The 143,500-nt window shown below is 42.7% G+C and overlaps 4 protein-coding genes, 1 long non-coding RNA gene and 1 pseudogene across 14 annotated transcripts; 3 read left to right on the top strand and 3 right to left on the bottom strand.

The window, feature by feature from the left end:
* Positions 1-2,741: 2,741 nt before the first annotated feature.
* Positions 2,742-16,152, bottom strand: TPRKB (TP53RK binding protein). Of its 6 annotated transcripts, none has more exons than XM_034953398.3 (7): positions 12,779-16,152; positions 10,167-10,525; positions 7,300-7,459; positions 5,448-5,564; positions 5,025-5,147; positions 3,411-3,587; positions 2,742-2,881 (listed from the first exon to the last, which is right to left on the bottom strand). In XM_034953398.3, exons 3-7 carry the CDS (start codon positions 7,438-7,440, stop codon positions 2,795-2,797), a joined length of 645 nt encoding a protein of 214 aa, XP_034809289.1. In that variant the 5' UTR covers positions 7,441-7,459; positions 10,167-10,525; positions 12,779-16,152; the 3' UTR covers positions 2,742-2,794. The 6 variants fall into 6 exon arrangements, with proteins under 6 accessions (XP_034809289.1, XP_034809288.1, XP_024783502.1 ...); XM_034953397.3 differs by having other exon boundaries at positions 7,300-7,462; positions 12,779-16,148; XM_024927734.4 differs by lacking the exon at positions 5,448-5,564 and having other exon boundaries at positions 7,399-7,462; positions 12,779-16,140.
* An 18,806-nt stretch (positions 16,153-34,958) lies between these two features.
* On the bottom strand, positions 34,959-53,011 carry DUSP11 (dual specificity phosphatase 11). The gene is made up of 9 exons (XM_003810364.5): positions 52,714-53,011; positions 51,135-51,210; positions 47,742-47,873; positions 46,622-46,745; positions 42,060-42,120; positions 39,941-39,987; positions 39,607-39,682; positions 39,197-39,373; positions 34,959-35,620 (listed from the first exon to the last, which is right to left on the bottom strand). Exons 1-9 carry the CDS (start codon positions 52,953-52,955, stop codon positions 35,422-35,424), a joined length of 1,134 nt encoding a protein of 377 aa, XP_003810412.1. The 5' UTR covers positions 52,956-53,011; the 3' UTR covers positions 34,959-35,421.
* Positions 53,012-56,930: 3,919 nt separating this feature from the next.
* On the top strand, positions 56,931-75,308 carry C12H2orf78 (chromosome 12 C2orf78 homolog). Of its 2 annotated transcripts, none has more exons than XM_055107793.2 (3): positions 56,931-57,256; positions 71,643-72,392; positions 73,232-75,308. In XM_055107793.2, exons 1-3 carry the CDS (start codon positions 57,160-57,162, stop codon positions 75,151-75,153), a joined length of 2,769 nt encoding a protein of 922 aa, XP_054963768.1. In that variant the 5' UTR covers positions 56,931-57,159; the 3' UTR covers positions 75,154-75,308. The 2 variants fall into 2 exon arrangements, with proteins under 2 accessions (XP_054963768.1, XP_003810411.2); XM_003810363.4 differs by lacking the exon at positions 56,931-57,256 and adding an exon at positions 66,688-67,067.
* Positions 57,746-87,026, bottom strand: LOC129397151 (uncharacterized). The gene is made up of 4 exons (XR_008624336.1): positions 86,889-87,026; positions 73,199-82,348; positions 64,016-64,121; positions 57,746-59,216 (listed from the first exon to the last, which is right to left on the bottom strand). It is a non-coding gene; the product is annotated as an uncharacterized LOC129397151 (long non-coding RNA).
* Positions 87,027-87,032: 6 nt separating this feature from the next.
* Positions 87,033-123,422, top strand: STAMBP (STAM binding protein). 4 transcript variants are annotated; one of them, XM_008962726.5, is made up of 11 exons: positions 87,081-87,128; positions 87,537-87,642; positions 88,979-89,193; positions 103,029-103,104; positions 103,383-103,478; positions 105,572-105,938; positions 107,550-107,674; positions 108,566-108,703; positions 117,443-117,555; positions 118,159-118,258; positions 122,739-123,422. In XM_008962726.5, the coding sequence occupies exons 3-11, from the start codon at positions 88,991-88,993 to the stop codon at positions 122,793-122,795; spliced, it is 1,275 nt and encodes a 424-aa protein (XP_008960974.1). In that variant the 5' UTR covers positions 87,081-87,128; positions 87,537-87,642; positions 88,979-88,990; the 3' UTR covers positions 122,796-123,422. The 4 variants fall into 4 exon arrangements, with proteins under 4 accessions (XP_003810409.1, XP_008960974.1, XP_003810410.1 ...); XM_003810362.7 differs by having other exon boundaries at positions 87,092-87,202; XM_003810361.6 differs by lacking the exon at positions 87,537-87,642 and having other exon boundaries at positions 87,033-87,128.
* A 14,697-nt stretch (positions 123,423-138,119) lies between these two features.
* Positions 138,120-140,548, top strand: LOC100973945 (palmitoyltransferase ZDHHC6-like; annotated as a pseudogene).
* The last annotated feature ends 2,952 nt before the right edge of the window (positions 140,549-143,500 follow it).

The following is a 143,500-nucleotide window of genomic DNA, read 5'->3' as shown; positions in this document are numbered from 1 at the left end:
GGATTAAGAAAATGTGGCGCATATACACCATGGAATACTATGCAGCCATAAAAAATGATGAGTTCATGTCCTTTGTAGGGACATGGATGAAATTGGAAATCATCATTCTCAGTAAACTATCGCAAGAACAAAAAACCAAACACCGCATATTCTCACTCATAGGTGGGAACTGAACAATGAGAACACATGGACACAGGAAGGGGAACCTCACACTCTGGGGACTGCTGTGGGGTGGGGGGAGGGGGGACGAATAGCATTAGGAGATATACCTAATGCTAAATGACGAGTTAATGGGTGCAGCACACCAGCATGGCACATGTATACACATGTAACTAACCTGCACATTGTGCACATGTACCCTAAAACTTAAAGTATAATAATAATAAAAACAAAACAAAACAAGGGAAGTGGTGTCCTCTCTCAGAGCGTTTTCTTTGGAAAACTTGTCATTGTAAATCTTCCTCTGCCCCTTTGAGGGGCATGCAATGCTTTTTGACAGCTAAATAAGCCTCTTGCCAGCTTTGCAACCCAGGACTGTGTTCCTGAAGGACCTGGGAGCCCGTCTTTGAAACGTCATCATCAGAGCAGCCAGGGCCCTATCTGCCAGTCTCTGTGGGATGGTGGGGGCCTAACATCTGCTGTGAGTGGTAAATCTACCTCCTGTCATGAAGGTAAGAGTTTATTTTCCTTTGTAACAAGGTAATTAGCAAACGCAGGTGGTCAGGTAAATTGAGGTTGAATCTCCAATAAATGGGTGTGGCCAAAGGTGCTGAGAAGTCCACTGATCTGAGGACTAGGCATTACTCTTCTTGAGAATGCGTGCAGTGAGCAATGCGTTGGAACCACTGGCTAGATAAGCGTGAGATTTCTTTCTGTCTTTGCAGCATCTTAGCGGATCATTGCCTGTGATGCACATCTCACTCTGAGTTAATGCCTCTTCAATGATGAAAGTGTTTTCTTCCTCTTCTACCTCTGCAGAGAGGCTTGCTGGGATAGATTTTGTTTGTAATTCTATTTCCCCACCGCCAGAGGACAGACTTTGGGGGTCAGGCAGCTGGGAAGGAGTTTAGAACCCATGCCTAGGCCTTCCACACTCTACAGGCACCCAGTTCATCCATCAGTAGCAGAACTTAAGAGTCTTTCTGGGACTCCATACTGCCTGGAAAGAGGAATTCATTCTCTTTCATTGCTGACATTCCTGGGTGAATGCCTGTGGCAGTTATACTTTACCCATCCCATTTTGTACCTCCTTCCACTCCAGGGGACCCCAAGAGGCCTGGCTCCACTTGCCCAGTGCACCTCCGAAGAAGGGAGACTGGGAAATGAGGATCCTGCCAGGGGGCCAGGTGTTGGACAAGGTGAATGTGAATGTGGAGGAGGAAGACGGAGCCCTCCCAAGAACCTGACAGGGTCAGGGATGAGGTGAGAGTGCTCAGAAGAGTGCTGAGGCAGGACCCAGGCTGGGGCCACGGACCTGCCTCAGCAGCTGGGGTCTGACCTCTTGGGGTTGTGTTCTGACTCCCCTTCCCCCATGGCTCTTTGCCCTCTGGAAGCCAAGGGGCAATGGCAGGTTCACAGTGGCACTGCAAGGGTACAGTTGTTGGGGGTTCTTGGGAGCAGGGGCACCAGTTCTGCTGTGGCCCTGGTTGCCTCCCCTTGCCCAGGCTCCATGTGCACCCTCAGAGTCCCCCTGGCACAACCTTTCTTCTTCTCACGAGGAACACCCCCACTTCCACTTGGGCCTCTGCCAGGAAGAAGGGTGGGAGCTCTGCCGAGGTGTCCCTCTGAGTGACCACCCTCAGCTGGAGCCGCCAGGCCTCTGCACAGTAGCTGCCCCTGGGCCTTGTGTGTAAAATGGGGGTAATAACAGTATCTACCTCATAAGGTTGCTGCAAGAACTAAATGAGTTCCTAGAAGTGAAAGACACTTAGAACCAGGATCCAGAGGCCTGCGAAGGGTGAGCTGGAGTAGCCATGAGAGGGAGGTGAACTGAGGATATAAAATCACCAAGGCAAAAAATTTAAAAACAGAAACAATAACCAGCTGGGCTCAGTGGCTCATGCCTGTAATTCCAGCGCTTTGGGAGGCGCAGCAGAAGCATCACTTGAGTCCAGGATTTTGAGACCAATCTGGGCAACATAGTGAGACCACATCTCTACAAAAAAAAAAAAAAAAATCACTAAGGCAAGAACCTAGTACACTGTAGGCATTCCATAAGTGTTTGCAATTTTTATTCTAATTATATAAAAATAAAATATATTTGAATAGAAACAGAACTCTAGAAGGCAATAACAAGTAATAGTAACTGATTATCTTTTAAAATACAACGAGGTAGGACTACAAGTGGTTTTTTTGGGGTTTTTTTTGTTTTTTTTTTTTGAGACGGAGTCTCGCTCAGCTGCCCAGGCTGGAGTGCTATGGCACGATCTCAGCTCACTGCAACCTCTGCCTCCCAGGTTCATGCGATTCTCCCGTCTCAGCCTCCCGAATAGCTGGGATTACAGGCACCTGCCATCATGCCCAGCTAATTTTTGTATTTTAGTAGAGATGGGGTTTCACCATGTTGGCCAGGCTGGTCTTGAACTCCTGACCTCAGGTGATCCACCTGCCTTGGCCTCCCAAATTGCTGGGATTTCAGGCGTGAGCCACCGTGCCTGGCCTTTTTTTTTTTTTTTTTTAATACCATTCTGTGATTTAAACTTTTCTATAATGCAGATATATTAGTTTTATAGTCAGGAAAGGAAAATCAATGTTTTCTTTAATGCTGAGAATTTTTGTTAATATTTCTGACATTTCATAAAACATCTTTTGTTGACATTCTACAAATGATACCATCCAATAATGTCCCAATACTTTCTTCTTGTGAAGAGAGTTTATATATCTGTAAAAATGAAAGACAAATTATAACTTGCTGATATCGTCATTCACTACTAATTGTCATTATACAAACATGTGTAAGTGAAATTATTCCTCATTCAATTATTGGGTTCATGGTATAACAAACAACAAATGTGATTAAAATATTCAAAGTAGAGGGCAATTCATTACTTGTATCCCCTTTAAATTGCTGCTATGGGAGTAACTCTCAAGAACATAAAAACCAAATTTCTATCCATCTTAAAAGCATACTAAATTTATTTTACATTTTAAATATACTATGTAAGTTTGATATTTAAAGGTATTCTCTTTCTTAATGTGGAGAATGGTTATGTCAGCTGAGTTTGTAATTATATTTTACATAAACCATCACACCTCCCAGTTCTTTGTTCTGTAATTTTTAAGTAATTTTTAAAATTAGATTAACTTTCTCAAAAGTTCAAAAAACAAGGAGCTCTGGTGATCAATAGGCAAACGGCATCAGCATTATTGCTCATCTATCACACTCTTTCTAAAAATATGGACTGGCAAACCTTTTTGACTTCTGTAATATTCATTATTTCAGGAAGATTTTTCAGAGAAACCTGATGACCTTCTACTTGAGATATTAGGTATTCTTGATTTATTTGTTTTTCTCCCTCTTCAATGTAAACAATTAGAATTGAAGTGTCATTTGCTGAGATACCAAATTTTTTCAAAGCCTCTGAAATCTAAAGAGAAAAAAAATGAAAAAAAAACACAAGATCATTAACCATTGTTTCCTATGTCTGAAACATTTCCTGATCTGCCTTCTTCCTTGGTCAGGCTCTTATTTTTCATGTCCTAACAGTTCTCACTGCCTACTTTTTCACTTTAATGATTCCTTTCCAACATCCGTTGGTACTTCCTCAAAAGCACTCCCTGCTTAAAGGTACGCCTTGTTCCTATGGAATCAAGCCCAGCCTCTTGGCGCTGCACAAAAACACCTCCTCCCTCTGGTGCCAAGTGGCCCTCCAGCCAGGCGCTTCTGCCTTCTGGCCAGTCCAGCCTGCCTGGGGGTCCAGTCACATTTCATGCCCTTCTGCCTGTGCTCAAGCTTTGTCCTCTGCTCGCATGTCCCTTCTCCTCATGGCTTGGCTGCTGAACACATGCTTCAAGGTCCACAGTTCTGATGCCACTCCCCACCACACCCTCCTCCCTCCAAAATGAATGGCTTCATTGCTGTACCCCTAGATTTGAATTCATTTTCCCATTATATCATTTATCTTAGGGCATTTTAACTTGTCTTGTTTATCTGCCTCTCCTCAGGAACATATTTGCCTTTTCTGCCCCTAGAACTGTAAATGGAACGGGGAAAAAGTTCAACAGATGTTTACTGAATTCAAGAGTTTTCTGAATTATGTCTAATGATCTCAAGGAAACCATAATTAGTAAATTTTATTCCAGGTACTGGGAATCTCTATTACCATGCTGAGATAACTGCATTTTATAAACTTGTCAATCATCTGTATTTTAACCTATGCTACAGGTTTCCTAACTTTTCTCTAGATGACATTAGTACCTGGTTGTTATTAACAGCAGCAGTAATACTAAAACTTCATCAGCAAAATTGCAGTCATTTTTTTCATGTGCTACATGTGTGATGTCTTTAGCTTGATAACTTTCATTGAAAAAGCATTACTATAAGTATTTCAAACCACAAACTCTTCCCATGTACTGGGTGTGTGAGTGAGGCTGTGTTAAGGACTGTTATAGGTACAAGCAAGTTCCTGGTATATGAAAAAGACATGGATCCCACCCTCAAGGAGTTTACGGGAAGAGAGAATGCTATGCAGGCTAGCACACAAAATATCCACGCCTAATGTTTTATCATTTAGATTTCTGTCAGCTTCTCAAGCAAAAATACTTAAGGGGTATTCCTGACCCTATATGGTAAGAACAGATAAAATTAACCTCGCTTAATTTAGCTAAATTTTTGTTTACTCATATGTAAACTGTCTTAGTAAGAGGCAGGGTAGTAAACCTCAACTCTCTGTCCAGAGCTCTCTTCACTATTATTTGGGTTTATTACTAACCACTGGCTTGCAGGAATTTAGCCTCCAACCCAACACTGAGGAACACATATGTTATTATGACACGGTCAACAGAAATAGGAAAGTGCACATTACATTGTTATTTGGGGAAAGGTTGAAAATAATTTCAGTAGATAGAGTTCTTGTCTTCATTTTTCCCAGTTTGTAGAGGTGAACTGCTTTGTTTGCTGCCACAAGTATCTGAAATGGATCAACAATCTACCAAAGCAAGGAAAAAGAATTAATTACACATGGAGAATCTGCAGTGCCTGAAAACACATGGTAACTCATGGTTAACTCCAGTGTCAAGCTGTTTTACTTCATCACAATTCTTACGGTCTGTATTTTCAAAACTATTATCCCGGCCGGGCACGGTGGCTCACACCTGTAATCCTAGCACTTTGGGAGGCCAAGGTGGGTAGATCACCTGACGTCAGGGTTCAAGACCAGCCTGGCCAACACGGCGAAACCCTGTCTCTACTAAAAATACAAAAATTAGTCAGGCGTGGTGGCACGCACCTGTAATCCCAGCAACTCAGGAGGCTGAGGCAGGAGAATTGCTTGAACCCGGGAGGCAGAGGTTGCCGTGAGCCAAGATCGTGCCATTGCACTCCAGCCTGGGCAACAAGAGTGAAACTGTCTCAAAAAAAAAAAAAAAAACAAAAAAACAACTATTATCCCAAGGGCCTGGGTAGTCAGGAAATCACAGAATTTTAAAGCTGCAAGGAACTTATGCAAATAGTAAAAATTTTTAAAATAACATTAATTGAGGGCTAATATTATGGGCATGATCATATTCCAAACATTTTACTTGTAATATTTTCTTTAATCCTCAAAACTACCCTATGAAATTGACACTATTATTATTAGTAGTAGCAGTAGTAGTAGTATGTAATTGATGAGGAAATTGAGGCAAAGAATGTCTGGGTTTGAATCCCATCTCTGTCACCTATCACCTAGGAAACTTACGCAAGTTCATTAGCATTTTATTTGTTAGAGACCGATGAAACGGTATTCACTCCATAGGCTGTTGTGAAGATTAAGCGAGTTAGTATACGTAAAGCACTTGGAACAATGCTAGGAATGCAGTAAGCACTATATAAATATAAAGGTTGGTTATGTCTTGTTCAAAGGCCTAAGTAGTAGGTCTGGGATTAATTCCCGGTAACATGATCGCACTGCGTGTGCCCTGTTTTTTTTTTTTTTTTTTTTTTTGGAGACAGACAGAGTCTCTCGCTCCATTGCCCAGGCTGGAATGCAGTGGCTCAATCTCAGTTCACTGTAACCTCCGCCTCCCAGGTTCAAGTGATTCTTGTGCCTCAGCCTCCCGAGTAGCTGGGACTACCAGCACACACCACCACACCCAGCTACTTTTTGTATTTTTAGTAGAGACACGGTTTCACTATGTAGGCCAGGCTGGTCTCAAACTCTGGGCCTCAAGCAATCCACCCACCTTGGCCTCTGTGTATACTCTTAACCACTACACTATTCCTCCTCTACAGATTGTCTTGTTAAGAACCCCCATTTTAAAGATGAGAAGCTGGAGATCCAGGCATTTCCCATAGTAGACCCAGACCACAACCTTTCCTATTTCCTAGGGCAGGACCTGGCATTTCTGCCTCTATTCACTGTTATAGTCAAAGTTGGCTGCATCTGACTTGGACAAGAATTTTTTCCCTAACCGTGACAGATTTTTAGGCTACCCTATAACATCACAAATATTAATGTATACTTAAATGCCCTGTATGGCTCATTCATTCTTTTTTTTTTTTTTTTTTTGAGGCGGAGTCTTGGTCTGTTGCCCAGGCTGGAGTGCAGTGGCACAATCTCGGCTCACTGCAACCTCTGCCTCCCAGGCTCAAGCGATTCTCCTGCCTCAGTCTCCTGAGTACAGGTGCCCACCACCATGCTCAGCTAATTTTTGTATTTTTAGTAGAGACAGGGTTTCACCATATTGGCCAGGCTGGTCTCAAACTCCTGACCTCATGATCTGCCTGCCTCGGCCTCCCAAAGGGCTGGGATTACAGGCGTGAGCTACCATGCCTGGCCATTTTTTTTTCCAGACAGAGTTTTGCTCGTTGCTCAGGCTGGAGTGCAATGGCGCAATCTTGGCTCACTGCAACCTCCGCCTCCAGGGTTCAAATGATTTTCCTGCCTCAGCCTCCCGAGTAGCTGGGATTATAGGCGCCCGCCACCACGCCCAGCTAATTTTTGTATTTTTAGTTGAGACAGGGTTTCACCATGTTGGCCAGGCTGGTCTTCAACTCCTGACCTCAGATGATCCACCCGCCTCGGCCTCCTAAAGTGCTGGCATTACAGGCGTGAGCCACCGCACCCAGCAGGCTCATTCATTCTTAAAACTTATATTTACCACTGTAGGATTTATCAGTGATCCATCGATGGTGCCTTCCATGGCCTTTCTTCTCAAGTCTCCCGCATTTTTTACATCTTTAAATAACAGAAGGGTTACCCTGCATTCGGGAAATAGGTCCAGCTGATGTGTTAACTGCATTTCACAGATAAGCAGGATTCTACTGCACACAAAATGAAAAGACCAAAAGATTTCATTTAAAAGTTAACATCAGAACTCATTTCTTAATAAATATTCAATAACTTTGAAAGTAACTTGATAAAAGTGTTAAACTAGAAAAATCCATCGCCAAAGCCCATTTGGCATCCTCATGAGATGTTGTCTTCCTAACCCTTCTGAGTTGTTCTGTTGTCATCCCCAGGGAAACGCCAAGGGGCCCAGCTGGTTGCTGTTTGTTCAGATGAGGCAGGCTCAGGTGCATGGTTGAAGGGCTGCTTCCCCAGCAGACAAGTAGGAGCAGAATGTCAGGAATTTTTTAAACCAGAGGTTGCTTACGGTATTAATGAAGTCTTACTCTATCTTAGTCTTTTTAACTTCCTGATCTCATCATTTTATTTATATTTTAGGAAGGCCTAGACATAAATATTAAGGAAGAAAATAATTTTAAAGAATAAAGTAGGCTGGGTGCAGTGGCTCATGCCTGTAATCTCAGCACTCTGGGAGGCCGAGGCGAGCAGATCACCTGAGGTTGGGAGTTCGAGACCAGCCTGACCAACATGGAGAAACCCCGTCTCTACTAAAAATGCCAAAAAAATTAGCCAGGCATGGTGGCGCATGCCTGTAATCCCAGCTACTCAGGAGGCTGAGGCAGGAGAATCGCTTGAACCTGGGAGGCAGAGGTTGCAGTGAGCCAAGATCATACCATTGCACCCCAGCCTGGGCAACAAGCATGAAACTCTGTCTCAAAAAAAAAAGAATAGGGGGAAGGGATAGCATTAGGAGATATACCTAATGTAAACGATGAGTTAATGGGTGCAGCATACAAACATGGCACATGTATACAGATGTAACAAACCTGCACGTTGTGCACATGTACCCTAGAACTTAAAGTATAAAAATAAAAAAAAAGGATAAAGTATCACACTTGACCCAAAGATATTCATTCCACGCATGGAAATTAAGCAGAGAGGGTACAATTATTAAATAATCAATGTCGCTCCTTTCTTGGACATAAGCTTAACAAGAAAAGGATAGGTTATTATATATAAAGACATAAAAGAAACATAAAAGACAACTTGAATAACTAGAAAGACACAACCATATCTTTGAATGGAAAAACTATGTATTGCAAAAATTTCTTTAAAACAATTTCTATCAAATTCTTAATAAAATATTTTGGTGGGGCAATTTGAGACTCATTTTATCCTTTTACCTGGCAGATTATATTTCTAGAACTCTTTCTGATGGAAGTCATTAGGAATCCAATAATTATATAAGATGTTCCTCTCATTATTTTAACAGTAAAAAGTTACAAATAACCTATCTAGCTAATGATGGGATTAGTTGTTATTTAACAACCATTAAAACATATGGTCTTGACGGTGTGTAAAAACGGCAATAAATAACATTAAGTAAGTAAAAACATCTGAATGGAAAACAAAACACAAACTGGCCAAAATGTGGGTTTTTTAAAAGGCTTTTAAACAAATATTAAAAAGAAAATACACCAAAAAGTTAATGTTATCTCTTATTTAGAATTAATTTGACTTTTTCTGTTACAAACAGAAAAAAATATATTTGTGAACGATATCCTGGCACACAGTTCAATCATTAGTCATGCTAAGGTGGAAAAAATGGATACAGAAAGACATAATCAGTAGGATCCCAATTATATAAAAAGATACACATATTTTTTTTAAATACATGAAAGAAACACTAAAATATGACCATCTTGGGTAGTGAGGTTATGAGGTGATTTTTATTGTCCTTTATATAAAAGAAAATATTTTGTTATGTATGTTCTGAATTTTCTACAGTAAACACACAAAACATGAGTACACATAATAAGAAAGGAAAAAAACGTGCTTTTTAACACTGAGTGGGGGGAAGAACCCTTAGAAAACTTCAAAATAGTTTGTTCTTGTTTAGCGTAATTTACTCAGGTCAGAAACTTGGAATCATCGTTGAGACCCAACCTGTCACTCAAATCCTATATCTAATCCGTAAAGTCCTGAATTTTCACCTGCTAAATATACTTTTGATTCGTCCACTTCTCTCCCATACGCTAGGTCACATCGCTCATCTACAGCAGTAGCCTCCTGAGTGGTTTCTCACAATTCCTGCCCTCCTATAATCCAGTCGTCACCAGCAGTTACAGTGATCCTTTCAAAATGTACATCAGATCTTGTCATTCTGCTGCTCTTATGATAAAGCCCCAACTTTGTGTCACGGTGTTCCACACTCTACGATCTGGTCCCTGCCTCTCCTCTTCTGCTACCGCCGCAATGGCCTTCTCTAAGCTCAAGTCACCAAGCTTTCTCCCCGATTCTGCCCTATCGGACAGGTAGTTCCCTCTCTCCTTTCATCTCCGCCTGACGCACTCCTCCCTCCCTTCAACTCCATTTGGAGTCCATTTACTACAGCGCCCAGAACCCCGGCACTACGGCTCTTTTTAGTCTGAGGACTAGCTCCTTTTTGGGCCCAATCACAACTTTGAAGAATCCTGCGCCTATCCGCTGCATGTCTCCTCACTAAACTATTTCTTGAGGGGACAGCCTGACTCTATCATTCTCGTGCTGCATTCCCAGGGGCTGGCCTCGTTGCCGCTTGAGAAATACCAACCGCAGCCGTTGTCCCAAAGACACTACTAAAACTGCCCGGACCCTCCCGCTCCCGAGCCTGCCCGTTAGAGCACAAAGAAAACTCACCATCCGGCCCCCAGTGCGTCTCGGAAGAGCTCCCGCTCCGAAACAAAGCTCACAACTTCCGGAAGCGATGGCCAAGCCCCGTCTTCTTCGAGCCAGTTTCCGGATAGGCCGGCTCGGGGTGGCCATCTGTTTCCGGGTCCTGGTAGGAGGGGTGCTTCCGCCCATGGTCCCGCCCATTCTTCCGCCTCCCCAACCTGGGTCCCGTCAACGGACGCGAAGGAGAACAGAGGCTGTATATCACTTCCGGCGAAGGAAATGGAAGAATCTATGGGCTGGGACCGGAAGCTGGGGTCTGGTTTTGAGTCTCGGCTTTGTCTTAACCTGTGTTGGGCGTTGCACCGGGCGACCTCAGTTTCTTCCTGTACAAGGAAAAGTACTGACCAAAATGAGTTCTACATACATTTCCGCTGCTGGAGATTTCTTTGGTTTTTGAGACAGAGTCTTGCTCTGTTACTCAGGCTGGAGTGCTGTGGTGCAATCTCGGCTCACTGCAACCTCCGCGTCCAGGTTCAAGCCATTCTCCTGCCTCAGCCTCCCGAGCAGCTGGGACTACAGGCACCCGCCACCACGCCCCGCTAATTTTTTGTATTTTTAGTAGAGACGGGGTTTCACCGTGTTAGCTAGGATGGTCTGGATCACCTGACCTCGTGATCCACCGGCCTTGGCCTCCCAAGGTGCTGGGATTAGTTCTTTTTCTGGGCCATGTCTCCTGTGACACTTTGGACTTTTGAGTTTAATGCTGGAACAAGTTAAAATTTTGGTAGGTGATTGGGAAGGCATGATTATGTTTTGCAATGTCAGAAGGACATGAGATTTGGGGGTCCAGGGATGGATTGAATATATGTCCCTGCCAAATCTCATGTTGAATTGTCCCCATTTTTGGAGGTGGGACCTGATGGGAGGTGTTTGGGTCATGGAAGTGGATCTCTCATGGCTTGGTGTCTTTGCAATAGTGAGTGAGTGCCAGGAAGATGTGGTTATTTAGAAGTCTGTGGCACCCTCCAACACAGTCTCTTGCTCCAGTTCTCACCATGTGATGTGCCTGCTCTCTCTTCTCCTTCTGCCAATAGTAAAAGCTCCCTGGGGCCTCCTCAGAGGCCAAACAGATGGTGGTACTATGCTTCCTGTACAGCCTGCAGAAATATGAGCCAATTTAACCTCGTTTCTATATAAATTACCCAGTCTCAGGTATTTCTTTGTGGCAATGCAACAGCCTAATTGCAGGGGGCAGGGGCAGGGGGAAGAGGTGGGGAGGCATGACACACTGGGCTAAAACATGAAGAACATTCGGCCAGGTGCGGTGGCTCACGCCTGTAATCCCAACACTTTGGGAGGCCGAGGCAGGCAGATCACCTGAAGTCGGGAGTTCGAGACCAGCTTGACCAACGTGGAGAAACCCCGTCTCTACTAAAAAATAAAAAATTAGCCAGGCATGGTGGCTCATGCCTGTAATGCCAGCTACTCAAGAGACTGAGGCAGGAGAATCACTTGATCCGGGGAGGCAGAGGTTGCCATGAGCTGAGATCGCGCCATTGCACTCCAGCCTGGGCAACAAGAGTGAAACTCCCTCTCAAAAAAAAAATAAATAAATAAAAATTAAAATTAAAAAAAATATATATATATATATGAAGGACATTCTATTTCTAGGAGACACTGGAACAGGGCCCTGGCTGGTCTGGTTAGTCTCTCTCTATCACAGGATGCTACGTTCCCAGCACATTCTACAGTTATCCTAGAGAACCACAAGTGAGAAAGGAGAGAGAACTAAATTGGTCCAAGGCCACCTGGAGAACTGTCCTGCAGTCTATGTCCTTAACCCAGATTATACCCTTTAGCAAAGCTAGTCCATTTCATATGCCCACCAACCTCCTAGTATCTGGAGGCGGAAGTTTGTCTTATCAGATCGATGTAACACCTTCACAGACACAATGTCAGTACAACATTGTTGAGCCATAGCCAGAATACATTTTACTAGGCCCAGGAGGACTACATCACAAACAGGTTGATCAGGTCTATATGGAGCATCAACCTAGTCCAGGATCCAGTGATCCAGGTAAGAACATAATAGGTCAAAGGTGCCAGCCCACCAAGGTTTTATTAGTTGTCATGATGTTTTGCAACCTTAGGCCAATTAAGTCTACCTCCCTCCCATGTGGCAGGTGTTAGATCCTCACTCAGTAAGCCAGGGCTCAGGTTCTGTTGATATTCACTGTGCCACTATAATACTGGTAGAGTTTACTACTGGCAGGACGAGAAGGTTGCTGTAGCCTGTGACATAATGGGGTCTGGGATGACAGATCCAGCACTTTCCTATGGTAGCCACAGCTTGGGAGAGCCTAACAAACGCGTTATGCTTCTAGGCCTCTGCAGTCACATCCTTGTGGAAAAAACAGACTGGCAGGTTAGTGCCCTGCCCCTTACACTTCCTGCATCCTCGGGTATTCCCTACCTATGTGATAGAGGTTGAGCTGAGTGTAGTGTCCCAGTCTGACTGCTGCAGTCCCGAGACTACCCATTCCGCTTGTTGCATGACCTGGGCCTTTTGGCTTCAGTCGTCCAGTCCGGGAAGGTTTGTCTTGTACAAACTCGACATGTCTGATAAGGTTACCTACCTGAATGGAAGGATCAGGTGTTCCTGGTGCCACTAAGCCTAGCACCCTGATACTCCTTGGTCCTGTCCTGTATCCCTGTGGATTTCATAGAAGAGAGGCACCTGGGGGAAGTATCACCTCTAGATCAGAGTCAGAGGGGCGTGTCGGGTGCTCTGGCAGCTTGAACCACCGGCCACCTACAGGATGTGCACTCTAAATGGAAAAAGAAAAGACAATGGTTGGGAACACTGAGATTGGAATTTCACAGGTGCAGCCTCATCAGGCAGTCACCTGGTCCACCTCTATCCACATCAAGCTCAGCGTTTTTCAAGATGTGTGCAGTGCTGTGTTTCCCTTGATTGGAGAACAGTGCTTAGTGTCCACACTGCCCTAGTCAGGTCGAGGTGCCACCCCACTAACAGGCTGTCCTGATGTCCTTTATTCAGTTGCTTTGTGAGTTGACTGGTCCATCATTCAATGGCTCCATTGGCCTGTGGATGACAGAGTGCATGGAAAACCCACTGTATTGCATGAGTGTGCCCACTGTCATGTTGCTTGGGCAGTGAGGATTTTCCTTGGTCAGAGTGAAGTCCCATGGGGTATCCAAAAACATAAGTCCTCTCAAGGGCAGCTGTGGTAGTCAGAGCATCCACATGAGTGGCATATAGAGTCCCTTCCAACAGCAAGCTGTTGCCATAGCCCTTGTCCCCACACATGGAATCTTTTAATAGTCCAATCACTGCTGCCATTCCCCTGACCAGATGGCTAGGCTGTTGGCAATGGCCCATGAGTCAGTAAAAATGTGGCAAGATATGGTGGTAGGTGGGAGGGGATGTGCCCCACTGTTATGCCTCAAATCCTTAGCTGTTAGGGGTCATAGCCCCTCTGGTGGCAGTGACATTCTGTGCCACAAGCCACCAAAATGTCAATGCCTATAAAGCACTCAGTGGTGGGAACCATGGTCACTGACACCTGAAATGGCCCAAAGGGCTCCACCCAGAAGCAGATAAGCACCTCAAGCAGATAAACACTATGTGTCACCGAGTTCATCCCCAAACTTCCTGGTGTCACCAGCTTAATTTTTCCCCTAAAGGAACCTGGAAATTCTGTCATGTGGCCGTCAGTATCCAAGAACTCGAAAGAAATCAGAATTTCCATCTTTCCCCATTTTATCTTTTTTTTTTTTTTTTTTTTGAGACAGGATCTCTCTCCATTGCCCATGTTGGAGTGCAGCCTCAACCTCCCAGGTTCAGACAATCCTCCAGCCTCAGCCTCCCACATAGCTGGGATTACAGAAGCACACCACCACACCTAATTTTTAAATTTTTTGTAGAGACGAGGTCTCACTTTGTTGCTTTGGCTGGTCTCTAAGTCTTGGGCTCAAGGGATCCTCCTGCCTTGGCCCCACAAAGTACTGGAATTATAGGTATGAGCCACTGCACCTGGCCCCATTTTATCTTAATAGGAGTATAGAGCCATTGGCCTCTGGTGGGGATCCAGAGACCTTGGCCCCATTCCTACCCGTGCCATACAGCCCAAGACATTTGGATTTGCAATGTCCCTTTATCAAATATATTCATCAACCAGGATGCATCTGACTTCCTTGGCCTTTCTCCATGTCTAAGACTGTGGTCCTTTAGACTTGAGTCTCCCTTTCTGTGACGGGCCACGTTGTGCATGTGGGATCCTCTCAGATGCTTCAGGGACCATGTGAGTACCTCATCCCTCTTCTTTCTCTTAAGTGCCTTAGGGTATGTTTGGGTCCCCAATCATCAGCCCTGGAAATAAGCAATCACATAAGTGGCTAACAACCAAGGGATCCTGTGTGGCATTTCAGCTCCACCTTACTTTCTCTCTGCTTCCACCCATTCAGCCAGCTCAGTCACATCCACAGGGTGTGTTTGCATGTGACCTAATGTCTCACGTATCACCCCTCATTTCCCATAAAATGTCCAGTTGCAAGTCCAGCCTCTGCACCCACAGGTTGACATCACCACCTCCTTTCACCAGGAAAACATGGTTCTGTTAGACTGAACCCTGTTTGTTGTGTGAATTTTGTGAAGCAGGCTCATTGTGCACTGGTTATCAACTTGCCTGAGTCCAATGAGATGGTAAGATGGAATGCCCACACACAAGTTACATGAAGTGGGTTTATTACTTACAGATTGGCCCTGAGGCACAACAGAAGCCCGGAATTCATTGTGAGCCAATCTCCCAAGGCTCAAGAAAGCTACCGAGGGCGGATGGATTCTCACAAGTGGGGCATGTGTCCCACTTGCACTGCAGCTGAGGGACACTAGAAAGCATCCCACACTGGATTTAATACCCTAGGGACCACATGACACGCTGGGCAAAAGTGTTGATGGACATCTTGTTTCTCAGAGGCAGACAGGAACAGAGAGAGCCTGAGCTGTTCTTGTCAGTCCCTCTTTATCGCATGATGTTGCATTCCCAGCACATTCTACAGTTATTTTTGAGAACACACGTGCGAAAGAGGGAAGAACTGGGCGAGTCTAAGGTGACCTGGAGAATTGTCCTGCAGCTTGTTCTTGAATGTTCATATCAACTTTACTCATAATAGCCAAAAACTGGAAATAACCAATGCCCAACAATACATCGATAAACACATTGTGGCAAATTCATACAGTGAGATACCACTCAGTAATGAACAGGAATGAACTGCAGATACTTCCAACAATACTTGCAACATGGATGAGTCTTTAGAATGTGCTCAGCAAAATGACAATCTAAAATTAATTACTAGGCTGGGAACGGTGGCTCAAGCCTGTAATCCCAGCACTTTGGGAGGCCGAGGCAGGAAGATCACCTGAGGTCAGGAGTTCGAGACCAGCCTGTCCAACATGGTGAAACCCTGTCTCTACCAAAAAGTACAAAAATTAGCCGGGTGTGGTAGCAAGCATCGGTAATCCCAGCTACTCGGGAGGCTGAGACAGGAGAATCGCTTCAACCTGGGAGGCAGAGGTTGCAGTGAGCCAAGATTGTGCCACTGCACTCCAGCCTTGGCGACAGAGGAAGATTCTGTCTCAAAAATAAATAAATAAAATAAAATAAATAACCATATGATTTCATTTCTACAAAATGCTAGAGATTACAGATTTATTATGGAGTGACTGAAAGCAAATCAGTGGTTGCTTGGGATAGGGAAGTGGGAGACACTGACTGGAAAGGACCCAAAGGGAATCTTTAGGGTGAAGCCAATGTTCTATATCTTGATGTGGTGTCAGTTACAAGGAAGTATGAATTTGTTACAATTCATCAAATTAGGTATACTTTAGAAGAGTATATTATATATAATATATATTTAATATATTTTAAAATATATATATATATAATTTTTTTTTCTGAAACAGAGTCTTGCTTTATCACCCAGGCTGGAGTGCGGTGGCACGATCTTGGCTCACTGCAACCTCCGCCTCCCAGGTTCAAGCGATTTTCCTGCCTCAGCCTCCCGAGTAGCTGGGATTACAGGTGCGCCACCACGCCAGGCTAATTTTTGTATTTTTAGTAGAGATGGGGCTTCACCATGCTGGCAGGCTGGTCTCGAACTCCTGACCTTGTGATCCACCCGTCTTGGCCTCCCAAAGTGCTGGGATTACAGGCGTGAGCCACCATGCCCAGCCTAGAAGAGCATATTTTATAAACTACAAATTATGCCTCAATAAAGTTGATTCGAAAACAGACATAAAAATTGTTGTCTCATATCAAGCAGAGTCCCATGGAATAAAAAAATTGTCTTGGCCGGGCATGGTGGCTCATGCCTGTAATCCCAGCACTTTGGGAGGCCCAGGCAGGTGGATCACCTGAGGTCAGGAGTTCAAGATCAGCCTGGCTAACATGGTGAAACCCCATCTCTACTAAAAATACAGAATTAGCTGGGCATGGTGGCGCACGCCTGTAATCCCAGCTACTCGGGAGGCTAAGGCAGGAGAATCACTTGAAACCAGCAGGCAGAGGTTGCAGTGAGCCAGAATTGCACCCTGCACCCCAGCCTGGGTGACAGAGTAAGACTCCATCTCCAAAAAAAAAAAAAAAAAAAGTTGTCTCAGTTCATAGCAGCTTGTTTCTAACTATTAAAAGCTGGAAACAACCCACAACCCAAATGTTCGAGTGAATGGATAAACAAAGTGTCACACATCCATACAATGACTGCAACTCAGCAATAAAAAGAAGTCAGCTATTGCTATATACAGCAACATGGATGAATCTCAAAATAATTATGCCAAATCAAAGAAGCCAGACATAAAAAGAGTGCATACTATATGATTCCATTTATGTAAAACTACTCTATGGTGACAGCAGATCAGTGGTCGCTTGAGTAGGAGTTCTAGGATGCAACGAGAGGATTACAAAGGAGTGTGGGGGAACTGTGGAGTAATAGATGTGTTCTACCTTGATTATGGTAATGGCTTCATGGATGTGTATATGTCATGTGAATCTAATTGTATGCTTATAAAAATATACAGCATATTGCATGTCAATTATCTCTCTAACGCTGTTTAAGAAACAGACACTACATCTTTTTGTTGGAACAGCTAAAATTAGAAGAAACTAACAACACTAAGTATTGGTGAGGATGTGAGCAACTGGAGCTCTCATGGCTTATTCACGGGGATGCTGTGTAATACAGACATGTTGCAAAAGTTTGGCAGTTCCTTATAAAATTAAATATACACTTACCCCACAACAGCAATCCCAGTACAAGGGAAATAAAAACAATTCACCCAAAAATCTCTATGCAAATGTTTATGGCAGCTTTGTTCAAAATTCGAATATTGGTAAATAACCCAAATATCCTTCAACTAGTAGATGGAAAACAAATTGTGGTATATCCACAGCATACTCAGCAACAAAAGGGAATGAACTGTTGATCTACTCAGCAACATGGAGGAAGCTCAAAAGCATTATGCTAAATGAAAGAAGCCACATTTGAAAGGCTACATACTCTGTTATTCCATTTATACAACATTCTAGAAAAAGCAAAACTATAGGGACAGAAAATAGGTCAGCATTTGCCAAAGTCTGGGGTTGGTGGGAATGGATTGCTACAAAATGCCATGAGGGAATTTTAGGGGATGATGGAATGGTTGTATATTTTGATTGTGGTGGTGGTGGTGATGGTTATAAAACTACGCATTTGTCAAAATTTGTAGAACTGTACACTAAAAGAGGTGAATTTTACTATTTGACTATTTTTTAAGTCATCTCAGAGGTAAAAATGATCCCTTATGACTTGCAAGGGTTATGTACCATAAAATTAGTTCAAAAGATCTAATTTGATAAGGTATTAGATGAGAGCTTTCAAAACAATATCAACTTTATTCTTCTCTGCAATATATAGACTTGCATAAATATGCATAACTGTTACCATGTGTTAAAATGAATCTAACCTTGGAAATGTTATCTGAACAAATGGGTCAGGTAAGATACCCAGACTCCAAACACAATCCCCATGTCTTGTGAAAATAACTTCGAAAATGAAACTTGTAATTCTTGATCAATTGTTATGTTGGATGTAACTGACATTTCTATATTCTTAAAAGGTATAAATATTTGTAGGACTTCAATGTCAAATCAGTGAGAGATGTGGTACTTCCAGCTGTCATACACGTCTGAATGATTAAACACTTATGACTGTCAGATTTTTAAACAAATATCTGGGTGTCTTAACCTAGGTCCTCTAGAAAGCAGAGCCCAAGGTAAGGATTAAAGCACTGGTATTTTATTTATTATTTATTTTTATTATACTTTAAGTTCTAGGGTACATGTGCACAATGTGCAGGTTTGTTACATATGTAACAACCCAAATGTCCATCAATGATAGACTGGATTAAGAAAATGTGGCACATATACACCACGGAATACTATGCAGCCATAAAAATTGATGAGTTCATGTCCTTTGTAGGGACATGGATGAAGCTGGAAACCATCATTCTAAGCAAACTATCACAAGGACAGAAAACCAAACACTGCATGTTCTCACTCATAGGTGGGAATTGAACAATGAGAACACTTGGACACACGGCGGGGAACATCATACACCGGGGCCTGTCATGAGGTGGGGGGATGGGGGAGGGATAGCATTAGGAGAAATACCTAATGTAAATGACGAGTTAATGGGTGCAGCACACCAACACGGCACATGTAAGCACTGGTATTTTATTTGGGATATGTAAGAACGGAGAGGTGAGGGCGAGGAAAAAGGTAAATGAAGCAAGGAACGATGCATAGCAATGTGATGTAATGCATTACCTCACCGCAGGCTTCACAGTGAGCCAGGAGGACACACGGAGTGTTTGCCAAGTGCATTTACTTAGCCAAACACATTTGCCAGACAACCTGTGTGTCTTCTCTGGAAGGCATGCAAGGCAAAACCATGGCTGAAAGGAGTTCACAGGAGGGAGACAGGAGGGGGCGCTTGCCTGCCAGGCTCCCTCCTGTCCTCTGCATTTCACTAATCAAGGCCCTCCAGAGGGAGCTGACTCCTCCATACTTCTGGATCATTGCCTTAAACCTGTCAGCAGAAGCTCAAGGGGTTGATGGGGTTGATGGAATCTGAGACAGTGCTCTAGAATCTGTGTTTCATACAGGATGAGATATAAATGAAACAAATGCTAAATAATGACACAAGGTACCTTGCCGAGAGAGGAATCATCCACCTGGAAGGGTAGGCTGTTTGTGAATAATGTAGGGTGGGAGAGAAGGCTTTACTAAGGAGATGGGCTTAAAGAATGTGAACGATGTGCTCACAGAGGCCACAGAAGAGAAATTATAGCCAGGAGAACAACCTGAAAGACAAAGGACATGGTGGCATAAGCGCATGTAACACAATGTACTCAGGAAATGGCTGGCATCCTGAGATATGGAGTGGAATACAGTACAGGGCTTTGTAAACTCAGCTTGGAGTCAGATCACAGAAAGCCTTGACAAGGAACTGAAAATGGGTTCTGAAGGCCAGAAGCCATTCAAGATTCCCAAAGGGAAAAACACAAATCAGCTTGTTTTCAGGACATAATTCTGGGGCAGTTGCTAGAATTACATCAGAAAGGAGGTTCACACAGGATACTAGAAGGGTCCTCCCTTCCATAGTAGAAGTGTTTGTGGTGAACAAAAATTAAAATTTCAAAGATGGTAACTGTCAGAATGGAGAAAAATAAAACTTAAATGTGTGCAGCAGGAGGAAAGTAAACAAAAACCAAGCTGACTACCTTATTACAAGGCCACCATGACAAGACTAGAGCGTCCATCATCAACTTTTAGTGCCTCAATGTTAAGTACGGACAAATGAGCAGTAAACATGGTCATGAGGTATTTCAAGAACACTTCTAAGAGCAGAGACAGAGGTATAAACAAATAGCGGACGGGAAAGAAAAAAAAGTTGATTCAGGGAACAGAAGAAATGTAGAAATAATTGACATTAGAGAGATAATGAATTCATTTTCTAATAGCATTTTTTCCAGAAAAAAAAAATGAGCTAGCTCTTGGAAATTAAAATCATAGAGCAGAAAAAATATATATAGCAGAAAATATAGATAGCCAACAGAAAGGTAGAAAATAAAGCTGAGAAAATCATCCTAAATTTTAAAAAAAGGCAAAAGGTTAAAAATGGAAAACAAGAGAAAAAAAAACTTAGAGGTACATTTCAGAAAATCCCACATTCAACTAATAAAACTCCCCCTCCCGCAAAAAAAAAATGTGATTAAAATTGAAATATCCCAGAACTGAAGCACATAACTTGCCAGATTGAAAAAGCTCACTAAGTATTTAGCATTATGAATTAAAAAGCACCCACACTGGCTGGGCTCGGTGACTCACACCTGTGATTTCAGCACTTTAGGAGGCCGAGGCGGACGGATCACTTGAGGTCAGGAGTTTGAGACCAGCCTGGCCAATGTGGTGAAACCCCGTCTCTACCAAAAATACAAAAATTAGTCAGGCATTGTGGCATGTGCCTGTAGTCCCACCTACTTGGGAGGTTGAGGCAAGAGAATCGCTTGAACCTGGGAGACCGAAGTTGCAGTGAGCCGAGATCATGCTACTACACTCCAGCTACTACACTCCAAAAAGCACCCACTAAGTCATAACATGAAATTTCAGAACACCTGAGATAAAGATCCTAAAGCTGCCAGAGAGGAAAATTACAGGTCACAAATAAAAGCTCTGCAGTCAGGATAGCACAGGATTTCAACAGCAGAGATGAAATCTAGAACAACAATGAATTAATGCATTTAAAACTGCTTACCTACAATTCCACTATCAAACTATCAAAGGAGTGAAAGAGTAAAATAAACCCATTTCACTCAGGCAAAGGTCTTGAAAAGTTTATATCCCAATGACCTTCCCTGGGATGCTGAAAGATATACTCCACCCAACAGGAAAGTAAACCAAAAAGCAGCAGCTATGGGATCCAAGAGACAGGAGAGGAAGAAATGACCAGGGTGAAGGTAAAGAGAAATCCCAGGGCAGAAGCTATGCCTGAGGTCTAGAGAATAACCAACGTGCAGTGGCTCATGCCTGTAATCCCAGCACTTTGGGAGGCCAAGGCGGGCAGATCACTTGAGGTCAGGATTTCGAGATCAGCCTGGCCAACATGGTGAAACCCACTCTCTACCAAAAATTTAAAAATTAGCTGGGTGTGGTGGTGCATGCCTGTAATCCTAGCTACTCAGGAGGTTGAGGTGGGAGGATTGCTTGAACTCAGGAGGCGGAGGCTGCAGTGAGCCAAGATCACACCACTGCACTCAAGCCTGGGCAACAGAGTGAGATCTTGTCTTCAAAAAAAAAGAATAACCAAGGTGCCTGTTCTGGGCTGAGTTGTGTCACTCCAAAAGTCATGTTAAAGTTCTAACCACAGTATCTCAGTATGTGACTGTATTTGGAAATGGGCCTTTAAAGAGGTAAATAAGTAAAAGTGAAGTCACTAGAGTGGGCCCCAATCCAATATGACCAGCGTCCTTTTTCTTTTTCTTTTCTTTTAAATTGAGGTCCCATTCCAATTAGCATCTTTTTAAGGTAAGGAAATTTAGACACAGAGAGACACAAAGGGAAGACCATGTGAAGACACAGGAAGACGGCCATTTACAAGACAAGAAGAGAGGCCTCTGAAGAAACCAACCCTGCTGACACCTTGCTCTTTCCATCTCCAGAATTGTGAGAAAATTAATTTCTCTTATTTAAGCCACCCAATCTGTGGTACTTTGCTATGGCAGCCCTAGTAAACGAATATAGCACTGAACCCAGAACAAGGGAACCAGGAAAGATTAAGAAAAAAAAAAAAGAATTTGATGTATATACAAGATTACATAATGCTATCAGAGATTTGGGGGATGAATTCATCATCAATCCATAGGAAAAGAGGCAAACAAATGAAGTAAAAGTGAGGGGGGAAAAGCGGTCTGAGAAACACAATCATGGTACACTATGGCTCATGATGAATATTTAGCTAGTAAATAACATGAACTTAGATCGCTGACTTAACCAAAGGTTGAGAAACAACTGTGGTGTGGTGTGGGTGGATATTATGAAAGAGCTAAATTCTTATCTACCATAGGAGGAAATCAACAGGTAATAACGCAAATGGAAAAATCAAGAAGTGGCGATATAAGCACATTATTTAAATATGGAGGCAAATGCCAATAAATAATGCAAAAATACTTAAAGTGGCTGCCTTTGGGAAATGATATCCAGGAGTAAGGTGGAAGACCACCCCTTTTCATGATAATCTCAGTGGAGCTATTTGAATTATAAACAACTCATAGGTGTTTATGAATAATGAAAGAATTTTAAAACCTGAACAGACCACTAAAGACCTTTTTATTAAATTGTATATATATATATATATATATATATATATATATATATAATTTTGAGACACAGTCTCACTCCGTGGCCCAGGCTGGAGTGTGGTGGGGTGATCTTGGCTCACTGCAACCTCCGCCTCCCAGGTTCAAGCAATTCTCCTGCCTCAGCGTCCCAAGTAGCTGGGATTATAGGTGAGCGCCATCACACCCAGCTAATTTTTGTATTTTTAGTACAGATGGGGTTTTGCCATGTTGGGCAGGCTGATCTTGAACTCCTGAGCTCAGGTGATCTTGGCCTCCCAAAGTGTTGGGATTACAGGCGTAAGCCACTGCATCCAGCCTAAAGACATTTTTAAACAAAAGACTTGCTGGTCCTCTTAGCCAGACACAGAACAAGTGTGTTAAATAAATAAGACATGAAACATCTAATGGTGACAAGATTTTTTAACAGGCCATGTTAACTGAAATGAGGAGGACACAGAGGGGACAATAGGGTCAGGAAACTTTTTTGAAGGTGTAGTGTTTATATGATGGCACTTCTGCTGACAGCGTCCTCCTCAGAAGTTGCCTGCCCAGGGGCTCTTTAAAACAGACTAGGTGGATTTCCATGTCTGCCCCTGCTTGTTCTTTTTGCCTCGCCAGTTGTCTTGCTCCGATTTCTTCCCAAGTGGGCTTTCATGATGTATTCATGATGAGCCTTCATGACATACTCTACAAGACTAGCCTTTTAGCAAGAACTTTTATATCTCTGTTAAATGTGACAAGCAGAGAAAAACTGTGTAGCCATCACTTAGATGTCATATAGCAATGTGACCAAGCCTATGTTACAAAAATCATGTAGGTTTTACTTATTTTCCTTTCTCTTTGTCCTTAACTTCCTCCAGGCAGGATTGCTTGCATGTAGTCATTTTGGTAGAGGGTAGTCACTAATAAGTGATTAACTTCATATCCTAACCCCCAGGGGCGGCTTGCAAGATTGATGAACTTGTTTTTCTTGTAAAGAACAATGATCCCTGGGTCATGCCGACCTCCTTGATGGCACCCAGAAGTTTGATTGGCCAAGGGATGCAAGCAGCTTTGATAATCAGGGGATCTCACTTCCCATATACCTACCTTACTCATAAAAGCCACTGGTTACATGCAAAGGGAGGCTGAATTTGAGAATTTGCCTCTCCCACCCTCATGCTTTGGTCAAATTGAATAAACCTTTCTCTGCTCTGAAGCACCGATGTGTCAGTGTTTGGCTTACTGCGCATCAGGTACTTGAACCTAACTTTTGGGGTTCTGCAACAGATTTTGGCAACCATGCCAGGTCTAGCATGGCAGTAGGCCCCGGCCAGGTTAGGCGAACGAGTGCCCCAGCAGCCGCCCAAGTGTGTTGGTCAGGGGGCCCTAAAGTCGCTCTTCTAGGTCAGTGTAGGCTGCTGTTGGTACTCTAGAAGCTTAGAGTAGAGAAACATCTCAGACTGCTATCTGGACTTCTGGTTTTGGTTTGAAGGGTAAGTCACTGCAGTGCACACAGCCATATCTCACTCTCTCTGCTTGCATTGTGAAGAGGGCCCTTTTGGGGGAGTAACAGAATGGTGGACTATGCCCATTTGCTTGTTTGCTTTCCTGTAGGGAGTTTGGTTTTCTGTTTGTGATTTTGTTTTGTTGTTGTTGTTGTTTGGTTTGGGGTGTGTTTGTGTGTGTATCTGTGTGTGTGTGTGTGTGTGTGTGTGTGGTGTGTGTTATGTGAAAAGACTGAACAGGGCAAATTTGGAATTGATCCCAGAGAGTAGCATCATTGGCTGCATTCTCCAGAATTGGGCCACTTTCAGCTATGAGCCCATGAAGAAAAATAAAAATTTTTTAATTGTAACGCTGCTTGGCCTCAATATGCCTTAGAATTTGGGAAAAAATGGCTGACAAACAGTTCTTTAAGTTATGCTACTATAATACAACTGGAACTATTCTGTAAGAGCAGAGAAAATAGGATGCAATTCTGTATGTCCAGGCTTTTATACTCTTTTATCAGAATGAACCTACTCAAAAGAGGTATAATTTGATGCTGCAAAAGGAAAAACAGCCCAAACCTAAGGTTTTAGACTCCCACCATTAGATGGGGAAGACAGGGCACTGCTTGGTGCTTTGAATCCCCTGAATAATCATCCTGATCCTCTGCCCCCCAGTCAGCTATGGCTCCAGCACCTCCACCTCCTTATGGGATTGTCTGGAGCAGGAGGGGAACACTCCCAAACCTGTCCTCCCCATGGAATTAGGACAGGTTGTGGTCTTGCCTTCCTGCAACTGACAGGAAACCCAGTTTGGCCTGGGACCCACTGGTCCCTTAGTAGGGCAGTTTCCTCTGTGTCAATTCCCCACTGTGGGACTTGAATGGACAACAGTTTGGCATGATGTGGTTACATTTCCTTTTCCCACTTTGGAGCTGTTCAGTGGGAAAACAATATCTTTGGAAAAACAATAATCCCCCCTATCCCAACCCAAGCAAATGGCTGGGCTATTCTTGTCTATATTTCTGACCTACCACCCGACAAGGGCAGATACTCACTTTGTTAAAGTGCTGCTCACAGCAGAAGAAAGGCATGTAGTCACAGAAAAGGCTAGGGAAGAAGCAAACCGGCTCCATCTGGAGGCGGGAAACAATCACCCCTGGCCAATAGACTCAGTCCCTAACGCAGAGACCAGTTGGGATGTAAATGGTGGGGCCTTTCCCACTTAGGACACTATGAGAACCACATCCTTGAAGGTTTGAAGAAAGGGGTTACTCAGGTTAAGAGCCTCAATAAGGTACAGGAAGTACAGCGGCAAGCATATGAGGACCCTTTGTAATTCCTAGAAAGACTCCATCAGACATGTGGGAAGTAGGTTGACGCTAACTAACCCTGAGGCACCGGACAATCAGAGAATGGTAAATGTGACCTTTATCAGCCACAGTGCCCTGATATTCAAAGAAAACTGCAAAAGGTAAATGGGATCCTTGGGTTGCCAATCTCACATTTAGTGGACTTAGCTTTTAAAGTGTACTATGCTCAGGATGAGGCTCAGGAAAGTGCAAATTGAAGCAACAAGTAACTCGCTGGCAGCTGTGCTTGACTACCAACCTAGGGGAAAAGGAAGAAATCAAAGAGCGGCTCACGCCCCCTTCAGAAAAAAAACCAATATGCCTATTGTAAGAAGGAGGGACACTGGAAAAAGGGCTGTCCCAAATTGACCAAAGCAGCTGGCAAGTGCAGTCTCCCTCAAAATCAGATGAGGAGAGAGAATAATATTTAGATGAAGACTGATGTGTCCCAGGGACTCCCTTAGACTTGGAGCAACCAGTGGCTATATCCCCACAGGATTCCTAGCTACAACTGACAGTGGGGAACAGAATGATTGACTTTTTACTTGACACAGTGCCACATATTAATTAATTAACAATTGTCTCTCTCCAACTTTGGGAAAAACCATTACTGTTACACGGATATTGGGAGACACCATTATCCCTTTCTACAATCTTCAGGTTACCATTTACGAGAGACCGGCCTAGGGCATAGTTTCTTGTACATGCTTAATGCCCAGTGCCCCTCCTGGGCTGGGATTTGCTTGCCAAATTGTATGCTCAACTTGTCTTTCCCCCCAGATGCCTAGATATAATGATTCCTTCTGAACAAGTTTGCAGGTTTCAAATACTCCTGCTGCAACCAGAAAACGAAGAGGTTCAGGACATTCCAGAAGAAATTCTCACGCAGGTAAGGAGAGATGTTTGGGCCCAAGGGAAGCCAGGGAGAGTGGTCACAGCCAAACCCATAAAAATTAAAAGAGAGACACAGAATACCCATTAAAGGAAGTGGCATGAAAGGGTATTCAACCACTCTTGGAAGGCTTTTTTGGCACAAGGACTGATTTGGTCCTGTAATTCTCCCTTTAACATTCCTGTTCTACTGTGGGCAGCAAGCCACCCAGGTGCTGAGGCAAGAGACCGAGGGCACGAGTTGTTCCAGTATAATAAAATATATAAAACAACAAGAGTTATACTAGATCTAAATCATAGACATGATTATATATGAATATCATTAATCATTAGTTTGTAGCAATTACTCTTTATTCCAATACTGTAATAATCCTCGCTCTATAATCATAACCTAGGAAAAACCAGGCCATACAGAGATAGGAACCGAAGGGACATAGTGAGTGAGAAGTGATCAGAAGACAAGAGTGCAAGCCTTCTGTTATGCCCGGACAGGGCCACCAGAGGGCTCCTTGGTCTAGTGGTAATGCCAGCGTCTGGGAAGACGCCCATTGCCAAGCGGACCGTGGTCTAGCAGTAGCATCAGTGTCAAGGAAAAACACCCGCTACTTAGCAGATCGGGAAAGGGAGTCTCCCTTTCCCTGGGGGAGTTTAGAGGAGACTCTACTCCTCCACCTCTTATGGAGGGCCTGACATCAGTCAGGCCTGCCCGCAGTTATCCGGAGGCCTGACCCTGTCTCCCTGTGATGCTGTGCTTCAGTGGTCACGCTCCTAGTCTGCTTTCAAGTTCCATCCTGTACACCTGGCTCTGCCTTTTAGATAACAGTAGCAAAATTAATGAAAGTACTAAAAGTCTCTGATATGCAGAAATAATGGCGTAAGCTGTCTCCCTCTCGCTCTCCCTCTCTCCGCCTCGGCTGCCAGGCACAGAAGGGCCCCCTGTCCAGTGGACACGTGACTCACATGACCTTATCAATCACTAGAGATGACTCACACTCTTTACCCTGCCCCTTTTGCCTTGTATCCAATAAATAACAGTGCAGCCAGGCATTCGGGGCTACTACTGGTCTCTGCATCTTGGTGGTAGTGGTCCCCCAGGCCCAGCTGTCTTTTATCTCTTTGTCTTGTGTCTTTATTTCTACAATCTCTCGTCTCCACACATGGGGAGAAAAACCCACTGACCCTGTGGGGCTGGTCCCTACATCTTACCATCATGCAAGTCCCATTAAGACAACTACAGTTTCGGCTGGGCGTGGTGGCTCACGCCTGTAATCCCAGCACTTTGGGAGGCCGAGGCGGGCGTATCACGAGGTCAGGAGATCAAGACCATCCTGGCTAACATGGTAAAACCCCATTTCTACTAAAAATACAAAAAAATTAGCCAGGCGTGGTGGCAGGCACCTGTAGTCCCAGCTACTCAGGAGGCTGAGGCAGGAGAATGGCTTGAACCTGGGAGGCGGAGCTTGCAGTGAGCCGAAATCGTGCCACTGCACTCCAGGCTGGGTGACAGAGCGAGATTCGTCTCAAAAAAAAAAAGACAACTACAGTTTGTACAAGACTTAGGGCCAGTAATGAAACAGTCTAGGACATACACCCTACGGTAACTAACCCCTATAGCTTGCTGATCACTTTGTCAGGAGAACTAGGTTGGTTTACAGATTTGGACTGTAAAGATGCCTTATTTTGCATTAGACAAGGAGACACGAGAGATCTTTGAATTTGAATCTCTGAGGCTGGGACACAGGTCAATCAGCAGTACTGTTATCTCAAGGATTTAAAAATTCCCCCACAATCTTTGGGAAATTTTTGGCATGGAACTTAACGGACGTCTGGCTGACAGAAGGAACGCTTTTACAATATGTGGATGAAATCTTTGTTGCAAGACCTTCAGAGCTTTCCTTGAAAATACCATTCAAATACTGAATTTCCTAGTGGTAACAGGCTACTGGGTTTCCAAAAAGAAAGCCCAGATCTGCCAAAAGATAGTAAAATACTTAGGGTCTGAACTGAATAAGGGGCATAGAAACCTTCCCCCAGGCCACCTGGAGGCAATCGTCTGGGTAGCTGTCCCAATCTCCTGTAAACAACTGCAACGGTTTCTAGGAATGATGGGATTCTGTTGAATTTGGATTTTGAATTTTGGACTTACGGTAAAACTCCTTTATGAGGCCCTAAAAGGAAAAAATTCTGAGCCCCTGATCTGGACTTCAGAATGCCAAAATTAAAAGTCAAAGAGGCTGAGCATGGTGGCTCATGCCTGTAATCCCAGCACTTTGGGAGGCCGAGGCAGTCAGATCACTTGAGGTCAGGAGTTCGAGACCTGCCTGGCCTACACGGCAAAACCCTGTCTCTACTAAAAAATACAAAAATTAGCCGGGCATGGTGGTGGGTGCCTGTAATCCCAGCTGCTCGGGAGGTTGAGGCTGGAGAATCCAGGAGGCAAAGGTTGCCGTGAGCTGAGATCGCGTCACTGCACTCCAGCCTGAGTGACAAGAACGAAACTCCATGTCAAAAAAAATAAATAAGTAAATAAAATAAAGTCAAAGAAAAGTTAAAGACTGCCTCTTTGCTGGGCCTTCCAGATTTAAGAAAGCCCTCTAATTTAGTTGTGCACAAAAAACAAGCCATGGGCTTGGGTGTCCTAACTCAAAGCTTGGGAACTGACTGAAGACTGATTGCCTGTTTCTCTGAACAGTTTGACCAGGTGGTGAGGGTTGGTCCCCCTGCCTCCGAGCAGTGGCTGCAACTTGCAACCTCTTCTAGGAGGCTGAAAAGCTAACTCTAGCTCAGCTCATCACTGTCCACACACTGCATCACATCTCCCGTCTCTTAGATCAAAAAGGTGGATACTGGCTGACCTCTGAGAGGTTGGGAAAATACCAAGCCATCCACCCTCCTTGACAATCCAGAGGTAAAGTTAAAGGTGTTCTCGGTTCTTAACTCTGCTACCTTAATACCTCCAGAGAAGGAGCCAGGGCCCATACAAAATTGCCTTCCAATTAATGAGCAGGCCTTTCCAAGGCAACCAGACCTGGCAGATCAGCCCCTGCTGTGCTCCAAACTAGGACTGTTCACAGATGCAAGCAGCTTCATGGACCATGGACATCATCATGCTGAATTTGAGGTCATTACCTTACAAGGAATTAAGGAAGCCAAAGCCTTATTGCTAGGCACCTCAGCTCAGTGGGCCAAGGTGCCCTTATGCATGCCCTCCAATTGGGTAAGAAAAAAAATTATGAATATTTACATAGACTCCCAATATGATTTATTGGTGGCACATGCCCACAGAGCTATGTAGAGAGAGGTCTTTTGACTAGCAAAAATAAAGAAATCAAATATACTTCTGATATTTTGGCCTTATTAGAATCTGTAAAAGGCCAGGCATGGTGGCTCATGCCTATAATCCCAGCACTTTGGGAGGCTGAGGCGGGTGAATCACCTAAGGTCAGGAGTTCAAGACCAGCCTGGCCAACATGGTGAAACCTCGTCTCTACTAAAAAATATAAAAATTAGCCAGGCACGGTGACACATGCCTGTAGTCCCAGCTACTTGGGAGGCTGAGGCAGGAGAATCACTTGAACCCGGGAGGCAGAAGTTGCAGTGAGCCGAGATTGTGCCACTGCACCCTAGCCTGAGCAACAGAGTGAGACTCTATCTCAAAAAAAAAAAAAAAAAAATCAGTAAATGCCCCCTCTAATAGTGGCTATCATCCACTGTCCCAGCCATCAAAAAGGAGACTCCCGAATAGTCAAAGGAAATTAACTTGCCGACCTGGCAGCCAAGCAAGCCACAAAAACATTGGACTCTGAGGCTTTCTTAGCCCCACTAATACCTCACATTGATCTGACCAACTTCCAACCTTGCTATACCAAAGGAGATTTAAAGTGAGCCAAGGAATGGGGATTCACATCCCAGCCCTGGCCCATCCAGGCTGGAAATGTAATCTGGAAGGTATCGTATTGGTTCCCAGTGCCCTCCTTAAAGATATAGTGAGCTAGTTTCATCAGAGCATCCATTACAGAAAAGATGCAACCCTTCAATGGCATGTGAGTTCTTGATTGGCCCCGACATGCAATGGGGTCATTCAAAATGTGATCTATCAATGCATGCTTTGTGCCCAAACTGCCCTAAAACTGGACCCCACCCCTGTTCAAGGGTACAACATTGAGGAGACTCTCCATGCAAGGACTGGCAAGTTAATTTCACCACAATGCCACGGGTGCCTGGAGGCTACAGGGCATCTTTTTGTACAAAAAACATCTTTTTGTTTTTTGTAGACACATTTACAGGATGGGTAGAAGCATACCCTATCCGAACAGAAAGGGAGCTGAAGTAGCCCACACTATACTAAAGAGATAATTCCCCAGTATGAACTCCCTTTGACGATTCAGAGTGACCATGGTGCGGTGTTCATCTCTCAGGTAGTACAGGAAGTGTCTCAAGTCCTAGACATTGAATGGAAACTTCATGCAGCACAGCCACAGCCCACTGGAAAGACTAAAAAACTGAATCAAACTATTTAAAGAACAATTAGGCCAGGTGTGGTGGCTTATACCTGTAATCCCAGCATTTTGGGAGGCCAAGGCAGGTGGATTATTTGAGCCCAGGAGTTCGAGACCAGCCTGGCCAACATGGCAAACCCCATCTCTACTAAAAATACAAAAAAAATTAGCTGGACGTGGAGGCGCATGCCCTTAGTCCCAGCTGCTTGGGAGGCTGAGGCACACGAATTGCTTGAAGCCGGGAGGTGGAGATTGCAGTGAGCCGTGATCATGCCACTCCACTCCAGCCTGGGCGACAGAGTGAGACTGTCTCAAAAACAAAAAAAAAAAAACAAAAAAAACAAAAAAAAACTGCTGCTAAAGTGTGCCAGGAAACTAATCTAACTTGGGACAAAGTACTACCTTCTCTCCTGCTGAGGATTTGGGTCATTCCCTGAAACAGTCTCTAGTTGAGCCCTTTAGAAATTACGTATGAGAGACCTTTCCTAGCCATGTTGGGGCTAGATCAGGCTATAAAATCTTAGAAAGGGAAGGAGCTATTAGACATTATTTAAAATTGCTAAATGAAATATCGACTTCTGTTCATGAGTTTGCTTCTTCCCCATGGACAGGCCACTTCACCCTTTCTAGGCTAGAGACCAAGTTCTACTTAAAACCTGGAGGGAGACTGGACTGAATCACCAACTAGCCCCTCAAAGGGTAAGACTCTATGAGGTCCTTCTGACCACGCATTCATCAATTGGGCAGGAGTTAAACCGTGGGTACATTATACCTGGATAAAAATTGCCCCCGCCTCAGCCCGACCTATCAGGTTAATAGACCTGAAAGGACATGTGAACCAACTAAAAACCTGAAGCTGCTTTTGAAGAAAACATCCACAGATAAGTAAAGCCTTCTTGCTAAGCACCACAGTACTATATGGCACCACAGTACTATATGGCTTACGGTGTCTGCTGAAACCGATCTTTTCCTACAATGGGCACATTACGCAGATAGCCTACAGAAGCTCGTAGGGTTTGAGGGCTGTTACCTATCTCTAGCACGTTGGTATTACCTTGGTGGGTCTTGCTCTTACAAGGAAACAACTGAGTACAGTAACAAACTTTTATGAAAAACTATTCCAAAGAAAATCAGGTCTCTGGTGTGCTAACACGAGGAAATGTAAGGCTATGGCCTGGCATTAATATAACCCTTCACAACCCAGGTCACAGAAAATCTTTTACTATAAATCAGACTGTTCAACGAACTTTTGAATACACTGCTCCTCCTCTCCTGAAGGAATTTCCCTTGGCAGCCCCCCAAATTTTGGCTATTAATAGCCACTATACTGAGGAAGGTTTTTATCAAGCTTGGGATGATTATCTTTGAATGACTGTGTTCCCCTACCCTTATCCTGCCACCAGCCACATAAATCAAATTGCCCCTTTATGTTGGGAACAAAAAAAAAAAAACAGCATTCTTATGATAACTGGCCAAATATCACTAAGAATATGGGCTGGATGCTCCCCCCACCAGTGTGAACATACTCCAGGGCTGCAACAAACTGACTGGTTTGCTACCAATTGGACACAGGCCAGGAATTCAATGGCTAGCTTCATATGGAGTGCAATGGCTATGTGGGACTAATCTTTGGCCCTGATTACCCATTGGCTAGATAGGACAATATGCTCTGGGATTCTCACAGGTCCAGGGCCATTTGGCAAAAACCAACGGACAACCTGGAAATTTCCCAAATGTGTTGCATCAATGGACCAAGTCAGTTTTCCACTGGTATGACCATCCCCTCTCCATTTTTGTTCCCCAAGTTAGTTTAAAAAATGTTATCTGACATGTTGAGATCCTAACAAATTATACCCAGCATGTGCTGAAGGATGCATTCAAAGGCATCTCTTTAGTCACCTCTCAGATGAATATGATGAAAAAAGCAGTTTTGTAGAACCACATGGCCCTTGATGTCTTCACAGCTACACAAGGAGAACTTGTGCCATAATGAAAACTGAATGCTATGTGTACATTCCAGACAATTCAGGAAACATCACCCTGGCCCTTCAAGATATGTACAAACTGATGCTGTGTCCAACCTCATGATGTCACTAAACCAACGATTATCTTAATACTTCCGGTCAGTACCCTCTTGGTGGAAAAAATTACTGGTAATTCTAGCTATGACTATAGGAACAGGAATACTCCTTGGCTGTGGATTATACTGCTGTGGCACTATATATGTGGGATTGCAAGATCGCCCTTCTCAAGCTCCTGACACCCTGTTCAACAATGTTACAACAAAATTGCCTAAGTCCCGGGACATGTGAATATTTTCAACTGCAGGTAAGTAAGTTCCATTCCTCAGCCCCCTAGGAATGCCCCTTGCCAGCGGGAAGTAGTTAGACTGAGTCAACACCCCAACTGAAGATTGAGGAAAGGAACAGTGTCAGTGGGGATACTGTAACCCAGCCTATATTAGAAAAATCATCAGGTGTTTATTTTACTTATTTTTCTTTCTCTGTCCTTAGCTTCCTCCAGGCAGGATTGCTTGCACGTAGTCATTTTGGTAGAGGGCAGTCACTAACAAGTGATTAACTTTATATCCTAACCCCCAGGGGCTGCTTGCAAGATTAACGTACTTGTTTTTCTTTTAAAGAACAATGATCCTTAGGTCATACTGACCTCCTTGATGGCATCCAGAAATTTGACTGGCCAAGGGACACGAGCAGCTTTGATCATCAGGGAAAGCCCCCGATTACGTGCAAAGGAAGGTCACATTTGAGAATCTGCTTCTCCCACCCTCATACTTTGGCCAAATTGAATAAACCTTTCTAAGCATTAATATGTCAGTGTTTAGCTTACTGTGCACCGGGTACATGAACCTAACTTTTGGGGTTCTACAACGGCAACCTGACTGAGCTAATCACGTACAGCCAAGAACAGCTGAGCTACAGTAGCTCCTTAAGATCAGGGTCCAGATGTTGTTCATAGATGAGAGAAGAGAAAATAACTATCACGTGCAGCATCAGACATTCAATGACACAAATCCTCAAAATCAGATGCTTTAAAAAATGAAGCCAATGGCTGGGCATGGTGGCTCATGCCTGTAATCCCAGCACTTTGGGAGGCCAAGGCAGGAGGATCGCTTGAGCTCAGGAGTTCAAGACCAACCTGGGCAACAAAGTGAGACCTTATCTCTATCAAAAATTTAAAAATAAATTAATTAATTAAAATAATTTTAAAATGAAGCCAGGTTGCTCAAGTATTCATCAAGTATTTACTGAGGCTTACTATGTGTTATGATGATGAGACACTTCTTTGAGCCATCAAAGGTTTCTGGCTTCCTCTGCAACTAAAAATAATTACCCTCCCCAATGAAGGGTCTGTGTGTTCCACAGGTATAGCAGAAGAGACAACTTGGAAAAAGTGAAGGTAGGCCAGGCACAGTGGCTCACGGCTATAATCCCAACACTTTGGAAGGCTGAGGTGAGTGGATTCGCTTGAGCTAAGGAGTTTCAGACCAGCCTGGGCAACATGGCAAAACCTGGTCTCTATTAAAAAAAATACAAAAAATTGGCCAGGCATTGTAGTCCACACCTGTAGTCTCAGCTACTAGGGAGGCTGAGGTGGGAGGATCACTTGAGCCAGGAGGCAGAGGCTGCAGTGAGCCTAGATGGCACCACTGCACTCCAGCCTGGGTGACAGAGCAAGACCCTGTCTCAAAAAAAAAAAAAAAAAAAAAAAAAAAGGTAAACCACAACTCCACTTAAGAGGAGAGGCAACTGGAGAAAGATCCCAGGAGGTTATATTCAACAACAGAGCAATAACACAGTAGTCTTGCCAGATATGCACAGCCTTTAAATGGACATATTCTACTCTGTTCATCACCTTTATAAAAGTTTTCAAGTTTTCTGGATAGTTCTACTCAGTTGATGGCAATTACCCTGCCAGGTAAATTACTCACTATAATTGAATAAACCAGCAATCTGGTTTATCAGTCAGTCTCTCTTGCTCAATTGACAATCCCTAAAAGTTCATCCATTCCTGTGTGAGACCGTATTTCTGACAATTCAGTCAAAGGAAGTTGGTCAAATCCCACAACTGACTGCCAAAGAAAGTAATATCTAATCACAAAAATACCACAATTAATTACAGGTAGTAACTAGGTTCTAAAGAAATTATCTCCTAAGTAGATTTTAATATAAATTTTCAACAGTTATAGAAAATAAAGATGGCCTTTGGGTCAATAACAGAACATAACAAAAACACTAAAAATTTCTGTACATAAACACACGCATATCACAAGTCTAGTCAGAAAGAAATACATAGAAAAACAAGATAGAATTTTAAAAATAATTTGCAAGGGAAGTTCTTAATGCTTCAGTTCTAAAATATTGTCTTCTTTTAGAAAAATTTAAGACTGGAATAACAGATTGTTTTTCCTGCAATGCTGTAATTACTGCAAATTTATCAGCAAAGAGGTAAACAGCAATGCAATTTTTCCTTAAGCTTGAATACATAAGGGAACAATAAAGAAACCTGATCAGACCTGAACTAATTAAAAGTCACACCAGTAATTTTCAGGCCAGCTCTGGTCTCCAGGTAGAATTCCAGGACAGGTTTGTATCACTGGGTCCATTCCCAACAGGCTGGATAGGAGAGTCTGGAGTAATTATAAGGATACCACCTTCTTCTATCCTGGGCTGCCCGACTGGCATTGGGCTTCACATTCCAAGAATACCTCCTGTGTGAATAGTCCTCTCCAGGGGGACCAGGAGGAGGGAGATGGTGTCTCTGGTAAACATGTGGATTCTCTGAAAATTTTCTTAAAGCAAAACAAAAAGTAATAAGCCATTACTAGGATTAATACAATAATTTTTATTTATTTTAAATTTATATTTTCATAAAATATTTTAAATTTATAAATTTACAAAATAATATATATTCTACTGTTTCCTACCTGTGTGACCTTAGCAGATAAAATACTTAATTGTTATTTCCCTAAGTTCTTTATAAAATGGAGCTAATAATACTTTTCACCTTCACGAGCTGTTATGAAGCTAAATTAAAAAAATACATTTCAATTACCTACAATGCCCTGGCACACCGTGGATTCCCAGAAGCCTTTCCACCTTTCCCTACAGAGATGAATGCATGCCCATACTATTCTAATCAAATACTTTCTCTCCCAAAGTCTGGCAGGGTTGACATAAGACAGAATAAGCTAGTTAGTACTGAAAACAGATAGCTGCTTCCACTTTATAAACGAACATACATAAATTAATTATAAAGTGTGAAAAACTTTAAGCATGGTATATGCAACAAATTTGAAAAATTAGGATTTAAATTAACTTGTTTCAAAAGCAAGACCAGAAAATCTCATATAATTATACAAAAGAAAATTTGGGGCTGGGCGTGGTGGCTCACACTTGTAATCCCAGCACTTTGGGAGGCCAAGGCGGGCGGATCACCTGAAGTCGGGAGTTCAAGACCAGCCTGACTAACATGGAGAAACCCCATCTCTATTAAAAATACAAAGTTAGCCAGGTGTGGTGGTGGGGGCCTGTAATCCCAGCTACTGGGGAGGCTGAGGCAGGAGAATCATTTGAAACCGGGAGGTGGAGGTTGCGGTGAGCCGAGATCACACCATTACACTCCAGCCTGGGCAACAAGAGCAAAACTCCATCTTACAAAAAAAAATAAAGAAACTTTGGAAATCTGAGAAAAGAAAAACTAACCCCCCGCTGCAGAGCCCTCAATCCCACTTACTATAATTCAATTAGTTAGTATTTCCTTTTGTTCTTTTCCCCAGCATCTTTTTCTGACTGTTGAATCACAGCCTATTAGTTTCACTTATCATAAATAAGCTAACACTTCCAATGGCTTTATAAAATGTTATAGTACGGATATAATTATTTAGCTACATTCTCCACTGTTACAAATATAGCAGCTACAAGTTTTTCTACAATCACAAATAATGCTGGGATTAACACTGCAAAACATATACTACTGTATCCTGAGCTAGCCCAGCATCTGACACATGGAAGGGAGTTTGAGAAATGTGCTGAATGATTAAGTAAATATAGCTTTTTCTGTACTTTGAAGTATTTCCTTAAGTCTCAGAATGAAATTACTAGGTAAAGTATTTTTATGGCTCTTGAAATTGTGCTTCAAAAGGCTTATACCAATTTTCAATGCCGCAAGTGACATGTTTTTTGAAATGTTTGTTTACATCTTTTAAAAATGTCAATTTTTTTGAAGTTTTTTTTTCCTTTTTTTAATAAAAACAGGATTCCAGCATGTTGCCCAGGGTGGTCTCAAATTCCTGGGCCCAAGCAGTCCTCCCACCTTGGCCTCCCTAAGTGCTGGGATTACAGGTGTGAGCCAATGCACCTGGCCTAAAAATGGCAATGTATTTTTGAAAGTGTTTACAACGTCCTAAACTGTTTAAATTCATGTTAACTGTCAATAACAACCACTATGGGGTATGTATTATTAAATATCTATCTGACTAATGGGAAAAATGAAACGTAGATAGGCTAAGTATCTTATCCAAGATCACAAAGCAGGTGAGTAACAAAGCCAACATGCAAATCCAGGTCCAGCCTGACAACCACTACAATGGAGTGCTTATCAAAAACTGTTGCTAAACTGGCTGGGCGAGGTGGTTCATGCCTGTAATCCCAGCACTTTGGGAGGCCGAGGCAGGCAGATCACCTGAGGTCAGGAGTTCAAGACCAGCCTGGCCAACATGGTGAAACCCCCATCTCTACTAAAATACAAAAATTAGCTGGGCGTGGTGGCAGTGCCTGTAATCCCAGCTACTCGGGAGGCTGAAGCAGGAGAATTGCTTGAACCTGGGAGGTGGAGGTTGCAGTGAGCCAAGACTGCACCACTGCACTCCAGTCTGGGCGACAGGGTGAGACTCTGTCACCAAAAAAAAAAAGCAAACAAAACTGTTGCTAAATTAATAGGCAAGAATAATAGCTTGCTATTTGTGATAGTTAATTTTAGGTGTCAAGTTGACTGGGTTAAGAGATATCTAGATAGCTGGTAAAGTATTATTTCTGGGAGTGTCTGTGAGGGTGTGTCCAAAGGATACTGGTGTGTGAGTGGGTGGACTGAGTGGGAGGATCCACCCTCAGTATGCGTAGGTACCATCCAATAGGCTGGGGGCCTGGATACAACAAAAAGGCAGAGGAAAGGCAAACTGTGTTCTCTCCTGGAGCTGGAATACCTTACCTTCTCCTACTCTTGGACATTAGAACCCCAGGCTTCATGGCCTCTGGACTTGAGGACTCATACCAGTGTCCTCCAACCCTTACCAGATTCCCAGGCCTTCAGCCTTGGATTGAGAGTTACTCCACTGGCTTCCATGGTTCTGAGGCTTTCTGAGTTGGACTGAATGCTACCAGCTTCCCTGGTTCTCCAGTTTGCAGACAGCCTACTATGAAACTTCTCAGCTTTCACAAGTGCATAAGCTGATACCCCGAATAAAAAAGCTCCTCCTCCCATCCACCCACCCATCCACCCATCCATCTATCCATCCATCCATCCATCCATCCATCCATCCATCCATCCATCCATCCTACTGGTTCTATCATTCTGGAGAACTCATACTAATGTACCACTTTAACCATACTGAGGTCTTCCCCATTTTCCAAGTGAAAATACTTTTGTTGTTTTATCTGTTCAGATCCTTTGCTATTTCTCTATTAGGATTTTATTATTTTTCTTATAATTCATATCAACTCCTTAAATAACAATCTTCCTTATTCTAAAAACTATACTACATTAATGTAGCCTAAGAATATAAGATCCTTTTTGATAGCCACATCAAACTCTTGGCTTAAGTTTAAAATCAATCAAAATTTCTAAGTCCCTTTCCGAATTGCCTCTGAAAAGTCACATATTCCCTGTCCTGTAACTGATTTTCCAGTGCTAAATGCAAAATACAGAGCAGAATAATATCTCCTGGTTCAAACTGAACAGCAAGAATTCCTTATCGGCCAGGCGCGGTGGCTCACGCCTATAATCCCAGCACTTTGGGAGGCTGAGGCGGGTAGATCACAGGGTCAGGAGATCAAGACCATCCTGTCTAACATGGTGAAACCCCATCTCTACTAAAAATACAAAAAATTAGCCGGGCGTGGTGGCGGGTGCCTGTAGTCCCAGCTACTCAGGAGGCTGAGGCAGGAGAATTGCTTGAACCTGGGAGGTGGAGGTTGCAGTGAGCCGAGATCGCGCCATTGTACTCCAGCCTGGATGACAGAGCAAGACTCTGTCTCCAAAAAAAAAAAAAAAAAACAAAGAATTCCTCATCAGTATCATAATGTGTTTTCATTAACTATAGTATTAATTTCTATCTCAATTCTAGAAAAGGGAAAACAGAGAGAGGTACCTGACTGATTGTTGCAAATTTTGGGTCTGGGTGTGGAAATGTCGAGGAGCTGAGTGACCCTGGATCTGATGTAGATTATACCTAGGTCCTTGTTTAACAGGCTTATTGTGGACTGGTTGCATGAGATGTGCTGAGTCTTCAAAATCACTTGACCTGGGTACACTGGAATTCCAATTCCTTAAAGAGAATATTTTCCACACAATATTACTGGTTTCTAAATTTAATAGTCAATTTAGTGACTATATTTTGGCATATGAAAATAACAATTTCTTCCTTCTCCCATTCCTATTTGTTTACATCTCCCCCCAACAAACAAACAAGCTACCAGAAGAATGAACATATGCAACTTAAATTACATAAACAGAGATCTCCCTGACCCACAAATCTCACATATGTAACATAAGACTTACTTTCTGATAGGACCATTCTGAAGGTCTTCAATGTAGTTTTGTCTTTCTAAGCAATGTCCCCGGCACCTATTGAATACTGAGGAGAGGATAAACTGTTAGAAATAACTGTACAAAAAGCAAATCTTTCCAGAAAAAGCAAATTAAGCTGAAATTCACTATTCAAGCTGTTATATCTCACTACTTCCACATACATCTATAGACTTTTGGCAAGACTATCTTATATTGGAACAAACAAATTACAAACTTCTTTTTTTCCAAAATTTGAGAAATTCTTCTACATTTCCACCTTTAACTTTAATAAAAAAGGAAAAATAGTGTCAACCCTCATACTTACATTCAATTGCATCATCTGGCCTCACGCCTTCTACATCAATCAAATATCTAACAAAACAACATAATTTGGGTCATTTATATACGAAAAGAAAAAAATCAAGTTTTTTCAAAAAAGGTCCAATTTCAACTTATAGACATAGATATAAAAATCCTAAGAAAATATCAGCACATCAAATCCAGCAGTTATTAAAGAATGACATACCATGACCACAAAAAGACGTTTTTCAAGAATGCAAGGATGACCCAACTCCAGAAAATCTATTTATATATTTATTTACATTAATGTAATTTAATAAACAAAAGGAAAGAAAATGCAGAATCATTTTTTATCAAAATGCTTTATACACTAAAAATAGAGACTTCCTTAATATGACAGAGTATTTATCAGAAACCAATAATGAACAAAAGACAAATTGGGAAAAATATTAACATTATATCTAAAAAATACTGTATAACCAACAGAATGGGCCAGAAACTTGGGAGTCACCATCACTGTCAGCCATTTCTTCCATACTCTCATATTCAATTCACCACCAACTCCTGACAACAATATTACCTAAATATCTCTATAGAGTATATCTGTATCTTTCTACCAAAATGACCACCATGCCCTGGTCCAATCCACCATTATGCCTCAGTTCCTACAAACACCTCCCAACTTGTCTCCTTGCTTCTACCTCTTTCCCTCTGCAGTGTATTCTCCACTCAGCAGCAAAATGATAGGTTGAAAATACAAATTTGAATGTGTTCCCCACACTCATCCCCAACAAAAAAAATTCAATGGTTTTCTATTGCTCTTAAGGTAGTGACTAAAACCTTAAACATAGCTCCGCATGGTTTTAGCTCCTATTCATATTTCCAGCTCCATTTTAACGCCATACTACCCCCATGGCCCAGTCTCCCTAGCCAGTTCCTCCAACACAGTATATGTTTTCCTGTTAATATGGTCTCTGCTGATCCTTACGTCCAGAATTCTCTCCACAACATCCCTACCTGGTTAACACCTACTTATACTTCAGATATTTGCTCAGACCTCCCCACAGAAACCTCTAGTCCTCTTGTTGAAGTCAAATCCTCCCTATTCTATGCTCTCATTGTACCATGTCACTCCCCTTCTCAGCACTTGTTGGAACCGTAATTGTATAGGCATTTGTGTGATTCTTTAATATCTACTCCCTCCCTAGACTGTTAGGACGCACAAAGGGCAGCTAAAGTCTCTTTGCTAACACGCAGCACACTGCTTACACATAATAGATGCTCAGGAGATATTTTCTGAATGAACAAACATAACTCAGTACAGTGTGGCAACATCCATAAAAAGCATAATGACACATACTATTTGATTAAGAAATTCTATTTTGAGTGAAATTACCTCCGGGGCTATGGGATATGCATCCAAAAATATTTACATAGAAATGTTCACTACTTCAATGTTTTATAATATCAAAAACTTCTGACTTTTGTGTTCATCGGTGTGCAAAGAACGCAGGCCTTAAAAAGAATAAGGAGTCTGGCCAGGCGCGGTGGCTCACTCCTGTAATACCAGCACTTTGGGAGGCCGAGGTGGGTGGATCACAAGGTCAGGAGATCAAGACCATCCTGGCTAACACGGTGAAACCACATCTCTACTAAAAATACAAAAAATTAGCCGGGCGTGGTGGCGGGCACCTGTAGTCCCAGCTACTTGGGAGGCTGAGGCAGGAGAATGGCGTGAACCTGGGAAGTGGAACTTGGAGTGAGCCGAGATGGTGCCACTGCACTCCAGCCTGGGTGACAGAGCAAGACTCCGTCTCAATAAAAAAAAAAAAAAAAAAAAAAAAAAAAAAAAAAAGAATAAGGAGTCCAAGTATTTTCAAAGAAAGATGTCTATCACATATTAAATTAAAAAATAGAATGTCTAACTATTATACCATTCAATAACATGTATGCTTGTATCTGCATTTTTAGAGTCTGAAAAGATGTGTACTAAATTATTAATGGTGGTAATCTCTGGGTGGGGAGCAAGACTGCCTTCTACTTCATGTATTTCTATACCAGTTCCATTTTTTACAAGCTTACATTACCACTGTAAACAGACAAAAACAATTTAAAATGGTCTGCCTCTGGGGTTGGCAACTTACCTGCAAATGAGGTAGCCAGTCCTGTTTAAACCATGGGTACAGTGGACACCAATAAGTTTATCTATAAAAAGAAAATACAGGGTTAAGTAACTGAAGTAGATACACAAGTGTATAACGTTACCACTGCCCTGAAAATGAATAACTCTTAAGAGGAATTGTTTTTTCTAGGAACATACTATAAAGAATCATCTAACAGAAAGCCAAAACTCACTGCTTCTGGGAAACTTTGCATAGTCCCAATTAGACTCAGTGATGTAAACTGCAAGCCTGGTCAGACACTAACAGCTAAAACTGCAATGAGACAAACCCGTCTATCTTAAAACAGAATGCCCATCAGCAACTGATTTAATTATACAAAAAGGGAGTGAAAGCAACAACAGGCTAAGAGAAGAATGAAATTTGTTTCTGAATGAAACAAATAAAAGGCCTTCACTCTTGATACTGAATATTAAGGACAGTTTCCATAGTACTCTTGAGTTCCCGAAGAGCTTCTATTCCTTCTCTTGTTCGGTGCTCCACACATACCACAGGTCTACTTGCCCTGTGAAGTACTCAGGTAAATAGCACTATTCACATTTTACAATGAAAAGGCAAGGCTTGGAGATGTAAGTCAAAGCAGGCAAACAGTACAAGACTAGAATCAAGTCTAAGATTTTTCCCATTACACCACAGTATTTCTTAGTCCATCTTTTTAAAAAATTACATGAGGAATTAAATAAAAAAACGTGTAGTTTATCTTTGCAAAATCTGTGTCCATGACTAGGTAGTGTCTGGTAAAGAAGGCACTCATCAGCCAGGTGTGGTGGCTCACACCTGTAATCCCAGCACTTTCCAACCTGGCCAACATGGCGAAACCACGTCTCTACTAAAAGTACAAAAAATTAGCTGGGTATTGTGGCGGGAGCCTATAATCCCAGCTACTCAAAAAAAAAAAAAGAAAGAAAGAAAGAAAAAAAGAAAGAAAAGAAAAAAAGAAGGCACTCTGCCGGGCGTGGTGGCTCACGCCTGTAATCCCAGCCCTTTGGGAGGCGGAGGTGGGTGGATCATCTGAGGTCAGGAGTTCAAGACCAGCCTGGCCAATATGGTGAAACCCCATCTCTACTAAAAATATAAAAACTAGCCAGGTGTGGTGGTGGGTGCCTGTAATCCCAGCTACTCGGGAGGCTGAGGCAGCAGAATTGCTTGAACCCAGGAGACGGAGGTTGCAGTGTGCCAAAATGGTGCCACTGCGCTCCAGCTTTGGCGACAGAGTGAGACTCCATCTCAAAAAAAAAAAAAAAAAAAGAAAGAAAAAAGAAGGCACTCATCATCGCCAGCCTGGATTACTACAACAAACTAATCTCCCTACTTCTATCTCAACTGATCCTCCATATGGCAGATGTTATCTTTCTAAAACATAAGCCTGGCTGGGTTGTTTTCGCTTAAAAATCTCAATTTAGCATAGCATGAAGCCCAAATTTAGCATGGCATTTAGAATCCTTCATAAACTGGTATCAATCTGTCTTTCCAACCGATCTAAGTCCACAATGATCCTACCTATGATTTACAAGGGCTGATATGATCCACCTCCCTTCTGCCCAACCCCAACCTCTCTGATCCCGTTTCTCCTGCTCTTACCCTCACTCACTCCACTCCAGCCACACTCGGCTCTGTAACATTCCTCAAACATGCCTAGCATAGTCATGCCTCAGGGACTTTGCACCTGCTGTTCCCTCTGCCTTAGGACATTCCTCCCCAGACACCCAATGGCTTGGTTCATTACTTCCTTTAAGGTTCTGCTCAAATGACATCTTCATAAAGAGGCCTTCCTGATCACTCACCTCTTCCCTCATCCCTTTATCATGTTTTGTTATTCTCCAAAGCACTTATCACCATATATATTCCATGTATTTATTTGCTTATTTCTCTCCCCGACTAGAATGTAAAGTATATAAGGGCAAGGACTTTGTTCTATTTCCACTTTCTAGAAAAGTGACTTCAACATAGGTTATATAATTATTTGTTGCAAATGAACATATGAATTCCATGCCTTTTCACATTATCTTCTAGTCACACAAGAGGCTGCCTCTCCATGGCTTTAGGCCCTGTGCCTTTTGTGCCTAATCCCCAAAACTGGGCTGCCCTTTTCTCATACTGGCAAAATTCTCGTCCCTGCAGCTCGAATGTTGTCTCCTGTCAGGCCTTCCTCAATCTCTCCTCTATATTCTCACTGCACTTAATTTATTCTTTTATTATGATGAACTGTCTTTTTTGTTCTTTTTTTTTTGAGATGGAGTCTCGCTCTGTCGCCCAGGCTGGAGTGCAGTGGCGCAATCTCGGCTCACTGCAAGTTCCGCCTCCCAGGTTCACGCCATTCTCCTGCCTCAGCCTCCCGAGTAGCTGGGACTACAGGCGCCCGCCACCATGCCTGGGTTATTTTTTTTTTTTTTTGTATTTTTAGTAGAGATGGGGTTTCACCATGTTAGTCAGGATGGTCTCGATCTCCTGACCTCATGATCTGCCCACCTCGGCCTCCTAAAGTGCCGGGATTACAGGCATGAGCCACCGCGCCCGGCTTTTTTGTTCTATAATTAACCCACATCTTTTTTTTTTTTTTTTTTCTGAGACAGAGTCTTGCTCTGTCCCCCAGGCTGGAGTGCAGTGGCGCCATCTCCGCTCACTGAAAGCTCCGCCTCCCGGGTTCACGCCATTCTCCTGCCTCAGCCTCCCGAGTAGCTTGGACTACAGATGCCCGCCACCACGCCTGGCTAATTTTTTGTATTTTTAGTAGAGATGGGGTTTCACCGTGTTAGCCAGGATGGTCTCGATCTCCTGACCTCGTGATCCGCCCACCTCGGCCTCCCAAAGTGCTGGGATTACAGGCATGAGCCACCGCGCCCAGCCTAACCCACATCTTAAACCACATGCACTACATGTTTATTTTCCTAGGTAACTGTGAACTGCTATAACAAAAAACAAAGACTGCTATCATCTCTGTGTCTTCATGCTCTAACAACAAATCTAAAAGGATCTCAGTGTTTACTGAATCAATTTATTTTCTCAGTCCCTACTAGTTCTAGAAGCGAGTGGAGAGTGTAGTGTCCTCTTTTTATCAGTGAGCCTGTTAGCTGTGGGAAGGGATTATAGCAGAGGTAGCCAAAACTGATTACAAACAAGGTCCCAAGCCTGCTATGGCAGTGAGTACTGCAAGACTTAGACAGTCAGCACCACTCAGGCAGAAGACCAACATGGAGTTCAGTCTATCCAACTGACTACAATCAGTATAACATGTGAACAACTAAGATTTAAAAATGTGTTCTCATGTATTCATAAGGACCTCCTAGCCCTCACAGAACAGATGATGTGCTATATAAAAATTTCACATAAAAGAGCCTGGAAGCAGTGAATAGGCCATCAGCTGTACCCTCATATCTTAAAAGGTAGTATTTCTGTGACAACAGCTTATACAAATGAGAAAGCCAAACCTCTCAAGTTTTAAAGTTAAAGTACAGGGGAAGATCTGTGAACAAGGTTTAACATAATTAAAAGCTAGTGTCCACATTAAGTGAGCGACTAGGTTACAATTTGAAATTTTATCTTCAAACCCACTGATCCAGTCTCTATCTCTCACCTTCCATTCCCTATCTTCCCACCTCTGTCTCTGTTCTTTCTCCACTACTCCATCACATTTTTTAAAAAGGAGTATTTACTGTCAGATTTATGTAACAAAGTGTACACTCCTCAAGCTAAATTTGGAAAGAAGGCAAATGAAGCCTCTGTCCTGTGGGTGTCGGTGGCTTTCCAAAGATAAAAGCTTCTTCAGTCTTAAAATATGACAAATATGTTCTTTCTGGCAGAGAGATGCCAGAAAAAGGCAACTGGATCCTTAAGATAAAGAAGCTGTTAAGTTCTATTTTCAAAAGAGTAAGGTAAATCTTAAAGCAGGAACAAGAAAGCACCAGCCTTTGGCTTAAGTTCTCCCGTGTGAAGAATAAGAGGTGGTGGTATCCTTCTCCATCTGTACTCAAAGCGGAAAAACAGCAGAAATATCTTTTTTTAAATTATACTTTAAGTTTTAGGGTACATGTGCACAACGTGCAGGTTTGTTACATATGTATACATGTGTCTTAAATACATATGACAAAGGGGCAATTCCACTGGTGCACTCTTTCTTGTTTTGCTTCTAGGGGTCCGTCCCATTCTTAATCTTTGCCCTTTCTTGTCTCTTTCACATAACTCTAAGACTCAGAGTTTTTTAATCTTTTCTTCTACTTCTCACTTCTTAACCAATATAGAAGACAAAAATAACATTTTAATTTTATATATTTCTCATTCAAATTAAAAAAGAAAGATGAGCTAGTTCAGTTCATATTTTGCACTAAAACTAATTTAACATTCCAAAGTTAAATTATTTGTGATCAACAAAAGGAAAAACATCTTACCCTATTAGCACCATCTGACATTTTCATCACCTTAGCATCATTAAATACAACAGGTCTGAGGTTAGAACTATAAAAAAATACCAAAAATCCCCAACCCCATTCATAATGCACACCACAGTTCAGGTAAGAACAAAAACTCACCATTATCTTTATTTTCTTTCAAAAACCCATTAACAGCGTGTTTGAATTTAAAAATAGTCTCATCATCAGGCACTTGATGTCCAACTGTAAAAATTTTTAAGTAAGGAACAGTTTCTGGCAAATCCTATAAAGCAAAACCATAAAAGATGTGTATTATTTCACTTGTAGAGAAATAATTAAAGAGTAATTAGGGGACCCAGAATATAAGCCAAGAGATTATAACAAACTTAATATGCCAATATCAGTATACACAATTCTGATAAAAGAGCCATTTTTTCCAACACTGCTTCAACCAGGAAGTATCACTTGATTTTCAATAAAACTACATAATAGATAGTCACTAGGTATACAAAACTGAAAGCAAATTCCATGTGAATGAATGCATATTTAACTATAAATTATATAAACAGTTCCATTTAATATTTTATAATTCAAGGGCCAGTGCCTTCATAAAGCAGCTATGATTTAAGTAGAAGAGTAGAGAATAGAGTCAGAAGAACTTGGATTTGAATTGTGAGATAGAGGGAATTCCAAGCACTATTGAGAACTGATATTCTTGGGGTGGGAGAAAAGTAGATACAGATAAAAGACAGAAGAGGCTAAGTCAAAATCATTTTAACCATCCACAAGTGTATAGTTCAGTGGCATTACATTCACAGTATTGTGTAACCATCACCACTGTCTATACCCAAAACTTTTTCATCATCCCCGACAAAAAGACTCTGACCACTAAACCATAATTCCCTTTTCTCCCCACCTCATAGATCCTTTAGTCTGCTTTCTGTCTCTGTGAATTTGTCTATTCTAGGTACTTCATACAAGTGGAATCATATATTTGTCCTTCTGTGTCTGGTTTATTTCACTAAGCATGTTTTTAAGGTTCATCCATATTGTAGCACAGAAGAATTAAATCTATTCTTTTTTATGGCTGAATAATATTCCATTTAAGACAGCAATTAAAAACATGTAATTAGAGAAATCACTTGGTTCTCTTTTAAACTTACTACTACCCATCAAAGAAGGCCAAGCTTCACATTAGCACAAGATGATTACTGAATTACTATAAATTATTTTAGGATCAGAAGGAAGAAAGTTCTTTTCATTGAAGGGTTCCACTTACCTCTGGTTTATAATAGCGTTGAGTATATGTTAAATCAATAATCAGTCCAAGTTCTTCATTTTGTTCTCGGATTTTGTTAAAAAGATCCAAAGGGGAAAAGCATTCTTCTGGAGCAAGTTTCTTTTCAAAACTCTGTCAGAGAGAATGAAATAAGAGCAAATATGTGCTTAAAATCCTGTACTACATTAGGCATTTATTCAAGTCCTGTGATGCTAACATACAACGAGATTCAAAGGAAAGTTTCCATTCTCCTGGAACATAGAAGGTATATTACAACAATCCTTTCTTCCAGAGTGGTCAGAAAGAAAAAAATAAGCCCACTTCTATATATGTATTTCTGTATTTGTTTCATGTTGGTCTTCTAATCAGACTGTAATCTCCCAGATTTTATTCACCACTGTATCTCCAGCTCCAGGTGGAGTGCTTATCATATTTAGTGCTTATAAATATTTCTTTTTTTTTTTTTTTTTTTTTTTTGAAACAGGGTGTTGCTCTGTCATCCGTCATCCAGGCTGGAGTGCAGTGACACAAACATGGCTCACTGCAACCTCCACCTCCTGGGCTCAAGCAATCCTCCCACCTCAGCCTCACAAGTAGCTGGGACTACAGGCATGAACCACCACACCTGGCCTTTTTTTTTTTTTTTTTTTTAAAGAGATAGGGTCAGCTGGGCGCGGTGGTTCACACCTGTAATCCCAGCACTTTGGGAGGCCAAGGCGGGAGGATCACAAGGTCAGGAGATCGAGACCATCCTGGCTAACACTGTGAAACCCCGTCTCTACTAAAAATACAGAAAATTAGCCAGGGGTGGTGGCAGGCGCCTGTAGTCCCAGCTACCGGGAGGCTGAGGCAGGAGAATGGCGTGAACCCGGGAGGCAGAGCTTGCAGTGAGCCGAGATCACACCACTGCACTCCAGCCTGGGTGACAGAGTGACTCCATCTCAAAAAAAAAATTAAAAAAAAAAAAAAAAAAAAAAAAGAGATAGGGTCTTGCCATCTTGCCATGTAGCCCAGGCTGATCTCAAACTCCTGAGCTCAAGCAACCCTCCTGTCTCGGCCTCACAAATAAATATTTCTTACATGTCTACATATATGAAGGATGGCTTTCATTGCTGAATATTCTTTTATGTATGTGGCTTATTTTTGAACTTTATGCTCTGTTCCTTCAATCTGTCTGGCTACTCAGGTGCCAGCAATGTACTTTTTAAAAAATAGACTAGTTTGGCTGGGTGCGGTGGCTCAAGCCTGTAATCCCAGCACTTTGGGAGGCCGAGGCAGGAGGATCACGAGGTTAGGAGATCGAGACCATCCTGGCTAACACGGTGAAACCCCATCTCTACTAAAAACACAAAAAAATTAGCCAGGCGTGGTGGCAGGCGCTGGTAGTTCCAGCTACTCAGGAGGCAGAGGCAGGAGAATGGCGTGAACCCAGGAGGCAGAGCTTGCAGTGAACCAAGATCACACCACTGCACTCCAGCCTGGGTGACAGAGCGAGACACCATCTCAAAAAAAAAAAAAAAAAGACTAGTTTTCAGAGCAGTTTTAGGTTCACAGCAAAACTGAGCCAAAAGGACAGATAGTTCCCACATGTACTTTGCCTTCCCCACCCCACCCAGACTCCCCCACTATCCACATTCCATACCAGTGTGGTCCGTTTGTTACAAATGAAGAACCAACTCTGACACATCGTTATCACCAAAGTCTAGAGGTTAGGTATGCATGATTCATTCTATGTTATGCATTGTATGTACATATTATGTTATATATATTTTGCCACAAAAAAAATGAGAGAAAGAACTAAGTTCAAGTTTTGATTCTTCCTTTTCTGAGCCTGTTTGATTATCTACAAAATTATTTATTAGATGTAACCATCTATTCTCTGAGCTTAGTGCAGAATAAGCACTCAGTAAGAGATATTAGTACTCCTGCTACTTCATCAGCACAGGATTGTTGTGAAATGTGTTAATATACGTGAAGCCCTTTTATAGGTTTTGATCAATATATAACAACATGTATCCACCCTTAGAGTATCACACAGAATAGTTTCACTTCCCTAAAAATTCCCTGTGTCTCCAACACCTTCTTTTTGGAGACAGGGTCTTGCTCTGTTGCCCAGGCTGGAGTACAGTGGCATGATCATGGCTCACTGCAGCCTTGACCTCCTGGGTTCAATCGATCCTCCCACTTCAGCCTCCTGAGCAGCTGAGACTACAAGCACACACCACCGCGCCTGGTTAATTTTTTTATTTTTTGTAGAGACACGGTTTCGCAATGTTGCCCAGGCTGGTCTAAAACTCCTGGACTCAAGCGATACACCCACCTTGCCTCCCAAAGTACGGGATTACAAACATCATCCAACAGGCCTGGCCTGAAATGACTCATTTTTAAGCCCAGACATGCAGAGAAGCTGACACAGCAGTTGAAAAAGGAAATCTGATCTATAAGTCACAAATTAAGTAAATTCCCAAAACGTTTCAAGTAGGCTTCTCCTGATACTAATCTGAGCTATGCTGGGGAAGTCTAATAAGAAAGACATGGAATCTAGAAAACAATTATTTGTCTTCACCTTCTCATCTTTTTTATGGCTGTCAAAAGCTTTCCCCTCCTATCCCTCCTATTCCTTTCCTAGTTTAAACAAAAACACAATCTTCAGATTTTCCCCACTGAAATCCTGACCTTGATGATCCAGGGGATATTTCTGATTGTGACCATGGAAGGAAAGGAGTCCCACTGGCATTCAGTGGGTAAGGGTTACAAATTCTAAACAACTTGCCAAATTCAGGACAGTCCTACAAATGTGTCCCACATCCTGAATGACTTTTGGATGTCCTATTCAAGATTAATATAGATAAAAAGCTGTTCATATTTAGCTTGGCCTCAGAACCTAACTCCATTTCACAAATAAACACAAAGTATTTTTTGTACAATACTAATATATATTGAATTTTCCAGGATAATAATCACGTTATCAACCAAATGAAGATTATACTTTGTTATATTTGGAAATCTATTACAGGAACTCCTACCACTAAAGCAATATAACCCACCTAGATCAGTCTACATTTGTAATTCTTGAATTCATGGCGCAGGCAACTATTACTCTATGTCTTTTAATGCAGTCATGTCCAAACATTTATATATTGAAATAAATATTATTTTATTATAAATTACTTTTATTTTATTTTTTATATTATAGTTAGGGTGTTAATTGGTATTTTTGTTTAAAATATGAAGTAGGTTGTATGTACCTATGAACTTCATTTCAGGATAGTAAAGGGGTCATTACAAAGTATTTGCTATAAAAAGAGAAAATGGAATGTGATAGAGTGGAGAACAGTGTTCTGCATGGTGAACTCAGATGCCCGAAAGAATACTGAATTAACTTTTGCTTACCTTTTGCAAAGGAACTTTGAAAGCAATGAAACGAGTCCCAGGCATCCGCTGTCCAACTGGGAGATAGTCTTTCCACCTATTAGATATATTTTTTGTTAGCCAAATTGTATGTTAGCCTTGTTTCCTTGCATAAAATAAGACTTTTTGAAAATGGGAATCATAGCCCGCACAACATGTCCTCTCTCCTCTCTGCTTTGCATTTCGCCACTCCACTTATTAAACCCCACCAAGTAACGACCTATACCGTCCTTCTCTCCTGTTTCCCCATCATAAAAACGAACACAAGCCAACACAACAGTACAACTCAAATAAGGCCTATATAAAACCGGAGATACCCAGAACTTCTGTATCCCTGTTAAACTTGGCCCAGTACCAGATGCTAAAGTGCCATTAATACAAACATATTCACTGAAATAATTTAAATTCAATTATTTCACTTCACAGTTTTAGTTTTCATACGACTGATGCCATAAAGTTCAATTAGTAGGAAACTTCAAGTTCATATTTTAAGAGAAAACCTGCTAGAAGAGGGACTGTGAACTTCACTTAATAATGCTAGGAACTGGCCGGGCGCGGTGGCTCACGTCTGTAATCCCGGCACTTTGGGAGGCTGAGGCAGGTGGATCACCTGAGGTCAGGAGTTCGAGACCAGCCTGACCCACATGGTGAAACCCCGTCTCTACTAAAAATACAAAAAAAATTAGCCGGGTGTGGTGGCGGGCGCCTGTAATCCCAGCAACTTGGGCGGCTGAGGGAGGAGAATCGCTTGAATCCGGGAGGCGGAGGTTGCAGTGAGCCGAGATTGGACCATTGCACTCCAGCCTGGCGGAGAAGAGCAAAAATCCATCCCAAAAACAAAAACAAAAACAAAAACAAAGGATTGGAAGAAAACAAACAGGAGATTCACTAATTAGAACCCGACTGCAATAAGTCAGGCAAGACCTGTATTAGGGTACTGACAGAAAGTGACGGTCAAAAGATAGTAGATAAAATGAAGAGGATTTATTGAGGTATGAGATGGTGGAGGATGGTCTCAAGGAGTAAAAACAGTTCAATGCACCTACGTGCAAAGTCTCAAAATTAATCATTTGTACGTATAAAGGACTTATCTTTCAAATGAGGCCTGTTAGGAAGTAACAAAGTATGCTCTTTGTGATTTCTGGAAACAATACAAACCAACTTTCCATGTGAGATCTCAGGGCGCTACTACTGCTGGGTTCCTAACTCAAACCATTACACTTTCCGTGCCAACGTAACAAGGAATTGAGGAGGTTCCATTTTGGGAATTAAGGAGTGTCCCCAACAGTAACAGTCCCACCTTAAAGCAATCCTTCCGTATTTTACCTAAGAGCAATGGCCAGAACCTCCCTTTTACAAGAATATGGAGAAATCACAGGACATCACAGACATCGCCCCTTTCAGCTACAGCGGGTGGCGCAGAGGGTCAAAGCCTCAAAGCAAGCGGCGGACAAGTCAAGCTTGCGATGGCAACGGCGAGAGGCAGAGACCACAAACGATGAAGCCCAGACCCAGAAGCCACCAGCTGGAAAGGCCACGCCAAGGGACCAAGACATACTACCTTTCGGGGATGTGGTTTCCGCCCTTCTTCTTGGCTGAGGAGCGTCCTGAAAAGTCGCGTCTCCGGCCCCAGCCACTGCGGGGATGATGCCACTGGCTCATGTGGGTCCCAAGAAGCCGCCCACCCAATGCCAAGCCGGCCAAAAGCGCCAGTCCGGCGCCCTCAATGCCAGGATAAGACCCTAAACCGGAAGAGACTCGGCAGCCACCTACGCCGCGCTCCAGCGTCTCGCTATTGCGCATGTGCCACCGCCGGTCGTGATGGCGTAGCCACGCTGGCTTACTGAGACTCCTGATCTGTAAACAGGACTTTGGTGGCTACAGCGCCCTCTTTAGCCAGAGGCCGGTAGCACAGGTCAATAAGGGCGTGTATGCACCCTTCAGAATTCAAACAGTGAGGCACAGGGAAGTCCCTCTGCCCGATCCGCCCCACGCCCCGGTTCCTTGTGTGTTCTTCTAGATATTTACCAGCGCTTACATTCACATTTTGCATATTTTGTATACATATTTACTTTCACATATATGTATATCCTCTATTTTTATACAAAAGGAGTAACTGTACATATTCTACAATATACCTTAAACACTGATTATCCCAGTCAATTTATGCATACATAGATTCTATTTTTAATGGCTATAGGCAATTTACTTGCTTATGAGTAACATAATTAAAAGTACCATAACGTATTTAGCCAGTTCAATATTAATGGACCTTTAGTTGTTTTCAGGTTCTTTTCAAATCTTGTTACAGACAATGCTGCAATGTGAACATCCTTATACATATATACAACTATATCTAAATTCCTAGAAGTAGAATGTCTGGAATGAAACACATACAAACTTAAAATTTTGAAAGATACTACCTAATTACCCTCCAAAAATAATGTAGAAACATACACTCCCATCAAAGCCAAACTTTTATTGGGTTCCTATCACATACCAGGTATCATGCTAGAGGTGGACAGAATGTATTTAAGTTTTAGCAAATACAAAAAATAACTGAGAGTGGAGCTCAAGTCCAAGGTTTCCACACAGTCTCAAGCATAAAGATCTGTACCCGTTAGAAAAACGTTCAATTCTGCTAAAAGTGGAACTACAAAGGACAGCATACCCTATAGCAGCTTTGAAAATAGAATAGAGTACTAAATTCCAGATTAAACTGTAAGTAATTATGATTGCAGACTTTTTTTTTTTTTGAGGCCCAGTCTCACTCTGCCACCAGGCTGGAGTGCAGTGGTGCCATCTCGGCTCACTGCAACCTCCGCCTCCCAGGTTCAAGCAATTCTCCCTGCCTCAACCTCCCGAGTAGCTGGGACTACAGGTGCATGCCACGACTCCCAGCCAATTTTTTGTATTTTAGTAGAGACAGGGTTTCTCCATGTTGGCCAGGATGGTCTCGATGTCTTGACCTCATGATCAGCACTCCTCGACCTCCGAAAGTGCTGGGATTACAGGCTTGAGCCACCGCACCCGGCCAATGGCAGATTTTTGAAAGTAATTTTTACTTCTTAGTTTCTAATTTATGAAAGTAACTTACATATATTTTTAGTAATCTTTGCAACCATTTCAGAGCTGGGTAAACCAAGGATAAGAAAGGTCAGAGCTATTGAATAAATGAATATTAATAAAGCTAGACTGCTAGCTTTATTAACATTTTTGAGACAGTACTTTTCCAAACAGTTTTAAATACATAAACATTTATAATTCTGAAAATTTCCACATCATTAAAAATGTGTCAATATTCATAAATTGTTCATTGGAAAAAGAAAAAGACAGGATAGCAGAACATAACAAACCTACAATTAGGAACATTTAATTATTTGTTGTTGTTGTTGTTGAGATGGAGTCTCTCTCTGTCACCCAGGCTAGAGTGCAGTGGCGCGATCTCAGCTCACTGCAACCTCTGCCTCCTGGGTTCAAGCAATTCTCCTGCCTCAGCCTCTTGAGTAGCTGCGACTACAGGCGTGTGCCACCATGCCCGGCTAATTTTTGTATTTTTAGTAAAGACAGGGTTTCACCAAGTTGGCCAGGCTGGTCTTGAACTCCTGACCTCAAGTCATCTGCTCTCTTCGGCCTCCCAAAGTGCTGGGATGACAGGCGTGAGCCCCTGCGCCCAGCCCACATTCAAATTTGACATTAAATTGTAAAATATTGTGGCCGGGCATGGTGGCTCATGCCTGTAATTCCAGCACTTTGGGAGGCCGAGGCGGGCAGGTCACTTGAGGTCAGGAGTTAGAGATCAACCTGGCCAACATGGTAAAATCCTATCTCTACTAAAAATACAAAAATTAGCTGGGCGTGGTGGCTCATACCTGTAGTCCAGGGTACTTGGGAGGCTGAGGCAGGAGAATGGCTTGAACATGGGAGGCGGAGGTTGCAGTGAGCCAAGATTGTGCCATTGCACTCCAGCCTGGGCAACAGAGCGAGACTCTGTATCACGAAATAAATAAATAAATAATACAATGTTTTTCTGAAATGCATGAAAAATTCCAATAGGTGTATAGTGGCCCAAAACTACAAATGTTACAAATGTCTACAGACATGACAAGATACAAAACGTGACATAAATCTTTCAGAAGCTAGAAAAGCTGTATTGGGCTTACATTTTCAATTTGCTAAAAGACACAACATTGGGGTGAGAACAAACTCAGTTATAGTTGACACAAGAAAATCCAGACCTAGGTGGAATAGGGTTCCTAGAAAGTAACCAGACATACTAATGAATAACATAAATGAGGTAATATGACATAAAACATAATGGAAAAAGAATATTATTATTATTTTCTTCAGTGTACAGAAGTAATGGAAGTTCTGGACTAGCTACATAAAAAATATTAAATTCTATGTTCTATTAATACAAAATAAGTGTGTCGAATTGTTTGTCACATAAACCAAAAAATCCACACAAATCTCTTTTTCCCTGTACCCTCAACTTGCCTGTTTCCTATTCTCCACTAAATGCTTAAATTCTTCATTTTGCCTAGCCCTTGCACCCAAGCATGGCTGACAGGAAATCCCGAAGGCCCAAGATTCTACAGTGGCTGTTTGCAAGAGAGAGGAGGCTAAAAGTAACTGCCATACTGGATCCCCTTATGTGAGAAGAAAGAAAGTATCCTGAATGCTTCTCACGTATAAAAGAGCAGGATGGCAGGGTGTCTGTGTGGCCCAAGGAGCCAGAGGTAGCAAACCATGGGCAAAAGAAATGTGACCAAAGGCTAGAAGAGGGAAGGTCTGCAGTCAGCCTTATCTTCTACCTCTCTGCTGTTTGCTTCTCATGAGCAGAGTCCGTTTTCCAAACATCGGGACACTGAAAAGAAGACTCCTGCTCTGGAAGCTGACAAGAAGGAATATCCACGAATGTAAAAATGCAAGATCAAGGCTTGGCCCAGAAACGATGCCTAAAATCAAGGGGTTAAAAAAAGGAGAGCAGAAGAGAGATCCAAGTCCAACCTGGCCCAGCCCAAAGAAGGTAGGATTCAAAGAGAAGAAACTAAAAGAGAAGAGCCTTGGACCACATCATTTCCTACAAGGGGCAGTCAACGAACTTTGCTGTTCAAGTTACAAAAGAGGGTTCTTTAATCCCTTCCTTTGGCCCTTAAAAGCGGCAGTAGGGCCAGGCGCGGTGGCTCCCGCCTGTAATCCCAGCACTCTGGGAGGCAGATGCGGGCGGATCACAAGGTCAGGTGATCGAGACCATCCTGGCTAACAGGGTGAAACCCTGTCCCTACTAAAAATACAAAAAATTAGCCGGCTGAAGTGGCGGGCGCCTGTAGTCCCAGCTACTAAGGAGTCTGAGGCAGGAGAATGGCGTGAACCTGGGAGGTGGTGCTTGCAGTGAGCCAAGATCACGCCACTGCACTCCAGCCTGGGTGACAGAGCCAGACTCCATCTCACAAAAAATACAATAAAATTAAAAAGCAGCAGTAAATTCATTAATCAGATTCACTGAAATAGTTTTAGAACAACTGTAATTGCACAACTCAGACATCCCTTTCCTTTCTCCCCAAGGATATTGTGTATGTACTGTATAATTATAAATGCATAGTATTATATAATATGAAATATAACACATTAAATATAAATGTTAGTTAATTATATTAGTGAACATTTATGAGAAACATTGAGATGATCTCCCTAACATGAGAGCCTGGGGGAAAGTGGGACTATCATGTCTGTCTTGCAGATTTCACCTCCCCAGAGCTCAGCCACTTAGTGCTGTTACACCTTTCCTACCACCTCTGCCAGCCAATCCTGTCTTGTGGGGAATCTGACCTCCCTATTGGCTATCGCAGACCTTTAAACTGCCTGCTTTGTGACATCATTCTCCCTCCAAACCAACTGCCACCTGGTAGAAGCTTGGGGTTTCATGGGCGTGGCCTGTAAATTTGTATCATCGCAAGGGGCCAGTGACCAGTAACCAGTGACCAGTGGCCTTCATACTGGACACATGCACTGGTTGGCGTCAGCCACCCAGACATCCGCTAGTATCGTCTCTTCTTCCCTTCTATCTGCAGTTGATGTTTCTTCTTCTCTGACCATGTCAGGTAAAAAAAGAAACTTCTTAAAAAGGTTTTCATGAGATTTCTTTCCCCCTAAATTTAGATTTCTTTCCCCCTATATTCCCAAACAGCTTGGAATAACAGGGAAAGTATTGAAGTAGAAATCCAGAGACCTCATTTCAGTTTTGGCTTTGACATTAACTAGCTGTGTGACTTTAGATAACTTTTATTCTCTCACAAAATCTGTTTCCTCATCTATTACACTAGGATAATAGACTGGTTATTCCCCCTGGCCCTTTTCTTTTCTAATACTGAGTCTTAAAGGGTATACGTATAGAAAATGAAATCAGAGACTTTCTGAGAGTGTTCATTTCAACAGAAACAGAGAAAAAACCAAAGTGGCCTAGAAAACTAGCAATATATTCTGAGATGTTTCATGTGTAATAGTCTCCCTCCACTAGTATTTCAACTTTCGTATTTTAAATTTAGTGATGCTTAGTGATGTTTTAAATAATATTCAGCCAGGCACGGTGGCTCACACCTGTAATCTCAGCACTTTGGGAGGCCATCTCCCTCACTAATATTTCAACTTTCCTATTTTAAATTTAGTGATGTTTACTGATGTGTAGTGATGTTTTTAATATTCAGTTGGGCGTGGTAGCTCATGCCTGCAATGTCAATGCTTTGGGAGCCTGAGGTGGGAGGATCGCTTTGGGCCTAGGAGTTCCCGGCCAGTCTGGGCAACATGGCAAGACCCCATCTCTACAAAAACTTTTTAAGACTCAGCCAGGGTTGGGTGTATGCCAGCTACTCAGGAGGCTGAGGTGGGAGGATCAGAGGCTGCTTGAGCCCAGGAGGCTGAGACTGCAGTGAGTCAGGTTCACACCACTGGACTTCAGCCTGGGTGACAAAGTGAGACCCTGTCACAAACAAACAAACAAACAAACAAAGAAAAGTAGTATTCACATTTTGGACATTCCTATCTAAACTAGGTGGAAAGAGAAAATGGAGAGTACTGGGTTCTAAGTAGGCAGGTATTCTAGGGTAAGTAATTTGGTATTTTAATTTAAGCAGAAAGACAGGGTCCCCTACTTTTCCCCTTGGGATATGCCCTGGAGAATGACAAAATGATTTTAAAAGAAGAAAATATATTTTAAATTTGAAAAAAAAAAAAGCAAAAGGACAACAGACTGAAATCTATTCAGAGTAGGGTAAAATGAAGTTGGTTTTAGCAAATGCTTAGATCAATGGACTGGGAAGGAAACAGGCAGAATACAGTATCCCTAGGAAAAGCAGCGTTATCAGAAGTCATATTCAGTCACTTTTTTCTGTTGCCTTTTTGAACATAGATGACACTTGACAGTTTGTAATATAAACATTTTGGAAATATGTTTTAAGGCCGGGCACGGTGGCTTACGCCTGTAAACCAAGCACTTTGGGAGGCCGAGGTGGGCTGATCACCTGAGGTCAGGAGTGTGAGACAAGCCTGACCAACAAGGAGAAACCCCATCTCTACTAAAAATACCAAATCAGCCGGGCATGGTGGCACATGCCTGTAATCCCAGCTATTTGGGAGGCTGAGGCAGGAGAATCGCTTGAACCCGAGAGGCAAAGGTTGTGGTGAGCCAAGATCGCGCCATTGCACTCCAGTCTGGGCAATAAGAGCGAAACTCCGCTTCAAAAGAAAAAAAAAAGAAACCAACATGTTTTAGAAATGAGGCTTCCAGGCGGGGTGCGGTGGCTCACGCCTGTAATCACAGCACTTTGCAAGGCTGAGGTGGGAAGATCACCGGAGGTCAGGAGTTGGAGACCAGCCTGGCCAACATGGTCAAACCCCATCTCTACTAAGAATACAAAAATTAGCTGGGTGTGGTGGTGTGCACCTTTAATCCTACGTACTTGGGAGGCTCGGGCATCAGAATTGCTTGAACCAGGGAGGCGCATGGTGCAGTGAGCCGAGATCGTGCCACTGCCCTCCAGCCTAGGCAACAGAGCGAGACTCCATCTAAAAACAAACAAACAAACAAATAAACAAACAAATGATCAATGCAGGTATCTCTAAAAGCTTACCACCAAGGAAAATGATTATATCCATAGATTTCCTCCCCCAAACCAGCTTAGTCCACACGTAAATCATTAGCAACTCAGCCCTAACTCATTTTATTACAGTTACAAGAGAAGTTAGTGAGAAAAGCACTAACTAGGAAAATGAAAACCAAGGCAATCCAAGTCAACTTGGGCTCACTGCAGACATCTGTTCCTTATGCTTGGGCACACAGCACAACTCACAACAGTGCCTTTTTCACAGACCCCTCTTTAATTTCCTCCACAAAACCCATCAGGTCACCATAGTTCATGATGTTTCAAAATAAACAACCATCACGAGAGAAAAATGCATTATGTCTTATAATGTTGTATTCCTTAAAAATATGACAAGGAAAAAACATGTAGAAAAACCAGAGGATTTAAAAGCAATCTACAGGCCAGGCACGGTGGCTCACGCCTGTAATCCCAGCACTTTGCGAGGCTGAGGCGGGATGATCAACCGAGGTCACAAGTTTGAGACCAGCCTGGACAACATGGTGAAACCTTGTCCTTACTAAAAATACAAAAATTAGCCGAGTATGGTGGCGGGCGCCTGTAATCCCAGCTACTCGGGAGGCTGAGGCAGGAGAATCACTTGGACCAAGGAGGCAGAGGTTGCAGTGAGCCAAGACCGTGCCACTGCACTCCAGCCTGGGCAAAAGAGTGAAATTCTGTCTCACTCTTATAAATAAAATAAAGTTAATAAAACAAAAGCAATTTACATTCTAAAGACATACTAATGAATGACATAAATGAGGTAATACGGTATAAAACAAAATGGAAAAAATACATTATAATTATTTTCTTCAGTGTACAGAAGTCATGGAAGTTCTGGACTATCTAGCTACATAAAAAATATTGGGCCGGGCGCAGTGGCACACGCCTGTAATCCCAGCAGTTTGGGAGGCTGAGGTGGGCAGATCCCAAGGTCAGGAGACCATTCTGGCTGACACGGTGAAACCCCGTCTCTACAAAAAAATACAAAAAATTAGCCGGGCATGGTGGCGAGTACCTGTAATCCCAGCTACTCAGGAGGCTGAGGCACGAGAATGGTGTGAACCTGGGAGGCAGAGCTTGAAGCTAGCAGAGATCGGCCACTGCCCTCCAGCCTGGGTGACAGAGAGAGACTCTGTCTCAAAAAAAAAAAAAAAAAAAAAAAGAATTGTCTATTTTGTTAATACAAAATAGGTATGTTGAATTGCTTGTCACAGAAACCAAAAAATCCACATAAATCTCTTTTTTCCTGTACCCTCACCTTGCCTGTTTCCTATTCTCCACTAAATGCTTTAACTCTTCATTTTGCCTGGCCCTTGTACCCAAGCATGGCTGACAGAAAATCCTAAAGGCCCAAGATTCTATAGTGGCTGTTTGCAAGGGAGACGAGGCTATCAGTAACTGCCACACTGGATCCTCTTATGTGAGAAGAAAGAAAGAAAGTATCCTGAATGCCTCTCACATATAAAAGAGCAGGATGGCAGGGTGTCTGTGTGGCCCAAGGAGCCAGAGGTAGCAAACTGTGGGCAAAAGAATTGTGACCAAAGGCTAGAAGAGGGAAGGTCTGCAGTCAGCCTTGTCTTCTACCTCTCTGCTGTTTGCTTCTCATGAGCAGAGTCCGTTTTCCAAACATCAGGACACTGAAAAGAAGACTCCTGCTCTGGAAGTTGACAAGAAGGAATATCCACAAATGTAAAAATGCAAGATCAAGGATTGGCCCAGAAACAATGCCTAAAATCAAGGGGTTAAAAAAGGGAGAGCAGAAGAGAGATCCAAGTCCAACCTGGCCCAGCCCAAAGAAGGTGGAATTCAAGGAGAAGAAACTAAAAGAGAAGAGCCTTGGACCACATCATTTCCTACAAGGGGCAATCAACGAACTTTGCTGTTCAAGTTACAAAAGAGGGTTCTTTAATCTCTTCCTTTGGCCCTTAAAAGCGGCAGTAGGGCCGGGTGCGGTGGCTCCCGCCTGTACCCAGCACTTTGGGAGGCTGAGGCGAGCAGATCACAAGGTCAGGTGATCGAACCATCCTGGCTAACAGGGTGAAACCCTGTCCCTACTAAAAATACAAAAAATTAGCCGGCTGAAGTGGCGGGCGCCTGTAGTCCCAGCTACTAAGGAGTCTGAGGCAGGAGAATGGCGTGAACCTGGGAGGTGGTGCTTGCAGTGAGCCAAGATCACGCCACTGCACTCCAGCCGGGTGACAGAGCCAGACTCCATCTCACAAAAAATACAATAAAATTAAAAAGCAGCAGTAAATTCATTAATCAGATTCACTGAAATAGTTTTAGAACAACTTAATTGCTCAACTTAGACATCCCTTTCCTTTCTCCCCAAGGATATTGTGTATGTACTGTATAATTATAAATGCATAGTATTATATAATATGAAATATAACACATTAAATATAAATGTTAGTTAATTATATTAGTGAACATTTATGAGAAACATTGAGATGATCTCCCTAACATGAGAGCCTAGGGGAAAGTGGGACTATCATGTCTGTCTTGCAGATTTCACCTCCCCAGAGCTCAGCCACTTAGTGCTGTTACACCTTTCCTACCACCTCTGCCAGTCAATCCTGTCTTGTGGGGAATCTGACCTCCCTATTGGCTATCGCAGACCTTTAAACTGCCTGCTTTGTGACATCATTCTCCCTCCAAACCAACTGCCACCTGGTAGAAGCTTGGGGTTTCATGGGCGTGGCCTGTAAATTTGTATCATCGCAAGGGGCCAGTGACCAGTAACCAGTGACCAGTGGCCTTCATACTGGACACATGCACTGGTTGGCTTCAGCCACCCAGACATCCGCTAGTATCGTCTCTTCTTCCCTTCTATCTGCAGTTGATGTTTCTTCTTCTCTGACCATGTCAGGTAAAAAAAGAAACTTCTTAAAAAGGTTTTCATGAGATTTCTTTCCCCCTAAATTTAGATTTCTTTCCCCCTATATTCCCAAACAGCTTGGAATAACAGGGAAAGTATTGAAGTAGAAATCCAGAGACCTCATTTCAGTTTTGGCTTTGACATTAACTAGCTGTGTGACTTTAGATAACTTTTATTCTCTCACAAAATCTGTTTCCTCATCTATTACACTAGGATAATAGACTGGTTATTCCCCCTGGCCCTTTTCTTTTCTAATACTGAGTCTTAAAGGGTATACGTATAGAAAATGAAATCAGAGACTTTCTAAGAGTGTTCATTTCAACAGAAACGGAGAAAAAACCAAAGTGGCCTAGAAAACTAGCAATATATTCTGAGATGTTTCATGTGTAATAGTCTCCCTCCACTAGTATTTCAACTTTCGTATTTTAAATTTAGTGATGCTTAGTGATGTTTTAAATAATATTCAGCCAGGCACGGTGGCTCACACCTGTAATCTCAGCACTTTGGGAGGCCATCTCCCTCACTAATATTTCAACTTTCCTATTTTAAATTTAGTGATGTTTGCTGATGTGTAGTGATGTTTTTAATATTCAGTTGGGCGTGGTAGCTCATGCCTGCAATGTCAATGCTTTGGGAGCCTGAGGTGGGAGGATCGCTTTGGGCCTAGGAGTTCCCGGCCAGTCTGGGCAACATGGCAAGACCCCATCTCTACAAAAACTTTTTAAGACTCAGCCAGGGTTGGGTGTATGCCAGCTATTCAGGAGGCTGAGGTGGGAGGATCAGAGGCTGCTTGAGCCCAGGAGGCTGAGACTGCAGTGAGTCAGGTTCACACCACTGGACTTCAGCCTGGGTGACAAAGTGAGACCCTGTCACAAACAAACAAACAAACAAACAAAGAAAAGTAGTATTCACGTTTTGGACATTCCTATCTAAACTAGGTGGAAAGAGAAAATGGAGAGTACTGGGTTCTAAGTAGGCAGGTATTCTAGGGTAAGTAATTTGGTATTTTAATTTAAGCAGAAAGACAGGGTCCCCTACTTTTCCCCTTGGGATATGCCCTGGAGAATGACAAAATGATTTTAAAAGAAGAAAATATATTTTAAATTTGAAAAAAAAAAAGCAAAAGGACAACAGACTGAAATCTATTCAGAGTAGGGTAAAATGAAGTTGGTTTTAGCAAATGCTTAGATCAATGGACTGGGAAGGAAACAGGCAGAATACAGTATCCCTAGGAAAAGCAGCGTTATCAGAAGTCATATTCAGTCACTTTTTTCTGTTGCCTTTTTGAACATAGATGACACTTGACAGTTTGTAATATAAACATTTTGGAAATATGTTTTAAGGCCGGGCACGGTGGCTTACGCCTGTAAACCAAGCACTTTGGGAGGCCGAGGTGGGCTGATCACCTGAGGTCAGGAGTGTGAGACAAGCCTGACCAACAAGGAGAAACCCCATCTCTACTAAAAATACCAAATCAGCCGGGCATGGTGGCACATGCCTGTAATCCCAGCTATTTGGGAGGCTGAGGCAGGAGAATCGCTTGAACCCGAGAGGCAAAGGTTGTGGTGAGCCAAGATCGCGCCATTGCACTCCAGTCTGGGCAATAAGAGCGAAACTCCGCTTCAAAAGAAAAAAAAAAGAAACCAACATGTTTTAGAAATGAGGCTTCCAGGCGGGGTGCGGTGGCTCACGCCTGTAATCACAGCACTTTGCAAGGCTGAGGTGGGAAGATCACCGGAGGTCAGGAGTTGGAGACCAGCCTGGCCAACATGGTCAAACCCCATCTCTACTAAGAATACAAAAATTAGCTGGGTGTGGTGGTGTGCACCTTTAATCCTACGTACTTGGGAGGCTCGGGCATCAGAATTGCTTGAACCAGGGAGGCGCATGGCGCAGTGAGCCGAGATCGTGCCACTGCCCTCCAGCCTAGGCAACAGAGCGAGACTCCATCTAAAAACAAACAAACAAACAAATAAACAAACAAATGATCAATGCAGGTATCTCTAAAAGCTTACCACCAAGGAAAATGATTATATCCATAGATTTCCTCCCCCAAACCAGCTTAGTCCACACGTAAATCATTAGCAACTCAGCCCTAACTCATTTTATTACAGTTACAAGAGAAGTTAGTGAGAAAAGCACTAACTAGGAAAATGAAAACCAAGGCAATCCAAGTCAACTTGGGCTCACTGCAGACATCTGTTCCTTATGCTTGGGCACACAGCACAACTCACAACAGTGCCTTTTTCACAGACCCCTCTTTAATTTCCTCCACAAAACCCATCAGGTCACCATAGTTCATGATGTTTCAAAATAAACAACCATCACGAGAGAAAAATGCATTATGTCTTATAATGTTGTATTCCTTAAAAATATGACAAGGAAAAAACATGTAGAAAAACCAGAGGATTTAAAAGCAATCTACAGGCCAGGCACGGTGGCTCACGCCTGTAATCCCAGCACTTTGCGAGGCTGAGGCGGGATGATCAACCGAGGTCACAAGTTTGAGACCAGCCTGGACAACATGGTGAAACCTTGTCCTTACTAAAAATACAAAAATTAGCCGAGTATGGTGGCGGGCGCCTGTAATCCCAGCTACTCGGGAGGCTGAGGCAGGAGAATCACTTGGACCAAGGAGGCAGAGGTTGCAGTGAGCCAAGACCGTGCCACTGCACTCCAGCCTGGGCAAAAGAGTGAAATTCTGTCTCACTCTTATAAATAAAATAAAGTTAATAAAACAAAAGCAATTTACATTCTACAGACATACTAATGAATGACATAAATGAGGTAATACGGTATAAAACAAAATGGAAAAAATACATTATGATTATTTTCTTCAGTGTACAGAAGTCATGGAAGTTCTGGACTATCTAGCTACATAAAAAATATTGGGCCGGGCGCAGTGGCACACGCCTGTAATCCCAGCACTTTGGGAGGCTGAGGTGGGCAGATCCCAAGGTCAGGAGACCATCCTGGCTGACACGGTGAAACCCCGTCTCTACAAAAAAATACAAAAAATTAGCCGGGCATGGTGGCGAGTACCTGTAATCCCAGCTACTCAGGAGGCTGAGGCACGAGAATGGTGTGAACCTGGGAGGCAGAGCTTGAAGCTAGCAGAGATCGGCCACTGCCCTCCAGCCTGGGTGACAGAGAGAGACTCTGTCTCAAAAAAAAAAAAAAAAAAAAGAATTGTCTATTTTGTTAATACAAAATAGGTATGTTGAATTGCTTGTCACAGAAACCAAAAAATCCACATAAATCTCTTTTTTCCTGTACCCTCACCTTGCCTGTTTCCTATTCTCCACTAAATGCTTTAACTCTTCATTTTGCCTGGCCCTTGTACCCAAGCATGGCTGACAGAAAATCCTAAAGGCCCAAGATTCTATAGTGGCTGTTTGCAAGGGAGACGAGGCTATCAGTAACTGCCACACTGGATCCTCTTATGTGAGAAGAAAGAAAGAAAGTATCCTGAATGCCTCTCACATATAAAAGAGCAGGATGGCAGGGTGTCTGTGTGGCCCAAGGAGCCAGAGGTAGCAAACTGTGGGCAAAAGAATTGTGACCAAAGGCTAGAAGAGGGAAGGTCTGCAGTCAGCCTTGTCTTCTACCTCTCTGCTGTTTGCTTCTCATGAGCAGAGTCCGTTTTCCAAACATCAGGACACTGAAAAGAAGACTCCTGCTCTGGAAGTTGACAAGAAGGAATATCCACAAATGTAAAAATGCAAGATCAAGGCTTGGCCCAGAAACAATGCCTAAAATCAAGGGGTTAAAAAAGGGAGAGCAGAAGAGAGATCCAAGACCAACCTGGCCCAGCCCAAAGAAGGTGGAATTCAAGGAGAAGAAACTAAAAGAGAAGAGCCTTGGACCACATCATTTCCTACAAGGGGCAATCAACGAACTTTGCTGTTCAAGTTACAAAAGAGGGTTCTTTAATCTCTTCCTTTGGCCCTTAAAAGCGGCAGTAGGGCCGGGTGCGGTGGCTCCCGCCTGTAATCCCAGCACTTTGGGAGGCTGAGGGGAGCAGATCACAAGGTCAGGTGATCGAACCATCCTGGCTAACAGGGTGAAACCCTGTCCCTACTAAAAATACAAAAAATTAGCCGGCTGAAGTGGCGGGCGCCTGTAGTCCCAGCTACTAAGGAGTCTGAGGCAGGAGAATGGCGTGAACCTGGGAGGTGGTGCTTGCAGTGAGCCAAGATCACGCCACTGCACTCCAGCCTGGGTGACAGAGCCAGACTCCATCTCACAAAAAATACAATAAAATTAAAAAGCAGCAGTAAATTCATTAATCAGATTCACTGAAATAGTTTTAGAACAACTTAATTGCTCAACTTAGACATCCCTTTCCTTTCTCCCCAAGGATATTGTGTATGTACTGTATAATTATAAATGCATAGTATTATATAATATGAAATATAACACATTAAATATAAATGTTAGTTAATTATATTAGTGAACATTTATGAGAAACATTGAGATGATCTCCCTAACATGAGAGCCTGGGGGAAAGTGGGACTATCATGTCTGTCTTGCAGATTTCACCTCCCCAGAGCTCAGCCACTTAGTGCTGTTACACCTTTCCTACCACCTCTGCCAGCCAATCCTGTCTTGTGGGGAATCTGACCTCCCTATTGGCTATCGCAGACCTTTAAACTGCCTGCTTTGTGACATCATTCTCCCTCCAAACCAACTGCCACCTGGTAGAAGCTTGGGGTTTCATGGGCGTGGCCTGTAAATTTGTATCATCGCAAGGGGCCAGTGACCAGTAACCAGTGACCAGTGGCCTTCATACTGGACACATGCACTGGTTGGCTTCAGCCACCCAGACATCCGCTAGTATCGTCTCTTCTTCCCTTCTATCTGCAGTTGATGTTTCTTCTTCTCTGACCATGTCAGGTAAAAAAAGAAACTTCTTAAAAAGGTTTTCATGAGATTTCTTTCCCCCTAAATTTAGATTTCTTTCCCCCTATATTCCCAAACAGCTTGGAATAACAGGGAAAGTATTGAAGTAGAAATCCAGAGACCTCATTTCAGTTTTGGCTTTGACATTAACTAGCTGTGTGACTTTAGATAACTTTTATTCTCTCACAAAATCTGTTTCCTCATCTATTACACTAGGATAATAGACTGGTTATTCCCCCTGGCCCTTTTCTTTTCTAATACTGAGTCTTAAAGGGTATACGTATAGAAAATGAAATCAGAGACTTTCTGAGAGTGTTCATTTCAACAGAAACAGAGAAAAAACCAAAGTGGCCTAGAAAACTAGCAATATATTCTGAGATGTTTCATGTGTAATAGTCTCCCTCCACTAGTATTTCAACTTTCGTATTTTAAATTTAGTGATGTTTAGTGATGTTTTAAATAATATTCAGCCAGGCACGGTGGCTCACACCTGTAATCTCAGCACTTTGGGAGGCCATCTCCCTCACTAATATTTCAACTTTCCTATTTTAAATTTAATGATGTTTACTGATGTGTAGTGATGTTTTTAATATTCAGTTGGGCGTGGTAGCTCATGCCTGCAATGTCAATGCTTTGGGAGCCTGAGGTGGGAGGATCACTTTGGGCCTAGGAGTTCCCGGCCAGTCTGGGCAACATGGCAAGACCCCATCTCTACAAAAAGTTTTTAAAACTCAGCCAGGGTTGGGGGTATGCCAGCTACTCAGGAAGCTGAGGTGGGAGGATCAGAGGCTGCTTGAGCCCAGGAGGTTGAGGCTGCAGTGAGTCAGGTTCACACCACTGGACTTCAGCCTGGGTGACAAAGTGAGACCCTGTCACAAACAAACAAACAAACAAAGAAAAGTAGTATTCACGTTTTGGACATTCTTATCTAAACTAGGTGGAAAGAGAAAATGGAGAGTACTGGGTTCTAAGTAGGCAGGTATTCTAGAGTAAGGAATTTGGTATTTTAATTAAAGCAGAAAGACAGGGTCCCCTACTTTTCCCCTTGGGATATGCCCTGGAGAATGATGAAATGATTTTAAAAGAAAAAAATATATTTTAAATTTGAAAAAAAAAAAGCAAAAGGACAACAGAGTGAAATCTATTCACAATAGAGCAAAATGAAGTTGGTTTTAGCAAATGCTTAGATCAAAGGACTAGGAAGGAAACAGGCTAGAATAGAGTATCCCTAGAAAAATCACCTTATCAGAAGTCATATTCAGTTGTTTTTTTTCTGTTGCCTTTTTGAACATAGATGACACTTGACAGTTTTTAATATAAACATTTTAGAAATATGCTTTAGAGGCCGGGCAGGATGGCTCACACCTGTAATCCCAGCACTTTGGGAGGCCGAGTTGGGCTGATGACCTGAGGTCAGTTCAAGACCAGCCTGACCAACATGGAGAAACCCTGTCTCTACTAAAAATACAAAATTAGCCGGGCATGGTGGCACATGCCTGTAATCCCAGCTACTTGGGAGGCTGAGGCAGGAGAATCGTTTGAACCCAGGAGGTGTAGGTTGCAGTGAGCCTAGATCATGCCATTTCATTCCAGCATGGGCAACAAGAGCGAAATTCTGTCTCAAAAAGAAAATATATATATATACATAAAATATACATATATATTTTATGTATACATATAATATACATATAAAATATACATACATAAAATATACATATATATTTTATATATATAATATACATATAAAATATACACATATTATATATATAATATACATATAAAATATACTCATATTTTATATATATAATATACATGTAATATATATAACATACATGTATATTATATATTATACGTATATTATATATAATATACATATAAATTTTAAATTTAGTGTACATTACATGTATATTATATATAATATATGTATATTATATATAATATACATGTATAATATATAATATACATGTACATTATATATAATATACATGTATAATATATATATATGTTTTAGAAATGATGCCTCCAGGCCGAGCTCGGTGGCTCACAGCTATAATCCCAGCACTTTGGGAGGCTGAGGCGGGTGGATCACCTGAGGTCAGGAGTTTGAGATCAGCCTGGCCAACATGGTGAAATCCCATCTCTACTAAAAATACAAAAATTAGCTGGGTGTGGTGACAGGCGCCTGTAAACCCAGCTACTTGGGAGGCTTAGGCAGGAGAATCTCTGGAACCTGGGAGGCAGAGGTTGCAGTGAGCCGAGATCTTGCCACTGCACTCCAGTCTGTATGATAGAGCAAGACCCCATCTCAAAAGAAAAGAAAAGAAATGTTGCTTCCTACAAGCAAGAAACTAATAAGTGGTTACCTAGAGAGCTGGAGGACATGTAATTTGCAGTGTGCTGTTTCTAATTTTTAAATTATATGGATGTCTCTCCTATTAACAATAAAATTAAGTTTTCTGAAAAAAGAATGTATCGTTATTTGCATCAGAAGAACAATACCTTTGCATGAAAAGTAGATTTCAAGTAAAAGCTGCTTTTTTATCTTAATACTTTCTTCCAAAAACAGAGTACCTACTGATTTATAATGGACTGCTTTTAGACCTAAGAATAAAAAGTCAAGCCACATATCAGCCACATATCTCTAATTCCATATCAATCTAAGTCAAATTTTCTGGAGTCCTTTGAACTTTCCTACATTCAAAACATTTTTTAATTGGATTCTAGCAGTTGTTTTTTTTTTTAAGCTATGGGAATGTCATTTTCCTGGACGTTGGAGATGATTATAATCTAGGTTTTGAGGATAGATATTAAAGTTCTCATGATACTTTTTAAGAGTTCTTTTCTGCTTGTTATGTGGCTACAATAATTTAAATATTACACTAGGATTAATACCTGTCATTTGCTGGGTAATATTCATAGAAATATGAATGAGCATAATAATTCCTTTACACTTATTTTTTGCATTCTACTTTGTACCAGTTTTTTTTGAAATATCTATCCACATATATTATGGCTATTTTACATTCACATTTACTGCATTTTTCTGTTTCTTACACACTTTTTGCTTCTTACACACTTTTTGCTGATACAGTTTGTCTATACATTTTCTGCTTCTTACACACTTTTTGCTGATACAGTTTCTCTGTCTATATATGCTTGTTAGAAATTCATTCATTCTATTATGGGCTGTTTCTTGGTTAATAGTATTCACTAAGAAAGAGTAGATACTATTCAGTTTCCTAATGTTGCATGTATGGTAACAGCTTTAGTTAGTACTTTACTATGTTTTGATGCTAGCTACATACCCCAATTTTCATTAATATCTATATATTGTTTTAGTTCCATGATTTTATGTTTTTAATTATTTTGTCTGTTTTTTCAGAACTTACTATATCTTCCTCATTATAAGTCATATGTAATCTATCACTTTTATTCATGTATGAATTATCACTGTTATTATTTTACAACTTCTTTATAGACAGGCAGCCTGAAGCTCACAGAGTTTAACTAGCTTTTTTCTTTCAAAAAGCATTTCTTGGCCAGGCATTGTGGCTCACACCTGTAATCCCAGCACTTTGGGACACCGAGGCAGGCAGATAATCTGATGTCAGGAGTTTGAGACCAGCCCGGTAAACATGGCAAAACCCCGTCTCTATTAAAAATGCAAAAAATTAGCCAGGCAGAGTGGCGTGCGCCTATAATCCCAGCTACTCAGGAGGCTGAGGCATGAGAATTGCTTGAGCCCAGGAGGCGGAGGTTGCAATGAGCTGAGATCAAGCCACTGCACTCCAGCCTGGGTGACAGAGTAAGACTCTGTCTCAGTAAAAAGAAAAAAGAAAACATTTCTATCAGGTAGTTATTTTGACTAATGATAAAAAGCCAGGCTTGAAGAGGGCAAAGAATGACCTTTTAGATTTACCAATGGCCTGGGTTAAATATAAACTCTAGGACATATCATATGACCTGCAGAAGCAAAATGTGACACTAAGGATTATAAAGGTAATAGCTGTACTATATTCTAGTAGACCAAAAAAATGCCATATTAAAAGTTCTAATTTCCTGGTTTCTGGTCTATGCTCAGAGAAAAGACTCCTGGCAAGGAAGTCAGGTTCTGTAACCTGGTAATGATATTAACATAATGGTAAAACTTAAAACAGGTCAATCTGACCTCTCAGACTCATAAAATGAAATGTTAGAACTTCTCTAAGGACCTCCTAGTTCTAAAATGCTCCAATTCTAGGAAATAGTTATGAGTCTATACTAGCCCAGATTCAAGGGAAAGATAGGGAAGGGAGAAGGTTGCTTCTAGCCTAGGAAATAATGTACGAAACCAGACCACTTGGGTCTTCATATCTGTGTCCAAGTTGGACACAAAGACAGTTCATCAGAAGAGGACCAAACTGCTTCAGCACTCAAGGCCATCATAAACTGTTTGGCTTTTGGTATCTCAGTGAGTATTGGTATTAGAGGCTTCCTGATTGCAACAACCTTAAGATAATGCTATTCTTCAAATAAGGTGAGAATTTTTCACTCTCATCGGTTTTTTCATCTCTCTCTTGTTTCCTACAGAATATTTCCAAAATACGTCTTTACCTGGAACTGCAAATTCTCTGCAGTTCTCTCTTCCTGTGGTGAGCAATGCAGCTTTCTTAACAGGAAGCATCTCCAACTTCTCCAGAGCAGAGGCTCCAGCCATCAGCTCAGCATGGCTACAGCCATCAGCCTCTGGCACCTCCTTCCAGCCACTCATGGGCAGTGCCTACCTTTACCAACATTCTAGCACAACTATGTTGTCTGGGGTTACTGGCCACAGCCATATCTGTACTTCAGCTGCCTCTTATCCAGGCGTTTTTGAGTGGGATAGTACAGCAAGCACAGTAAAGAAGTCATCCTCACTCAGGGACTTCACTGTGACTGTCACTGATCAGAACACAGCTGTCTCTTCCATGTCTATGACAGCCCAGTATTATAAAACTTCACATACCAATACTATGGTCCCTCTGTATCCATCACTATCTGCCAGCCTTGTTCAGGGGACACTAACTCAAATTCCAAATCAGCAGGGCCATAACCTGTCACTTCCCTGCCAGATAGGAAGCCAGGTCTATTACTATAATCAAGGCACACTGGGGCCTCAGCTATCCTGTCTGCAATCTTATGGCTCTGTGTCATACACAGGATATAGGGCTTCTGCCCATCAACCAGAAATGGTGATGGTGCTAAAGGAGGTTCAGCCCACAAATGTCCTACCACCAGTCTCTGCTTCTGGGATGTATTACTCTGTGTCTTCTCAACCCATCACAGAAACCAGTGTTCAAGGTGAGTACAAACATCAAGAAAGGAGAGGAATAATGTCAGCATTGAAAAGGAGGGTCAAATCTGTAGTGAGTGGTGAGTCAATGGATAGGTAGAATTTAAGTCCTGAGACTTCAACCACTATTCTTTGGCAGTGCTCTCCATTTTCAGACTCTATATAAGAACACCTTATAAGTGGGAAAGTGGAACACTGTAATGGCCATCTATGCTACATGTAAGAGAGTCGCAAGAGCATTCTGAGGGATACACTTTTTAGTGCCCTGACTGATCACTTCCCCCACACTACCACGCTGTAATGTCCTTCCTTAATCTATTACTTTAGTCTCTTTGGAAAGCACTTCAGAACTCTTATTTTGGCGGTGACATTTTGATTTTCCTTAACTTACAATAGGATTTAAGACCTTGTGTTCAGAGATCCTCTCCAAAACAAACAGGCTCAGAATCTGTGCTTGCTTATATATTTCATGAGGAAGGGCTCCACTCTCTACCCTAGTCCATGGTGTAAACTGTTCTTATTCTCTCAGGAGAGTGGAGAGAATTAAAAGGATCCTGTAAGAATGTGAGGCTTTATAAAACATCTCCTATTTTAAAAATCACTTTCACTTTTTGATCTACAACAACCCTATGAAATACAAAGAAAACCAAGAAACAATCACATCAAATGATAACCAGTAAGAGAACAGTCACTGCCAATCTCCTAATACAGGGTCTTGCCCATGGTCCTTAAGAAGAGCTAGTAGAAATGCCTTGCCCATGTTGGAAAGGTATCCGATTGCTGCATTGGTGTGTAGGGGGAGCATCTCACTTACCAGGGACTGACTTCTTCCTTGATTCCTTTGTAGTGATGGAAACTTCCCTGGGGATGGATACTTCCCTGGGATTGCAATCTCCAAGCCAGACATTTCGTCTGCCACAAACTCCAGAATTCTCCAAGTCCTTCAGTAGCAGAAATACCCAGACACTTGAGAGTAACCCATCACCTGAGCTTGGGGACAGTTCAATAACTCCAGTCCAGAGTCCTACTAATCTCTTGACACTGTCTCCAGCTCCAAGCCAGGAAAAAAATGAGAATGAGAATTTGGATGAGATTGAAACCAACCTTTCAAAGCCTCTAGATGTCCACCAGATCCTAATAGGAAATCAAGATCCTCTACTACTTCCTGTAGAAATCCCCGATATTCACCCGCTTCTGGCCTGCATTGATCCTCTTGGCCAAGAGGAGCAGCCTGGTTCTGAAAATGCCAATCTAAGAAATAACAGCCTGAGTCTTGAGGACCAAGGGATATTTGAAAATGGGATTGAGTCTAGCAGTGATTTGGCAGACATCACTACATGGGTGGAGGATACTTACCTCCCCCCGATCTTCAGTTCCTTACAAGATCTTGACCAACCTGAAAGTCCCTCAGCAAAGAAAGCCAAAGATACCAGTGCCATCAAGGTAAATCAGGTGCAGGAAAAGTCATGTGTCATAAAGGGTCACTCTGATCAAGTCAGGAAGAACAAGCATAAAGCTTCCGAGCCTATCCAGGGTGCTCCCAAGGCCAAAATCCAGCCAAAGAACCCAGAGTGCCTGTTAGAGAGAGAAGTGGTTGTTTGCAGTGCTACAGTCAGTAACAGCACTTCTGTGAACAAGGCCAAGCATCCTAGCAACAAACCTCACAAAGCTGCATCCAGCAGGATCAGCAAAACTAAGAGCCATGGGCAGGAAAAGACCAAAGGGAACAGAAAGAACAGCTCCAAGAAATCTGAAGAGAGTAAGCAGTCAGGGAACAAAGTCAAGGTAGAAGAGAAGCAAACCATTCCCAATATGAAACGGAAGAAAAATCAACCTGAGCTTGGCCAAGAGACCCTTAAAAAGCCCCGAAGCTCCCTAGGCATGCACATGCTAGAGTCCGTGCAAGTTTTCCATGCACTCGGGAAAAAGATCGATATGAAAACTGGATTCTCTTCCTCCAGGACCCTGGGAAGCTCAAGCAACACCCAAAACCGCCGGCCATTCCCAGCTCTCAAACCATGGCTGGATATCCAACATGAGGGTAAAGGCCCGGAGAAAATTCAAGTCAAGGCCCAGAAACTAGATGGTAGTGCTGAAAAAGAGTGTACATCTCCATCCCACTCTGAGTTGCCACCACCTGGGAAGGTCAAGTTGATACCTTTGCCCTTTCTGACCCTGGACCAACCTCAAGCTCGACCTGTTTCTCGGCGGCCAAACCCTCTAGCCTCACGTAGGCCTGCTGTGGCTTACCCTGCTCAACCTGATTCTACTAACTCAGCTCAATCGACTGCAGTCAATCCATCCCGACCAGCTCCTACCAACACATCTTTGACAGGTCCTGCCACACCAGCTCAGCCAATTTCAGCCAAAGCAACCCAACCCAGTTCAGCCAACCCTACCCAGCCTACTGTCCCTCAATCTGCTGCTTCTAGGCCATCAGCCTACAAAACATCATCTTGTTCTTCTCTGCAGCGGGAGCCTGTTTCCACTGCTGTGACCAGTCTCCGGTCACTGCCCAAGCCTCAAAATCAATTTCTAATCCAAGACTTCAGCCTCCAACCCCGTCCATGGAGGAAACCCACTGTTCCCGAGCCAGTAATGTCAACGCCCATCACAGAAGAGCAGAGGCCAGAGCGTGAGGCCATGAAGAGAAAGGCTCAACAAGAGCGTGAGAATGCTGCCAAATACACCTCTTTGGGGAAAGTGCAGTTTTTCGTTGAAAGGGAAAGAGATATGGAAATTGCTGAATACTATGGCTACACAATCTAAGAGCTGAGATTGTTGGTTTTACTTTGGATACCGCTGGTTTTCCACATATATAGATAGATACTAATTTATTTATTCTGATATATTTTTAAAACATAATAAAGAAATGTAATAGAATTGATTAATAGATAAGTAATAAAGAGGCCTTTTGAGTTTTGAGATGCTGTTGACTGTGGGTTTTCTTTGGTGGGGGTGGGGATCAAAGGCTGCATTAGAAAGAAGGAATTATGGCCGGGCATGGTGGCTCATGCCTATAATCCCAGCACTTTGGGAGGCCGAGGTGGGTGGATCACCTGAGGTCAGTAGTTCAAGACCAGCCTGACCAACATGGTGAAACTAAAAATACAAACTAAAAACTAAAAATACAAAAAATTAGCTGGGTGTGGTGGCGGGTGCCTGTAATCCCAGCTTCTCAGGAGGCTGAGGCAGGAGAATCGCTTGAACCCGGGAGGTGGAGGTCAAAGCGAGCCAAGATCGTGCCACTGCACTCCAGCCTGGACAACACAGTGAGAGACTGTGTCTCAAAAAAAAAAAAAAAAAAAAAAAAAAGAAGGAACTAAAAGTTGGATGGGAGAATAGAGAGAAAGAAAGGGATAAGAATTGAGGAAACAGGAAGGAACATGTTCCAGGACTAAGAAGGTCAAATGGGGAGAGATTTTATGGGCTTATACAAAGAATCAGAAATGGGGAAAATGGCAGAAGTAAGATGCAGAATCTGAGGTTAGGACTAAAAGAATAAAATTTGGATATAAATTGAAGATGGCAGAAGATGAGGCTGGGTGGACCAAAAGAAACGTACAAAATCCCCCATGGATGATGGCCTTATGTCTCATGGCCTATCAGATAGGTATTTTAGAAAATAAGATTCAGGTCTCATCAACAGGTTTGGGTTACCTTATACATATATGATCACAGTTGGGAAAGTGAGTACAAAACATAGGGGAAATCTACCAGGGGAATGGCAAGGGCTCACAGTTCTCCTAGGTACAGCTGATAACCTGGGGCCCAGCCAAATGAACTGCAGCAGCATGAAGCTGGCTCAGAACAGACCCCAGAGTATAGATCTCCATTTACTCAACCAACACCTATGCAAGGGGCAGTGAGACGCACTACTTCGGTTCACCTTCACAACAACACACAAGACCAGTAACACTGTGCCACTTTACTAGTGAGGTTCAGCAATGGGCTTGGGTCACACTGTGTGCAAAGGGGTAGGGCCTGTGGGTCTCCGAAGTCCTCAGCGTTTGCAAGCGCCTGCAGGTAGCCGCGGAATCCGGAGGTTACAGGCATAATAAATCAATCTTCTGGAGGGACTTAAATATTAAGAGGCCGCCAGGTCCTCCTCCACCCATTCCAGCACGTGCAACCTTCTCCGCCATCACCATTAACTGAAGTACACGAGACAAAACGGCTTGGAGCGTCCATTTTCACAGGATGAGTGGTGGGCGCGCGCGCGCCCTGGGTCCCCCTCCAAAAGCCGCAAGACGCAGGCGCCCAGCTGTCCACAGACGCTCCTTAGGGGGAGGCCCCCCCCCCGCCCCTCGAGGCACAGCGGGAGGTAGAAAGGGTTGGGGGCGGTTGGGGGAGGGCAGGAGAGGAATGGGTGGGGGAAGGGAAGATGGGGGCAGTGGATGGTCACCATGGGAAAATCAGTAATTTACTTTTTAAAAAATTAGTTTCTGATATATAATTCACCTAACATAAAATTCACTGTTCAAAATCCGTACGATTCGGCCGGGAGCGGCCTGTAATCTCAGCACTTTGGGAGGCTGAGGCAGGCGGATCACTTGAGCTCAGGAGTTCAAGACTAGCCTGGCCAACATGGTGAAACCCCGTCTCTAATAAAAATACAAAAATTAGCCAGGCGTGGTGGCGCATGCCTACAATCCCAGCTGCTCAGGAGGCGGAGGCACAAGAATCGCTTGAACCCGGGAGGGGGAGGTTGCAGTGAGCCGAGATCGTGCCACTGCACTCCAGCCTAGGTAACAGAGCGAGTCTCAGTCTCAAAACAAAAAAAAACAAACAAACAAAAATCGTACAGTTCAGTGGCATTTAGTATGTTCACAAGGTTGTACAATCATTACAACTATCTGAGCCATTACCTTTTCATCATCCCCTGCAAAAAAACCCTCTACCCATTAGCGGTCACTCCTCATTCCCTCCTCCCTCTGACACCAGGCAACCACCAATCTCTGGATTTACCTTTTCTGGACATTTCATATAAATGGAATCATACAACATGTGACCTTTAGTATCTGGCTTCTTTCATTTAATACTATGTTTTAAAGGTTTATCTATGTTGTAGTGTGTGTCTGAACTTTATTCCTTTTCATACTACATAGTATTCTTATTGTATGACTACACCACATTGGCTTATCCATTCATCCATTACTAGACATTTGGGTTGTTTCCACTAGCAATTTATATTTTTTGAGAGTTTATTCTGTGCCAGGCAGCACCTGGCTAAGTTATTCATCCCATTTCACAGATAAGGAGGTAGAGAATCTGAAGAATTTGCCCAAGATTAAGAGCTAGCTAGCAACTGCTAGCAATAGCTGGGATTTGAACACAGGCATTTTAGACTTAAAAGATAATAGATTCACATGATAGAACATTGGAAAGATACAAAATGGTGACAATGGAAATTCACACTTTCCCCAAGTTTCCCAGCCACCACCACCCCCTCCCTTAGAAGCATCTACTTTTGCCATTTTAAGGATTCTTCCAGATAAATTATCCAACATGTACATATTACAATTTACTGAATAACCTGTCCCATTGATTTGAAATGTCACTTTTATGGTATACTACGTTTCTATGTGTTTGCATTACTCTTTTCAGAACTGTCCTGACTTTTTTGCCTGTCTTTTGTTATTTGCCATTTCTCTAGAATTCTTTTTATTATCTTCTTTTTGATTTTTAAAAATTTCCTCTTTTTTTAAAAGGCATTATCCATTATGCTAATTCATTCTTTTTTCTTCTTTTTCTTTTTCTTTTTTTTTTTTTTTCGAGACAGACTCTTGCTCTGTCACTAGGCTAGAGTGCACTGGTGCCACCTGGCTCACAGCAAACTTCACCTCCTGGGTTCAAGCGATTATCATGCCTCAGCCTCCTGAGTAGCTGAGATTACAGGTGCATGTCACCATCCCTGTCTAATTTTTTTTTTTTTTTTTCCTGAGACAGAGTTTCCTTCTTGTTGCCCAGGCTGGAGAGCAATGGCGCGATCTCGGCTCACCACAACCTCTGCCTCCCAGGTTCAAGCGATCCTCCTGGCTCAGCCTCCCGAGTAGCTGGGATTACAGGCATGCACCACCATGCCTGGCTAATTTTGTATTTTTAGTAGAGTCGGGGTTTTGTTGGTCAGGCTGGGCTCAATCTCCTAACCTCGGGTGATCCACCCATCTCGGCCTCCCAAAGTGCTGGGATTACAGGTGTGAGCCATCGCCCTGGCCTAATTTTTGTATTTTTAGTAGAGACAGGGTTTCACCATGTTGGCCAAGCTGGTCTTGAACTCCTGGCCTCAACTGATCCACCCGCCTTGGCCTCCCAAAGTGCTGGGATTACAGGTGTTTTTTAAAATGTAGCCACCATGCCCAACCTGTTCATTCTTGTGTTCTTTTTACTTTAGTCTTCATTTCTGAAGTTTTTCTTTTGTTTTTAATCCTGTTCTGAGTTCTACCATCTCACCTAATTTTGATTTATATTGTTTTCTCACCCTTTTTATTGCAGTAAAATACACATAATGTAAAATTTACCATTTTAACCATTTTAAGTGTACCATTCAGTGGCATTAAGTAGATTCATACTGTTGTTCCACCATTACCACTATCCATCTCCAGAACTTTTTCATCATCCCAAACAAAAACTCTGTACAGTACTCATTCAGTAACTTCCCATCCTGCCCCCCGTGGTCCTTTCATCTTTTGCATCGTTTTTTCCTAATGTTTTTTAGCTAGTTTTGTAATAGCAGATTACTCTTTGGATCAGCTTGCGGGCCTGTCTTTTCTGACTTGCTTTTGTTGTCTGACAGGATGCTATTCTGCTGCTTATTCTCTTTTTTCTTATAATACCTTTGTATGGGATTTGACTACGATCCTTTTCTGTTACTCATTTTTAGGTGAAATTGGTTTTTCTGCACTTTGAAAAGGAGGTGTTAAGGATAACTTTTCTAAAACTTCCCCAAACTTCTCTTTTTTAAAAATGTAGTATCAAATGACATGGTGGTTTGCTTTTTGACATTTCCTAGCTCTGTTTCCCTCCCTGATTTTTATCCTTTGTATCTGTTGTTCCTCCCAGTAGTTTTTCCTCTGTGTTTCCAGGGCCACATCCTGGAAAGGAGCTCTGGCTGCTCGGGCTCAAGAGTGGGAAGGGACTAGACTGCTTCAGTGCTTCAGAGTCTATCACAGGTCCCTTGTACTTACTCACTTTGTGAGAGGGGCAAAACCCCTCAGTTTCAGCTGCTGTTCTCACATTGGCCCATGGTACTTTCCAGTGAACTTCTCTGCTGGCAGTTTGAAGGCATACTGTCTACCACTCCCTCTTGTGTGGGTGCCATACCAGGCAACTCTGGTGCCCATTGGTGATGGTTTGCCCCACCCTCTTGTTTTGGGGTTCATAGGGAAAACTGTCCTCTAGTTTTGTGATAAAGGCTACTTATGGGTTTTTTGTTTGGTTTGATCTATTTCCATGAGAGGATTTGAGGAGATTCAAAACTACACTGCTGCCTCCATCTTTCTAAAATCCTGCTCAATCTTTTGACATAATTATTTTAAACATGGGAACCCTGTAGTTCTCTGTTCCCTTAAACAGAGCTCCATTTGCCCCAAACTAGTTAAGACTCTGAGTCAGACAAGGCTTGCTGAGTCTCCTCTCTCTAACATGGCAACTCTGTACTTGCTTAGTCCATGTTTTGAGTGAGAAGTCAAAACACAACAGCCTAAAGGGCTCATGGGTGGACAATCTGGAGAAAGGCCCTGGTCAGAATGTGTATCGTTTCCTTCTCTTTGTATCTTCTTTCCTAAACATGTATAAAATTGAATCTCTCATCTGCCCTCCTACCCCCACAAAAAAAAAACCTGGTTCATACACAGTTTTCTTTATCTCAGTTCATGGTAATGCCATTTTTCAGTTGCTTGGGGCAGAAACCTTTGAAGTCATTTGTAGTGATTTGTTAGAGCAGTGACTAGAAACTAATACAATGCTCGTTAGAGTATTGTAACAAGTAAGGTGCCATCTGAAAAATAATATAATTAAGTTAGAAGAAAACCTTACTCTTAGCCACAATCACTTGCTAATGGGATATGTATGCCAGTTGGGTACTGTACATCTCAAACCTTAGAATCAAGTTGGATACTACCAGCATCACTTCCTGTTCCACACTGATTTGCATAGGGCACTTGCCAAAAACCCAGCTTCACAAAGATACAGTATCATTGAAAGGAATGTGGCATGACCTGATGTTGAAACTGTGAACTATACCTACTAGCTAGAAGCTCATACAATATCTAACAGATGTTGGGTATTGCTATGAATCCTTCACGAATTTAAAATACCCAGCTGCACCCAGATGAATCTGCTGTAGTGTCTTGGGAGCACATTGGTGCACTTTTTTTTTTTTTAAGACAGGGTCTCACTCTGTCACCCAGGCTAGAGTGTAGTGGTGTGATCATAGCTCACTGCTGCAATCTCAGACTCTGGCCTCTAGAGATCCTTCCACCTCAGCCTCCCAAAGCACTGGGATTGTAGGCATGAGCCACTGTGCCTGGCTGGTACACCTTTTGAACCACAGTCCTAATTGGTTTTCCTGTTCCCAGCCTTTTCCCTAAAATTTGTCAACATGGCAGCCATAATGATCCTTTCAAAACACAAATCAGATCCTGTCACTCTTTTGTTCAGTCCTTCCCATAGCTTCTCATTTCTCTCAGAGTCAAAGTCAACATTGTTACAGTGGCCTGTGAAATCTTACCTACAGCAGGGGTCAGCAAATATTTTCTATAAAGACTCAGACAGTTAAATATGTTAGTCTTTGTGGAGATCATCTCCATCTCAACAACTCCACTTTCTGGTTGTAGCATGAAAGCAGCCACAGAAAATACATAAACAAATGAGCATGGCCATGTTCCAATAAAACTTTATTTACAAAAACAGGCTGCACTGGTTTGCTGACTCTTGCCCTATATGATTTACAGCTACACTCCCCTTCACTCCACTCCAGGCACGCTGAGCCCCCTTACTGTGCCTTGAATGCACCAGCAAGCTCCTGATTCAAGGCCTCTGCACTTGCTATTCCCTGCCTGGAAAGCTCTTCTTACCTCCAAGTCTTTTCTCAAATCTTTTCAATGGGAGTTTCCTTGACCACACTATTTGGAATTGCAGTTGCCTCACTGCTTCTCCCTTCCTTCAATCTGATTTCCTGTGCCAGGGCCCATTGCTTTCACAGTACTTTGAATCTTCTAATACACTATGTAATTGACTTCTTTATCATGATAATTTTTATAATCCACCACTCCTCCATCCATCACTAAACTACAAGATCCCCAAGGGCAGGGAAATTTTTGTCTGCTTTGTTCATTGATATGTGCCTAATGCCTTAAACAGTGTCTGGCACATAGATGATAATCAGTATTTGTCAAATGACTAACTAAATGAGTATTTTTCAGAGTACACACATAGTGGCATGCAATTCTTTATCCCTCATTAAAAGTTATAGTGCTTGGTCATAATTCAGGCCCTATATTTGAAAAGAAATACGTAAACAAAATATAAAATGATAAAATCTCTCATCCAAAATGTCCAATTCTCAAATAGCCGTAAAGTTTCATGTGTCATTTAACTCTTGTTGAAATTCGCAACCTTGAAAATGGCACTCTGACCTAAAACAAAGACTTTGACTTATTGGAAAATAAATTATACAGTCCACAGCTAGCAAGCAGGTAACAAAAGAAAAAAATATGTCTAACATAAAACGGATTCCTCATGTACACATTTAAACATAAATTTAAACAATATATACACATTAAAAATATTTCCAAGCATGCGTAAGAACTCATTTTCCAAAGTGGTCATTTTTCTTGGAGATGAGAGAGACCAGTCTTCAAACAAACTGTAGGGGGAGCTCCAAACCACAGATTCACCTTCATGTTACTGGTTTTACAGTAGCCTTCTTAAGAACAACTTCATTGGGTAATTCCAACTCCAGCTGAAAAGGAACATATATGCATGCATTCATAATGCACAAACTTAAAAGATCCCAGTGCATTTGCTACATTTCCCTTTATTTGAATCAGCTCATTCTATATCTTTTTCTTCCCAAGTACTTTTCAAATCTATTTGTCATTTTATATTCCCAATGGACTCATAGCAAAAATTTTAACAATGTGAACAATTTGTCTTTAGTACACACTCCATTTCTGCTTTCATAGCCCCTCCATTCCCAAGCAATGTTCAAGATAGGCTGTTTTAGTGTCTCAATGCATGGAGCTCACCTAGCCTTCCCTTGAGAATATTGCTCATCTTTTAAAGAATTTTTTCCTTCTAATGGCTCTAAACCTTCATCCACGGAAGACTTAAAACAAATGGAACTCAGTTTTTCTTTTTTCTTTTCTTTTTCTTTTTTTTTTTTTTTTTTTGAGATGGAGTCTCACTTTGTCGCCCAGGCTGGAATGCAATGGCACGATCTCAGCTCACTGCAACCTCTGCCTCCTGGGTTCAAGTCATTCTCCTGCCTCAGCCTCCTGAGCAGCTGGGACTAGAGGTACCCACTACCACGCCCAGCTAATTTTGTATTTTTAGTAGAGACAGGTTTTCACTATGTTAGCCAGGGTGGTCTTGATCTCCTGACCTTGTGATCTGCCCACCTCAGCCTCCCAAAGTGCTGGGATTATAGGCATGAGCCACCATGCCCCGCCCAGTTTTTCTTTTTCACTGTGGTAGACCCATGCCAGACACAGACCCATGAGCTTGAAAGATATTCAATAAACACTTGCTCAATTAATAAAGGCATCTAGCCTTTAGGCTTTCTGCTTCTAGCTCTAAGTGCCTTGCAGAGAAGAGTGGGTCCCAAAAGCTTAACGGTCATTGTTTTTCATTGTTCATCTCAGTAATCAGCATAATTGGCTAATTACATTCCTGTAAATCATTTTGGGGACAGTGAGACAATATTTATCTCAACAACATTTGAACATTCAACAATGTTCATTGAGTGTCACATCTGGTTTCGCAAGCCATTCTAGGCAGTGGGGATAGAGCTGTAAGCAAGGCAGAAAAAGATCTTAACTTTCTGGAAATTATATTCTAGTGGGGAATGAAAGACAATAAGCAACCCAAATCATATCAGACAGTGGTAAGGATTATCAAGACAATTAAAATAAGACCAACTAATGAAGGATGACTGGGTGGCTCCTTAGAATGGGTGGTCAGAGAAGTTCTCCTTGAGGAGGTAACATGTAAACTGAGAAATGAATGATGAGGCAGAGCCAGCCAAGTGAAGATGAGGGTAAAAGCATCCCAGGAAAAGGAGTCAGCTATGCAAAGGTCTTGAGTGGAAAAGCAGATGTTTGGATGGTGTCGGTGGAGAGTATTAAGCAAGGAGATTGGGAGATGAAGTCAGAAAGGCAACAGGGGCCGAGTCACTCTGTAATCCCCAGTAAGGAGTGTGGATGTTTATTCCAAGTGCCATGGGAATTCACTGAAGAGTTTTAAGCCCAGGAGTGATGGAATCTGATTTTTGCTTTAAAAAGATCATTAGTGGCCAGGCGTGGTGGCTCACACCTGTAATCCCAGCACTTTGGGAGGCTGAGGTGGGTGGATCACTTGAGGTCAGGAGTTCAAGACCAGCATGGCCAACATGGCAAAACCCCGTCTCTACTAAAAAATACAAAAATTAGCCAAGTTTGGTGGCGAGCACCTATAATCCCAGCTACTCAGGAGGTTGAGGCAGGGAGAATTGCTTGAACCTGGGAGGTGGAGGTTGCAGCCGAGATTGTGCCACTGCACTCCAGCCTGGGTGACAGAGCAAGACTTCATCTCAAAAAAAAAAAAATTAGCTGCTGTTGTAAGAATGCATTGTAGTAGGTAAGAATGAACGCCCTTCCTGTACTAATGCAATTGTCCCTCTAGGCATGTCACTTAACACAAGAGTACTAACCTTGCAAGTGAAATACACCTAGAGTCTTCCGTGTTTTTACCCTCCCTGACCCCCGAACTCCGCTGGGTCTGTATTTTTCCTTTTCTTCTTTTTGCTTTTTAGCAATAGGAGTCTCACTATGTTGTCCAGGCTGGAATGCAGTGGCTATTCACAGGTGAGATCATAGCACACCACAGCCTTAAACTCCTGGGCTCAAGTGATCCTCCTGGGTTTTTTGTTTGTTTTGTTTTGTTTTATTTTTTTAGAGGTCTCACTCTGTTGCCCAGGCTGGAGAGCAGTGGTGTAATCATAGCTCACCATATCCTCAAACTCCTGGGCTCAAGCGATCCTCCTGTCTCAACCTTCCAAAGTGCTGGGATTACAGGCGTGAGCCAGCGCACCTGGTCCAGGCCTGTGTTTTCTAAACCCCGATGTTACATTTCAGATTAAGAACTTCACCTTCTAGGCATCTTTTGCTGCTGCCCAAAAATGAGCAAGTAGGAATGAGCATGCAGGAGTGCAGGAGACCTGACGTTGGCATATGCAAGCGGCCAGACGGAGGCTGCTATATTCAGGAAAAGTGTTCATGGCTGGGAGTGAGCACCGGAAGGAAAGAGCATCTCAATTCCTAACCTGGTCTAGTCTGCTAGGTGAACTGCTGAAGCCTATTTGCTGAAGGAATACCTTCCACGCTTAGCCTCCAATCTTTAGGGCAGGGGTAGATAGGATATTCTCATCAGTTATGCCAAGAATCTTTTATAGCTTTGATTTCCTGATTGTGTATACAAAATTGTTTAGTTTTTAAACTTTTCCAGTTAAACAAGAAATGAGGAATGTAAAATTTTTACCTTGGCCAAGATTTTCTTATTTCAGGTCCTTAGAAAGCTGAGTATTGAACTTTGCCCCAGATATCAAAAACTCTGGTCAACATTTACAAATTCTCTCCCTAAAAAGACTAGATCCTGCTTCCTATATTCACTTAGCCATTACCTTAAGAACTGCTAGCAACTGGGCATATTAACTTTCTAATATCAGGAACAGCCTCTATGTGGCGCTAGCTATGTTTACGACTATGCACACCCCTTATATGTGTGTCTCAGTTATAGCTTCTTAAAGTCTTCTCATCATAATCTTAAAATCTAGGATGTTTGTAAATTTTCTTTACTTGTTAAGCTAAACATTATAAAAAAAAGAACTACTTTAGAGATTGTGCTGAATGGGAGCAGATGCCCCTGTTCCCTACCCCACCAGCTGTACTTCTATCTGTGCTTCCACCATTAGAGTATCCACCTGCTGGGTTTGTTTGCTGATGTATCCCTAACACCTAGAACAGAACCTGGCACATAGTAGACACTCAGTAAACATTTACTGAGTGAGAGGTTGAATGGATCAGATTTTGACCTGTGTTGCCTCCTGCCAGGACCCCATCTGCACTATATGCCCACCCAGTGACCAGCATCTCCAGTGCATCAATTTCTTTAGGCCCAACCCATCATGTTTACATTCTGAAGAGAGTCAGTAGAGAGAGTTTTGAAGATACAGTAGAGTGCCCTATACAATTATCTTCCCAGATTTATCTGCAGTAGATCCATGAGAGTTGATAGTAGACCCATGCACATTAATGCTTGCTGGGGGCAGAAGGGGAGGTGATATGATGCAAGCAAGTACTTTCAACCCTAAGTCTGAAAAGTTGATGACTACACAAAATCACTTCAGGTAACTCCAACAGAAATATACACAACGGAGGTTGGGAGAAATGAGAGATCTGGAGGCTGGCTAGGTGGAGGAGGCAACACCTGAATTAGGGACTTAAGCTAGACCTTGAAGAATAGGTCATGCCATCACACTAACAAACTCACAGGGAGGCTCCCAAATTTTGGGAAAGTGTCCCCCAGAGACTTAGACTTTTAAACCAAAGCCTAATGTTTCACAAAGTCTTCTGAGACAGAATGACTAGCAAGCTTGTAGGACCTTTTTGTAAAGAGGATGTATATGGATTCGTACAGACACACATCTACATGCAGAACGTGACATTCTGTATTTGATGCATAAAACCACCTTGTCCCGGTCTCAGGGCAGGAACAGTGTCATACAGATTTTTGTGTCTCCACTGCTTTTGCATAGCAGCTCTTAGAGATTAAACGCTTTTTTTCCAAATATTTTATAGGTTTTTTGACATTAAAACGTTAGTCTCATCTGGGTGCGGTGGCACACGCCAGTAATCCCAGTACTTTGGGAGGCAGAGGCAGGAAGATCGCTTGAGCCCAGAAGTTGGAGACCACAGTGAGCTATGATCACACCACTGCACTCCTGTGACAGCCTGGGTGACACCGCAAGACCCTGTCTTAAAAAAAAAAAGTTAGACTTATGTTCTTTTCTAAGCAATAAAATTAGTCTTAGATATTGCCTAATATCTAAGACTACCAATTTTTGTGTAGAATGTAATACAAGCTAAAAAATACATTCGAAAGACTTTCTGTCCCCCAATTTATAAATCCTGGTTAGTTTAGCTAAGTCTGCAGTTGTGCTGGGATCAGCAATCCCTCCTTAAATGCAGGAGTATTGTGAGTGTGATGAGGGACTACCCCAAATCAAAATAATTTTAAAAGCAAACCTTAGCTTGCTAATTGGTTCCACTTTCTTCCTTGTTCCTTTTCCTTTACCAAGATGGCCGCTGTGTCGTTCGCTCCTCATTGGTCGGATTTTCCGCAGGTGCCGATTCTAGCCCCACCTACTAGCGCTCCGTTCCAAGTCCTAAATCATTGGGAATGTAATAGACAGACGAACGGGAGTGGGCGGAGCGGGCGCCGGATGTGACGTTTCCGGAACCTCCGGGTGTCATCCGCGGGGAAAGGTGGGGAAGGGTCCCGGGAACGTGGTGGGGCAGGGCCTCCGAGCGTGGTTGGACTTTGAAGGGGATCGGCCGCCGTGAGTGTGGGGCCTGCAGCCTACTCTCCCCGAGTCCCCTGCCCGGCCTGCCTCGCTCGAGGCACCCGACGGCTTCGGTCTCCGCGGGCTGGCGCCTGACCAGCCAGGCCCAGCGCTTCCCCGCCTACTGCATTTGAAAGATCCCGAAAACCCTGGATGATTGTGCCTGGGGTTGGCAAGTTGGTCTTGAGTGCCTTCAAGAAGGGTTCCTCAAGCAGTTGTCGATAGAGCCCTCCCTACTGTATACGACCCCTCCGCTCATTCCTGCTACTTCCTTTCTCCTCCTCGTATTTCCCCCTCGGTCCTTTACGCCGCCTTTCCCCCTCATTTGCAGATGCTGCATCCCCTTTTTGGAATTGCTCAACCGGGTGGTAACCGGCGCCGCTTCCTGGCCTTGGGAAGTGGTTCCTTTCTTAACCCACAAGAACCTCTCCCATGAGGTACTGAGATACAACAAGCATCCTCTGTTTCAGTTAACTTTCATGGGCCGTGGACTAGGTTTACTAATTACTTGGGGAGGTTTTAGATATGCTTGCGGCTTTCTGAGTCCCTAAGGAGGCCTCGTGAGAGATGGACTATCTCTGCATCCCTAGTAGTCCTCACGGCTTTTGTGCTATTAGTGAGGGTGTTTTAGAGGGGAAGGTTTGTGGAGGAATTGTGACCCGAATATTGAAGAGACCTAAAGATGGAATTGGCTGAGAGAAGACTACCCCTGAGGGAAGAGTTGTAGTAGAAAAGAAAAACTGGATAGATAAATGAAACTGAAATGTGAGGATGCCTGGGCGGATTGGAATCCTGACTGAAGCAAAAGATCTCTGTTGGGGAGGGCCAGTTGCCACAGGGCCTTGAATTCCAAGATTTATTCTACTGTAGTTTGTGTATTCTAGAGCATACTGATTAGGGTTTGCTGTAATGCAATGTGTGTCAAATGCCCAGATTTATTTTGGAGATGATAGTGGTGATATCTGGTTGGAATTTGGAATCTGATTCTAATAGCAACTATATCTAGAAAGACTAGAATTACTGGAGTTTTGGGACACCAGGGGTTTTTGCAATGCAAGTTACCATCGTGCCTTTTTGTTATTCAGTGTTTAGTCTATGAAGATGAGTAAATGGTTGTTTTCAAGATTTAAGTCCCTTGCCATGATAATGATGAATGAATGATTTTATAGATTGACTATAGTGGTTTAGTGAGCAGAGTTACAATTATGAGCATTAATTCCCAGACCAGTTCCCCTAATTCACCTTGTGCTCAAATATGAAAAAGGACACCACAGAAAATGTCAGTTACTCTCAGATTAAGTAAAAATGGTCAACCTTGAAGTTAGTTAACAATCCTCAAGAAAGTTCACTGAGTGCACTCTGCCAGGTACGAGGGTGGAGGTATGTGGGTATCTGGAAGGAGAAATAATAGAAAGTAAAAGATGCTGCTCCCACTTTTACAGTGCTGTGGGCGGAGCCCCCTAATGGCAAGGAATTTGATTAACTTGAACTGAACCTTTGGTTGGTCCACTGTGGTTCTACTCCTTATACCACCTAATTATGGTACAGGGGTTGTACATTTTCTAGTCTGCCAGTACTCTCATCGTTGTGATTTGGGCTTCCTTGAGGGTCTCAGCCTTCTTGTAGGAAAGTCCTTATTTAATAGGAGCCACAGCATTTGGTATGTTTCTCTTATATTTTCTTCTTAAGGTAGAGGTCTGTGAGATAAACTGTAAGACTGTGCTGGGATGATGAGGGCAACGGTATTGATGCCATCTGTTTTTTCTGTCTCAGAACTTGGTCCTGATGTCTGACCATGGAGATGTGAGCCTCCCGCCCGAAGACCGGGTGAGGGCTCTCTCCCAGCTGGGTAGTGCGGTAGAGGTGAATGAAGACATTCCACCCCGTCGGTACTTCCGCTCTGGAGTTGAGATTATCCGAATGGCATCCATTTACTCTGAGGAAGGCAACATTGAACATGCCTTCATCCTCTATAACAAGTATATCACGTAAGACACCTACAGTTTCCTTTTTCCTTTCTGGTGACTGGTGCCTTGCCTGTTTGGCTCAGAATTGCTAAAACCACAGAACTTCACAATATCATCAACATTAATCATTTTTGCTGGCAACTCCTACATATTGGCTGTCCTTGCCGTTCAAAGACATGAGTGCTGAAGGTGTTATTTTCATGACTCAGTAATTTATGAGTAAGAGATTTAGTTCTTTGGCCTATGCCCACATAGCCCAGCTGTTAGACAAAAGAGTTGGTGGTTAAACTAGACATATTATGTACTGATGAATGCTTTTACTGTTCTCTTTCTACTAAAGCCGCCAATCATAGGATTTTTGTTGGGGTCTAGCAGAGCCAAAATTCCTCACTTGTACTTATTTTGTAGCAAATTTAGTGATACAGGAAAAAATTTTTTCCTCTTAACCTTTATCATAATCATGCAAATCATCAAATAATTAGTAACTGCCTACAGTTTGTGTGGCTCATCATAATAAGACCTTTCCCTTAAGTTATTTATCATCTTAGGGTAGGCAGCATAAGTAGAAGATTTCAGTACTATTAACAGCAAACAACTTCTAAAACTCCATTGACAATGATACGTAATTTAGAAAGGAAATAATGTTAAAGGTCTTATTTATCATTTCTAATCTTGTTCTTTCACAATATCAGGACTTTTTAAAAAATAATTACAATGTATTTGGTTCTTAGTAGCTCATAGTGTGTTTCACCTGCATAATTTCATTTGATCTTCACAGTTCTGTGTGCATGGAATAGGTACACTACCCTACATTCTACATATGAGGAAACAAACTCAGTGTTTGGTGGATGCTCATGTTTGAAGTGACAAAACCTTGGTTTTCTGACTCCTAATTCAGGATTTGTTCTACAACATAGGTCCTGTTCTTCTTGTTTTCCATTTAGTAATGTTCTAGAGTCAGAGGTAGTCTTTTGAGATCATAGTCATGAGTCACACTGGCTATTTTTTGGTTATTTATTTTACTACTGATTTTTGAGTAGGTAACATACATATATATATATATATATATATATATATATATATATATGGTGCACAATTCAGAGGCACAAAAGAATAACTATAGTTAAAAAGTAAGTCTTGGCCAGGCGCAGTGGCTCTCGCCTGTAATCCCAGCGCTTTGGGAGGCCAGGGCAGGCGGATCACCTGAGGTCAGGAGTTCAAGACCAGCTTGGCCAACATGGCAAAACCCCATCTCTACTAAAAATACAAAAATTAGTCGGGCATGGTGGCGTGTGCCTGTAATCCCAGCTACTTGGGAGGCTAAGGCAGGAGAATCACTTGAAACCAGGAGGCAGAGGTTGTAGTGAGCCGAGATCGTGCCACTGCACTCCACGACTCCAGACTAGGTGGCAAAGCGAGACTGTTTCAAAAAAAAAAAAAAAAAAGTCTCCCCACCCACTCCTCTTTTCCCCCCAAACCCTCAGTTCTCCTCCCCAGAGACAACCACTCTTAGTAGTTTCTTAGATATCTTCCAAGAGATGATATACACATACCAGTTTTATCACATTAAGTTTTTGATCACATACTCCTCTAAAGCAGGGCTTTTCAACTTTGGCCCTATTGACCTTTTGGACTGAATAATTATTTGTGGTGGGAGCTGTCCTGTGTGTTACAGAATGTTTAGCAGCATCCCTGGTTTCTGCTCACCAGATGCCAGTATCCCCCCTCCCCACAGTGTGACAACCAAAAATGTCACCAGACATTATCTGATGTTCTCCCAGGGGCAGAATCACCTCTGAGAACCAGTGCTCCAAAGGAAAGTATGTGGAAGAATGGACTGTCTAGGATTCATATTGTAATTGTAGAGTGGAGAAATGGGACTGCTATTGTCTTTTTTATTTAGAAGTGTTGCCTGTGTTAAGAGGAGAAAACCTTAGACAAGTTAAATTTAACAGAGTTTAATCCAGTAGAAAAAGGTTCAGGGAACACTCAGGACCAAAAGTGGTGCAGAATGTTCCACCCCATAGTGGAGGTTGTGCAGGCTATATTTATAGTCAGAGAAAAGGAAATGAGATACAGAAATAGCCTGATTGGCTACAGTTATGTGTTTGCCTTATTTGGTCATGTTTTGGCAGGCTTTAGCCTCCAATTGGCTGGAGGTTTCAGCTGCTATGATTGGCTGAGACTCAGCTATTTGTTATACTTGTAACCTAACTCTTATGTTAAGTTACAGTTTGTTTATACATTAAATGAGGTTACAGTTCACTATCTTTGGAGGCAGCTTTAACTTAACACCTGTTTCCTTAAAGATCTGTAGTTCTTTAATGCCATTATGTCATGTCATGTGGCCTCAATGTTGTTAAGGTTTCATAAAATTATAATTATATTTCTGCTTCTGTTTGCTGTTATGAGTTTTTCATTCCTAGGCACACTATTTATTTTCCTGCACAGTTTTTTTGACCCTGTCTTCTTTATATACTCTACTGCTGGTAGAAAGAATATTCTTATGTATTTCCTATAAGCTTGTAGATTGTTCTCTCAGAATGAAACCCAGGGGCACAATTCCTTTGGAGAAACACTAATTCAGAAAGTTCAGTAGAATCATGGAATCACTGCACCAGGTATTTCCCGAAGGGCCTTCAGAATCCTATTGCCCCACAATAGAAAGGGCTTTCAGGGCAAAGACCATATTCATTCAACACATGTGTATTGAGTATACCTGCTGTCTACATGGCACTGCACTAGGTCCTGAACAGCAGTGAGTAAAATGGCCCCTGTCCTTATTGGTGTTCCTTTATAGGTATGGGAGAAGACAATAAACAGATAAGCAAATAAATACAGCTGACCCTTGAACAACACAGAGGTTAGCACCAATCCCCCATGCAATCAAAAATATACATATGGTCAGGCACAGTGGCTCACACCTGTAATCCCAGCACTTTGGGAGGCCGAAGTGGATGGATCACTTGAGGTCAGGAGTTCAAGACAAGCCTCGTCAACATGGTGAAACCCCGTCTCTACTAAAAATACAAAAATTAGCCTGGTGTGGTGGCGGGTGCCTGTAACCCCAGCCACTTGGGAGACTGAGGCAGGAGAATTGCTTGAACTCAGGAAGTGGAGGTTGCAGTGAGCCGAGATCACGCCACTGCACTCCAGCCTGGGGACAGAGCAAGATCATGTCTTAAAAAAAAAAAAAAAAAATATATATATATATATATATATATATATATATATATATATAATTTTTGACTCCCCAGAAACTTAACTACTAATAGCTTACTCTTGACTGGAAGCCTTATTGATAACATGGTCAGTTATCACATACTTTATATATTGTATGTATTATGTACTATATTCTTACAGAAAAGTAAGCTTGAGAATAGAGAATGTTATTAAGAAAATCATAAAGAATAGAAAATATAGATACTATTTGTTAAGTGGAAGTGGATCATTATGAAGGTCTTCATCCTCGTCATCTTCATGTTGAGTAGGCTGAGGAAGGGGAGGGGTTGGTCTTGCTGTCTCAGGGGTGGCAGTGGCAGAAGTAAATCCGTGTATAAATGGACCCACACCATTGAAACCCATGTTGTCCAAAAGTCAGCTGTAGTCGAAATAAGGAAAATACTTAAGAGTACTGTGATAGAGAATAAGCAGGGGTTTATGACTAGAGTAGTCAGGGTAAGGTCTGTCTGAGAAGACAAGATTTGAGCTGAGACTTGAGGGATGCAATACAGTTGGTCATTCCAAGAGCATAGGGCAGAGCATTAAAACACAGGTAACTATGTGTTTAGAAGTGCTTAGATGGGAAAGACCTTAGCATGTTCTGGGGATTGAAAGATCATTGTGTTTGGAGTATAGCCAGAGAAAAGCAGGATGACTCCAGGTAAGGCTGGAGAGGCAAGTGGGGCTGGATCATGCAGGACTTTATGGGCCATGGTAAGGAGTCTGTTTTTTATCTTGAGGGTAACAGCAAGCCATTGAAAAGTTTTAAGTGGGATTCAGACCTAAATTTACTTACTGTTTTTTAAAAGAGATGAGGTCTCGGCCGGGCACAGTGGCTCACGCCTGTGATCTCAGCACTTTGGGAGGCCACCCTGGAGTTCAAGGCCAGCCTGGCCAACATGATGAAACCCCATCTCTACTAAAAATACAAAACTTAGCCGGGCGTGGTGGCCCACGTCTACAATCCCAGCTACCCGGGAGGCTGAGGCAGGAGACTTGCATGAACCCGGGAGGCAGAGGTTTCAGTGAGCCGAGATCGCGGCACTGCACTCCAGCCTGGGTGATAGAGCGAGACTCGGTCTCAAAAAAAAAAAAAAAAAGATGTCACTAATGTTGCCCAGGCTGGTCTCGAGCTCCTGGATGCAAGCGATCCTCCCATCTCAGCCTCCCAAAGTGCTAGGATTACAGGTGTGAGCCTCCATGCCCAATCAATATTTAAAGTATAAATTTTGGCAGTTGTGTGGTAAATGGTGGAGCAACCGTTAAGAGAAGGCAGGGAGAGTAGTTAGGAAGTTCTTGCAGGCTGGTGGCTTGAAGTAGTGTGGCAACATGGAAAGAGACAGATGGATTTGGTATTTTGGAGGTCAGGTCCATAGGACTTACTAATCACTTAGGAAAAAAGATACTGCGGAGGTTGATGTCGTGTTTCTGCCTTGAACAACTTAAACGATAGGGTAGTCCATGTATTGAGATGGGAAAAGTGGTATCTAAAGAGGGCTGGGTAGTGGGGGAATTTAACCGTTCACGTTTGGGGTTTTTTTGACATGTTAAAATTTGAGATGCCTGTGAGATATCCAAGTAGAGATGTCAAGTGGGAGGTTGAATGTACCAGTCTGAACTCAGAAGACTGAGGTCTGGGCTGGAAATACAGACAAGGGAGTCCTCAGCATACAGATGGTTCTGAAGTTATGAGAATGGCTGAGATTTTCTTTTTCTTTTTTTTTTCTCCTGTAGAAATTAATTTTATTCTTATTCAGACTATTTTCAAAAGAAGCAGTGGTGCGCTGTTTTTCTAAAAATATGCCTTTAGAGATTTTTATATATGTATATAATAAAATCCATACATGTATTTACATGATTGCTACATACAAAATTACAGCACTGTGGTATGTACACATCTACAGGTACATTCTTTCCACACATCCCTGCTGTGCTTTCCCCGTGTGAAGGAGGGAGACTGAATCAGTTGTGAGCAGCCAAGGGCTGGCCCGGCGGTGGAACCTCCGAATGGGGGCTTGGGTGGAGGAGGTGAGGCGATTGCCGAGGCAGGAGCAGCAGCTGTTGCAGGGCTCTCCTGCAGGCCAGCAGGCAGCATCTGGAGGCTCCCGGCAGCCTCCCCCTCCCCTCCACCCCGTGGTGCCCGTGCTGCCCTCAAGGTGGGGTGGCTGACCACAGACCCCTCTGGTGCCATTCTGTGGCCTGGACTTGCTTGGCTGGGCCAAGAAGTTGTGTATGTGAGGGGTGGAGGAGGGAGCTGTGGAAGGAATAGACCCCGTCCAGCCCCAGCCCTGAGCAGGGGAAAGGGCTGGATGGCTAAAGCCTGCAGATGACTGGTGAGAACACTCCGCTTGGCCTGGCACTGCTAAGGGTCAGAGACTAGAGGCTGGGAGGGAGAGCAGTGGCCGCCGGCTGGGGAACAGGGCCTTCTTCCTCCCTGGGGCTCAGAGGGTGGCCTCAGCTGAGCTTGAGTAAGCCCAGCTCTTAGGCCCTGCGGCCAGAGGCTTGGCCTCCTGCCAGCAGAGGTGCATGCACACTGGGGAGGGGCTGCCATCTCCACTTCAACCCCTGGGCCAGGGGCTGGGGAAGAAATGGAGGCTTAGGCCTGGCCTGCTGCCCTGTAGGACTAGGTCCCCGGGGCTCAGGATTCCTGAGGCATGCAGAGAAGGGCCTGAGAATGCCTGAGATTTTCTAGTGAAGGGGCTCTTAATCTGGGGTCCAGGAACCTCACAGAGATTCATTGATAGAATTCAGGGGATCTGTGAACCGGAATAGGAAAAACTTTTCTTGTTTTTTCTAACCAGTGACTGAAATTTAGCATTTCCTTCCATTTTGAATGTAGGCCTCAAAGTACAGTAGTAGTAATATTTGTAATTTTGTCACCAGTAGAAATCAAGATATGTTCATATTGCATTACAGTTGTTGCTGACATCTCAAAATAGCATCTAAACATCACTACTTCAGAATTACAGTATAGAATTATTAGACCTACAGCTAGATCCCATTATCAAATGCATTGATAAAGAACACATTAGGCCGGGCACAGTGGCTCACGCCTGTAATCCCAGCACTTTGGGAGGCCAAGGCTGGCGGATCACGAGGTCAGGAGATCGAGACCATTTGGCTAACAGGGTGAAACCCCATCTCTACTAAAAATACAAAAAATTAGCCTGGCATGGTGGCAGGTGCCTGTAGTCCCAGCTACTCGGAAGGCTGAGGCAGGAGAATGGCGTGAACCCGGGAGGCGGAGCTTGCAGTGAGCCGAGATCGCGCCACTGCACTCCAGCCTGGGCAACAGAGCGAGACTCCATCTCAAGAAAAAAAAAAAAAAAAAGAACACATTAATAGAGAAGAATATATCACAATTTTTAAAATTTTTGAAAACTGTTTTTCCATAAAATTGGGGTATTCTTGGTAATCCTTTGTACTTTAAGTTATACCTTAAAAAAATTGTTCTGAAAAGGGTCCATAGGCTTCACCAGATGCCAGAAGGATCCATGGAACATAAAAGATCAAGTATCTTTGTTAATAAGGCTAGGGAATGAGAAGAGAAGGAGCCTAGGACTGAGCCCTGAGGTTAGTTAATGGAGGGAGAGTCAATAGGGGAGACTTTCTTTGAAGGAAGGTTCAAGAGGCAGGAGGAAATCCAAGAGAGAATGGTGTGGTGTCATGGGAGCCAAAAGAAATTAGTGTTTGAAAAAGGAGAGTAGCCATCTATGTCAGATGGGTGAAGACAGAAGATTGGCCTTTGGGTTTGGTAAGATGATGTCATGGGTGATCTTCATAAGCAATTTCGCTAGAAGGATTACAGAGACCCTAATTAGAACGGGTAGAAAGGTGAATGGACAGTAAGAAAGTGGAGGCAAAGGGTATAGACCTGAAAGTGGCAAATTTTTTTCTATAGGGGACCAGAGAGTAAAAATTTTTGGTTTTGTAGGCTACTTGCTGTGTCTGTGACTACCTCTGCTTTATAGTGTGAAAGTAGCCATAGACAACACATAAATGAATGGATGTGACTGGTTCCAATGACACTTTATTTACAAGAACAGATGGCTAGCTGGATTTCGCACACCAGCTGTAGTTTGCCAACCCCGGTATAGACAACTCTTTGGAGAAGTTTAGATGGGAAGGGAAGTAGAAAAATGGGGAAGTAGTTGATTGGGGACAAGGAGCGTGTGAACATGTGTATGTATTTTAAGTTAGGAGATTTTAGAGCATGTTTTTGCTGATGGAAAAGGATCTTATGGAGGAGGAGAGGCTAACAGTCCAGAAGAGAGCTTAGCTGTACTAATAAACTCCTCAGAAGTCAAGAGGGGATAGGATTAAGAGTACATGGATGCCTAAGGAATTGTTTTTTATGACACTTAGTGTTATTTTGAGTGACATATTAGTGTTAACAGCAAGACTGATATGGGGAGTTTGTCCCTGTTACTTATAGGACCACTTAAAATGATGAACTACTAGGAGAGTTGGTGCGGATGAGATTTAGCAGCTCATTTACTTGATTTGTGGGATTTAGAGTTTAATTTGGAATTTTGTTGTATTGGCTTTACCTGAAGTAATTAATGTAGCTACCTTCACTTTTCTTGGAGATACCTTTAAAATCCTGATTCTGATTCTGATTCTGTGAACAGAAAATCACAGCAATTGCAAACAAATTCTAGCTCACTGATTCTCAGTCTGTTTTCTGTTGTATTTTACTTAGTACATTCCTATCAATAACAGTGGCTCAGCTTTGGCAGTTACTACAACCGAGGAGAAAAGAGAGGGGAGTATACATCTGCCTCACCACTCCTCTGCCTCCCCTACTACTGAGAATCATTGTTCTAGACCTTTTGTGGATACTTTCTTTACTTCAGGGTTTTAAAAGGCATGTTTGTTCCTTTTCCTGGAGCAGTTCAGGCATCTTAATGATCTCAGGCATATTTCCCCCCTCTACTGAGGAGCTACATTAGCTTCCCTAATGTAGGAATGCGTTGCCTTTTGCAGACCCCAGTATAGAAGAAAGAGTTCAGCATATTAAATCAGTACATATTTTCATGATGAGTGCAGACAATAAACCAGGCAGTGGATTCTTTCACAGCTTTTTATGGTCATCAACTAGGCTGCCCAGAAGGGAGTGAGAGTATTCAGGCAATTCCTGTCTGCTATGTGAGCCTCCTGGAACACCAACCCTTTTTCTGAAAATGAACTGTCACCTGTGTTGAAAATGTTCGCTGAGATTGGGGTTTATAGACTGAAGAAGGTTCCATCTGTGATCATGCTTACCATGCTGAGTAACTTTTAAGACTGGAAGAATCGAGATGAGGATCCTTAATGCATCCATGTTAAAGAACCTTTGCTTGACTTTTTGAATTAGTTGTTTTCATACAAAATTAACACTTATTCACGATTTAAAAATTTTTTCAAACACTGCAAGGGAGATATTAAAGTGAAAAGAGAAGTCTCATCTATCAGAGGTGGCCACTATTGTATTTCTGGCATGGATGAGGTGTGATTAAACTCATAGGTGCCCCCATGTGTCCTTTTCCTTAAAGCATCAATGGGATCATACCACGTATTCTGTTCTGCGACTTGCTTTCTTCACAGTAGTGTCTTTCCATATCAGGACATACTGAGCCATCTCATTCTGCCTCAGAGCTATTCCATCTGCCTGGAACATGAATCTGAAACAGTCCCAGATTCATGGCTCACTCTTGTCTAGTCCTTACTCAAATGCCTCCTTCTTAATGATGACTTCCTTAGCTGCTGTATCTAAAATTTCAACCATTCCCCTATCACTTTCTATCCCCCTTCCCTATTAATGACTTTCCTAGCATACTTCTGTTTATTGTCTGTTCCCCCACTGTAATGTATACTCTATGGTGGGGAGGAATATTTGACTGTGTTGTTCACTGCCATATCCCCAACCTTTAGAATAATTCTGGACCCTGTAGTAGATGCTCAGTAAATATTCACTGAATGAATGGGTGAATGATTACATTGTCTTCACATTTGAATGCACATTATTTTTTAAACAATCCCCTATTGATGGACATTTAGGGTTTTTTTTTTTCAGTTTTTTCTACTTTTTAAAACAATGCTGTATTGAATATTTTTATACATATATCTTTGTACTGTTTTATAATGATCTCTAGGATAAATTCCTAGAGATAGAATTGTGAGTTTAAAGGATATACACATTTTAAGTTGGATGCGGTGGCTCACGCCTGTAATCCCAGCATTTCGGGAGGCTGACACGGGCAGATCACCTGAGGTCAGGAGTTGGAGACCAGCCTGGTCAACATGGCGAAACCCCATCTCTACTAAAAATATGCAAATTAGCTAGGCGTGGTAGCAGGTGCCTCTAATCCCAGCTACTCTGGAGGCTGAGGCAGGAGAATCACTTGAACCTGGGAGGTAGAGGTTGCAGTGAGCCGAGATTGCCCCACTGCACTCCAACCAGGGCGGCAGAGCAAGACTCTGTCTCAAAAAAAATAAATAAATAAATCAAAAAAAAAATAAATAAATAGTACAAATTAAAAATAAAGGATATACACGTTTTAAATTTTGAATAATTAGCTTCCATTTTCCCCCCTTAAGATAAAAGGTTATATTAATTTACAATCTTGCTAACACTGTATGGGTATCCCATTTCTCTATACCAGGTATGATCAACCTTTAAGTCCCATTTCTCTGCCAGGTATAATTAACCCTTACGCCTTTGCCAATCCGATGGATGAAAATGGTATCTCATCCTAATTTGAATTTCTTTAATTATGAGTGGATTCAGCATTATTGCATATATTCACCTTTTGTATTTACTTTTCTGCTTATGTCTTCTTTTTTCATTGTTTATTAGGTCATTTTGCTTGTGTTTTTGCAATCATATCTTTGTTTGCTTTGGTACCTTTCCTCTCTCCAGGCTTCAACCAGGTATAACCCCAGAGAACAGTATACATCTGGGCCACCGCTTTCTATCCTTAGAAAGTTTCTAGGGATAGAACTTTGAACCATGTAATGGAATCTAGTTTATAAGTAAAGAAAAAACTCCCAAACCTGTACATGATGCTGGTGTTAGCACCTTCATCTCTTATTCTTGCTCACATTTTTTGTTTATTAGTTAAAAAAAATCATAGAAACCCATAGCAAATATTGACTATGTTCTAGATACCGTGTTTAGCATTTTATTATCTCTTTAAGTGTCACAGCAAGCCTGTCAGGGAGTACTAGTTTGTCTCCATCTCTACAATTTTATGGACAGGATATCAGCCATGTCCAACCCTTTGAATGCAGGGACTTTTTTTGCTTATCTATGGTAGCAGATATCACCTTTTTAAAAGTTCATTAGCTAGTTAGTGTTAGTGTATTTTATGTATGGCCCAAGACAGTTCTTCTTCCAGTGTGGCCCAGGGAAGCTAAAAGGTTGGACACCCCTGCAAAAAACTGAGGGATGGTGAGATTAAGTGACTTGCCCAAGGTCACATAGCTAGTAAATGGCAAAACCAGGATTTGAGCCCAGGCACAGTGGCTCCAGAGCCAGCCCTACTAACCACTAAGTTCTTTTACCTCCAGTATGAGTAATGGGGTATGTTGCCCATTTTCTGTTTCAAGAGACCTTTTTGCCCATCTATCCCCATTCAGAAAACTGGCTACAGTTGTTGAAGCAAGGGAAAGCTATTCATGTACAGGTCTGGGAGGTTTTTTTTGTTTGTTTTTTGTTTTTGTTTTTTTACTTATAAACTAGATTTCCATTACGTGGCTCAAAGTCAAAGTAATATAAAGAGGTACTTGTTGAAAAGTTTCACACCTACTCTTATCTGTTCTATTACCCCTGCCCTCATTTCTGTGTATACTTCCTGTTTCTTTGTATACTTACAAAGCAAAGTAAATAAATACGGCAGGCTAAATACGGCAGGTTGTCAAATAATGTCGTTTTGTCCAATGTCATTTTGTTTTAATGTTGATGAGAAAAGAAAAATCCATTCCTGCCTGGGGCCACTGTCTGTGTAGAGTCTGCACATTCTCCCCATGTCTGTGTGGGTTTTCTCCGGGTATTCAAGTTTCTTCCCACACCCCAAAGGTCTGCACATTAGGTGAACTGGCATGTCTGAATTGTCCCCAGTCTGAGTGAGTGCAAGTGTATGTGTGAGTGTGCCCTGCAATGGGATGGCATCCTCTCCAGGGTTGGTTCCCACCTTGGCCTTGAGCTGCTGGGATGGACTCTGGCCACCTGGGACTGAATAGGCAGGTAAATCATTTACTTACTTGTTTTTATAAGTCTTTCTTAAATGTATGTATAGCTCATATTTATTTCATTGTTTAATATTAGAAGTGTTTTGGTCTGTATTTAGAAGTCTGGTGTTTTTGTGACCAGGATAGGTCAAAGGAACTTAACTCTTGTTTATGTCAATTAGTGCATGGTAAAGTTGGTTTTGTTATATGTCATTGTGCTTAAAGTCACAATTTCCAAGAACCTATCAACATTAAGGACTTACTGTGTATATGTACATACTTGTACATATATGTAATGTTTACTCATCAAATATTTATTGAGTGCCTCTTTATACAAGGCACTGTGCTGGCTTCCAAGGAGTATACAAAGAAGCATGAAACACAGAAATCTCTGGCTTCAGGAAGCTCACAGTGTAGTTCTATAATAAGAGCATAAGTGAAAATAAAACATAGTGTTTATATGACATAGTACTTTCTTAGCTGATTCAGGCCTCAATACAAAGCACATTCAGCCTGCTAAAGGTAGTAAATATTAATATGTATCTTGGCTTTTGGGGCTAAGGTGAGAGTTCTACTGAATTATCTATCAGTCTCTAAAATATAAGAAATATGTGTTATTTATCTTAATAGATTCTACTGAATTATCTATCAGTCTCTAAAATATAAGAAATATGTCTTATTTATCTTAATAGATTCTTCAGGACTTTATGGTTTGAACAAATGAATCTGTATTTCTTTTAAATATAGACTTCAAGGAAACTGTTTTATATCTTTCTTTCTTTTTTTTTTTTTTTTCCAAATAGAGATAGGATCTCCCTCTGTCACCCAGGCTGGAGTGCAGTGGTGTGATCAAAGCTCACTGTAACCTCAGACTTCTGGGATCGAGAGATCCTCCTGCCTCAGCCTCCCAAGCAGCTGGGACTACAGATGCATACCACCACACCCAGCTAATTTTTGTGTTTTTTTATGTTTTGTTATATATGTTTGTGTATGTGTGTGTGTGTGTGTATATATATATATATATATATATATATATATATATATAAATTAAAAAATATAAATAGAGACAAGGTCTCACCCTGTTACCCAGGCTGGTCTTGAACTCCTGGGCTCAAGCAATCTTCCTGCCTCAGTCTCCCAAAGTGCTGGGATTACAGGCATGAGCCACCGCACCCAGCCTCTTTTATATCTTCTTCATGAACCCAAAAGGAAGCTTTTTAAAGAACCATTTTTATTTTAGAGTCCATCCCTGCCTTGAGGAGCCTTATCAAGTTGGATCAAAATGAAACTTGTGTGCCTAATATAGAACTGAAGGATGAGGACTTATCTTTAGAAAGTTTGTTTTGGTGGGGATCATCTTTTTTCTTTATTGAGGATTCTTCTTCCAATTACTTCTGCCCCATGGGCAGTAAGTAGAAAAGAGTTTATCCCAATTACAATATAATATTTTAGAGCTATCAGCAAGCTACCTTCAATTTATTTTTTTATCTCAGTTTCTGTGTATTACAACTTAATTCTGTTAAAAGACATCTTTGTTCAGAATCCCTCCAGTAGTTCTAGACATTCCAGAAACCATATGGAAGAAGTATGGTGTAGTGGTTAAAAGAATAGGCTCTGGAGCCAGCCTGCTCATATTGAAATTCTGAATCTGCCACTTTCTTTCTGTGACAAGTTACTGGACTTTTATTTATTTTCACTGCCCCTAAGTAGATGTCTTAAATGTTAGAGATTTGTGAATTAATTCAGTTTATTCTCCCCACTGAGCTTTAGAGCCATGGACAAGAACCAAAAGATGAAATCTAGCATCTTATATTTACCTAAGCACTTTTCATCAAAGACAATGCATGCTAACATGTAATATGCACATACTACATGCATAGAACACATGCACTAAGTATTTCCATGCATTTTTGTATGATGCAAAGTAGTATTCTTCTTTGAAGGAACACGAATCCCAAAGGAAAAAAGCCAAAGTTAAAGGTTACATAAGAGCTAGAAGTAGTAAGGAAACATGGTTTTCTCTTGCTTCCTGCTCATGGCTGCCAAACGGTTCTCTGAAGACTGCTATGTGACAGAAGCCCTTTCCTTTGAAAACCTGTCACGTCACAACAAGAAAAAGATCTCTTTCTTTGGAGGTACATTTTTGGGCACAAGAAAGGCTTTTAAAAATTTTTTTGGCCATCCTTTTCATTGTAGGAGTCTGGTGCTTGCTGCCTAGTTTGGGAGTAGAGGAAAAGACTCTGGCTCTTTAGGGGGATAGAGATGGGAAAGGAGCATGGCCCAGCTGGGTGTATTAGCTCTCCCTCTGCTGCACTTCTGGAACCTTTCATATAAGGGCTTCAGGATAAGGGGGTTGCATAGCTTTAGGGTCTTATGGACATTTGGACCATTTGCTTCATAATCATTTTGAACTGTTTCCTTAGGCTCTTTATTGAGAAACTACCAAAGCATCGAGATTACAAATCTGCTGTCATTCCTGAAAAGAAAGACACAGTAAAGGTGGGTCTTCACTTTCATTGTTGCCCATCTAAAAGCTTCAGAGCAGCACAGACTGACTTCAAGATAAAAGTAGTAGTCTCTGCATCTGAGTACCAGATCCTGCAATAGGAGATAAGGCCATTTCACCAGAACAGTTCTGAAGTAGCAGGTATGGTACAGTAGGGGGTATTTTAAATCATTTTGGGAAATGTTGCAGTCACCAACTTGACTTAAGTCTTCTTTTGGATTCTGTAATTTTCTGGCATTGTTCTAATTCTGTTTTCTGTTTTGTGTCTCAGAAATTAAAGGAGATTGCATTTCCCAAAGCGGAAGAGCTGAAGGCAGAGCTGTTAAAACGATATACCAAAGAATATACAGAATATAATGAAGAAAAGGTCAGTATATAACAGCTAAGAAGAAAATTATTTTGCTTTTTTAGGCTGTGCCCTGGGATTGTAATATGACATTTCAATATATCCTGTGCTTTTAATGTGCTGTTTCACCTTTTTTGGGCAAAGACCAGAAACTCAAAAAAGTAGAACACCAGTGGTTAGGCTCAGGGTTGTAACACAGATATAGCCTATTTGTCGAAGAGAGTGACTTGAGGGACAGAAAATCTGTCGCCTACCTGCTATGTCTAGAGTGAGAATCTTAAGAACAATGAACATTCTCTCCAAAACATAGGTTTTTAGATCAGAGAATTTGAGGGTTGGATTCACATTTGGTTATACCTGAAGCTATTTATAAGAATTGACTTTTCAAGCTATTTTTTTTTTTTTTTTTGAGACAGTCTCACTCTGTCGCCTAGGCTGGAGTGCAGTGGCACGATCTCAGCTCACTGCAACCTCTGCCTCCCCGACTCAAGTGATTCTCCTACCTCAGCCTCCCAAGTGACTGGGACTACAGGCATCCGCCACCATACCCGGCTAATTTTTGTATTTTTAGTAGAGATGGGGTTTCACCATGTTAGCCAAGATGGTCTCAAACTCCTGACCTCAAGTGATCCGCCTGCCTCGGCCTTCCAAAGTGCTGGGATTACAGGCATGAGCCGCTGCACCCAGCCATTTCAAGCTATTTTCAAATGATTCTTTTTAGGAAGTCAGTTAAAACATGTGGAGAAACTCCCAGGGCGCTGTCAGTGGCCAGCTGTGAATACATACTGCAGCCACTCACAGGCTGTTGTGTAGCTGTCTGCTGGTCTCTATTCTGGACTCTGATGTTGAAAATCAGCAGAGGGATGAACAGCTGTGAGGTATATACTTCTAAAGCACCAAGTGAGTGTAAGCTTTAAGGATGAGGTTATTACTTAGCATTTCTTTCTTTCTTTTTTTTTTTTAATCCAAATGCCACTTAAGTATTTCTTATTAGCTTAAAATGTCACTCTGTGTTGAACAAATGCACAAAAACCATAAAAATTTCAGAGGCCTCATTTTGGGTTAAAATTCAGTAGAAGGCAAGATGTGGTGGCTCATGCCTGTAATCCTAGCACTTTGGGAGGCTGAAGTGGGTGATCGCTTGAGCCCAGGAGTTCGAGACCAGCCTGGGCAACATGGTGAAACCCCATCTCTACAAAAAATACAAAAATTAGTGTGGTGGCACGCACCTCTGGTTTCAGCTACTCGGGAGGCTGAGATGGGAGGATCACCTGAGCCCAGGGAGATTGAGGCTGCAGCGAGCCATGATTGACCACTACAGTCCAGCCTAGGTGACAGAGTGAGACTCTCTAAGAAAAAAAAAAAAATTCAGTAGAGACCCCCAAGATAGCAAGTATAAGTTTGGATCTGGTTCTATTTTATAGCCTTACTTGAAATATAGAATATGTACATGACACAGAGAGAAGAATAAAACTGTCTGTGATACAGGTTAGGAGAACACAGATAGTAAGTTGCATCAAGATTTCAGGCCAGACATTGTGGCTCACACCTGGAATCCCAGCGCTTCGGGAGGCCGAGGTGGGCAGATTGTTTGAGCCCAGGAGTTCAAGACTAGCCTGGGCAACATGGCGAAACCCTGTCTCTACAAAAAATACAAAAATTAGCCAGGTGTGGTGGTGCACACCTGTGGTCCCACCTACTCAGGAGGCTAAGGTGGGAGGATTGCTTGAGCCTGGGAGGTCAAGGCTGCAGTGAGCTGTGATCATGCCATTGCACTTCAGCCTGGGAAACAGAATGAGACCCTGTCTCAAAAAAAAAAAAAAAAAGATTTCAGTGAAGAGGAAAGTGCATTAGGTAGAGTCATTGTCGGGAGGGTATTGAGAGGATTGGGATTTTAATTGTCCTTGGAGATAGGTATACTGTGGCCAGATAGAAAGGGGTGGTGACTACACTCCGTGGGTATAAAGATACTGAGGAAAGCATGAATTCTGTGTTAGGTAATCAGGCCACAGCAGAAGTACATTTTGGAAATCTCTATGCTAAAAAGCCTTGTTCTCCTGAAGTGTGAAGTCACTGAGGTGTGAAGTGTTAGCCTAAATTTTCTCTCTTTGTAGAAGAAGGAAGCAGAGGAATTGGCCCGGAACATGGCCATCCAGCAAGAGCTGGAAAAGGAAAAACAGAGGGTAGCACAACAGAAGCAGCAGCAATTGGAACAGGAACAGTTCCATGCCTTCGAGGAGATGATCCGGAACCAGGAGCTAGAAAAAGAGCGACTGAAAATTGTACAGGAGTTTGGGAAGGTAGACCCTGGCCTAGGTGGCCCACTAGTGCCTGACTTGGAGAAGCCCTCCTTAGATGTGTTCCCCACCTCAACAGTCTCATCCACAGAGCCTTCAGACTGTCACACAACTGTAAGGCCAGCTAAGCCACCTGTGGTGGACAGGTCCTTGAAACCTGGAGCACTGAGCAACTCAGAAAGTAGTAAGTGCATTTGCTGATGTCCTCTTCCTTCTCAGTTGCAGCCAAACAGTATCATTCTGATGGGGTCAACCTAAGATTGCCTCCCTGATCCCACTCATTAAACTTTGGTCACAGAAACCCATCTGATAAGTATTGCTGTACTGTGTCCTAATAAACTGGCTATGTTATAAAAGTGGCCTTTGCTGAAACCTAGTCTGGTCGATTTTCTGAAGAGCTAATATTATTCTTGAAAGTTAGACTGTCAACTTTTTAGTGAAAGGAAAAGAATGTGCCAAACCGAATTCATAATCCTCAGATAACATCATCAGACTGCTGTGTGACTCTGTGTCCCCTGCTCTGACTTTGTTACCTGTCTAGCAATTCAGATCTTGCTGTTGAATACGCAAAAGCAGAACATCTTTCCCCTCCCACTTTTTTTTTTTAAATATGAAAATATAGCTGTGAGAGACACTTCCTAACTTTAGCTTGCTGGCTGTCTCACAGAGTTTCTCCATGGTGTTCAGAAACTGGGTCCATTCTTGGCATTTTTTATGAGCTGCTTTGTTCATGCCTTTTTTGGGGGACTACACTGTATTTTTTATTTTGTTGTGGTTTGGCATTTAACTTCTTCCAGAAGACTAAGTTCAGAAGTAAATAACTGCCCAGATTGTTTTCCATTCTCAAGAATATACACCAGTGTATTTCTTTTAAAGTCATACTCTCTGATATTCTTATCTGAGATAAAAGAGATTTAAAATTAAAAGTTCAGATGAATGGGCAGTGTCTTAGTCCATTTTGTGCTGCTATAACAGAATACCTGAGGCTGGATAATTTATAATGTACATAAATTTATTTGGTTCATAGTTCTGGAGAGTGGAAAGTCCAAGACCCAGGGGCCTGGCAAAGGCCTTCTTGCTGCGTCATCCCACGACAGAAGGGTGGAAGGGCAAACAAAGATCCCTCATAGCCTCATCACCTCTTAAAGATCCTACCTCTCAATAATTTTGCATTAGGAATTAAGTTTCCAAAACATGAACTTTGGGAGACACAGTCAAACCACAGCAGGGAGGTTATTTTTTTAATTCTTTGTATTAGATTCTGACAGAAAATTCCCAAGTGTTTCAAGAACTTGTGTCTTTTTCCCCCCTAAATTTTATTTTTTACTTTTATTTTTTAAGTTTTTGTGGGTACATAGTAGGTGTATGTATTTATGGGGTACATGAGATGTTTTGATACAGGCATGCAATATGAAATAAGCACATCATAGAGAATGGGGTATCCATCCCCTCAAGTATTTATCCTTTGAGTTACAAACAATCCAGTTACATTCTTAAGGTTATTTTTAAGAAAACTTTTCTTAAGGTAGTAGTTTGCCCTTTTCTTAACTTGAATAATTAAAGCCTACTATTTTCTCTTCTTGAAGTAATGTGCTCCTTACAGCTGTGGCCCAAGATTGGAGAAGACACTTTACAGCCCTTTTTTTGGTGCCATTAGAATGAGATCCCTACTCACTGCCTGAAGTTGGGGGAATCCCAGTGGCTTAATGTTGCTCCTCCAGGGCTGCTGGCTGTGAGGTCTGCTTGAGGAGGCAGGGCTCAGTGGTCGCAGACTATTCTCCTTTCTCCATTACAGTTCCCACAATCGATGGATTGCGCCATGTGGTGGTGCCTGGGCGGCTGTGCCCACAGTTTCTCCAGTTAGCCAGTGCCAACACTGCCCGGGGAGTGGAGACATGTGGAATTCTCTGTGGAAAACTGGTAAAAAAAAAACAAAAAAAACCAAACTCTTCTCTGAACCGAAACTGTTTCTTCCCCTCTTGGCATCCTGTGACTCTCAGAGAAAATATCCAGGGTCAGTTACTCTTTGTACCAAGGAACCGTGGACTGCATAATTTCATGTCACTTTGAATTTGGTGACCCTGTATTGATTGATTGAATTGAAGTGATTATTTTAATGCTAGTAGTAAGAAATACCTAATTTTAAACTTGGTAGGAAGATCCAGTCATTATCTACATATCAATTTTTTTAGTACCTACTTTATGGTAGGACCTGGGAATATAAAATATGTAAAGCACATAGTATGTGTCCACGAAAAGTGCCCAGTCACTTTGGAGAGAAGGCAGACATGCACTAAAGTCTAACCAGCATGCTGAAAAATATGTACAGTATAAGTGTTGGGAATTTTGAGGAAGGAAAGGTCACTGAATGGAGGCACTTAAAGAACCCATTACTGCTGAATGAATAAATAAATGAAGTAGAGTAAATGTAAGCCGAGGCTTACAGGATGAGAAGGGCTTAAGGAAACAGTGACAGGAAAACAACTTTAGACCCGAGCAAGGGAAGAGAAATGGTACTCTACCCAGAGCTTCTCAGCAGAGCAGTTTGGCACAGCAGGAAATTCCCTCAGGGCTGTGGTGTTTGCCCAGGCTGCAGAGTTCTGGGGTTGGTCTCTGCATCTGTCGCTGTACAGAGTACCCCAGGCAATGTGCATCAGCAGCCAAGGTTGTGAACCACTGAGTGGCAGGACTCCTGCTGTGTGGGAAGGGCTTTCACTTGTATAGATGCTTACCTTTCCACTGTCGGGATGGAGTGGAGCAGGGTTGCACGAGCACCAGGGAATTGTGACCAGCTGTTTTCTCCTTTGGCAGATGAGGAATGAATTTACCATTACCCATGTTCTCATCCCCAAGCAAAGTGCTGGGTCTGATTACTGCAACACAGAGAACGAAGAAGAACTTTTCCTCATACAGGATCAGCAGGGCCTCATCACACTGGGCTGGATTCATGTAAGCAATTCTGACCTGTCCGAGAGTTAGTCTCTGCCTCTCCCATGGTGGTATAAATACATGAGTGTTTCTTTGAACAAAGTCAATTATATCCAGATTATTTATTGTTTTTCTCTCTTTTGGATGCAGTCCTTAGCATACTTGACTATTGCACTTTGGTATTGTTTTCTGGGAACACTTAGGGCTTTTAAATTTTTTTAACTTTTTATTTATTTTTTAGTAAAAAGAAACTGTTTTCCCTAAAGTTCCAGTTTCCCTCTGAGTGTAACTGGTGATGGGATGCTGGCCTAGAATATAAGTGGACATTGACCTTAGAGACTATGCCTACTGTGTACAGATGATGTTCCTTAAAGGTATATAATTCAAAATATTTTAAATGAGCCAAGGAGGTTAATTCAGATGCTTGCATTTGGTCTTTCTTAAAGCACCTTTATATAAACAAGAAGGGCTATAAATACACATGATTTTCAAGTGTCTGCATATCTTGTGCAGCCTTCTGGTAATGTTCAGGTAAAATATAATGCCTTCCCTAAAGATTATTTTTAAATTTTTCTTTCTATTCCTTTTCAACCCCTCACTCTCATAGCCCAAGCTGCATTTTATGCTGTATGACAGAGTTACAAATAAATTGGCTTATTCTTGGATTACACATACTTGTATGCCAGAATTTGGGAAAGACTGACCTGTGAGGCAGTCCCATGTGCCTTCTGTCCTTTCTTCTATTCAATTACATTCATGTTGATGATTTGCCTATTATTGTGTATCCCCATCCCACCCCCATTGTAGTAGATGGGGGAGAGAAAACTTGTTCCTTATCTGCCAGGGCATACAAATTTGAGTAAGGTATGATTTTAGCCTCATGAAGGAGATTAAATAAATAGACAATTAATAACTTCACCTGGGGCAGAACGTGCTAAAGGCCACAAGAGGTGCCAGCAAGGCACCGTGGAATTCAGAGGAAGGAGGGACCATGCCTGATAGGGTTTAGTAGAATGTTGGCAAGCTGGGCCAAGGGCAAGTTCCTTAAGGAGCAGACAGGTGGAGAAGAGGCGGACTCTGTTCCTGGAGCACTGGGGGGACCAGTTCGCTGAGATTTATGGTTCATATCAGGAAACAGTGGTAGATTTTTTTTTTTTTTTTTGAGACAGAGTTTCACTCTTTTCACCCAGACTGGAGTGCAATGGCAAGATCTTGGCTCACTGCAACCTCCACCTCCCGGATTCAAGCAATTCTCCTACCTCAGCCTCCCAAGTAGCTGGGACTACAAGCACCCGCCACCATGCCCAGCTAATTTTTGTATTTTTGGTAGAGATGGGATTTCACCATGTTGGCCAGACTGGTCTCGAACTACTGATCTCAGGTGATCCACCCGCCTCAGCCTCCCAAAGTGCTGGGATTACAGGCATGAGCCACCACGCCCGGCTAGATATGTTTTAATGTAGTACATTGGAGCCAAGTTCTGGAGGGTCTGGGGTGGACAGGCAGAATTGTTCCACTTTTTAGTAAGTGGAAAATTCCTAAAGGTTTTTGAGTAGAGCAATGATATGATTAAAGCCATACTTTAGAAAATTTAACATAAATACAGTTTTAAGGTAGGTTGTGGCAAGGAGATGATTTAAGAGGTTAGTGTGCTGATAAAGCCTAATAATGATTAGAGCTAGGGTGATGCCAGTGTGTTTGGGAAGGAGGAGATGAATGTAGGATTTCAGAGGATTTGGGAAATGAGTAATAGAGGATGATGACTCAGAGTCAATGGTGACTCAGAGATTTGGGGCCTTGCAGTGATCATCTCATAAGCAAAAGTAGGGGATCCAGGAGAAGGATTTGGTTTGAAAGTGGGGTTCAGTTCTGAGCATGTTAAATTTCAGGTATTGATGAGATATTAAATCATTGGAGGTAGTTATCAGCCAGTTCGCAATGTAGGGCTAGAACTTGGGAGCAAAGTCAAAGCAGGAGAGAGGGCTCTGGGAATCCACTATTTAGTGCTGATCTTGGAAGCCCTGGAAGTAGGAGAAGAGTCTAGAGCCAGAAAAGGTTCACTGGCAACTTGGGGGACAGGCTACCTAAGGTAACATAGAATGTAGTTAGCAATGAAGCAAAGAGATGTATGAAAAAGGTGAGGGTAGTGGTAAGGCACAGAAGCCATAGGAGGAGGAAGGCTCTTTTGTTTTGTTTTGTTTTGTTTTGTTTTGTTTTGTTTTTGAGACGGAGTCTCACACTGTCGCCCAGGTTGGGGTGCAATGGCGCAATCTTGGCTCTGCAACCTCCGCCTCCCAGGTTCAAGTGATTCTCCTGCCTCAGCGTCCTGAGTAGCTGTGATTACAGGCACCTGCCACTATGCCTGGCTAATTGTGTGTGTGTGTGTGTGTGTGTGTGTGTATTTTTAGTAGAGACTGGGTTTCACTATGTTGGCCAGGTGTGTGTGTGTGTGTGTGTGTGTGTGTGTGTGTGTGTGTATTTTTAGTAGAGACTGGGTTTCACTATGTTGGCCAGGCTGGTCTCGAAATCCTGACCTTGTGATCCTCGTGATTACAGGCATGAGCCACCGCACCCGGCCAAGGAAGGCTTTAAGAAAAAATTTCCAGATGTTAACCATGTCACATCCTATGGAGAGCTCCAGAATGGTGAAGACTCGGATCGGCCTGGATTTGATGAAATTATTGAGGATCTCGATTTAGTGTGTTTTAGGCATTAATGGGAGTAGACTGTAAGAGTTTAAGAAGTCATAGGGATTAAGTTTGTGGAGACAATGAAGTATACACTACCATTTTGAGCAACCTAGCTCTAGAGGAAAGGAGAAACATGGAATGGTGGTTTAAGGAGAAGTTGGGTTGAGAGAATGTTTGGTTGATTGTTCAAAGTGAAAGGCTTGAACATGTTTTGTTTTGATGAAATATAACACATATAATAAGAAAGCACACAGAAACTAAATATATACTTTAGGCCGGGTGCGGTGGCTCACGCCTGTAATCCCAGCAGTTTGGGAGACCAAGGCGGGCAGATCACGAGGTCAGGAGTGCGAGACCAGCCTGGCCAACATAGTGAAACCCTGTCTCTACTAAAAACACAAAAATTAGCTGGACATGGTGGCGCATGCCTGTAGTCCCAGCTACTCTAGAGGCTGAGGCAGGAGAATTGCTTGAACCCCAGAGGCGGAGGTTGTGGTGAGCCAAGATTACGCCACTGCACTCCAGCCTGGGCAACAGAGCGAGACTTGGTCTTGGGAAAAAAAGAAACTAAATGTACACTTTAACAAATCATTAAGCAAATATCTATGTACATACACTACCTAGGTCAGGAAACAGAACACTGTCAGGAGCATGCATGCCCTAAGGGAGGGAAGTCCTCCCTCCCTTGCTTCGTTTATAATTTCACCACTTCAATGTGTATCTCTAAACACTATAGTTTACTTTTGCCTGGCTTTTACCTTTTTGTAAATGGAGTTATACCATATGTATATTTGTGTCTTGCTTCTTTTGCTCAACATTTTGAAGGTTTATCCACATTCTTGTGTGTAGTTTTCTGAACATGTTCTTATGCCCAATGAGCCAACAATGGAGATGTAAAAGGGCAGGAGAGACAAGGTAATGTGGTGATAAGGAAGGATCGAATGAGAAGTACATAGAGGGATTCATCTTCACAGGGGGAAAAACATCCATTCCTCCAAGACAAGATTGAATGAACGGAAATGAAGATCCAGAGAGATTTTTGAAATGATGTCTGGAGGAGTTGAGGAAACACGTTTTAGACAATCTTGACCTCAATAAAGTTGGAGTCTAGGTCTGCTGTTGAGCAAGAGGGAGACCAAGGAGGAATTAGAAACTGGAGGAGATGGGGGAAAGTTTAGAATCATTACTGTACAGACTTCAGGTAGAACTTAGCTACACATGAATAAAAGAGTTTTAAGTATCAGTGAGGGTCCAGTTGGGAACAGATTTGAAGCCTAAATTGATAGTAGTTCAGCTTTTTTATTTTTATTTTTTGAGATGAGATCTCACTACGTTGTTTATGTTGGAATACAGTGGCTATTCACAGGCACAATCATACTGCACTACAGCCTTGAGCTCCTGGGCCCAAGTGATCCTCCTGCCTCAGCCTCCTGAGTAGCTAAGACTACAAGCACACACCACTGTGCCCAGCTAGTTCAGCTTTTTTTCCTCCATATTTCTGCACCATTCCTTCCTAATTCGGGATTAAAAACAAACAGGCTGAGTATGGTGGCTCACACCTGTAATCCCAGAACTTTGGGAGGCCAAGGTGGGAGGATCACTTGAGGCCAGGAGTTCAAGACCAGCCTGGGCAACATAGCAAGACCTCATCTCTATAAATTAAAAAAAAAATTATGCATTTGTGGTGGCACACGCCTGTGGTCCCAGCTACTTGGGAGGCTGAGGCAGGAAGATCGCTTGAGACTGGGAGGTCAAAGCTGCAGTGAGCCGTGATCACACCAGTGCACTCCAGCCTGGGCAACAGCGAAAACCCTATCTCAAAAACAAACGAAAAGCAGACCGAAAGATTTATTCAGATCTTAAAATTGGCCAGAGGAAAATGCAAAAGATCAGTTCTTCCTTCTTAACCTTGTCAACTATGAATCAGCTTCCCAGGTCAAAAGTATGGTTGTGGATTGATCACCAACTGTTGTCAAACCTCCAGCCCAGAACTCAAGGCACTCCTCATCATGTTTCAGCGCTATCTGAGCCATTTCCCTTTAGGGAAAATTTCCCTCTTAGGTACCCAGGCTGCCTTCAGCATTCACCCTCCTTGCTCATTTCTGCTCCTTTGGTATATTGTTTTCTCTTTGTCAAAGTGCCTTCCTCTATCCCCAGCAGCATGGGCACAGTGAACATAATGAACTATTCATTCAAGAAACTTGACTATGAAAGGAAGGAGGGAGAGAAGGTACAGTAGTTAGAGAGGAGCAGGGGATCACGGCAAAGTTTTTTGATTCTGTTTAAGAGTTGTTTACTGAGTCCCTGCTTATGTCTCTTTATTATCTTTCTGGCTACCCACGTTTGCTCCCAGTTAGAATCCTGGACTCTAACCATGGGATGGAAGGTGGTGTTGGCACAGGCCACTGCTCTTTAGCAGCCTAAAGGATTATATTCTCATCAGGTAGAAACTTTGTGGTCACTGAAGTCCTTACATGCCCCATGAAGACTTGTGTGTGGATTTGCTGCCTGCACTGAGCTAACACGTTCCTGTCCTGAAGGCTTCTTCCACAGTGAGCTCATCACAGCACCCTGTGGAATGGTGCTTCTCAGATGAGGCTGCACATAAGAATCACTTAGTGAGCTTTCAAGAAAAATGTTCCTTCATGATGGTTCTTTCCAGGGGTGGGGTGCAGGAGTCTGGGCTTTTGTCAAGCTCCTCAGGAGATTTGTTTTTTTGGACAGCAGGTTTGAAAACGCTAGTCAATTGCATGTCTTTATTGTCTGTGCTTTTCTGTCAGTGGAGGTTGGTTGTCTTTTTGAATCATGCTAGATCTTTTTCCATTTTTGTTACCTAAGATCACACCTCCTCTAAGATGAACATAAGTCATTATATAGTTGTCTGTTTTGTATATAAAATATGTGCTTAATAAAACAAACAATGGAAACAAATAATCGGGATGCACATTTAGGTGATGTTTTAACTGATTAACCTCAAATTTTAGCATCGTGTTCTCCTTCCAAACAGAATGGTCTCCTTTATATGGTTTAACTATCTACTGAAATTCAAGTATTCCCCTACCTCCCATATCTTCCTTGGATGTTGCTTTAGCTACAGGACAGCCTTTGCCTATAGAATCTGATTCATGTTTGACCTTTTAACACCTCTGTGGGGGAGAAGAATCATTCATCTAATTGTGGTTTACTAAGTCCTTGACTTCCACCATGTTGAAATATTGGGTATGTACCATCTGTTCCAGAATGGGTGACTCAGTGGTATGAAGAGACCTTGTAAGGAACCAAATAAGTCTTGATGGTCAATTAGAAATTATGAGTCTCTTAAAAAACCAAAGCCTGAATCATCCAGAGAGAAACACTTCTTAGAGGAGATAGAAGAAATTCCCTAGCAAAAGTTCCAAGGGCCACTGAGTGCCATTCACAATTGTTGAGGACACCCACCTACCTTGTCCATGGATGCCCATCATGACAACCCCATTAACACCTTTGATTCCATGGATCCCTGGGTGAATCCAACATCATAGTCCTTGAGTTCTTCCAATTTGGTTCAAGAACAGGAGAGCTAGAGCAGGAAATATCAACAAACAACCCCCTCTTCTGTCTCCAACCCTGAGATGCAAATGTCTTTTCCTGTCTCCACTCCTACTGTCTGGTGATCTTTGTGCAGCAGGTATGTGCCTGAAGGAGGTCTCCAAGCCACTTTCTGTGTGCTGTCATCTGAGATGGGGTTCCCCTTGCCAGTTCTCACACCCCACAAGACCCACCATACTGATCTCCTGGCTAGCACACACCAACCCCAGGGAAGCCTTTTCTTCACACTTGGAACCTAGATCTTGATTTCCTTTTGAGAGGTCAGAATTTGTTTAACTGGAATGTGGCACAGCATTGAATTCTTCTGTCTTGTCTATTCCAGCCTCAGAATTCTGTTTTTCTCCCACTTTGCAGTGGTCTTTGAGTTTTAACACTGTGGAACACTATCTTTCCCCGATGATGCTCCAGATGGAAGGTTTGAGCTCTGTCCCTCGGTCCTCTCCATACCCTACCTGTTTAATGGCCCGATGTCTTGATGCCTTCTCGCATCAAGGCTCTGCAGCCTACAGTCCTTCATCCAACCAGGAATTCCAGAACCCATCAGGTACCCTAGATCTTCTGAACCAGTGGGATCAGAGTCCCCGTTTTGAGTAGTACAGAGAAGAAAGTTCCCCCTTTGTGTTTACCTCCCTTTTTGTCTGCCTACTCCAGTTCCCCCTTCCCCCTGAGTGCTCAAGCTGCCTAACATCTTCCACTGCCTTCAAACAAGGGAAGCCAGAAAGTTCCAAGCCTCTTCGTCCACAGTTTACTTTTGTCCAGTACAGCCTTGGTGACCTCTGGGAGCTCTCTCCCTGAGAAGGTTGTCTGAGTGAATTAGATGAAATGTGGTGGGTGGGTTATTTGGTATGTCATCTATAACCATGAGCTAGGACGGCATGCGCTTGCCTGGGCTTAATGCTGTTACTTTCCATTAGAAAAAGATCACCTTATCATTCATCAGACACTCTACAGAATCTCAGAATTATGGTTCTGCACAGTGTAAGTGAGGGCATACATCCACCTACCCAGGAACTGAAGTGGAATCTCCCCCACCCCACTTGTGGCATCTCCCCACGATTGCTCTTCAGACAAATCCTCATCAGTTCAGTTGTCATTCTGCTGGGGACAATGCAATCTAAGTTATTTCATTTAGTTATTTTCATCCCCTTCCCCTCTCTCATTGTATCCTTCACCACAGACAGCTCTTCCAGTTTCCAATAATTGTTTATGCTCCTTATTTCTTTTTCTTTTTTTTTGAGATGGAGTCTCGCTCTGTCACCCAGGCTGGAGTGCAGTGGCGCGATCTCGGCTCACTGCAAGCTCCACCTCCCGGGTTCATGCTCTTCTCCTGCCTCAGCCGCCTAAGTAGCTGGGACTACAGGCGCGTGCCACCACGCCTGGCTAATTTTTTTGTATTTTTTTTTTTTTTTTTTAGTAGAGACAGGGTTTCACCATGTTAGCCAGGATGGTCTCGATCTCCTGACCTCATGATCTGCCTGCCTCAGCCTCCCGAATAGCTGGGATTACAGGTGCCCGCCACCACGCCCAGCCAACTTTTGTATTTTTAAGAGAGATGTGGTTTCACCGTGTTGGCCAGGCTGGTCTCAAACTCCTGACCTCAAATGATCTGCCCTCCTCAGCCTCCCAAAGTGCTGGGGGTTACGGACATAAGCCTCCATGCCCAGCCTGTTTTTGTTTTTTCTTTTTTTAATTGACAAATAACAATAGTCTATATGTTTTGAAATTTGTATGCATATATTGTGGAATGGGAAAATCAAGCTAATTAGCATATGCATTATGTCACATACTTTTTTTGTGGTGAGAACACTTGAAATCTACTCTCTTAAGCAGTTTTCAAGTGTATAATACATTGTGATGAACAGTAGTCACCATGTTGTATAGTAAGTCTCTTGAACTTAAAAAAAGAAAGAAATTATGAGTCTCTTCACATACCGGTATTAAGCAATATTTGTTTACAGTGCTGGAAAGGAGCTTCCTTACTTATTAGGAACCTCAGGTGGACCTCTCATGGTTGCAGATGGCTTCTCACTTACAAAGGAGATTGTGACCAGCTGTTGAGAACTGTTTGGCTTTACTTCCTTCAGAGACCAGGCTTGGTTGTATGTCAGAGTAGTCCCCCCCCTTATCCTCAGGGGATATGAGCCCAGACCCCCCAATGGATGCCTGAAATCACAGATAGTACCAAACCCTATATATGCTATGTTTTTTTCCTATACATGCATACTTGCAATAAAGTTTAATTTATAAATTAGGCACAGGAAGAGATTAACAACAACTATAATAAAACAGAACAGTTATAAAAATACAGTGTAATAAAAGTTATGTGAAGATGATCTCTCTTTCTCAAAGTATGTTATCGTATGTAATATTTTCAGATTGCAGTTGATATGGATAGCTTGAAACCTCAGAAAGGGAATCGCAAATAAGGAGGGATTACCATATATCCTCGCTAAGAGTCCTCTGACTCTTTTTCTCTCCTCAGACTCACCCCACACAGACCGCGTTTCTCTCCAGTGTTGACCTACACACTCACTGCTCTTACCAGATGATGTTGCCAGAGTCAGTAGCCATTGTTTGCTCCCCCAAGTTCCAGGAGTGAGTATAGAGGGCATGGTTCTGGGTGTTTCAAGGGGGTAGTAGGGAAGAAAGCCTCAGGGGAAAAGGTCTCTATTCTTGTGGACTTGTCCTTTGTAAAATACATAGATTATAATGTAAGTTGGTTATTCTAAAGGGCTTCCTTTTAAGCCCCATATCATGATTAATCTATCCTGCTTGTTCAAAAAGATATCCAAGTAACAACTTAGTTGCTTTTCTAAGAAAAGTCTACAAGAAATTTGAAGTGTTTGACTTGAAGCGATAGGAATGTCAAGAGTTTTATGTTGGATTAGAAAGTTTCAAAATCAAACACATTATCTCAGAATGCACTTCTTTTTCATACCAAATCCTGTCTCTACTCCCACTTTGATTATTTACTATGAATTCTCCAGCAAAACTAGTGTGATGGCAGTAATGAGTCATTCTCTAACTGTGATTCATTCACCAGAGAAGAGACCTGTGAGGCAGCATCCTACAGAAGCTGTCTCACAATGACCTCTGCCCTGCTGTGTGAGTGTGCATGCTGGTGTGTGTGTGCGTGCATATGTTTGGGATGGAGGGACACCTTTGCTTGACTCTTAGCCTGCCTTTTTTAAATTTCAGAACTGGATTCTTTAAACTAACTGACCATGGACTAGAGGAGATTTCTTCCTGTCGCCAGAAAGGATTTCATCCACACAGCAAGGATCCACCTCTGTTCTGTGTACGTATCTATGTAAAAGAAAATGGGGCTATGCTTCAAGCAGGGAGGACAGTCAGAGCTGATGAAATGCATCATCCTTTCTGATCCACACAGAAGACCAGCTTTGTCACTTACCTTGCCAGATCTCCGTAGTAAGGACGTACATGAGAAGCAGTGTGGGACAGGAATAGATTTGAATCTTAGCTTTGCCACTGTGTGCCTTTGATTGGGCTACTTACCGTTCCTGGGCCTCAGTTTTCCCATCTATAAAATAGGCATAATAATAACACCTACTTTATAGGGTTCTTGAGATGATTAAATGAAGTAATGTGCAGGAAGTACGTAATGCAGTTGCTGGCTTATTAAATGTTACTTTTTCCTTTCATCAATGTCTCTTTCTAAGCCTGTACTTCAGTAAGAGATTTGAAGGCAAAGGAAAAGAGAAGCCACTTAAGATAGGTAAATTAAGTATATTTGTAGAATTTTGCTTAAATCATAGGGGCTTTACGACCTTCCTACAAAGTTCTTTTTTCCCTATGTTGTGGTCTGTGAATAAAAAGTTTAGTTGATGATAAGATCAGTATGTTTCCATTTGCCCCTGCAAGCTGATTTGATGGTGTTGCATTACTCCATGCTGGCCATGGAGTATTATTTCTTTTGGGTTCAGAGAAAAGTGAGCAATATAGAAAAGGGACTAAGAACCTTGACACTTAAAAGGAACTGGAGATGCTTAGAAGAGAAACCCCAGGAAGGATCTGAGAGCTGATTTCAAGTGTTAGAAGAGTTGATGTATAAAAAAAGGGATTGGGTATATTTCATGTCACTCCTAGCACTAAAACAAAGACTTCATGGAATGATGGTTTTCTGCTGAGCGTGAGGAAGAACTTTCTGACAAATCTGTTCAAAAATAGATCAGTCTGCCTTGGAATGTCTAAGTACTAGGATGTTGAAACAAAGACTACACAATCAGAAAAAAAGGTCTGGGGCACCAGTGCCCATGTTTTCAGTTATAAAGGCCCCTGTTGCATGCCAAAAGGGAGCATTCTTCTCTCACCATGTGACAGTAGGTATGCTTTATTATTTGGGTGACATCATAGCTAAAAAAACTGTGATGAATTCAGTAATTCTTTTAAATTAATATATATTTTAGGGATGACACTATTTGTTCCCAAGTTTAGGAATCAAAGAATGAGTCTAGAATGATATATACATTTTAAAAATGAACAAAGGTAAATGGGCAAACACTGATTCCATCTACAGGTGGGACTGGTGGTAGTAATGAGTCCCAGACTCTTACCACAACTACCACTTAAACAGCAGTCTGGCTTCCAGACTGAGAACCACTAGCCTAGAATGAACATTTTTTTTTTTTTCTTTTTTATTGATCATTCTTGGGTGTTTCTCGCAGAGGGGGATTTGGCAGGGTCACAGGACAATAGTGGAGGGAAGGTGAGCAGATAAACAAGTGAACAAAGTTCTCTGGTTTTCCTAGGCAGAGGACCCTGCGGCCTTCCGCAGTGTTTGTGTCCCTGGGTACTTGAGATTAAGGAGTGGTGATGACTCTTAACGAACATGCTGCCTTCAAGCATCTGTTTAACAAAGCACATCTTGCACCGCCCTTAATCCATTCAACCCTGAGTGGATACAGCACATGTTTCAGAGAGCACAGGGTTGGGGGTAAGGTCACAGATCAACAGGATCCCAAGGCAGAAGAATTTTTCTTAGTACAGAACAAAATGAAAAGTCTCCCATGTCTACCTCTTTCTACACAGACACAGCAACCATCCGATTTCTCAATCTTTTCCCCACCTTTCCCCCCTTTCTATTCCACAAAACCGCCATTGTCTTCATGGCCCGTTCTCAATGAGCTGTTGAGTACACCTCCCAGATGGGGTGGTGGCCGGGCAGAGGAGCTCCTCACTTCCCAGTAGGGGCGGCCGGGCAGAGGCGCCCCTCACCTCCCGGACGGGGCGGCTGGCCGGGCGGGGGGCTGACCCCCCCCACCTCCCTCCCGGACGGGGCGGCTGGCCGGGCGGGGGGCTGACCCCCCCACCTCCCTCCCGGAGGGGGCGGCTGGCCGGGCAGAGGGGCTCCTCACTTCCCGGTAGGGGCGGCCGGGCAGAGGCGCCCCTCACCTCCCGGACAGGGCGGCTGGCCGGGTGGGGAGCTGATCCCCCCACCTCCCTCCCGGACGGGGCGGCTGGCCGGGCGGGGGGCTGACCCCCCCACCTCCCTCCCGGACGGGGCGGCTGGCCGGGCGGGGGGCTGACCCCCCCACCTCCCTCCCGGACGGGGCGGCTGGCCGGGCGGGGGGCTGACCCCCCACCTCCCTCCCGGACGGGGCGGCTGGCCGGGCGGGGGGCTGACCCCCCCACCTCCCTCCCGGATGGGGCGGCTGGCCGGGCGGGGGGCTGACCCCCCCACCTCCCTCCCAGACAGGGCGGCTGGCCGGGCAGAGGGGCTCCTCACTTCCCAGTAGGGGCGGCCGGGCAGAGGCGCCCCCCCCACCTCCTGGACAGGGCGGCTGGCCGGGCAGGGGGCTGATCCCCCCACCTCCCTCCCGGACGAGGCGGCTGGCCAGGCGGGGGGCTGATCCCCCCACCTCCCTCCCGGACGGGGCGGCTGGCCGGGTGGGGGGCTGACCCCCCCACCTCCCTCCCGGATGGGGCGGCTGGCCGGGAGGGGGGCTGACCCCCCCACCTCCCTCCCGGACGGGGCGGCTGGCCGGGCAGAGGGGCTCCTCACTTCCCGGTAGGGGCGGCCGGGCAGAGGTGCCCCTCACCTCCCAGACGGGGCGGCTGGCTGGGCGGGGGGCTGACCCCCCCACCTCCCTCCCAGACGAGGAGGGAGGACGCTCCTCACTTCTCAGACGGGGTGGCTGCCGGGCGGAGGGGCTCCTCACTTCTCAGACGGGGCGGTTGCCAGGCAGAGGGTCTCCTCACTTCTCAGACAGGGCGGCCGGGCAGAGACACTCCTCACATCCCGGACGGGGCGGCAGGGCAGAGGTGCTCCCCACATCTCAGACGATGGGCGGCCGGGCAGAGACGCTCCTCAATTCCCAGATGTGATGGCGGCCGGGAAGAGGCGCTCCTCACTTCCTAGATGGGATGGCGGCCGGGCAGAGACGCTCCTCACTTTCCAGACTGGGCAGCCAGGCAGAGGGGCTCCTCACATCCCAGACGATGGGCAGTCAGGCGGAGACGCTCCTCACTTCCCAGACGGGGTGGCTGCCAGGCAGAGGCTGCAATCTCGGCACTTAGGGAGGCCAAGGCAGGCGGCTGGGAGGTGGTTGTAGCGAGCCGAGATCACGCCACTGCACTCCAGCCTGGGCGCCATTGAGGACTGAGTTAACGAGACTCCGTCTGCAATCCCGGCACCTCGGGAGGCCGAGGCTGGCGGATCACTCGCGGTTAGGAGCTGGAGACCAGCCCAGCCGACACATCGAAACCCCGTCTCCACCAAAAAAATACGAAAACCAGTCAGGCGTGGCGGCGCACGCCTGCAATCGCAGGCACTCGGCAGGCTGAGGCAGGAGAATCGGGCAGGGAGGTTGCAGTGAGCTGAGATGGCAGCAGTACCGTCCAGCTTCGGCTCGGCATCAGAGGGAGACCGTGGAAAGAGGGGAGAGGGGAGAGGGGAGAGGGGAGTGGGGAGAGGGGAGAGGGGGGAGGGGGGAGGGGAGAGGGGAGAGGGGAGAGGGAGCTCTATCTACCACACAGTCCTTCTCTGAATATGAGTCGGTCCCAACTTACTGCCTTTTAGAGGCATTAAAGTAGTCTCTAGAATGAACATTTTAAATAAGGGTTTTTTTGTTTTTGTTTTTGTTTTTGTTTGAAACAGAGTCTCGCTCTGTTGCCGGGCTGGAGTGCAGTGGTATGATCTCAGCTCACTGCAGCCTCTGCCCCCCAGGTTCAAACAATTCTGCTGCCTCAGCCTCTCGAGTAGCTGGGACTACAGGTGCGCGCCGCCACACCGGGTTAAATTTTTTTTTTTTTTTTTTTTTTTTAGTAGAGTCAGGGTTTCACCATGTTGGCCAGGATGGTCTTGATCTCCTAACCTCATGATCTGCCCACCTTGGCCTCCCAAAGTGCTGGGATTACAAGCGTGAGCCACCGCACCCTGCCAAAAAGTGGTTTTTTAAAATGACTTTTCAGGCCGGGCACGGTGGCTCACGCCTATAATCCCAATACTTTGGGAGGCTGAGGCAGGCAGATTACTTGAGGTCAGGAGTTCAAGTCCAGCCTGACCAACATGGCGAAACCCCACCTCTACTAAAAACACAAAAGTAGCCAGGCATGGTGGCTCGTGCCTGTAATCCCAGCTACTGGGAAAGCTAAGGCAGGAGAATCGCTTGAACCCAGGAGGCGGGGGTTGCAGTGAGCCGAGATCGTGCCACTGCACTCCAGCCGGGGCAACAGAGCAAGACCTTATATGAAGAAAAAAAAAAAAAAAGACTTTTCAGAATTTTCTAGGACTCCACCTTTCTTTTTTCCTATTGCAGAGCTGCAGCCATGTGACTGTTGTGGACAGAGCAGTGACCATCACAGACCTTCGATGAGCGTTTGAGTCCAACACCTTCCAAGAACAACAAAACCATATCAATGTACTGTAGCCCCTTAATTTAAGCTTTCTAGAAAGCTTTGGAAGTTTTTGTAGACAGAGTAGAAAGGGGGGCATCACCTGAGAAAGAGCTGATTTTGTATTTCAGGTTTGAAAAGAAATAACTGAACATATTTTTTAGGCAAGTCAGAAAGAGAACATGGTCACCCAAAAGCAACTGTAACTCAGAAATTAAGTTACTCAGAAATTAAGTAACTCAGAAATTAAGAAAGAATGGTATAATGAACCCCCATATACCCTTCCTTCTGGATTCACCAATTGTTAACATTTTTTTCCTCTCAGCTATCCTTCTAATTTCTCTCTAATTTCAGTTTGTTTATATTTACCTCTGAGCTCAATAAGGGCATCTATGCAGAAATTTGGAAGCCATTTAGAAAATCTTTTGGATTTTCCTGTGGTTTATGGCAATATGAATGGAGCTTATTACTGGGGTGAGGGACAACTTACTCCATTTGACCAGATTGTTTGGCCAACACATCCCGAAGAATGATTTTGTCAGGAGTTATTGTTATCTAATAAATATTTCAGGATATTTTTCCTCTACAATAAAGTAACAATTAACTTACGTTTTTGTGCTTCAGAGTGATCCATTTGATCAAGCATTGTATAAACAGGTTAAAAAAAGGTATGGTTGTTTTGGAAAGGTGAAGAAAAAATGGAATTTGAGATATACTGACACTGATGATGTGTCCCAGTTCACTTTTAATTACTCCTTGTTTTTTATCTGCCTGTTGCCATCTTCCAGAGGTGTTGTGAAGTCATCTCTGTTCTTTTGGTGCTGTCTCAAATGGGTCAACCATTCACTTCCTCCTTATGCCCTCCATGCTTTTGGCTGAGGATAATGAAGCCTTTGTTTGGAGTACCAGGTTACACTCCAATAAATGATTACATTTCCCAGCCACCCCACCCTACCAATTTCATTGTGTTGGCTGTTCTTTTCTGACTAAGGCAATACCTAGGAAAACGCTTGAAGCGGCAATTGTTACTGCAGTTTTCTGTGAGCTGAGCCTGGTGTTCTAGGTGGCCTAGAAATAATGGTGTCATTTGTGACACCTCGAGTGAGGGCAGGAGAGTAAATACTTTGGCTAGGAGAAGAGTGATTTATTCTTTATCAGAATTCTAGGTGGGGGAGGGAGAATCTGTGAATGCATAAAGTTTTCTTCATTTTTAAATTTTGTCTCAGTCTTTATTACTTAGGTTAGTGGTCCTTGAACTTGTCCCCTGAAAGAGCCCAGTTCTCTATATTCTTTTTCTTCTCTTGGGTTCTTAATTCCCCATATAGTGGAAATTCCTTCTTTGCTGTTTTGGTATGGGTGGGTCTGGGGGCCAGCTGGGCTTGGACAAGCCATTTCCTGCTGCGGCCCAGAGCAGCCTGGCTGTTCCGCCTTGCTCTAAGCAGTCCTGAAATTGCCCAGTCCTGTGCTTTTGGGAAATCCATCCCCTTCTTCCCATTCTTTGTCTACCACTTAGCTTAGGGCTTTCTTACCTTTTATTTCGACTGTAGCCGTTGGCTTTTACCAAGTCTCTTTGTTTTTAGCATTTCTTCATTCCAGTCTGTTCTGCACACTTTGATCAGGAGAAGCTTCTCACATTCCAGCCATGTTCATGTTTTCTCTCTTGCTCAAAAACCTGCAATAGCTTCCCATTGCCGAAAATCTAAATTTAGCTTTTAGTCAGAACTTTCCACTTAAAGTTCTTACCCCTGGCTATACATTCAAATATCTAGGGAGCAATTTAAAAAATACTGATGCCTGTGTTCTACCCCCCACCAATTAAAGCTGAATCTCTGGGGTGGAGCCCCAGATGTTGTTTCTGCATTTGTCTTTCAAGCTGCTAGAATTCTCAAGTACAACCAGGGTTGACAACCACTGCATTGGTCCTTGATACCTAAGAATTGTGAGCTCTCTTATCCGTCTCTGCCCACCAAAGACATTCAGCCAGGTCAACGACATATCATACGTTGCAACCACATTGATCACAGACTGATCGCCAAACTGCTATATTTTCTTTTCTCTTCCTCTAGGCACAAGATATCTTAGTGGCTAGATGGGTGCAGGAAATCAGTCTGTAGATCCCTCTTCATATCTGCTGCAGCCTAGCCACTGCAGAGGCACTCTGCATAGGATGGTCTAAGTCTCTCTGTCTTCATCTTACCTCTGTGGAGGAGACGTGGAATCAAGCCAGCCCACAAGGAAGCCCTGAGACTGGATAGGCCGGAGAGAAAGAGGAGGAGCCAGAGCGGTCGGGAAAAGAGGAAAGGAATACTGTGGGTAACAGGGACGAAGACCACGCAACCTGAGGAAAGACATTGTATTGAAAGGGTAATGACTATTTGGCTAAGGGGACTGACTCCTGGGTTCCTGAGGCTCAAAGACCAGGAGACTTTTCCACTCTTGCAAGCTGCACAAGTACCATACTTAGTGTTCTGGGCTGAGAGGGGAGACAAAAGCATCGTCAGGTTGCCAAACAATGTCCCAGTTGCCCTGGGAGGCACAAACCTACCAAAGTGCCATAGGCCAGGTGCAGAGAGAATCAGAGGAGCTGATTTGCTTGGGGTCAGAGCAGAGCTGGGTTTTTTCAGATGATCACTTTCACATACTCCTTGTTAAATGGGACCAAAGGGGAAGAAGAAGAAACCCTTAAGCTTTTGTAATATTGTCTTGGGTACCAGATACTATAAAAGGCAGCATGAGAGAAACATTCCCTTGGGCCAGTGTCATGGTGGATTTTCTTGCTTGAGAGGCAAGGATTTCAGCTTTCATTTGGTACCACAGAATTTAAAATTGTAAGTGCCTATCCCTTTTGACTGTTGATGGCTTCTTTGGGGTTTTAGTTACCCCAGTTGAAAGAGAAATTTTTCATATTGGGGTTGAGAAGAATGGAGGCTATTAGGAGCAAAGCTTTAATGAGTGAAAGTCTGGTGAATCCTGCAAGTTTCATATGTTTCCAGTGGATTTTGGGAACACAGTTTTAGGACCAGAGTAGATGTTGTTCCCTAGAAAATAGAGTCAGCTATTGATATTGTGCCTCCCATCCCTCATATCTCAGTGTTTTAACCCCACCTGAGTTTGGAGACCAGTTTGTCCAAGGATCTTTCAAACATGTGAGCCCAGAGTAGAACTTGTGAGTCAAGGATCATGTCTTTTTCTGAGGAGCTTTGCTTGGGGCACTGGAAATCCTGTTTAGATCAGGACTATTGGAATATTATCCTCTCCAGGGGGAGTGCCAGGTTGAACATTTAAGGCTTTGCTTCTAGGCCCAGCTATACATTCACCAGCAAATCACTTAACTTCCTAAATTTCTTTAAAATCTGTAAAATGGGATCAGTCTAATATGCCTACCTCAAATGATGACAGAATGACATCTATATGCATATGAGGCCTATGTTAGTTGAAAGATGCTATAAAGATATAAGGGATTTGTTACTTGTCTTTCTTGAAATGTTACAGTTGGGGTGTGGTTGCTTCTATCTTCTGGACCTCTGCCCCATTCAGCATACAGCTAGAGGAATCTTTGGGCAGAGCCACATTCTTTAGCACTAGCTAGGCTTTGACTCCAAAGCTATCTGGTCTACCTTGATGTTCTGAGCAGGAAAACTGAGGACCTCAAGAACCATTCCAAATTTCTACTCATTCTCCCTAAGACCCAGAGCAGACCCAGGACCTAAAGAAATTACATCATCTCTATTTTCCCTTGGCTCCAGCCCACTCTTGTTTGAACCTCCCACTTTTGTTGTTCCAACTACTTCTTGAGATGAAGGAAGGGCAGAACATTGGCCCTCTTCACTGAAGTCTTCACTCCTTAATCCAGGGTTCAATTTTTAGTTCACCTTAGCCTGTTTGAGATTAGAAGCTGGGCCTTAACTTACAGGTGTGTCTGGCATCATTCAATCAGCCTGTTAGATCCAGAATCCAGCACTGTGACGCTACATAACCATGGGCTCTGTCCTTCCAGTTCCTTTAGTGCCTTCCCTCACTGGTAGGTTCACTCTGAGGGCTTCCTTCCTTGAACTCCAGTGGCAACTATAGTCTGTTTCCCACAATTTGTTGTGTGTGTTTTTTGTTGTTTTGCAGCGTTTTCATATTGTCTTTTATGTAAGTCATGTTTCTGAACTATCGTATAAATTTCATTAGGGTAAGAATCATGTTTGCTTTATGCACTGTGTAACATGCCTTGCAGTCAGTATAGGCACTTAACCTTATTGATCAGCTGTTCCTTGGTGTTGAATAATGTGTTAGGAAGCCAGGTGGACCTGTGTCCTAGCCTGGAGAAGCTCTATGTCACCTTGTAGGAAGCCATCTGAACTTGACTCAGCATCATATGCTGGGCCTGTGCTGCACTTGAGCTTTCTTTCCAGCCGCCAGGAGGGATGGTTGTCCTGGCCAACAGCTAATTTAATGGGTGGTCAAAAGAAGATGTGCCCACATAGAAGGCTGAAAGAGGGAGCTGGAAGTAGGAGGAGACAAGGAGATAGTGACACCAGTATCTTGTCACAGAAATCAAGGAAGGCAACAGTTTAAAGGAGGGGAGGGAGATCAGTGGTGCCAACTGGCTCAGAAGAGGTTTGCTGGGTTAAATCTCAAGATGAGCCCGTGAGATCTGGTGGTTAGCGGAGGCCTTTCCTGACAACCCCATTTTAAGCACCTCTTCCCCATCACTCTATCTCATCACTGTTACTGTCTGTGTAGCCCTGTCATGAGCTAAAATCATCCTGTTTGTTTATTGCTAGCTTATGTGTCTAAATTATACTCCTTGAGAACAGCAACTTTGTCTTTTTCACCTTTGTACTGAGTCCCCTGACATGGAATAAGATATGAATAAATGCACAGACTTGTCCAAAATCATCCAATTAATAAATGGTAAGGCTTTGCTTTTTTGGGAGAAGTGCAACAAATATGAGCACATTTTAAATATTGATGTTTAAAGATTGTGAAAATTAAAAATTAACAATCAGCCGGGCATGGTGGCTCATGCCTGTAATCCCAGCAGGAGGCCAAGGTGGGTGGATCACCTGAGGTCAGGAGTTTGAGACCAGCCTGATCAACATGGAGAAACCCTGTCTCTACTAAAAATACAAAATTAGCCAGATGTGGTGGCACATGCCTGTAATCCCAGCTACTTGGGAGGCTAAGGCATGAGAATCGCTTGAACCTGGGAAGTGGAGGTTGTGGTGAACCAAGATCACGCCATTGCACTCCAGCCTGGGCAACGAGCGAAACTCCGTCTAAAAAAATAAATAAATAACAATAATAGAAGGTTACCTCTAGAAGAAAGGCAGATGAGAAAAACTACATATATAATCATTCATCTTTTATTTAGAGATGAACGATAATACAACATCACAAATTAAAATTTCTGTAATTTCTACAAATTATACAGAGAAGGAAATTTAGAACTCTAAATGCTTTCATTATTTAAGAAGAAAGAATCAAAAGATATGAATTAAGCATCGGACTCAAATTAGAAAAAGAATAATAAAATATACTAGGAAACCAGGGGGAAAGAAAGAAGTACTAAAGCAGAAATTGGCCAGTTGCGGTGGCTCACGCCTGTAATCCCAGCACTTTAGGAGGCCGAGGCAGGTGGATCACCTGAGGTCAGGAGTTCAAGACCAGCGTGACAAACATGGAGAAACCCCATCTTTACTAAAAATACAAAATTAGCCGGCTGTGGTGGCACACGCCTGTAATCCCAGCTACTTGGGAGGCTGAGGCAGGAGAATCATTTGAGCCCAGGAGGCGGAGGTTGTGGTGAGCCGAGATCACGCCATTGCGCTCCAGCCTGGGCAACAAGAGCAAAACTCTGTCTCAAAAAAAAAAAAAAAAAAAAACAAATTAAGTAAATGACATAAGTCATTTTTGTGAGCACAATCTCATAAATTGTGTACACACACACTTCACACCAAAATCAATAATATAGATGCAAAAATTCTAAATAGAACACTAAAAAAATCATCAATCTAGTAAAGGAATAAAGTATCCCTAACTGCCAGCATGTATTATGCATCCTCATGTAGGACTTGCCCATGATTCCCCTGCTAGAAAGTGATGAGTCGGATGGCAGCCCAGGTCTACCTGACTCTGAGAGCCCTGAGGCGTTTGGTGATTTTTGTCCCTAGAATGTAATGGTGACCTCATTAAAAGAAATCCACTGATATAATATATCACAGGAGTAGGTCAAAGGAAACAAACAGAAACAAGAGTCTCTCATAAAAAAAATTTTTTTAAGGTGAAAATCAACATTTATTTTTTATTTTTTAAACTCCCCTAATAAGGAAAGAAAGGGCCAGGCACAGTGGCATACATCTGTGATCCCAGCGCTTTGGGAGGCTGAGGTGGGCGGATCACTTAAGCCCAGGGATTCGAGACCAGCCTGGGCAACATAGTGAAACCCTGTCTCTACAAAAAATTAGCCAGGCATTGGTGCATGCCTGTGGTCCTAGCTACCCAGTAAGCTGAGGTGGGAGGATCACCTGAGCCCAGGGAGGTCAAGGCTATAGTGAGCTGTGATAGCGCCACTGCACTCCAGCCTGGACGAGGGTGAGAGAGGCCTTGACTCAAAAAAAAAAAAAAAGCAAGAAGCTTCGTTAACATGATAAAATAAATCTTCTAATATATAACACCCAGTGTCATACTTAATAAGCAAATACTGCTGTCAGGGACAAGATAGATCCATTCTAACTACTATTATTGAACAGTGTCCTGAAAGGATAATCTAACCAATGCAATGAAGCAGGATAAAGAGTATACTACTGGAAAGCAGACAGGTTTGGGCTACAAGCTAAGTATCTACCTAGAAATCTGAAGATAATAAATTCTGAAAAATGGTCAGACCTATTAAGAGAAAGGCACAACGATGTTCACTAAAAGATACATTTTAAAACTTTGAAAATAGCTTTTCAGTACAGGTAATAGCCATTTGTGATTGGGGAAAAAAAAATCTAATTCAGCACATAGCAACTAAAAATATAAAATACTTTGGAACAAAGTTAACAGGAAATGTGCAAGCCTCATATGAAGAAAACCACTAAGCTTTTCAGAGGAACATGAAGAAAATAAATGGAAAGACAGGCACACTATCGGTATTCTATGAGAGGAAGACAATGTTTTAATTTTAAAGATGCTACGTCTTCTTTAATCCAAAAATTTAAATGCAAGTCTGCTAAAAAGTATCATTTTTTAACTTGAAAGATTATTCTAAAATTAATCTGAGATATGTGAAATAACATTTAAAAATTGAAAGAAAAAAGAATGTTGGGGGAAATTTTATTACCAGATAATGCTTATTATAAACCTATGCTAAATGACGAGTTAATGGGTGCAGCACACCAACATGGCACATGTATACATATGTAACAAACCTGCACATTGTGCACATGTACCCTAAAACTTAAAGTATAATAATAATAAAACTTAAAAAAATAAAAATAAAAAATAAACCTATAAGTTAAAGTAATTTGATACTGACCGAGGACTAGATTAAGAATCAGCAAACTTTATTGTTGAAGGAAGTAAGACTTAGAAGAGTTTAAGTTGACCAAGGCCACAGAACTCCAAATGAATAGTGTCAGACTTTCAAACCCACACTCAACCACACTGCAATGCTGCCTTCCTAAAATATACATTAATACGTGTATTCAGAAAAACTATGAATAAGAAGTACATAAAAATATTAATATTAGTTATCTGTAGGTGATAGAATTATGGGATGACTGTTCATTTTCCCCCCATATCCTTTTTCGAATTTCTTCAAATGTACTACAAAGAACATGTATTGCTTTTATAATTGGACAAAAAGGACAATACCTTCTATTTTCAGAAACCAAAACTTCATTGCCCCTTCAATGTGGGAATCCAGCCAGACCCTATTCTTGGACAGCATCAGTGAAAGGGGCTTGGGAAAGCTCTTGGGCGTAGCAGCAGAGGCATGTCATATATGGAAACCTTCCATGAGGGTGACCTCACCACTGGAACCCGTTCAACATAAACCTTGCTGCAAGAACTAGCAGAGCTCTTTGGACAAAACGTGGTGAGTGGAGAGCTGAGAAAGAACTGACCTAAAGAAGAGAGAAGTGCTGGTCTTACAGCATGAAGAAATCCTGGGTACCCATCTGGGCTTAGCAGGTCTCCTTTATGATCTATTCCTAGAGAAGGATTACTTTTCCCAACTTCAGCCTTCTTCAAAAAAGAACTCCCACCATGGCCCAGGGTTATTTCTGTCTTTTTTTCTGGACTTGCGTTAGAATGTAGGATGTTTCTTGTGTTGGACAAATCATAATGGGTTATTGGTGGGTGACAGAAGTGAAAACATTACCTAGACTAAAGGAAGTAACACTATTCTTAGATATCCCTCCATAATTCCCTATGGTTAGCTTCCCTATCCCCAGCAGCCTCCTCTCTTCACCCCATTTTGCCTTCAAAAAAGTGAATGGCATCATATCAAAGCACAATTCCATCAAAATATTTCCATGCCACCTGCAGCACCAGGCCCTGTGCCACATTGAACAGTTCTTAACACCCTGCTCACCACACTTAGACACCTGTGTCTAGAACTTTTCTCACACAGCCTAGTATACACCTTTCCCATGTTGTAGGAGGGCTTAAATTTTATTTTATTTTATTTTTAGTAGAGACGGGGGTCTCACTTTGTTGTCCAGGCTGGCCTTAAGCTCCTGGCCTCAAGCAATTCTCCCACCCCAGCCTTCCAAAGCGCTGGGATTACAGGTGTGAGCCACTGTGCCTGGCCAAGAGTTTAAAATTGTTTTTAATTGAACCATAGTAAATGCAGGATAAGTTTACACAAATATTTTGGTTCTCAGCCACAGTGTTGTTCTGTAAGCACAGGGCCTGTGATTACGGCCTTTGAGACTTCAGCTGGCCTATGAGGAAACCACATAATGAAAATAGAACCCTGTTAGTTAAAATTCTTTTAATTGCGGCCGGGCGCGGTGGCTCTTGCTTGTAATCCCAGCACTTTGGGAGGCTGAGGTGGGTGGATCACCAGAGATCAGGAGTTCAAGACCAGCCTGTCCAACATAGTGAAACCCCGTCTCTACCAAAAATACCAAAAAAAATTAGCCAGGCATGGTGGTGGGTGCCTGCAATCCCAGCTACTCAGGAGGCTGAGACAGGAGAATCACTTGAACCCGGGAGGCAGAGGTTGCAGTGAGCCGAGATCGCATCACCACACTCCAGCCTGGGCAACAGAGTGAGACTCCATCTCAAAAAAAAAAAAATTATTTTTGTTGCACTGACAGAAAACTCAATTAAAACTGGTGTTCAGGTACAGCTGGATCCAGTGTCCATTGTCATCAAGGCTAATTTTTTATTCATCTCTAGGCTCTTCTATGCTTAATGTTTGTTCATTTAATTGGGTTTTTCAATGAGGTAGCTTTGACAGCTAGAAGGTTATAGCCTATTGCCTCAGTAAACTCAGCAAGAAAAAAACTTTTTTTTTGAAACAGGGTCTCGCTGTGTCACCCAGGCTGGAGTGCAGTGGCATGATCTCAGCTCACCGCAACTTCTGCCTCCTGGGTTCAAGTGATTCTTCTGCCTCAGCCTCCTGAGCAGCTGGGATTACAGGCGCACACCACCATGCCTGGCTAATTTTTGTATCTTTTTTTTGTATAGATGGGGTTTCACCATGTTGGCCAAGCTGGTCTCGAACTTCTGACCTCAAGGGATCCACCCACCTAGACCTCCCAAAATGCTGGGATTACAGACGTGAGCCACCTCATCTGGCCAAGAAAAAGAACTTTTTAGTTCAACAGTTTCAACACAATATTTGGAATTGAGATATTGGGTCATGGCTTTGGTCATGACTTCATCCTTGAACCAATCACTCTGACCAGGAGGATGGAATATTAGCCAGGCCTGGATCATGTACCCATAACCCATCTACGCCACATGCACTGAGAGTGGGGCAGCATTCATTTCCAAATAAGAATGGTGGTGGCAGAAGGGGAAGTAGATGCTGGGCAGGCAAAGGCAACAGATGTCCACCATGCATGCCTAGAAGAAAAAACTAGAGCCTACCATCTCTACTGTGGGCAGTATGACCCAAAGTGAGTGAGCTAATATAAATGGGAACACCAAGTGCTGTTAGCTTTAGATAATAGCAGCTGGACGATGGGGTAGTGACCTTCTCACTCCCAAAAAGGTGGGTCGCACATCCAGGCTGTGGGTCATTCATTTAATTTGCATATATTGAGTACCTGCTGTGTGCAGAGCACTGTTGAAAGTACACAAGAAGTAGATGTTATGCTCTCTGTCCTCAAGGAGCAGATAATGAAGTAAGATAAAGGAGCCCTACTCTCGCAGTGCAAGAGCAATTCATGATCAATGAGTGTACACAGAATCATGAGCACCAACTTTATCCCGAAGTGTTGAGGGAACCCAAGTGAGGGAGAAATGAATGTTCTCATTTTAATTTCTGTATCTTCCACTTTTATTCAACAAATACTTACTGTATGCCTACTAAATTCAAGTCCCACAGGACTCTAGAAACCTCGTAGAAAGGATTTCAGACAGATTCCTAGGATGTGTAAAATATTAGAAAGAGAAAATAAATTGAAAGTGGGGGAAGGATCTAGAAATCAAGTATGCAACAAAGTGAATTCAGCAATAAAGCAAAACACGTAAACTGTGATTACTTACATTCCTACCACGGATGGGCCGTAGGATGTATGATGTAATAAATAATTTGCATAACAAACCCAACATCAGGTAGAGGGGTTCTGTTTTCCCATAGAAATGATGGAATCTCACTAAAGCACAAGATATGCTAAATGTAATTCTACTGAAACTGTGGTGAGTGTGGGGAAGGCAACATAGTCCAGCTGAGACACCGGGTTGTCTGCTAACTGGATAGCCTAGGGGTGGATTTCATCATATCTGGGAGCTCAGGTGGACTGCATGCATTTTAAACAACTCTGGGTTGTTTTCTGCACTGACATTTTAATAAATATTTAGTGACAGTGAGCTCAGAATCGTATCTTTGGCAAGTGCCTGGGGTGCAGCTGCCATTCTTTATTGATGGCTGAGTAAGATATGAGGCGCTCAACTTTTAACTCATTTTTGTTTTGTTTTAACACAGCTCACCAAGATGGAGCAACAGAGCCCATGGCCCACTTACTACATGGATTCCCACTTTACAGTGGAGAAGGAGCTTGCAGTAACCACAAAAGTTTCTGTATAAGCAAATTTAGGGAATTGAATTTCAGTGTGGTTGTCTCCTTACTTATGAACTTGGGAATACTTACTTAGGTAACAACTAACATCAGAGGTTTTTGATCTGTAGGCTTTCTTTCTGTCCATAATTAGCTAATAGCTTCTGCTGTACAAACACAAACCATTCCCTGTCCAAGAAAATTAAACTATATCATCAGAATAAGAAAGAATATTCCTTTTTCTTTTGTGTGAGTGTGGTTTTTGTTTTTCTGGGTTTTTTTAGCGGGGAGGGTTGTTTGTTTTTGAGGGAGGACTTGCTCTGTCACCCAGGCCGGAGTGCAGTGGCCCTATTATAGCTCACTGTAGCCTCAACCTCTTGGGCTCAAGTGATCCTCCCGCCTCAGCCTCCCAAGTAGCTGGGACTAGAGATGTGCACCACCATGCCTGGCTCATCTTTTAAGTTTTTTGTAGAGACAGGGTCTTGCTATGTTACCCAAGCTGGTCTCAAACTCCTGGCCTCAAGCAATCCTCCCGACTTGGCCTCCCCAAAGTGCTTGGATTATAGGCATGAACCATTATGCCCAGCCTCCTTTTTTTTTCCTAATAGCAAGGGAGGCTATGCAACCAGCTCATCCAAAGACGGCATCAGATTTTTTTTTTTTTTTTTTTTTTAATGAGTGGAAAAGTACATGGTGTCAGAGCCCAGCCTGGATCAGCCCTCAGGAAAGTTGTTCCCACAGCTCTGACCCATGAAGCAGAAGAGCAGTGCCCGATCAATTCAGCCAGGGCCCACAGCTGAGGATAGGTCAATAAAAGTTGCAAATGATTTGATATTATTCTTGCTACCATAAAGCAAAAATGATGGCAGTAGCAGCCTATCGTGGAATTATTATTTAAAGCTCATCTGTTCCTTATGTCAAATGCTGATCTGAGAATCCCAATTTATACAATTTGTTAAAAAGCTGGCATGGAATTTGGGTAGAATGGCCAATAAATAAATAGACTTTTCATTTGAGTTAGAGGAGATACAGGATGTCCTTATTGAAGGCAAGTTAAACTGGACTCTGTGTCTAGCCAAACAAAGCCATGTCCATAGAGTAAGAAAATAAAAATGAACACAATAAATAAATAAAGCAATCAATAAAACTGAGGATTGGAGCTCACGATTCAGAAGCATTGACAACTCCAGAGGCAGAAAGTTCTATGTGTGTGCTTTAGATTAGGGTCAAGTTTTAAAATTGCCTGGGCAGTGAAGGACCATAACTGAGTTCTAGTCAGAGACTTGCCTCATATTTATAAAACTTGGGGCAGTTGACCCCATTTTGTAAGAGCTGGAGGAAGTGAACTTCCTAGGTGTTACTCAGCATTGGGCCCCACACAAACCCACTTTCCAGAATAACTCAGAAAACTTACAGAGTCCGCCCTTGTTGCCAGAGATCTATCAGCCAGATTCAATTCTTACCACAATGTATTTAAGACAGTGAAAGGCCGGGCCCAGTGGCTCACGTCTATAATCCCAACACTTTGGGAGGCTGAGGTGGGTGGATCACGAGGTCAGGAGATCGAGACCAGCCTGGCCAACATGGTGAAACCCCGTCTCTACTAAAAATACAAAAATTAACCGGGCATGGTGGTGCGTGCCTGTAATCCCAGCTGCTCAGGAGGCTGAGGCAGGAGAATCACTTGAACCCGGGAGGTGGAGGTTGCAGTGAGCCAAGATCACACCACTGCACTCCAGTCTGGCGACAGAGGGAGACTCCATCTCAAAAAAAAATAAAGACCGTGAAAAATGTAGGATAAACTGTAACTTTGATGAAGTCCTGAGTGGCCTCTTCCTATCTTGGTTCTTCACAGCTTCTTCATTTGACTTGTTAAAGGTCATTTTTGGTTACCCAAAAATCCTTCTTAAACCAAATGTATGGAAAGGAGGACCCAGATTTGCAGTAACATTTTGAAACTAAAACTGATTCTTAGTTATTTGCGTTATGTTGTTACGTGAGAACTTCACCTTCAGAACACTGCAAGTGATGATTTTAATAGTTCTCAGCTAACACCAAGTTGCAAGTAGAGCTTTCTCCCTCAGTACTAGGGGAGGCATAATGCCAAGCTTACGAGGGCAGGTGCAGGGGCGAGACTGACCGGGGATATTCCTGGCTTCCTCACTTACTGGTTGCGTGACTTCAAAAAGTAAACTGACCTCCCTGGTCTCACAGTCTTCAACGTTTCAAAATGTAAATAATACCAGGATTAGGCCAGGCATGGTGGCTCACGCCTGTAATCCCAGCACTTTGGGAGGCCGAGGCGGGCAGATCACTTGAGGTCAGGAGTTCCAGACCAGCCTGACTAATATGGTGAAAGCCTGTCTCTACTGAAAACATACATAAATTAGCTGGGCATGGCTGCTGGCACCTGTAATCCCAGCTACCCGGGAGGATGAGACAGGAGAATCACTTGAGCCTGGGAGGCAGAGGTTGCAGTGAGTCGAGATTGCACCACCGCACTCCATCCTGGGTGACAGAGTGAGACTGTCTCAAAAAAAAAAAAAAAAAAGATTAAATAAGATAATGCATACACATGGCTCAGTACAATTTGCAGCATACAGACATGACTCCATACATGGCAACTATGGATAATATAACAATAATAGTAATAAGGCCTAAGTCCAGTAGTTGCCACCGCGCCCAGCCCCTACTTTCATTTAAAAGACACCCTTGGCCAGGCATGGTGGCTCACAGCTGTAATCCTAGCACTTTAGGAGGTTGTGGCAGGAGGATCACTTGAGTCCAGGACTTTGAGACCAGCCTGGGCAATGTGGTGAGACCCAGTCTCTACAAAAAATACAAAAAGCAGCCAGGCATGGTGGTTTGCACCTATAGTGCCAACTACTCGGGAGGCTGAGGTGGGAGGAGCGCTTGAGCCAAGGAGGTCGAGGCTGCAGTGAGCCATGATTGGGCCACTGTCCTCCAACCTGGGTGACAGAGCAAGACTCTTGTCTCCAAAATAAAAAAATAAAAGCTACCCCTCTGGGTAGGCAGGCCTGAGTGTTGGGTAGAGCTTGACTTTTAAAAGAACCATCCTGCGGGGAGGCTTCTAGCCCCCTTTTTCCCCATCACCACCATCCCCAGCTTCTCCTGTCTCCCAAGATGAGGATAGGGAGGCTGGGAAACACACACCCAAGTGCTTGCCAGGAAGTGTGGGAGTGGGAGCGAGAGACTGCCTGATAATAAGAGAAGTGGGGTTACTGGAGCCCAGATCTTGGGGTACCTCCCAAGCCACTCAAGGCTCAGAACACATGGAAAGCAGAGATCGGTGTTCAGACAAACTGAACATTCAGAGATACTGAATATTTGATTCCAGACCACCACAGTAAAGCAAGTTGCACACATTTTTTTGTTTCCTAGTGCATATAAAAATTATGTTTACACTACACTGTACTCTATTAACTGTGCGATAGCACTATATCTAAAAAGATGTACATACCTTAATTTTAAAATACTTAATTGCTGAGTCTCAGCAAGCACGCTGGCAGGAGACACATGGGTCCTGCATTCCAGCCTCTGGAGACCAAGATTTGCTTTCTGCTTACTCTGAACTGAGGTGCTCATGATGGAGTCAGCCAAAGAGGAGAAAATCTGTTCTGGTGTGCCCTGGCTCTCTCTACTCCCCAAGTATGCCATGGCTGAGGAGTGGGCACCAGGGAGCAGACTGAGGTTGAGTTTCAAACCAAGAAACTTGATTCTCCTAGTTAAGATAAACAGCTTTGAGTGCTTGATGGTGAAAATGGCACAATCCATGTTAACGTGTCACAACTTGAAGGCATGACAATTAAAGAACACACTGGGACTTGTGGCACATGGAAATGTGTGCACAGAAAAGACAACTCTGTAATTCTTTAAAAGTAGGAAGACATTCTTCCTTGCCAAAATGCATACATTCGGCTCAGTTATCAAGTTTGAAAATCTCCAAGAATTAAAGAGAGGGTCCCATCACAGCCCTTGGTGTTACAGCAGTGTGTTCTGCAGTGGCCATGATTGACTCTGTATTGTGATATCAGCCCTTACATACAACTGGAGGAAGTGTGAATTTCATCACACATTCACGACTATTATGGTTACCAAAATCATGCTTCGTTCACACTGTTCCTTCTTTTAGCACCTCTGGCTTGTATCCATGCTGCTTTCATTTTTATTTTCACTATGTACACACAGCTTTGTAATCGGTTCTTCTTTGGAGGAAACACAGTAAACACTGATACAAGTGCAGCCTGGAGAGATCCTCTTTCAGTTGTTCCGCCTGGATTCACCGCATTTGCTGCCTTCTTGTTTACGTTGGGATTCATTTTAGGAACAACCATAACTATTGGGAAGTTTTTCGTTTGTTTGTTTTTACTTTACAAGTTCTGGGATACATGTGCAGATCGTGCAGCTTTGTTACATAGGTATATATGTGCCATAGTGTTTTGCTGCATCTATCAACTTGTTGTCTAGGTTTAAGCCCCACATGCATTAGGTATTTGTCCTAGTGCTCTCCCTCCCCTTGTCCCCCACCCCCCAATAGGCCTTGGTGTGTGATGTTCCCCTCCCTGTGTCCATGTGTTCTCATTGTTCAACTCACACTTACGAGTGAGAACATGCAGTGTTTAGTTTTCTGTTCCTGTGTTAGTTTGCTGAGGATGATGGTTTCCAGCTTCATCCATGTCCCTGCAAAGGACGTGAACTCATCCTTTTTTATGGCTGCATAATATTCCGTAGTGGATATGTGCCACATTTTCTTGACCCAGTCTATCACGGATAGGCATTTGAGTTGGTTCCGTGTCTTTGCTATTGTGAATATTGCTGCAAGAAACATACGTGTGCATGTGTCTTTATAGTAGAATGATTTATAATCCTTTGGGTATATAGCCAGTAATGGGATTGCTGGGTCAAATGGTATTTCTGGTTCTAGATCCTTGAGGAATCGCCACACTGACTTCCAAAATGGTTGAACTAATTTACATTCCCACCAACAGTGTAAAAGCGTTCCTATTTCTCCACATCCTTGCCAGCATCTGTTGTTTCCTCACTTTATAACGATCACCATTCTAACTGGCGTGAGATGGTATCTCATTGTGGTTTTGATTTGCATTTCTCTAATGACCAGGAAGTTGTTTTTTATCCAGATGAAAATCATCCTCAGAAACAAAACTTTTAGTCAGTCATGGATTGAAGAGAAAGCTAAAGATTGAATTCAGTATTATCAACTAGAGGTCTTTGTTTTTCTTTATGATATGGGAAGTAAATGGAGGAATTTAAACAGGTATTTGTGTGGTCAGGGGTCCCTGAAAGAGATGACCTGGAGTGGCCAATGAGAGAAAGCTATCACCAGTACAGCTTAACACTAGAACAGTTGAAATAAAAAGCAGATAAGAGGCCGGGCGCAGTGGCTCATGCCTGTAATCCCAGCAATTTGGGAGGCCAAGGTGGGTGGATCATTTGAGTCCGGAATTTGAAACCAGCCTGGCCAACATGGTGAAACCTCGTCTCTACTAAAAATACAAAATTTAGGTCGGCATGGTGGCAGGCACCTGTAATCCCAGCTACTCAAGAGGCTGAAGCAGGAGAATCACTTGAACCCAGGAGGTGGAGGTTGCAGTGAGCCGAGATTGTGCCACTGCACTTCAGCCTGGGTGACAGAGTGAGACTCCATTTCAACAACAACAACAATAACAACAAAAGGAAGGAAGGAAGAGAGAAAGAAAAGAAAGAAAGAGAGAGAAGAAAGAAAGAGAAGAAAATTTGGGGGAATAGAAAACTGTTCACTCAACACTCCATTACACAGATAAGATTTCATCCTGTTGTTCAAATTCTCTATACTGTTCCTGATTTTTTTGGCTCCTTCTTCTGTCCATTACTGAGAAAGTTGTGCTAAAATCTCCTGATATGATTGCAAATTTATCTATTTCTCTTTTGTGTTTAGTCCATTTTTGAGCTCTATTTATTTACATACACACACATATACATATATACACACACACATTTGGCATGTATATATAAGTTTTGTTATTAGATGCATACAAATATGGAATTGTTATATCCTCTGATGAACTGACCCTTTTATGTTATAAAATGTCTCTGTTTATCTTTAGGACTGCTTCTTGCCTTAAAATCTACTTTGAGATTGATGCAACTTTCTTTTGATTAGTGCTTCTTACTTTCAATATTACCATATCCTTGCATTTAAGGAGTATCTCTTATAAGCAGCATATTGTCAGTTTATCATTAAATAACCAGCCCAACAATCTTTTTGCTTTGTTTTTAAATTTTATTTTAAGTTCAAGGGTACATGTGCAGGTTCATTATATATGTAAACTTGTATCACGAGAGTTTGTTGTACAGATTATTTCGTCACCCAGGTATTAAGCCTAGTACCCAGCAGTTATTTTTCCTGATCCTCCCTCCTCCCACCCTCCACCCTCAGGTGTGCCCCAGTGCCTGTTTTTCCCCTCATTGTGTCCATCTATTTTAGCTTTAGCTCCCACTTATAAGTGAGGGTGTGTATTATTTGATGTTCTGTTCCTGTGTTAGTTTGCTAAGGATAATGGCCTCCAGCTCCATCCATGTTTCTGCAAAAGACATGATCTCATTCTTTTTTATGGCTGCATAGTTTTTAATGGTGTATATGTATGTACCACATTTTCTCTATCCAGTCTATCATAGATGGGCATGTAGGTTGATTCTATGCCTTTGCTATTGTGAATAGTGCTGCAATGAACATACGCATACATGTGTCTTTATGATAAAGCAATTTATATTCCTTTGGGTATATACCCAGTAATAGGATTGCTGGGTGGAATGGTATTTCTGTTTTTAGGTCTTTGAGGAATTACCACACTGTTTTCCATAATGGGTGAACTAATTTACATTCCCACCAACAGTGTATAAGCATTCCTTTATCTCTACAACCTCGCCAGCACCTGTTATTTTTTTACTTTTTAATAATAGCCATTCTGACTGGTGTGAGATGGTATCTCATTGTGATTTTGATTTGCATTTTTCTAATAATCAGTGTGGTTGAGTTTATTTTCATATGCTTGTTGGCTGCATGTATGTCTTCTTTTGAAAAGTGTCTGTTCACGTCCTTTGCCCACTTTTTAATGGGGTTGTTTGTTTTTTCTTGTAAATTTGTTTAAGTTCCTTATAAATGCTGGCTATTAGACCTTTGTCAGATGCGTACTTTGCAAAAATTTCCCCCCATTCTGTACATTGTTTGTTCACTGTTGATAGTTTCTTTTGCTGTGCAGAAGCTCTTTAGTTTGTAATCCCAGCACTTTGGGAGGCCGAGGCAGGTGGATCACTTGAGGTCAGGAGTTCGAGACCAGACTGACCAACATGATGAAACTCCGTCTCTACTAAAAATACAAAAATTAGCTGGGTATGGTGGTGGGTGCCTGTAATATCAGCTACTAGGGAAGCTGAGGAGGGAGAATCACTTAAACACCAGAGGCAGAGGTTGCAGTGAGCTGAGATCGCACCATTGCACTCCAGCCTGGGCAATAAGAGTGCAACTCTGTCTCAAAAAAAAAAAAAAAAAGAAAAACGAAAAAGAATCTCTTTATTTTAGTTAGATCCCATTTGTCAATTTTTGTTTTTGTTGCAATTGTCTTTGGCATCTTCATCATGAAATCTTTGCCTGTTTCTCTGTCCAGAAAGGTATTGCCTAGGTTGTCTTCCAGGGTTTTGTAGTTTTGGATTTTACATTTAAGTCTTTAATCATTCTTGAGTTGATTTTTGTATATGGTGTAAGGAAAGGGGCAAGTTTCAATCTTCTGTATATGGCTAGCACCAGATACAGAAGTTATGGCTAGGTCATAGTACCCAGATATTTGGTAAAACATTATCCCAGCACCATTTATTGAATAGGGAGTCCTTTCTCCATTTCCCCATCACTTGTTTTTGTCGCTTTTGTTGAAATCAGATGATTGTAGGTGTGTGGACTTATTTCTGGGCTCTCTATTCTGTTCCATTGATCTATGTGTCTGTTTTTGTTTATATATATATATATATTTGTTTGTGTATATATACATATATATATAGAGAGAGAGAGAGAGAGAGAGGATTCTAAGGAATTTGTTCATATGGTTGTGGAGGCTTGGCAGATCTAAAATCTGCAGAGTAGGCTGGGAAAGAATTGGGGTCTGCAGTTTGAGTTTAAAGGCAATCTGCTGGCAGAATTCTTTTTGCTTCCAGAAAAGTCAGTCTTTTTCTATTATGGCTTTCAAATGATTGGATGAGGCCCACTCACATCATGAAGGGTAACCTGCTTTACTCAAAGTCTACTGATTTAAATATAGATCTCATCTGAAAAATAACTTCACAGAAACATCTAGATTAATGTTTCACTAAATACCTGGATAGTGTGGCCTAGCCAAATTGACGCATAGAATTAACTATCACAGATCCCAACAGAAAGCCTGGAGTGTTTAACAGTGTTTTTCCTCCACAGTGGGCTCTGAACTCCAGTATTTTTCCCCCAACCCCATCAGTCTGCTAAAACTCTAATTAGCTTCTCAGTCTCTTAGTTACTGCTTCTTGCTTAACTTGATCTATGGCCTTGTACTGCTTAACATGGAAAGATGTCTCAAGAGGAAAGTGACATAGAATATCAGATTCATCCAAATGAGTTTTCTTTCTCTCTAGAAACCTCACCTCTAGAAACGTGAACTGAATGCTTCTCTGATGCCTTCAAACAGGTGATTTTAAAATATTTTATCTTAGAGGATCACTGAGAGGCTGAAAAAAATTATTAAATCCAACTCTTTTCATTAATAATTGTTAATAAACTTATAATGGATTAATACTTTCTTAATATGAAAAATAATGTGAGCTGGGTGTGGTGACTCATGCCTGTAATCCTAGCACTTTGGGAGGCTGAGGCAGAAGGATTGCTTGAGCCCAGAAGTTTGAGACCAGCCTGGGCAACATCGGGAGACCCCATCGCTCCAAAAAAATTTTTTTTAAATTAGTCGGGCATGGTGGTGTGCACATGTAGTCCCTGCTACTTGGGAGGCTGAGGTGGGAGGATCCCTGGAGCCTGGGAGGTAAAGGTTGCAGTGAGCCATGATTGTGCCACTGCACTTCAGCCTGGGTGACAGAGCCAGACCCTGTCTGAAAAAATAAATAAATGAATAAATATAGTTTTTCTTGGAGAATAAATAAGTAATAATAATGAAGAAATGTTTGAAAGAGAGTGAAGATGCAATATTGCTGATATTAAAAGCTATATTTACAATGATGAGATAATGTTGCTGCAATAAACAGAAATAAAGGAAAAGGGCATAGAAAAAGGGAATATTTCAAATCATGGAGATATTGTTGACTACTTAATACATAAATGGTATTGACTAGTTAATAAATGACGTTGGGAAGTAGCCCTTGGGGAACGGAGGAGACAGAGGAATTTGATCATTATCTTACAGTTTAGACTAAATTTTAGCTGG

The sequence above is a fragment of the Pan paniscus genome, chromosome 12 (genome assembly GCF_029289425.2).
Source record: "Pan paniscus chromosome 12, NHGRI_mPanPan1-v2.0_pri, whole genome shotgun sequence".
In the NCBI taxonomy this organism is placed as follows: Eukaryota; Metazoa; Chordata; class Mammalia; order Primates; family Hominidae; genus Pan; species Pan paniscus.
This window is presented reverse-complemented; position numbering and strand designations above follow the sequence as displayed.

Excerpts from the sequence above, each read along its gene's own strand:
- TPRKB (XM_034953398.3), bottom strand. The coding sequence starts at position 7,440 with ATGCAGTTAACACATCAGCTGGACCTATTTCCCGAATGCAGGGTAACC. Across the intron at positions 3,588-5,024 it reads ACCTTTCCCCAAATAACAAT|ATTTCAGAGGCTTTGAAAAA; the intron begins GTAATGTGCACT and ends TTTTCTCTTTAG. Across the intron at positions 2,882-3,410 it reads ATATTACAGAAGTCAAAAAG|ATATATAAACTCTCTTCACA; the intron begins GTTTGCCAGTCC and ends TCATTTTTACAG.
- DUSP11 (XM_003810364.5), bottom strand. The coding sequence starts at position 52,955 with ATGCGCAATAGCGAGACGCTGGAGCGCGGCGTAGGTGGCTGCCGAGTC. Across the intron at positions 51,211-52,713 it reads GGAAACCACATCCCCGAAAG|GTGGAAAGACTATCTCCCAG; the intron begins GTAGTATGTCTT and ends TATATCTAATAG. Across the intron at positions 42,121-46,621 it reads GAAAGAAAATAAAGATAATG|ATAAACTTATTGGTGTCCAC; the intron begins GTGAGTTTTTGT and ends TTCTTTTTATAG.
- C12H2orf78 (XM_055107793.2), top strand. The coding sequence starts at position 57,160 with ATGCACTGGTTGGCGTCAGCCACCCAGACATCCGCTAGTATCGTCTCT. Across the intron at positions 57,257-71,642 it reads TTCTTCTCTGACCATGTCAG|AATATTTCCAAAATACGTCT; the intron begins GTAAAAAAAGAA and ends TGTTTCCTACAG. Across the intron at positions 72,393-73,231 it reads CACAGAAACCAGTGTTCAAG|TGATGGAAACTTCCCTGGGG; the intron begins GTGAGTACAAAC and ends ATTCCTTTGTAG.
- STAMBP (XM_003810361.6), top strand. The coding sequence starts at position 88,991 with ATGTCTGACCATGGAGATGTGAGCCTCCCGCCCGAAGACCGGGTGAGG. Across the intron at positions 103,479-105,571 it reads CAGAATATAATGAAGAAAAG|AAGAAGGAAGCAGAGGAATT; the intron begins GTCAGTATATAA and ends CTCTCTTTGTAG. Across the intron at positions 108,704-117,442 it reads TCACACTGGGCTGGATTCAT|ACTCACCCCACACAGACCGC; the intron begins GTAAGCAATTCT and ends TTCTCTCCTCAG.